The following is a 144,179-nucleotide window of genomic DNA, read 5'->3' on the forward strand; positions in this document are numbered from 1 at the left end:
TATGATATGAGAAGAAAAGCTAGTCTTAAGACAAAACTTTAGGAGACAACAACATTTGGGGGGAATGGGAAAGAGGAATCCAAGAAGGTAACTGAAGTATCACATTTTGGTGAGGATGCAGAGTAACAAAACTCTCGTTCACTGCTGGCAGGAGTGCAAAATGCAATAGCCACTCTGGAAGACAGTTTGGAGGTTTCTTACAAAACTAAACATACTCTTATCAGCATGTTCTTACCATGAGCCAGCAGCAATCATGCTCTTTGGTATATATCCAAAGCAGTTGAAAATTTATGTCCACATAGGAACTTATACACAGATAAGTAGCAGCTTTACTCATGATTACTAACACTTGGAAGTAACCAAGATGTCCTTCAGTAGGTAAATGGATAACTGTGGTACATCCAGACAATGGAATAGTACTCAGTGCTAAAAAAATAATAAAAATAATAATAAAAAAATAAAAGAAGAAGAAGAAAAGAGCTATCAAGCCATGGAAAACCATGGAGGAAACTTAATACTAAGAAGCAGCCAGTCTAAAAGGGCTACATACATACCGTGTGGTTCTGACTATACGACATGAAATTACAGAGCCAGAAAAAGAAGAGTGGTTGTCAGGAGCTGGGGGAGGGGGAGACGACTGGGCAGAGCGCAGAGGATGTTTAGGGCAATAAAACTATTCTCTATGATACTACAATGGTGGATACATGCCATTATGCAGTCGTCCAAACCCACAGAAGGCACAATACCAGAGTGAACTCGAATATGATAATGTGTCTAGTAGGTTCATGGATTGATTGTAACAAATCTGCCACGTTGATGAGGGACACTGATAATGGGGGGGGGTGCTAGGCATGTGTGGGGGCAGGGTGTAAACAGGAATTCTCTGTTCCTTCCTCTTAATTTTGCTGTGAATCCAAAACTGCTCCAAAAAGAATAAAGATTATTAAAAAGGAGGGGAAAAGGCAACTGTGAAAGTACAGAGAAGCAGAGAGGGAATCAGAAGAGTAGCTCTTGTAAAAAGCAAAGGATGAGATTATTTCAAGGAGGGAGTGGCAGTCATTGCCTAATGCTGCCAAGAGTTCATCTAAGATAAGGACTAAAGGGGGTCTCTTGAATTTAGAAAGAGGTCATCCTCTAGTTTCACAGGAGCAGAGTCATTGAAGGATTGTGGATGAAAGCCAGATGGAGGGATGAGGAATGAATGGGTAGTATGACGGTGTAGAATTTACAATAATGACAATTCTAAGTGCTTGGCAGTGAAGGAGCCATGAATAGAGGAACGGGCCAAGGGTTTTTAGATTGGGAGAGACATGAACATGTTTAAATATTGATAGGAAAAGCCAAGAAAAAGAGAGAGGTAAAGAATAATAATGTCGGAAAGGGGATAACTTAATCTTCCATCTTCCTGAGTAGGTAGGAGCAGGTAGAAACCAGGACAGTGGTGGAGGGGTTTACCTTAAGCAGGAGGGGAAATACCTATTCTATTGTAAAAGGTAGAGAGGAGAGAAGACCACGAATAGACATGATCAAAGAAAATTGATGGTGTTTTCTCTGATGCTTTCTATTTTTTCCTATGAAATTGGAAGTGAGATCTACTGAGGAGAAACTATGAAGTGATGGAATAGGAGGTTTTTATTTATTCACTTCACAAATATTTACTGGGTGCCTATTATGCCCAGGAACTGTCTTAAGTATTTGGAATACATTAATGAAAAAAACAAAGATGTCTGTCGTGGAGTTTATATTCCAGCATCTGAAGATAGGTAATAAACAACGAACATAATAAATGAGCTGTGTAATGTGTTAGGTTATAAATACTGTGAGAAAGTAGAGGGAGAAGAAGATGGAAAATGCCAAACAGGGAGGCAGAGAGCAGCTTATAATGTGCAACAGAGAGGTAAAGGTGGGCTTCACTGGGAATAGGAAGTGTAAGGAAATGTTTGAATATGATGAAGGAATTAGATGGCTATCTGGAGGAAGAGTGTTTGAAGAGGAAGAAATAGTGCAGAAGTTCTAAGGTGGGGCATGTTGGACCCTGTATAAGTTTCCCATTGCTGCTGTAACAAATTACCATGAACTTCGTGGTTTAAAACAATATAAAATTGGGGTGCGTGGGTGGCTTAGTTGGTTAAGTGTCCAACTCTTGGTTTTGGTTCGGTCATGATCTCGTGGGTTCTGGGACTGACCCCCACATGGTGTTCCTTGCTCAGTGGGGAGCCTGCTTGAGATTCTCTCCGTCTCCATCTCCGTCTCCCTCTCCCTCTGGTCCCACGCGTGTGTGCCATGCTCTCTCTAAAATAAATAAATAAATCTTAAAAAAAAGAAAAACCATGAAATTTACTCTCTTAAATTCTGGAAGTAGATGTCTAAGATCAGTTTCACGGGGTTAAAGTCAAGGTTGTCTGCAGGGCTAATTCCTTTTGGAGGCTTCAGGGGACATCTCTTTCCTTGCCTCTTCTAGCTTCCACAGGCTGTCTTTGCTCATGGCCCCTTTCTCACATCACTCCAACTTCTTGCTTCTATCCTCATATCTTCTACCTCCTCTGTGTAGTCAAATCCCTCTCTGCTTCCTCTTCTAAGAACACCTGTAATTTCATTTAGTCCCCACCAAGATAGTCCAGGATAATCTCCCTATCTCAAGATCCTCAATCACAACTCCAAAGTCTCTTTGCCAGGTAAGATAATATTCACAGATTGAGGGATTAGAACCTGCGTATATTTGGGGGCCATTCTTCAGCCTACTAAACCCCACACTCTGGCTCCCAGAGATTCGCATCCATCGAATATGCAAAATACATGTACCCCAGGCATGCCTGTGTCGCTAAGTTGGTTAAGTGTCTGGCTCTTGATTTTGGCTCAGGTCATGATTTCAGGGTTCTGAGATGGAGCCCCGCCCAGCATGGAGCCTGCTTAAGATTCTCTCCCTCTGACCCTCCCCCACCACACATGCATGTACATGCACTCTCTCTAAAAAAAAGAAACACCATACATGTACCCCCATCACAACATACCTAAAAAGTCTCAATCCTATACAGCATCAATTCAAAGTCCAAAATTTCATCTAGATGTCATCAACTCAAAAAATCTCAAATATTGTCTAAGTCAGGTGCAGGACAGAACTTTGGATATGATCATTTCTGATGCAAATTTCCTCTCCATCTATGGACTTGTAAAACTAGAAAACAAGTTATCTGTTCCTAAAATTCAGTGGTGGGACCATCACAGGCTGCCAGATACAGACATTCCCATTCAAAAAGGGAGAAAATGGATGGAAAAAAGCATAACTGGTCCTAGACAATTTTGTAATCCAGCAGGAGAAATGCTATTAGTTTTCAAGTCCTATAAATAATACCCTGTGGTCCGAGATGCTAAGCTTTGGACCCAAGGTTTTGCTTTCTGAGCCATCCTTCCTTTTTCATGAAGGGTAGCATGTGTTTGCAGCTGAATAGTTTTATCAGCCTGCTTCCTGTCTGTAGAATTTGGGGAGTTCTACAGCCCGCTTTCATTTTGCCTCTCGGGTCAAGCTGGTGGTGTTTCTGCTGGTGTGACATTCTCAGAAACCTTGCTGGTGTCCAGTGTATGTCATGGGGATCCATTCGACTCCATTAGATTCCATTAGACCCTTCCATAGGCTTTTCCTGGTAATCTCTTCTCTTTTCCTGGCTTCTGTGGAGACGGCTGAGTCACACACCTAATCTCTTCAAAGAACCATCTGTATGTATCACTCTTGTGATCTCAGGCACTAACTAAAGTTTGCCCAGGCACACCCTTGGCTTTCTCTCCAGAGCACAGCTTTCCTAATAGTAAATCTCCTAAGTTCAGCATCTTTTGCCATCTAGATAAGCTGAGAATTTCCCAAATCAACAAGTCCTGTTCATTTTTCTTAACAGTCCTTGCTTCACAGAGGCTATGCCTTGAACGTCTTGCTTGGGAATCGCTGCTAAATATCAGCATTCATTGTTTAACAGTTCTGCTTTCCACAAAACTGTACGACACAATTCTGACAGGCTTTTGGCTGCTTTATACCAAAGATTCTTCTTTCTCCAGTTTCCAAAAATGTGTTCCTCATTTCCTTCAGAGTCCACACTGGTAGCACCTTTAATGTCCACATTTCTACCAACAATTTGTTTATGGTAATTTGTGTATTCTCTAAGACAATATGGACTTTCTTTACCAGGGAATGGGTCCCCACTTCTTTCTGAACCCTCACAAGCAGAGTTTTTAACATCCATGTTTTTACTAACAGTCTGCTGAAGGCAATCTATCTACGCTTTTTCTAACATGCCATTCAAAATTTTTCTGGCTTTTTCCCACTGCCCAATTCCAAAGCCACTTCCACATTTTTAGGAATTTGTTAGAGCAGCACCTCACTTTCAGAACATGAAAATCCATGCATGCCAAAGTTCAAGCAGAGAAATACAACCAGTAGAATCAGATATATAGTAAAAGATTTATTGCAAGGACTTGGCTTATGTGATGTTGAAGTCACTACTTGGAAATGATATTGTAAGCCCCACAAGGGTGAAGGTCAATGGAAAGAAAAGTCCAGCAGACAGTTAAAACATGGGACAAAGAGTCAGAGTTTTAGATATACATATACTATTTTGTATTTATTTTGAGTGCTATCGGTATTAGCATATAAATGAAAGTTGAAGCTATGGTTATAGAGAAGGAAAAGTGCCATCTAAAGATATCATTAGCGGGGCACCTGGGCAGTTTAGTCGGTTAAGTGTCTGAGTCTTGATTTCAGCTCAGGTCATGATCTCAGGGTCATGAGACGGAGTTCCGTGTGGGGCTCCACACTGAGCGTGGAGCCTGCTTGGGTTTCTCTCTCTTCCTCTCCCTTTGCCCCTTCCTTCTGCCCCATCTCTCTCCCTCAAAAAAAAAAAATTAGTAATATCATTAGCAATAACTATAATAATAATGATTTGCTAAACATATTGAGCACTTCCTCCATAGAGTACCTGGCAAGCCCCTACTCTACACATGACATGTATCCACTCAATATCTAAACAACCCTATGTGTAGGTATTAATATTTTTCCTGTTCTACAGATGAAAAATGATGGTCTGGGATTGAAATCCAGAGCCCACACTCTTAATCCCAATGTTAGTCTACCAAAAAAAGAGAAGTGAAGACATAATCCTGGAGAATATCATTATTAAGAACATACTGCAGAGAAAATATAGAAATTGTACATTGCTGAGATACAGGTAATGGGTCCTAAGTATGGTCTTGAAAGTTGATTTTAAGATAAGTTGCTGACGGGGGCACCCAGGTGGCGCAGTCAGTTGAGCATCCGGTTCTTGATTTTGGCTCAGGGTCATGATCTCAGGGTCATGAGGTCAAGCCCTGTGTCAGGCTCTGTGCTTAGCGGGGAGTCTGCTTAAGATTCTCTTTCCCCCTCTCGATGTGGAGAAAGGGGATCCCTCCTACATTGTTGGTGGGAATGCAAGTTGGTACATCCACTATGGAAAACAGTGTGGAGGTCCCTTAAAAAGTTAAAAATTGAACTACCCTATGACCCAGCCATTGCACTACTGGGTGTTTACCCCAAAGATACAGACGTAGTAAAGAGAAGGGCCATATGCACCCCAATGTTCATAGCTGCATTGTCCACAATAGCCAAATCATGGAAGGAGCCGAGATGCCCTTCAACAGATGACTGGATTAAGAAGCTGTGGTCCATATATACAATGGAATATTACTCAGCTATCAGAAAGAACGAATTCTCAACATTTGCTGCAACATGGACGGCACTGGAGGAGATAATGCTAAGTGAAATAAGTCAAGCAGAGAAAGACAATTATCATATGATTTCTCTCATCTATGGAACATAAGAACTAGGATGATCGGTAGGGGAAGAAAGGGATAAAGAAAGGGGGGGTAATCAGAAGGGGGAATGAAACATGAGAGACTATGGACTATGAGAAGCAAACTGAAGACTTCAGAGGGGAGAGGGTGGGGGAATGGTATAGACTACTGGTGATGGGTAGTAAGGAGGGCACGTATTGCATGGTGCACTGGGTGTTATACGCAACTAATGAAGCATCGAACTTTGCATCGGAATCCGGGGATGTACTGTATGGTGACTAACATAATATAATTAAAAAAAAAAAAAAAGATTCTCTTTCCCCCTCTCCCTTTGCCCCTCCCTCTGCTCGCTCTCTCTCTAAGATAAATAAATAAGTCTTTTTTCAAAAAAAGATCAGTTGCTGACAGCATCTTGCTTTCTTATCTGACTTTTTTCTTGAAAGTAGAATATGGGATAAAAATGAGTTCAATTTAGTTGGGTTTCAATTAATGAAAGTTTTGTGGTATCTGCTTAGTGGTTTAATAAAAGCAACTTTAGCACTGGGAAAATTTCCTCTAGTCCTCCTGCATTCCCACAAGAAATTTTTATTTAAAAAATAATAATCACCATAATAATAATCATAATTTTTCTTATCTTCTAAAGTGGACTCCTCGGACCTCACTGGCTGAAGCAGTTACTGAGGAAGGATCAGGGGTTAATTTCAGTTCTCTTGGGTTGTGAGCACTGACTTGGGACTAAAGGAGAACCTTCATCCAATTTTTTTCCAAATTAAATCAAGAGCATTGATAATTAGTTTCTATCAAAGACATCTAGTGGGAAATGAAAGAACTGAGAAAGCCATAAGCTGCCTTTACTTCTTCATTAATATTTGCTCCCAAATGCAGGTCAAATAAACTACACTCACAGTTTTAAATGAGTTGCTTTAAAGCTGATGAATTATTTTTCTCCTTGGATTTATACCACCCGTTGTGGCTAATTATTCCCACTACATTCCCCTCTCCGACTTAAGGTTTTAGTCGAACAAAGAAAACAAAGCTAGGCTCCATAGACACTGAACTCTATTTTGCTTTAAAAATTTCTTTCACCACATATGCAATCCGACTTTGAATACTGAGAAATTTGTTCTCACAATCAAACTCCTCCTGGCTCTAACGGATAGTGGATGAGGTTAGCTGATTTTATGGCTTTCTAAATCCTCAGAACAGAAACAGTTTAGGAGACAAGCCTGTAGGTGTTGCAAGTGCAACTCCGTTATGACTACATACCAATTCCACCTGGTTGCAGCTTTCTTTCCCTACACCAGGCCTCAGCTTGCTCATCTGCAAGACAAGGACAAGAACACTGTGGTAGAGACAGCTAGCTGGCCACCCAAATCTGTGCCTCCCCTCCTAGTGCAGAGTTGTTGCTGGGAAGTAATCATTCAGCCAGAAACTAGATTTCCCCACCCCTCTTGTATCCAAGTGGAGCCATATAACTAGTTTTCACCAAAAGAAATTCAGTGAAGTTGTATGGGCTTGGGTTTCTAAACAGTGAGTGAGCACTCCTGCTCATTAAAATAGAGTAGCAGGGACTAGAGTTACCCTCACATCCAAAACGACTAAAACATCAGACAATATATATAAAGCAATGGGTCTCAAGACACAGGACATCGGAAAACAAAGGGCTGTGATCCTTGGAGTGATGGGAAAGAAATGAGGTGAGCCCAATGATCACCCAACTTAACTGCCTGGAGAAAGTTTCTTGTGTGCAGCACAGGGAGGGGGAAACCGGGCTGAGCCCATCCATTTCCCTGACTTGAAGATATGGAGCTGGGAGGCTGGGAAAGTGGAAGCAGAAGCAGCTAGAGTCCACAGGCCAGAGTACAGGAGATGGGAGAGGGTGCTGCAGAGAGAGAGAACTCTGGGGCTCTGTAGACAGTCTCCACTGAGTACTCAACTGAGAATAATTAGCACACATGTATAAGTAAACTACCTGAGGCCAGGAAAGAACCACTCTAAAGGATTAGAGAGAACAATGTTCAGAGCACACACAGGGCCAGGATCAGTATCAGTTCCAAATCACTATCAGCCAGAGTGGAAAATCTCCTAGTACGTGAAGCATCAGGGTACTAAAAAGAGTCTTGCTTCACAACTGAAGAAAGATTAATCTTAAATAAACAGTGCTCTGGTCTCACCTAAAAAGGTGTATCCAAAAGGATCAAAGTGGGGCAACTGGATTGCTCAGTCAGTTAAAAGTCTGGCTCTTGGTTTCAGTTCAGGTCTTGATCTCAGGTTTGTGAGTTCAAGCCCTGCTTTGGGAGTTTACTTAACAAAAAGAGAGAGAGAGAGAGAGAGAGAGAGGGAGAGAAAACAAAGAAAGAAAGAAAAGAAGAAAAAAGGAAAAAAAAGATCAAACTGTTTTTAAGCAATAGCATCCCAGAAAAAAGCCCAAGGCTATTTGTTAAAATGCAGAAATATCCATCACCAAATAATATAAAATTCACGATGTCTAGCATCTAACAAAAATTGCCAAGCATACAAAGAAGAATACAACCCATAATGAAAAGAAAAAATCAATTGAAACTGACCCAGAAATGACACAGATGGTAGCATTAGTAGAAAAGGACAATTAAAAAAGACAAAGTTTTATAACTGTATTCCATATATTCAAGATGCTAGAGGAAAGATAAACAAGCTAAATAGAGACATAGAAGGTATTTTATTTTTTCTAAAGATTTATTCTATTTATTTCAGAGACAGAGAGTACAGTGGGAGAGAGAAACACAAGCAGACTCCATGCTGAGCGCAGAGCGCGATGCAGCGTTTGACCTCACAACACTGAGATCAGACCTGAGTGGAAGCCAAGAATCAGAAACTCAACCGATTGTGCCACCCAAGGGCCCTGAGGCATAGAAGGTATTTTAAAAGAACTAAAGTAAGAAAATTGTTAGAACAAATACAAGAAAATTACTAGAACTAATAAGTGAATTTGGCAAGGTTTCAGGATGAAAAATTAATATACAAAAATCATATATACATATAGTAACAAGGAACAATTGGAAAATGAAATAAAACAATACCATTTATAATAACAAAAATATGATAAACAGATAAATTTAACAAAAGATATGTAAGACTTGTACATTCAAAGCAACTCTCAGAACATACCCTACGATGAACTCAGTCAACAGAAAGCACCTTGCCTGGACAAACTCAATGGGCTTCCCATTGCCCCCTAATCTAATTAGGTCTTTGCTTCCCCCAGTCCCCCCTCTCTCCTACCTCTTGTCCACCAGCCTGAAACCTTTCCATGGTCCCAACTCCTTTTGAGTCTTCTCTATCGCTGGCCCTAGAAGGGCCTCTGGCACCCCTCCTTTTCATGAAAACTCGTGTCTTTGATGCCCCATCTCCTTTGCACCCCAACACCACCCCTGCTTTCCTTCTCCATTCCTGGATCTGTCCCCTTGCTGGGTGATTGACCACAGGGATTTTCACTTTCAGGGAAAACTCAGCCCCCTGAACTCAAGGTGGCTCATGCTAAATCTCTCCCCTCTGGTGGAGCCCAGTAACTCACCACAGCAGGCTGTGCAGGGCCGGATTATTTAATTTGGAAGAACATTCCCGTGGGCCTTTCACACATAGAGTTTCAAGCACTCAGTTTGGTCTCATCTCAGGGTCTATCAGCCTTGTCTGGGGCTTGCTCCTGATCTTCTGGCTGAGGAATGCTTTTATCAGAAGCCAACAATCATTTTTAGTGAGAGGGTTATCAAAATCTGTATGGGGGGAGAAATTTTTTCCTAAAAATGAAAGTAATCTGTGGAGATACAACTTACCCACAAACACAACCTTCTACATTATTCTGCAGAATGGTTTATTCTTCTTAGAGACTCTAATTTCTTTGAAAACTGTCTTTTCCAAGAACAAAAAGATCTTGAAGTTTGCAAAACCAAGGTTCCACTAAGCTGGTTTTCCTACAACCAAGAAATATTTGTCCTAAAATTCTTCAAGACCCCATCTTTTAAAAGTATATTTTTTTCCGAAAGTTTCCAAGATCCCAGGACTAATTCTTTGGCAGGGCTCAAGTTCACAGTATCTGTTTTTTTCTTTCCCCTACAGACACCTCAGCAGTTCAAGCAAAAAGGAAATATTTCTAAACCCACAGCCGAAAATGGGAAGCTGGGCACCCACAGCAAACCCCAGGGATTCCAGCCTGTATCTTATTATCGGATATGCACAAATACACACACATGTATAAGATATACATATTATATCATATATATATATCATATATAAATCACAATATACATATATTATAGATAATATACAACACACTACATATTATGTTTGCTGACTTATAACAGCCCAAGCCTATGAAGGGTTGCCCTTGCTTATCCTCCTGTACCCCCAAGACTTCCCTCCACTGCTCCTAACAGTGGGACAAGGGTCCCTCTACTCTACATTTATATTAGCAGATAAAATAAGAATTTAACGGATACAGGGAAGAGCAAACCTATACGATTTGAATTAAAGCATCTATAACTCTATCAGCAGAGTAATACAAGAGGAGTGTAGTAATTATCTGCATCCCACACTACAAAACAGTTTCTGGAGGAAAATTCATTTTGTGTTCTATACAAGTAACTTTGAACACAATCCGTGGTGCATTCATACATGCTTATAATGTCCTATATCCTGCAACTTTCCAAAAAACATGTTTTCTCTCTACACTTCCTTGTGAGATAAATAGCAGGCAAATTTCCAGCTCCATCCTATAAATGAAAAGTGTGGAAGCTAGAGAGAAGATAAAACAAATTCCCCTGATGTCCAGGGCAGATTTTCCTTCTGCTAAGCAGGACTGTTTGCCTGCACACATCGGTCTCCCAGATACAAAAATGAAGTGCTGGAAAAAGAGAAAGAGAGTGGGCCTTGCCCAAAAGACAGCCCTTTATCACCAGGGTTCCACCCTGCAGGGGCTTCAATTGTTCGAAGTCATCTGTGTTGGCCAATCGGAAACATTCAGCTATCGCACTATAACAGGGGAATCAACGCAAAACCCAAAGGGATGTTTTGACTGTGCCAGGCTTCTGTCAATCAACCAAGCACTCCCGAACTGGAAATGAAGTATCCCAAACTCGAAATTCTCCTTTCTGGCTCCCAACCCTGCCAGCTCTATTGAGAGGCCACCATGTTCTTCTGACTCGCTCCCTCACGTGTTCTCAAACTGGGCAACGTTAAGTTAGAACTCCAAAAGAAACCATAACTTCCACTGGTTCCATTCCATTCTTTCATAATAACGCACCACGGGCTAGTATTTCTGTGGCCATGCAGGCTATTTCCAGGCCCAGCTATTAGCAGCGAATGCGGTGACATTAATATGAGTAAATGCAGGAAAAGGGATGAAATAAAACATATCCTATTGAAGGAAATGAGAGCTCCTTAAGAAAGGAAAACACACATAGGAAAAGAGGTGGGCATATCAGAATACAAATAGGGCACTTGGGAGCAGTGGATTCCACAGGCATGATGTTATTGAAGTATTTGATACTAGAGTAAGCACCTGCAGATATGAATTACATCCTCGTGCAGACCACTAACATTAGAGTACTGACATCTCAGGAAGCGCTTATGTTATATTTCAAATCCCCCTGCCTGCTGCACAAATATCCAATAAATCAATCAGTGATAAAGGACACCAACTAAAAGGCTTAAAATGCTGAACAAGCCCCCCCTCCTCAGAAAGGCCGCCGCCCTTAATTTATTGGGGGTTCCCTAGTTGCTTACACCTCAGCCTTGGGACACAGAGAGGGTGAGATGGGCTATTAACACCTTCAGTGCTGGATCAGGGGAAAAAGCAATAGGCCGGCCATCTGGGGACATTTCCAAGGTAGGTATCAGCTTGGAGAAGGGGGATGGAATTCCCTGGTGTCTCTCAGGAATTCCTAATACCTCTCCCCACCCCACCTCCACCTCCACCTCCTTAACTTGGGTGTCACTTCTCTTTCCTTAGGTTGTGGATCATGTTCATTTTATTTGGTTATAATAACAGTATCTTACATTCAAGGCAGGTTTTCTAATAATAATTGCTTTATAAGTGCAAAACCAAAGGCACAGAAATTTTAGATACTTTTCTAGGTAAATAAGAAGAGACAACATGAAATCTCTAGTCAAATAGAACAAGTGATTCAAAACTGATCCATGGCACACTAAACAAACCAAAGAGAAAAGATGGGAAAGAAACATGTCACACCTCTAATAATGGTTATCTTTGGGTGGTGGAATTTGGGGAGTTCTTTTCCCCTTCTTTCCTGTTTCCCAAATAGTCTATTAATACTAGTGTGATGGTAAATTTTATGTGTCAACTTGACTTGGCCAGATAATTGATCAAACATTATTCTGGGTGTGTCTGTGAGGCTGGTTTTGGATGAGACTGATATCTGAATTGGTAGACTAAGTAAAGCAGATTGCTCTTCCCAATGCAGGTGGGCTTCATCCAATCAGTGGAAGACCTGAATAGAATAACAAGGTGGGGTAAGAGGGACCCTCTCTGTCTGACTGTCTTTGAGCTGGGACACTGGTCTTCTGCTCCCTGACACAGACACAGACTAAACTACAGTATTGGCTCTCCTGGGTCTCTACCTTGCCAACTGCAGATCTATGGAAACTCTGTTTCCATAATTGCATGAGCCAATTTCTTATAATAAATCTCTTTATATATATCTATATATAAGAGATATCCCATTAGCTCTGTTTCTCTGGAGAACTCTAAGTAATACAACTAGTTTTGCATTTATACTTTGCTATCTTCTACAATATTATTTTTATAATTAGAAAATAACTTTTAAAATTTATCTATGCAAATTTAAGAACGATGTACTATGCAAAGAGAACCTCACAAAATTAATCCCACTGAGAGCACTAGTATTTCGTTTCAGGTTTAATTTTGATATTTATTCTTACCACATAAATCTTAAGGCACCTAGAGAATATTAACATCAATATTATTTACATAACATTACTCAAAGCCTCCACTGGTTTCGAAAGCGTATTTTTTGTGTTTAAAATTTTGCATTGGAAATGAAGTGTTTTAATCATATACCAACATTACTCTTCTTCAGTGATTTTAAAATCAATAATATCAAGTCTTCGCTTTGTTCTTAAAACAGCGTTCAACAAAAACGTACTTAAGTTGCACAGTGGTAGGCTCTGTGGCAATACGATGAACGGTAAGGAACCTCTTTTTTAAGTTTACCAAGTGCTGTATTAATTATTACCTTATTTAGTCCTCACAATAACCTTGTGTTTTAAAAGTTACATCTGACCCATTTTATAGCAGAGGAAAGCACGGATGGTGGGGGTGCAGTGACTCACCCAAGGTCACGCGGGCTGGTAGGTTGCAGAGCTGGGGCTTGAACCTGGGGCCTCTGCTTCTAAACCTTATGCTCTTTCCTGTGGAGTGTGACACTGTCCCCCTGCTTGGAGAGCTGGCTGTCAAGACAAGATGGATACACAGGAAACGACATAAGAGTATACGATTAAGCATTAAATCTGAGTGGTATTTTCATAGACTTCCATCAATTATAGCAAGTCTCGCCTGACTTGTCCCATTTTAAAAACTGAAGTTCAAAGTTGGAAAATAATTCACCCACATAGTTAGTGGCAGCTCCAGAAAGAGAATCCTGGAATGATGGCTTATGTTCCAAATGAGGCATAAACAGAGACATAGCTACAGCCCAAGAAACTGTGTTTTGAGGCCCCAGCGAAGGCAGCCCTCCCCTCTGCCCAGATGTTCAGGAACAACAGAATATAATGATTCAGAGGGGAAAAAGCTTTTGTTTGTTTGTTGACTTTTTATTAAGCCTTTACAAAATCAGTGATTCTCTTTAGGGTCCTCAAAATCACTGATTTCTTCTACATAGAATGCCAAGAACTGGATGTTCTTTAATAATTAACGTCTTCCTTCAGATCATCCAGAATGGGGCTGGAGTAGGGGAGAGGAGCGAGGAGGGTGTGGGAAGGATAGGGGAGAGAACAGGAAAGGAGAAAGAAGGAGCAGAGGAAGGAAAAGAATACAGAAAAAATTGGGGTTGGCCCCCCTCAAGTTTATTGCTGTTCTAATTAGCCACCATTTTGAGAATCTTCTAAGGGCCACCGCCTATAAACGAGGTGATTTACTTATAGTAAGTCTTACAAAAACACTTGAAAGAAAAACATTGTCATTATTTCAGACAATGAATCTGAGATCATCTTGCTCAGGGTTGCACAGTTAGGCCGTGGAGCTGAATCCCAACCCAGGAGAGTCTGACTATGGAGCCTGAGTTGTCGACCTCCAGAGACGACTGTTTCCCCATTTCCAAGTTCTGTAAGCAAGAACCCCAACTATTCCCAGATGTCGTCTCTCATCTTGGCCAAACAATGGCTAATTGCTGGTTCCCAAGCTACTTGGGAGTTCTCTATTAAAGTGGCCGGTCTGGGGCACATGGGTGGCTCAGTCGGTTAAGTGTCTGCCTTTGGTTCAGGTCATGATCCCAGGGTCCCGGGATCAAGCCCCGCATCGGGTTCTGTGCTCATGGGGCTCCCTGTTCATCGGTGGAGCCTGTTTCTCCCTCTCCCTCTGCACCCCCACCCCTCATTCTCTATCTCTCTCTCTCAAATGAATGAATAAAAATCTTTTAAAAATTTTAAAAAATAAAGTGGCCGGTCTGTGAATTAATATACTTTTCCCACTGAATTTGAATTTTTAACATGACTGAAAGCCAGGACTGATGATTAAAGCACAGGATTTTACTTGAAGTAAATTAATACTGTACCAAAAGGGTCGCACCAGAATTCCTCAGTGAAAATCTCTAAAGGATGTGTCACCCCAATGGATTGCGCTGTTTTTATTCTCCGTGTTTAGGCATGAGAACACTGAGTCAGACCAATCAGCTCCAGTTAGCTGAGAACGAGAGCAAATCGACAGCTCTTGATTGCTGCTAGAGTCTGGCCAGAGCCAAAGGCATGCCAACAGACAACATCTCCAGTTTCTCGAGTCCTAACCACCAAAATGTTAACAATATCGTCAGCACTCCCTGAAAAAATAAACCTTCATTTCAAAAATAAAACTGACCAAAGGTATCTGAAGATAAAATGTTGGTTTCCAGCCAGCAACAAAACTGTGCAAAAGGATTACAATTACTTTGAAATAGAGTTCTGGAGAGCTCATCAGACTTAGAAAGAACTGTGAAAACAAAACCCCTATAGCTCGGGCCACAGAAACACGCCACAGGTTAGCCAAGATTAGCACACACTGATCTAGGGGCCTCCGTAGAGTTGCTCCTTACTTTTTTCATTTTTATAATAGAATGTGGTCTGCAATCTAGAACAAAGAACACTGTTTTTGTTAAGAGCGTAGTTTTGGAAAGAACACAGGGCTTGGAGTGCTCAGATATGGGTTCAAATCCCAGATCTTCTACTAATTAAGTTCCTGTGGGCAATTTACTAACTCCTTAAGTCTCTTTAGTTATTATGTTCTGCAAAATGTTGTTAATAATATCTGCTTCGTGATGCTGTTGAGAGAATTAGACGGAATATTTTCCGAAGCATCCAGCACTATGGCTGGCACGTCACACAAGCTCAGTAAAAGACGGCTGGCTCCTGATCTGGATCTGAGTCAGAGAAACACTGCGGAACTGTGGAAGTATTTCCATCGCTGTAATTACAGCCCCTTAGTAATAATCATCGTGACACGTTATTCTGTGTTTTTAGGAGATTTACACTGAGGAATTTAGGGGTACGAAGGCATCACATCTGCAACCATATTAAGTGGTTCAGAAAAAATATGTTTATAGATAGACAGATAGATAGATAGATATTATAGATAGATAGATATTATGGTCCCCAACTTAGGATGTTTCAACTCAATGATTTGACTTTACGATAGTGCAAAACTTTACGATAGTGCAAAACCATACTCCAAATTTTGGATTTGGATCTTTTCCTGAGCTAGTGACAAGTGGCACGATCCTGTCTCATGGTGTGGGGCAGTGGTGGCAGCAGCTCCCAGTCAGCCCCGCCACCACGAGGGTGAGCAACACATTCGCTTAGCGCCCTTCTGTACCCACACAACTATTCGCTTGTCACTTTCAGGACCGTATTCAATAACCACATGAGATCGTCAACACTCTATTATCAAACAGGCTTTGTGTCAGATGCTTTTGCCCAGCTGTAGGCTAATGTCAGTGTTCTGTGCACGTTTAAGGCTGGCTAGGCTGAGCTCTGATGATCAGTAGGTTAGGCGCGTTAAATGCATTTTGACTTAGGAGACTTCCAATTTAGGATGAGTTTATTGGGAGGTAACCCGATTGTAAGTCAAAGATCCGTATCTTTATAGATCTAGATCAATGATCTATTGATCTATTTATGTAGATATACCTTTATTGAGAGGAAGCAGATAGAGTAAATACTAATCTTTGGGGAATCTTAGTGAAGGTGATTTGTAGTATTTCTGTTAACTTTTCTTTAAGTCTGAAACCACACTAGAAGAAGTAAAAATTAATGTAATCTTATTCATTCACATGCCAAGTACTAAATGAGGAAATTTATGCATAATCACTACAAAATTCAACCCTCACAATTGCTGCAGGAGAAAATATTATTATTACCCTCATTTTACAGATGCAGCAACCAATAGGTCCCGAGACGCTAAGTAATTCAGCAAATAATACAGTAACTGGGGCACTGAGATTCAAACTCAGGTCTAACTTCAAATCCCTTGCTCTTGACCCACAGAGGTCTCACTGGCAACTGGCATCAAAGGCAAAGCTTACAAAATGTTTAGGAAGCAGAGAGCTTAAGAAGCTCAAGATCAGTGTGTCTCAGGGTCTGGCAACTGCTGGAAGCAGTGGTCAAAAGGGACACTGTCCTCAGGTAAAATGCTGACCTTAAAGTGGGACAGGATTGTTGTCATCTGCCTTTTAAATTAGTTCCCTGACTTGTTTAAAGTGGACCATGCTTTGAGAAAGACTGGAATGATCGCAGGAGACTTAGCCAGCCCCTCCCGCTCAACATCTGTCCCAAGGGTGTAGAATGAATTTGGATTACCTGCTTTTCCAACAGAAACAATAGTCTCAGCACCTAAAGCAGGTATATCATTAGATAGCGTAGCCCCTCAATCCCTCAACAAGCATCTGTGACATCTGTTCTGTGACCAGCAATGAGCTTGTTGCTGTGGTCGATACACAAGACACAGAAAGCCCAGTTGGTGGTCAACTGGTGGTCAACCTTTCAAGAAGGTTAAAACATGGTTAGGTGATAGAATATCATATATCCCACAAAAACAACATGGAGAGGGAAAAGACAAACGCCCTGTAATTGGGAGACCTTATCCTGGCAAGTGGTGAGCAAGTGGTTCCAACAGCCCAGCCATCAGTTTCCTTTATACAAAGTGAGAATGTTGCGGGGTGGGGGGGAATACTCTCTATTATGTATCCAAACTACAAGCACAAAATAATAGATCTTGAAAGTTTATAATTGACATCTTATGGCATCAATGTTTACAGCACATATTACATACGGGTGAAATGGGGTCATTGTGCAGTATAAATTTTTAAAAATGTCCTTTCTCAATGCCCTTTGCAGAAGCTACTGAGGAACACAGGACAGCACACCCCAAATGTGGATACTAACTCCTTTAGAAGGGAGCTCCCTTTCTCCCCCCAAAATATCTTGGTACCACTGGCTGAACTAGAGCAATGAGCTGAAGGGACCCCTTAACTTGAACCAGCCTCTCAGCTTAAAGCTAGCATGCCAACTAAACTTACGCTCTACTCACTGTCTGGTAATTAACTATCATTTACTTTTCTTGTGGCACTAGCTGCCCTGAGCCCTCAACACAGGACTTGCGGCACTCCCACCTCCTGGATCTCTGGACACAAATGACAACAGCTGCCCACAGCTCAGAGATTTCTTCCTGGGGTCAAGGTGCCCTGAAGGATGGAGGAGTGTCTATTTAACTGGAACTATCCCCAGAACTGGATTTAGGATGGGCGAGACTCCCTCATGGAAACTCTGTTCTTCTGTCAGACTCTAGGGAGGAGAGGTTCTAAATAGGGAACCTTCCTCTATTTTTTTTTTCCTAAAATGCACACCTCACCCCTTGCTGTGAAACCACAGGTGAATATATTTTGGATCGATGAAAATATTTGATTTCCATGGCTAGGAAAACCCTAGGGAAAGTTTTGAGTAAGATAATACAAAATTTTAGCAGAGGCCAGTGCATTCAGTACAGGATTACACAACCAACAACGTTGCTGCTTGCGCATGCCCGCCGTAACCACCGTTTGATAGAGAAACGTCTAAATGAGGAGGGAGGAGTGCAGCAGGTGGAGCAGGGGCTGAAGTTTAGGTACTAATAGGACCAATTTCCTTTTGAAGGCATGCAGGACGAGGCTAGGGGCTAAGGACATGAAAGCAAGACCAGAAGTGGGAAGANGCCCCCCCCCCCCCGCCCCGCAAATGGAGCAAAGGGGGCCCTCGTGTCTGTAATCCTGAGGCAGCGGGCAACAGCTTTCCAACAGGGGCGTTTCTAACAACATGAGCAAGTCTAGCACAGAGAAAATTCTCACCTTCAAATCCTTGACTACAGCATTTTCCTCAAAAGAGAATGAACTGGAGAGCATGACAAACTCCTAATTCCAGCTCTGTCATTTAGAAGCTATGTGATCTTGAGTAAGTCACATGAACCCTTGAAAGTCTCAGCTCCCTTATCTGTAACGTGGGCATAATAATGAGAGTGCGTAAATTGAGGGTCCATGGGACAATCCTACAGTGACAACAGTGTGCATAGACACTCCTGAAAGGAAATGGGCTTCTGTAACAGGAAAGTCAATTTTCATAACAGCCACATAAAGTAGGAACCACTAATTTGCCCATTTTACAGACAAGGTGACTAGAGGACACTTTTGTTGTTACTGTTCTAAGCACTTCACTTTTTTTAAACTTCTCACAGTTGACGCTTGAACAGCGCAGGGTTTAGGGGCACCAACACTGCCCACCCCCAGCTGAAAATCCATGTGTTAACTTTTGACTCTCAAAAAACTCAACTACTAATAGCCTACTGTTGACTAGAAGCCTTACCGATATCAGTCAATTAACCCGTATTTTGTATGTTATGTGTGTTATAGGCTGTATTCTCTTAATACAGTAAGCTAGAGAAAAAGAAAATGAGAACATCATAAAATATTGATAGTACTGTAATTATTGTCAAAAACCCACGCATAAGTGGACTCATGCCGTTCAAACCCATGTTGTTCAAGGATCAGCTGTAATTATGGATTCACAGGAAGTTGCACACATAGCAGAGGTCCCGTGTACCTAGTCTCCGCCGTGGCTGCGTCTTACCTAAACACGGAGGCAGTTCTATTTCCTCAGGTGCGCGTCTGAGATACTGAGTCCAGCCGTCTGAGGTGGGCATAGGAACGTGGTTGGGGCCCCTAGAGGGCTTTTATTGGGATAAAGGAATAGATGTCAGTGCTCCGGGGAGCCTGCGCTAATCCCCGACTGGAGATTTACGTGACAAGACAGTAACTGAGGTTCGCTGACGGGCTTCGCCTGCTTCTGCCTCAGAGTCGGAAACTGGCCCTACCAACAGGGCCGTCAGCGACCCAGCTCGTGGAGGCTGCCAGCTCGCCGCGCGGTCCTAATCTGCTAACGAGGCTCTGGATGCTGCCCGGCTTCCAGTCACCAGCTGGGCACAGGGCGATGAAAGCCGTGCAGTTTCATGCCCGGTCCCTCCGGTTCATCTCCTCCTCCACCCGCGGCTTAGTCCCAGCGAGCACCGTCCGCAGCCGGCGCATGCACGTGGCCAAGTGCACCCCGCCCCTTCCGCGCCAACTTTCGAACTTGGGAGATAAAATAGCTCCCGCGTTTCTTCCTGCGCTGTTTACTGGATGCGAGTTACTTCATCAGTCATAAACCTCCTCGTCCGAGAACGGGTTCCCAGGAAAAGAGGAAACTCGATCCTTTTCTTCAACACCGGTATCGCTGGCGGAGCCACGCTATCCACGTGACTGAGGGTTTGCCTCCCGAACGCTCCACATGTGGGGCCATCTTCCCTGCGGCCATGAGGCCCAAGGAGCCAGAAACCCTTAAGGAAAATTAAATCCATGCACCGGCTCCTTGCACCCCAACTGCCGCCCCCCGCGGCCCACCCGGAGGCAGAGCTTCGGAGCGGAAAGGACGCCCTTTTGCGGCTGCGGCTTCCCGCCTGCCCCAGGGCCTGGTGGCACACCCGGCTCGCGAAACGGACCTAGTGCGGGGGATGGCCAAAACAAAGAATACTTGTATTCCTTAAAAAAAATAAAGGAGAAATGTTCTCTCTGACCCCCGCTAAAACAAAAACCTTTACAGAAAAAAGCACCCTGCTCAGCCGCGATAAGGTGAAAGGTTAAATGTGGACGGAGTAGTAATATATAAGCAGTTTCTTAGTTTTCTGGTGGGAATACTTAACAACCTAAGTATGTTTCCCCAGGAGGTAATCTATTATATTTTGTCCAATTTCTTCCTCCAAGAACTGAATCAATTCATGATGTAATGCCCAGGGGAGAAGAGTCTTCTGGAAACAGTATCTTTCTGGGGACAAGGTTGAGGAAAACATCTTAGTATTGTTACAGCTTTGGCCTGGCCGTAACAGCTCTTTGCTCCAGGAGATGGCAGAGCCCCGGGCCTGGGAAGGCAGGGAAATGTCAAAAGGACACATGCCTCAGAAGTGTTCGGGGTATGCCCAGAACTGTTTTCCCCTCGTGGAGAAATACGGGATATAAATCCCCGCAGACGTTTACACGTCTAGCGGGACACTGGACGCATTTCAGGGATCGGGTTGAGAGTGCTGCTCGTTCAAAGTGTTGGCATCTAAACGCAGATGCAGTCCTGGTTTCTGGATTGAACGCTATTTCTTCTGGCTTCTTTCCTGTTCCCAATCCCCTCTCCCTCCACCCCCAAATACATTATAGAATAAATGGTAAATCAACACTCATCATTCACGTAATTTTAAGAAGAGAGATGCAACTTTTGATTATTTGTGAGATTCTGGATGGCTTCAAAACCCCATGGCAGCTATTGATTTCAAGGGCTCCAACTAAACTTTCACAAGAACAGCCAACAAGTACCCAAATGGCCTGACCTCCTTAAGCACGCAAGTGGAAAGGGGGGGGGGGAGGGCAGAGCTGAAACAAGTGAAATAAGCGATGAGCCCAGTATCACAAGGCCCCCAGTCTTTCCAGGTTTTATTATTGCTTCTCTCGCTGTGTAGGCAAAGAAAACCACTTCCCTCTTGTTCATCTTATTTCTAAGATGGGAACATCATATGTCTTACTATGCCCTTCGAGAGACAGGAGAATACCTCAGGAGGGTGTTTGTATGTTTTACTATAGTGTGGGTTGAAAAAAAACCAAACACATAAAGTGGAAGAGTTAAAACCTTGATTAAGGCTTATGAGTGGAAGGCAGGTGGGCCCAGGTTACATACCTAAAGAAAAGGTTTCTGAGGGGAAAGGAAGCCTCAGTGCACATTAAGAGATTCCAATTTGACTGAGAAACGTACATTTTTTAAAATCTAAAAATAACCATACTTATTTTTAGCAAAAAAAAAAAAAACAAAAAAACTTTCGGCTCTCATGGGGTGGAAAAAAAGAGGTAGAACTTTGATAAATCGGTGTCCAATTATTCCTAGACTACCTAGTGAAAGAACCCTATGCATCTGCATTTAGTTTTGAATACTTAGTTGGAAAACTTGGAGCAACATTTAAAATAGAAAAGAGCTTATTTTTTTTTACCAAGATGTTTGCATTCCACCCCTATCCCCTGTCTTAAATCTTAGATTCACATTGGCTTCTCGACAGCCCGAGAGCCATGGACCTCGTGGACCCACTTATCCAATACAGAAGTCTTTCCATTTCCCACCATTTAGACACACCACCCAACACTAAGCACCCGCTCCTTCAAATGATTTATGTCCAGAACATGCCAGTTGGGCTCCTTGATGGGAATACAGTTGGACTTTGCAGTGCTTAGTAAGTAGCTATCTTTGCAGTAATGTGAAATGTTACTAACTGAAATGCAAGATGCAGGCGGCATTCCGTCTGTAATGTTTATCGTAGGAAAAGTTAACAGCCAATGGAATTATCCAATGGCTTATGTTCATTCGCACAGATGTCTGATATTGTTCAACAAAACATCTGATGAACGTTTGAATTTTCTATTTCAAAGGAAGGACCTAAAAGGTGGATTGAATGAAGTCTTTGCTACCATTTTTCGAGGCAGACTGCCTGGCTTAAAAATTTATGTTTCCAGTATTTCTTGGTTAAGGCACAAACCATGGTCATGGGTGACCATAAATTTAAAGTTATTATTCTAATAAAAAATATATTTTGCCAGGGTCATGAAGCACAATGGTGCATTACAAAATGAATTATCTTGATTGTGCAGAGTACTTTCTCCCTACAGATCCAAAGGGTGGGAATACTTAACAACCTAAGTGAGGGTGGTTGGAGTCAGTAAACAATGTTGGAGGCATCATCATAAAGGAGTCATTGATACTCACTAGAATGAATTCTTCGGGGGCCATAGAAGGCTACCATCAAGGGAGTTTTACTGCATATTTGCTGGGTCTGATATTCCTAGAATTCTCAGATTGTTAGGGGTCTTTCTAAATGTTTAAATACTTAAATTCAAACATTTATCACTCTTCAGGGACCCCTGTAGAATTTATTTACGTTTGGAGTTACTATTATCGGAGAGAAGTTCATTTAAAAAATATCAGCGAAAAAAAATGTAGTCTATTTAAAAGTATTACTACAAATGCAATTACTTAAGACAAATACCAAACATGTAAGAAAAAAAAAATGCCACCTGCAAGCTGTAAATATGTGTATTAATTTTTCCCCACAATATTTGCTTTGGCTGTGACCTATCCTAATATTCAGTTGAACAAGGGCTAAAAATTGTCAAACCAAATTCTTGTTTGAGAGCTGAGCTCTAACTACTGCCAGTTTGAGAGAAACACACATCCAGGTTTAGGGAATATGTTTTGTTTGTTTTGGCTATGACATAGGGCAGAACACTTTCCATCCCATTCGAATGCATTCAAGAGAGTTTGAAATATTGCACAATAAAAGTCATTCATTATATCTGTCTCCTTTCCCTTCCAAAAACAAAAATGGCTGCCCAGTTCCAAATCTACACAGGGGGCAGGAAGAACGGAGTCACAGGGTCACTGGAAATCACCCAAGACTAACACCAGGTTTTTCAGGTTTGAGGGAATACTTCTGAAATCTTCATTCCCAACGTATACTTAAAACAAGAGAAGACTGGTCGTTTTGGATTATTGTTCTGTTATGAACAATTAGAAAATGAACACATTGTCCGGGTTCAAGTGCTAGGCATAAAATCACACACTTTACATCCGTGTGCCTGGCATCTGAACTAAATTTACTTGAATCAAAAATCTTTTTGCTATGAAGTTTCAACTGTTCGACACCAATTTTATACTAAGCAAAAATTATGTCACTGTTTAGGCCATACATGAGGAAGAACCAATTTTTGCAAACACCTGATGCTACTTAGCAGTTCTTTGATATGCCTAAATAGAGAAAAAAATTGACCTTTACTTCGTGCTTACCAGATACTACAGCCCTGGAAATGCAGTTTGTTTTTAAACAGCAAAAATAGAAATGTCAGTAACAAATCACCACATTTAACATTACAAGCAAGTGGAAGAATAATTTTTTAAAGCAATTTTAAGTGGGTAAATAAGGCCATGAGAATAAAAAAATTATTAGATGTAGCAAATAAATAGAAGATCTTAACATTTCAGAGCTTAAAAATTCACAAATACACTTAGGAATTTGGAACTTAAATATATATATACATATATAATTGCAATTTTCTTAAATTATATCTAAAACCAAAATGGCAGCTGTTTGCACCCCCACAGTCCACTTATCACACAGAATATAAAGTAAACTGTTTATTGGGCACTGTGTATGCTGTGGACAGATGAGAAGGAAGCCTGAAGAAAGGCTGCCCTACAACTAGCCTTCAGAAATTTTGCAAATCCTCACCTACCCCTTAGAAAATGTGAACTTGTATTTTTCTTTAATGTGCATGCCTTTTCATTCTCCCTTTTCATATAACTGACATAATGCTTAAAGTATCTACAGATAGAAGTTCCAGAAAACACTTGCTTCTCAATATCTAAAATTTTCCAAAGTCCTAATAAATCTTAAAATTAAGGTCACCCCCAGGCTAAACAGGATTTTGGTTGAAGATGTGGGACAAAACTATGTATCAAGAGAATGGCAGTAATTACTCATCTTCTCACCAAAGCTATTATGCTACTTGTAGTCTGTATCATGATTTAATAAAAAACAGAGAAGGATCAAAGAATGTACCAAAATGAACACACCAGTACAACAGTAGACAAATTTGAAACTGTTAGGCCATAGTACATCAGTAATTAGTCGATTCTAGAGCCAAGTTAAGGTTATGAAATAACTTCAAAAAAAAAAAAAGAAAAAAGAAAAAGAAAAAAAAGAAAAAAGAAAAAAAGGAAATAATCTCCAAATAAAATAAAGGCCAAAAAGCCACAAAAACCCAACACTTTTTTTTTTGTATGTATAATTATTTACTGTGATTTTATTTCATTCCAATTCTGTTTATTTGATCATGGATTCCAAGCCCAGAGTCAACCCTTTGACACACTACCAAGAAATCTGGTAATACAAAAGATAGAAATGCATTAGCATTCAAGAGGAAAGATTTCTTTAGAACTTGGTTATGTACATTCACAATCTCTAGTCTAATTCTGAATCCACGCTTTGTCCAGATTTATTCATAGGTTAGAATTTAATGGGAAGTTAAGAAAGATACTGAAAGCAAAAACGTGTATGAGATGAAGCCAACTTATATTGCCTCATCACAGCAAATAATTGTAAAAATTACAAAATAATTACAATAATTATGTTTGGAATAGAATATGTCTTTTGGATCCCCATTCACCTAACAGTCCTGTTAGTGTGTTTTGCTCAAGCATCACTTCTTCCAGAAAGAAACCAAACTAACTTACCTGATCTCTAAGTGGTGCTACTTCAGGGTTGAGAGGACCAGGACGTGACTCTATAATCACCCTGGATTATAATTTTGCCCCTTAGAGAAAACGGAGTATCTTGAAGGTAGTGATCACATTAGAAGTTAATGCCTAGTATACATATTAATGAATCTACAATCTGCCTACCTAAGGTGACCCGCTGCAGGAAAATCTTCCCGTGTTTAAGAAATAACTCTCAAACGCTAAGGCTACTTTATGTGTAAGGGTGGTGGCAGTTTTTATATGAAAACCAAACTATAGTAAAAACCTTATTTATGAGAAGAAATGAATCAGACTTATAATTTAATATTTTTGGCAAAGACTTTTGAACCTTATTTTAATTCAACTCACTTATTTTCTTGCTGATTTTATATGCTAGTGTTCAAAAAGATAATTCTTTCTCAATGACTAAATCTTATAGTGGCTCAGGGTGACAATATAGAATCATGAACTGTGGCAAACCAATTTACAAGAGCACTGGGCTGAATGTGTATGGACCCAGAGAAGTTGGTTTCCTTCCCATATTTGATAGCTTATTATTGATTCTTTGCCCTACATGGAAATACAGGTCTGGGTATAATTGTAGGCTCCAGATAGAACTGGTTGGTCAATCTTTTGCTTCTATAGGCCTCCCTCACAAAAAGAACTTTTAAACATAAACTGTGATAAAGGATCATAATAAAGAAAAAGAAAAAAGCTTTCCATAGTAATCAAGATGGTGTGATGTTGGTTTAAACACAGATTAATGGAAAAGAATAAAGTCCAGAGCAAACCTATACATATAAGGTCAACCAATTTCAACAAAAGTGGTACGGAAATTCAATGAGGAATGCATAATTTTTTCAACAAAATGGTGAATAATTTCCATTAAAAAAACCCCTGACTTTACACAATATACAAAAATTCAACTCAAAGTACATCTAATACCTGAGAGATAAAACTCTAAAACTTCTACAAGAAAACACAGGAGAAAATCCCTGTGTTCTTGAATTAGGCAAAGATTTCTTAGATAAAACATAAAAGCATGAGCCATTAAGGAAAAAAAACTGATAAATTACAGATTATACTGAAATTAATAGACACTGCTAAGAAAATAAAAAGACAAGCCACAGACCTGGGAAAAATAATTTGCAAGACATATCCAATAAGGAATTTGTATCCAAATAAACACAGAACTGTTTCACTCAATAGGGAAACACCAATAAGTAAAGAAAATGTGGGCAAAAAATCTGAATAGACACTTCACTAAAGAGGATACAAGAATGGCAAATAAGCACAGGAAAAGATGTTCTCCATCATTAGTCGTTAGGGAAATCTACAACAAGACCACAGTGAGATACGACTGCACAGCTACCAGAATCCTACAATGAAAAAGGCAGACAACGCTGGGTGCTGGTGAAAATGTGTAGCAAACTGAACACGCACGTTGCAGGTGAGCATGTGCAATGGTGCAGCCCCGATGGAAAAGCCTGGCAGTTTCGCAAAAAGTTAAACATATCCCAACCATACACCCCAGGAATCCCCACTCGCAGGTATTTACCCAAGAGAAATGAAAACGTGTCTAAAAAAAAAAAAAATCCATACGTGAATGTTTATAGCAGCTTTATTTGTAATAGTAAAAAAAACAAACAATCCAAATACCAATACATCGATTGGCGAATGAGTGAAGAAACCTGGTACATCCGTAAAACAGAATACTACTACTTGGCGATAAACAGGAATGAACTACTTATGACATGAAACGGATGAATCTCCAAAGCATTCTGATAAATTTCAAGAAAGACAAAAGGCTCTAACTCTTATATCAATTTATACAACGTTGCAGAATAGGCAAATCTAGAAGGACGGAAATCTGCTAAGTGATTGCAAGGGGTTGGGGTTAGGGGGAGGGGACTGACCACAAAGAGGCAGGATGTCCTCCGAGGTGATGGAAATGTTCTATTACATAACTGCGGTAGTCATTAGATAACTGGATCAACTGCCAAAATTCACACTGTACATTTAAAAAGGTAAACTTCAGTACAGTTTACTAGAGTTAATTACACCTCAATATACCTAACTTCAGAAAAAACAAAGTTCTTTCAATCTAAAGCATGAATTGGGCATTAATACTCATTTCCTCCGTGTCACACCAAGTCTAAGCCCCACACTCGATTCCACAGCTCAAGAGCCAGCTGGGGGCAGCGAGAGGAAACGGAAGCAAAGTGGCATTCAAGCGGCAGGAGAAGAACGTGACAGGCTGAATGAAGGTGATGCATGACAAAATCTTTACCAGAGAACTGTATCAGGTATCAACAGTGGAGGATAACTTGATATCCAATTAATTTTAATTTCAAGAAATTTATCTTATGGACATGTGCACACAAGCTCAGCATGGCATAATTTTCAGTCACAAAGAAGTGGAGACAACTAGCATTCGTTAGTAAGGAGACGGCTAACGAAGTTATAGATGTGCAGGGTATACAACCCTATGCAGGGATTCAAAAGATGGAAGGAGCACAGGAGCTCCCCATAACAACATGGAAGTTTAGTCATGGTATTTTGTTGAATAAAAAAATTAAGTGGCAGAACGGCACATTATAGTGGTCCCGTTAGAAAACATGTTTGCACAGGCGAAGGTCTGGAAGACGCAGGCCAGTTGTTAACAGTGTTTACATAGAAAGCTGGGAAGAGGCAGGTGTGGCTGCGGGATGCTCCCATGAGGTGAAGGAAGACAGTTTCTATTGTATACCGTTCTCTACTTTTTCCAACAGACACATATCATTTTCGTGATAAAAATGAGTGAAAATACAAGTTAAAGGGAAGCACCCACAGCAACAAGGAAGAGCTGTCCGGGCTTAAGGTAATGTATCCAGATGTCATGCTGCCATCTTCTGGAACAAACAAGCATCTACAGGAGCAACAAAAGATACCCAGACTTGGTAAGGCAAAATGTCAAGGGTTACCGCAGGAAAAAAAGATAAGGCAAGGGCAAACTCTTCTGAAGCCCAGTTTCTGATTCAACCAATAATGAAAAGAAACAGCTAAAAACAAGCAAGCATGATCAAATACAGAAATAATTAACTTTTCACAAATCTTAGGATACAAACGAGACAGTGGATAAAGCTATGTCCAAATTGCTTTGATTTCTCGGACCTCTTCTTTTTAGAAAAACTGCCTATTTGTTACTTACAAATATCAATGAAACATTTAAACCCACACATCCTGAAACCAACAAAAGGCATCAAGTGTTTACATTTTTAACTGGAGATGCCAGATAACAATTTTACATTTGAAAAGTCCAGCCAAAAAATCCCACGGATCAAATGTTTCTCTTATCCTCATTAGCACATCTTAATAAAATAAGCATGTGAAATTCTTAAAATTCAAATACAACTGAGATTATACATCATCATACAGCAAAAAGGGGAGAAAAAACGATCAGTAGTTTTAGCCTTCACATTAAAGGAGAACCAAAAGCTTTTAAAAAACAAAACCCTGAACATCGCATGTTTCTGAAAGTTTTTATTCTTTTTAAATTACCCAAACCCAAAAGCTTCGTTTTGGTGGGGGGGAGGTTTGTTTTCAGTGGTAGAGATTTGCCAACCATACCAAACTATAAACGGGGAGAAAAAAGCCCATAAATAATTTACGTGTAAAGATAAAAGAATTTTTTAAACAATCCACCCTTTAGCAGAAGAAATTGGGGATCACTTTGAGCGTTAATGTAAAATACATTGAGTCTTTAGCAGCAGGAGTTCCAGACCTATTGGTGCCAAGAAGGTAACAAATAGTCTCTATCTGAGGCGGGGGAAATGGGCGCTCAGCGGGAGCTTTCTTCCCTGTTGTGTTATTTATAGAGAGCTCTATTTGTTAACATGTTTCTGCTATCAGGGAGAGGGAGAGTTTAATGATTTAAAGGATTTCAAAGACAATTGTTTAATGATACAATGATTTATGTGCATTCACATATTCCATATATATAGCAATTTAGATTTTCCAATGGCCGTCATCAAAACGGCGATAGGAGAGGACGCTGCTGAAATGTAACTGGAAAATCCGAAACAAGTGACAGTACTTGATATTGTGAAATAAAGAGAACTGCTGGAAAAGACCATGTTAAAAAAAAAAAATCAGCCATCTACCACCACCTTCGTGTTAAGTAAACTCATTTTCCAGGGCCCTTTCTTACGAGTTTTTGGATTTAAAAAAATTTTATTTTTAAATGGAGAGCCATGAATTAAATCCCAAATTACTAATTTGGGATTTCTTGGAATAAATCCTAAATGTGACTAATTGGAATGATCTGGAAGATGATTCAACTAAACTGCTCTGTTTTCACCAAAAACCAATCCTGCACCTCCCACCCCACAAAGCATGTAAGAATCTTGTTTGAAGGACAAAATGCTTTCACCTTAGTTATTTATAAACTATATATTCATTTTATAATGCTAGATTTATAATATTCTGATTATTGAAAAAATTTTCCAAAATGCCATGTTTAAGTTTTGATTTTAACCTATTAATACACAATTTTCATTTGAGACAAAGCAAATCATTAAAGCTTCTCAACTTTAAACCAAGTCTTATGATTTCCATCTTTCCTGTTAACATTTTTTAACCAGTTTTTTTTTGGGGGGGGGCAGCATTTTAAAAACACATCTTTTCTCATTTTCTAACAGTGTTTAACCTTGTATTCCCTTCAATTTTTGTAAAATTACATTAATTCTACCATGTTGTTTGTTAAACTCTTCTCATGCAGAATGAGTCAATTCTAGAAGATGGTGGTGGGTTTTTTTTTTGTTTTTTTTTTTTTACAACAGAGCCTCTAAAGCTTCAGTAAACATGTACTAATGTGAAAGCTTCAGTAAATATGTACTATTCGGGGAGAGAAGAACATTTTTAATAGAATGTTTCCCTTTCGAATGAAGAAATTCACTTATTTCTACTTAGAAATAGGTTCAACTCAAATGATTTTATTTGAAACTTGTAAAACAGCAAAGTTGAACAAATGATGAGAATCAGAATGAAAGGATCTTTTAAGCACAGGCAGTTACCTTCTCTGCTGCCACGCGTTCTGTAGAAAATGCCAGTCACTGCTTTAGTTCCCAGACATGTCCGACTGTTTCGAAGTCCTTGAAAGAGCTCTCTCCCTTCTGGCCGAGAGAGGTTCTTCTTTTGTAGCACTTGGACTGAGTAGTATCTTTCGAATTTGCGAGTGTAGATGTACAGAGGCTCTTCCTCCTCTTTCCAGGTAAACTGGAAGAATTGGCCGCAAGGCCCTCCCTGTTTTCTTTACCTGATACGGACAGCGACAGACCCGGTTTCTGTCCAGAAGACACAGTTTCTTGAGAGAGGGACAGGCTTTCAAATCCTCTGTCAACGGTACATATTGTTCTCCTTTTCACTCTTTGCGAAGTGCAGGACGTGGAAGGAAACGGAACTGAAATCCATACAAGCCCTTCATCTTCCAAATCTTTTCGTAGCCTTGTGCTACGTCTTACTTTTGTTTCGCTATTTGTTCTCTGGAAGGTTTGCTCTATGGAGGCCGATAAATCTTTATACAGTTCAGAATTTTCTAAACCAATTTCTAGAGAGCTACTCACAATGTAGGGAGGTTTGTGATTGCCCTTTTTTTCCAAATATAAACTCTGGCTGTCGGAATAACACGTAGAGCGTCTTCTATGCTTCTTTTCTCCACCACTCATACCAGTGCTACTTTTACCTTCTAGGGAGTTTCTTCCCTCCGGGCTTTTACTTTCTTTTACGTTGTCACTTAAGACCTCTTCATTTTGTAGGTCAGACGTTAAATGCATGGGCTGCAGTTTTCCTTCTGTAGCTATTAAAAAGTCATCCTGTTTTTCATACTTTATGTTTACATCTTCTGAAATTTTAAAGATTTGAAAAAGGTTTTCCACATTTTGACCGGCAGCAGCCAATTCCCGGGACGGCAGGATAGCCCTGGATTCTGCATCATCTGATGCCAAGGACTCTGCGGTCACAGGAGCACAAGAAACATGACCGCTTTCACTCTCAGGGCCAGCTCTCAGTCCATTCTCAACTTCCGACTTAATTTCTGCTTTTGGAATAGTTTTATGTTCATTAGTTGCCACGGCATTTATATTTAAATCTTGATCTAAAGTAGCGTTAATAAGTGACAAGGAACTTTTCGTGTAAGAGCCGCAGAATGCAGACAGATCATATTTATTAAAGCCTTGATTCATCTGCAAATCTTCTGGGTTCTGGGGCAAAAGAGTCTTTCTTTTAGGAAGCTTTGCTTCTTCAAGTTCACCGTTGGAGTTGAAATCATCTAAGGGCATGTAAATAAGTTTAAACCTCACTAAAAAGTAGTAATGGAAAGAAAGGTTGACAAATCAAACAGGTGCCATATCCTATTCTGTGTTTTAGACTTTCAAAACTCACAAGACTTACAAATGCTACGCTGTACTTTCCCCATCTGTCATCCTGCTCTTTTTTAGTTCTTCCCCAAGCCAAAGGTTAAGAAAATATGTATTTAATACATGAGTGAATAAAGTACATAATCTCAGACCATGAAAATGAGAAGTATATCTCAAATTGCTTCCTCTATTCTAATGTACTTTCCACACTACAAGGTCAATTAGCATGAGACAGCCACATTTCACATTTCCCGAGAAATGAATTACTGAAAATGGGCACCACGGTGCTTCTGCAACTTTTCTAGCTATGTTTCCCCTGAAATAGAGAAAGAAAACTTGGAATTCTGGGGGATCTGAGGTTTTAGCCAAAAGGGTACTTTTGAAGACACTTAGGTCTTATGCTCCGTGTTAAAAATTTTAATATTTCAACTGCACTGTATTCTCAAACAGAGCTATACTTGTTTCAATATTCTAAAAATCTTCACCTTCCACCTCAATCTGACTAAAAGTCAGACTCCAGAAAGATACGGCATGTGGAGGCTGTCCTGTGTTTTTGACACACTCTGTCACATCATATAGGTGAAAGAAACATCATCAAGGTTTTAAAGCTATGCAGCACAGCCTTAAATAAATACATCTTTAAAAAAATTTTTAAAAAGGAAAGGGATGCCTGGGTGGCTCAGTCGGTTAAGCATCTTGATTTCAGCTCAGGTCATGTCTCAGGGTCCTGAGAAAGAGCTCGAGGTCCGGCTCCACGCTAAGCAGGGAGTCTGCTAGAGATTCTCTTCCTCCTTCTGCCCCTCCCTTAGTTCCCATGTGTGCTCTCTGTCTCTCTCAAATAAATAAATAAATCTTAAAAAACAATTTAGGCTGTGGAACATAGCCTAAAAAAATTCAGGCTTTCCGTGTTCAAAACCTCAGTGCTACTGGATGCCATCTCTCTTGCTATCGCAGAGTAAGGTTCTTAATTGGCCAGTCATGTAAGTATAAAAAATGTTTTAAACAAAATCAGAACTGTAAGATATATAAAACATCAGCTAAGCCAAAAATCTAAAAACCAGTATTTCATGATTTGGGTACTTAAAATCAGGTCATGTAAGGTAGAGATTAACATAGGGTCCACTCAGTGGCAACCAACTAATATGTCAGTTGGGCTCTTTATACAACTTTACAAATCGATGTTTATGTATTTTTCATGAAAATGACATGCTAGAGAGAAAGATAGGGGAAAGGGATAAAGGCAGGAAGAGAGACAAAAAGGGACAGGGAAAAATGGAAAAGGAGGGAAGATTTTGCTTTAAACCCTTATAACAGATGATACCACTGGTTATAGATAAAGAATCCTTCAGGTATTTCTAAAAATAAATTCTCTAATAAGATGCAAGATGGAAAACCTATACTAACATTGTTTAAATATCTTTGGAAAAACTCTGGTCAGGAACTGGAGATATAATGAAATAAGACTTAAGTTTTCAGTCTCAAGGGGACTGCAATTTGCAGGGGAGGGAGGTAGATGGAACATTACCAACTCGATGGTAAAGGTGTAATGCGAACAAAGACTTTTCCTGGAAAGGCAGCCAGCAGAACTAAATCTTAAAGGATAAGCAGCATTAGGCCAGATTAAAAAGAAGTGGGGTGGCCAACCCGCTGTCCCAAGACAGTACATAAAGGTGCTGAGGCAGGAGAGCCCCGCCCATGCCCAGCGGCTGGAGCCCAGGGTCTGGAGCAGCGTGTGTGTGATGATGGTCTAGCTGGGTATGTTTAAACTCTGTGCTTTCCGGAAGTTACGGAGGTAGAAGCCAACAGTCAAGGGTGGCATATACCTTATTCGTCCTTGGATCTATTACAAATCCTACAGGTAGGTTGCAAATGGAATGCAGGCTCTACATCTCTGATGACTGAAAAAGACAGTGATTTTTAAAATTATTCTATACAAAATTAACACACTGAATGAACACATGCTCTTATTAATTCCAGCATGATTTTAGTGAATTTTAAAACACAGGCATTAAAAAAAAGCAACTAAAATTTTTATCTAACCAGTATGTCAACTGACTTAATCTTCGCTTTCCAACAAAACTGTTTTAAGTTCAATTTATAAATGTTATGAAACATCATTTTCTATTTTTGCCCATAAGTATAAAAGATTTATCTATTACTGAACCATCACCTTGTTTACTCTTCATGACGGACCATAACAGCACACAGAATTCATTTTACTTTAACAGAATGCTTTAAAAAATATTAAAATGCTCTAAAAAGAAAAGGGATGGAAGGAAATAATTTCCCGTAAAATTATATGCACTATCTTGTGTCTTAGTTTCCCTGGGGAGAGGATCCAGAGCTCCCATCAGATTCTGAAGAGGGTAAAAGTTACAAACTACTGCTTCCTTAAAATTCTCATGGTCATATGACTGCTATTTTTATTTGTATGCTCTTTAACAGTGAATGGGAAAAAGGGAACAGAGGGTGCAACAGCAAGAAGGTGGTGGAGAAGATAAAACATCAACAGAAGAACAGCATACCTGAACACAGCCTTCCGGCGCCTGGAGTGGGAGGCATTATCTCCGAAAGCTCAGGAAGCTCAGGAATTGGACTGAGGAGCGGCTTCTTCGAAGCAAGGTCTCTTTCCCCGTATAAGGACTTCTGAACGCTCTTCTTTCCCTTTGCTTTCTTCTTCCTGCAACTTTTTAAAGCCTGTGAAATATATTAAAATGCCGTAATTGGGAAAGATGTCACACCATACACAATTTTGATCCTTTAACTAATTCTTACCAAAAAACCTGAGACCGGCTATGCTGTTTAAAATTTTAGAAATTCTGAGTCAGGCATGGGGGGCTGGGGAGTTTACACAAAGCCAAAAAGAATATGAAGCAGAACTCAATTTACAGATTATATGGTTATCAATGGTCTACATTTCCACAAAACATTTGCCAAAATAAGTTCTGGGTGAGTGAAAGATAGATTAGATGTTGTAGAATTGACAGACTTAAGACATGAGATATTTGTAAGTAGGATACAGTTAGGCTGACTTGAGTTTAACCTAGAATGAGCCATCTACTGGAAGCTATGGGAGACTATCTTCTGCTCATAGGTTTGGAAGGAGAAACAACAGTTGTATACATGAAAGTTAAAGATGACACAAAGCTACCTGAGATGCTTCTAACAACAGATGATTTAATCAAGATTAAAATGAGTAGGGGCGCCTGGGTGGCACAGCGGTTAGGCGTCCGCCTTCAGCTCAGGGCGTGATCCCGGCGTTATGGGATCGAGCCCCACATCAGGCTCCTCTGCTATGAGCCTGCTTCTTCCTCTCCCACTCCCCCTGCTTGTGTTCCCTCTCTCACTGGCTGTCTCTATCTCTGTCAAATAAATAAATAAAATCTTAAAAAAAAAAAAAGATTAAAATGAGTAGTCAAAATAAGATGGGTTAACAAGCACAAGTAGAAGATGATGGACAATGGTCTGCTAATAACTGATGGAAAACACGTGGGTTTCTATAAAAATTAACTGTTCTGACAATATCTGGAATGTAGTATTAAATTCAGTTTTGAATGCCATGTTAGCAACTGAGAACTAATGTTCACTTTCAAAAAAAATAGTTTCACATGGAAAGGACTTTGGGGAAACTCAAACATTGTATTGTTATGAGCAAAAAGAAATACACTCAATGTGGTAATACTGGAGAGAACCAGACTTTAGGTCAACATAAGGAACATGTTTTTAGCAATTAAAGCTCCCAGAAAATAGAATTCATTCAAACATTTATTGAGAAACCACTACGTACAGGTATTAACTGCTAGGTAGAAAACAAAAACCAAACAGAATGTGGTCTTTAGGGAGCTCCCAGTCTAATGGTAACTGTAATACATGTCAACCATGACAGACTCTCTATGGAGCGAGATGGGTACCTGGCCCACAGGGGGCTTTCAAGACCGCTCCATAAAGTAAGCAAGGCAACCTTGTACGCAATGAGTAGGAATCTGAAAGGAAGGAAGTGTCACTGCACAGTGATTCAGGGAGTGACAACATTTGATTCTACATTTAAGAAAGATCATTAGGGTGAAAGCATAGAAACTAATGATGTGAAAGAGTGGATGAGATTCAAGAGTACAAAAACGGCACAGAACTGTATGTTCCTTGAGATATCTATAGATATCCTGTAAAAACAAAACAAAACAAAACATTCCATGGAAAAATAATTTTAGAACTGTACAAGATAAATGTTCCTCTTGGTGATTTACAATATACATTTAACATTAAATTCTCTGAGAAGTCCTCAGTATAAATAATCTCCATACACATTAGGAAAATGCTGGGTTAACTATTTTTCCATGAATTTTTATTTTATTTTTTTAATTTTTTTTTTTTTAATGAACATCTGTTGACATTCCATGGAACAGTTGGAGAAATGATAGCTTGGTCAATGGATGTGGAAATCAAGAGAAAAATCTTAACTTGGGCTCCACGGATGAGCTGCCAAAGAGAGCATATGACCTCTGGTGCCCGATGCCTGCCTCTGCCCCCTAAACTGCCTTACGATCTTAGGCAAGTTACCTCACCTCTCTGTACCTCCTCCTCTGCAAAATGGAAACCCCATCAGCCCACACCACAGATAACTGCGGCAAGTACTCAGTCAACATAAGCAAAATGGTTAAAATAAGGTTTGAGCCATATACAGAAGAGCTATGAGTCGGCTATTCTCTTCTTTTACATTCCTTCCTAGTACTGTGAGAACTGATACAGGGAAGAATATTTTTAAGACCAAATTATGCTCAGTATTTCTATGGGACACAGGCGCTACACAGTTAATACATTATGGTCACTGTCATCAGGTTATAACTTCTAGAATAGCCTCTGATTCATAGGTACAGAAAATACCCTTTTAGTAGGATTTTGGACATCTTTCTTCATATAAAATGTCTCCAGTACCTGCAACAGTGCCTGGCACATAATGACTTATCAACAAACAAGAATAATGAACAAATGAATGAATAAATGTAAAAGAAAAGATATCATTAAACTTCATAAAATTTGCTACACGTGATGAAAAACTAATAATGCTTTTTCATTGTTATGGACCAGTAGAAGTACACCACCCAAAGGCAAGACGAAAGATTAAAACACCTGTCATGAACATACATCTAGTATTGCTTGTCCATTAGAAGGTTTCATCTGCAGAGGCCAACCTTATCAAAATTTAAATTTGCTCCAATACAAAAAAGCCTTGCTTATACTGTAATAATTCTGCACATGACTGGGATCCTAGGGAAGCCATTGATCTACAAACAGTTAGGTTGGTTTATGACTTCAGGCAGATAAAGGACAAGTGAAGGTATTATCCCCAGAGTGCTTCCATTTACTCCAGAATCACCAATATTTCTTCTCAGTGAAGGAGATCATGAAACAGACATAAATTCTTATATTTGCACAAATTCTTAAGTTGCTTCCTGTGAGTAGCTTTAAAATTATTTAAAAATAATCCATGTACATGGCAACAAATCAAATTGTACAGGAAAACTTATGATGAAGAGCACGTACTTCCCTACCCCTCGTTTACTTATTGGTTCCATTTTTAGTTCTTATAGCTACCTCCATCTCTCTAAATAAGAGGCTCATAGTGTTGTATTTTTAACTTTCCATAATGAAAAATTTAAACACACAACAGGTATATTGAATCCCAGGTACCCAACCTCTAGCTTCAACAATTATTAACATATAGAAATCAGGATTCACTTATGATCCCCTTCCCTCAGATTATTTTAAAGCAAACCCTAGGCATTACCCCATTTCATGTGAAAATCCTGCAGTATCCCTAAGAGATAGAGATAGAGATAGAGTTCCTTTTTTTATTCCATAAGAAAATGAAACCCTTTATTACATGGCATTGTATTTTATTGATTTTTTTCCTTTTACAATGCCATTTCCCCCCAGCTTTATCAAGATATAATTGACAGATAAAATTTAAGCTTAAGGTATATAATGTAATGACTTGATAGATGTATATATTGCAAATTGATTATCCCTTTTTTAAAATAACAACAAATACCATTCAGGGATAAAAGGAGCTAACTGTTGATGCACGAAACAACCTGGATAAATCTCGCAAGAATTACGCTGAGTGAAAAAAGCCAGTCCCAAGAAGTTTACATAGAGTGTGATTACATTTACATAACATTCTGGAAATGATAAAATGAAAGAAATGGAGAACAGATTAGTGGTTGCCACTTAAGGTGGGGACAGGCATGGGAAGTAGGCAGGGCTACAAAAGGGCAATAGGAGACCCCTGTAGCAACAGAAATGTTCTGTATCTTGACTGTGTTGGTATTTTTCTATGTGATATTGTCTAACTTTTATAGGTCATCCCTGGGGGAAATTGGGTAGAGGGTACTTGGGAAATCTCCATAATTCTTGTTACAACAGCCTAAGTATCTAAAATGATCTCAAAATAAAAAGCTTAGACACAAAGAACAAAGACAGCAAATTTTCCCTATTATTTCCCCAGAGATCAAATTTCTCCAATTGGCCCATAAATGTCTTTTTACAACTGTTCAAATCAGGATTCCAAGAAGGTCTTCACACATTTCATTTGGTTGATAGATCTTTTAATCTATCTTTCTTCCCTCGCCATTTATTTGATGACTAACCTGAGGCACTTGTTTCGGAGAATTAGCCAAACTCTGGATTTGGTTGACTGAAATCAAGGAGTCTTTATTTTTGCCTCTCCTCTACACTTCCTAAAACTGGTCATTAGATCTAGGGTTGATTAGATTCACTTTGCGTTTTTTTTGAAAAGAGCATTTCATGGATGCCTGTAGACTTCCTCATTGCATTGGAAGGACCATGTTCTCTCCCCTGTGACAATGAGATTGACCAATGGGCTCAGGTGTTCATCCATTCTGGCTCTCCCATCAGCCTTCTATCTCATGATCAACAACTTTCATGAATGTGTCTTTTTTACTTATTAGTAGAAATTCTCCTATAAATAACTTCCCCTCATCAACTATTTGCTTCCCTGAAATAGAACTCCTGTATATTCTAGTTTTCACAAAAACGAGTTGGTGTCCTAGCTAGCTTCTAATAGTCGGTCACCTTTAAGATTTTTTTTAACTATTATGAAGTGTTTTTTCATATTTGAAGTCTGTGTTTCAATCCACTGCAATTGTTATTTTTTAAAAAAAGATTTATTTATTTGAGAGAGTGAGAGCACAGACACAGGGAGGGGCAGAGCAAGAGGGAGAAGCAGACTCCCCAGTAAGCAGGGAGCCCAATGCGGGTCTTGATCCCAGGACCCTGAGATCATGACCTGAGCCAAAGGCAGATGCTTACCCGCCCAGCCGCCCAGGTGCCCTGCAATTGTTATTTCTTTTTTTTTTTTTTTTTTTTTTAAAGATTTTATTTATTTATTTGACAGGATAGAGACAGCCAGCGAGAGAGGGAACACAAGCAGGGGGAGTAGGAGAGGAAGAAGCAGGCTCACAGCAGAGGAGCCTGACATGGGGCTCGAACCCATAACACGGGATCACGCCCTGAGCCGAAGGCAGACGCTTAACCGCTGTGCCACCCAGGCGCCCCTGCAATTGTTATTTCTGAGAGTCACACTGTCCCACCTTTCGGACAAAGGAGCCCCTTTGAGATGGTTTGAGGTCTTTCCCCATGGCCCCAGTGGTTTCTTAAGCTTCCTTCACTGCACACTGGTACCGACCCAGGCTTGTTTCCTACATATGCTGTTCATAAACCCAAAAGCAGCCATTTCGCTCCGGAACCTTGATCCCTTTTAGTTGAAAACGGTATTCAGAAATGGCAATCTAAGTTCCAGGGGAGCTCACTGCTTCTAAGCCTTGACGGAGGTAGGAAATCTCTTTAAAGGAAAAAACGAGTCCATGCTGATGTTTCCAATTCAAATTTGGCCTAACAAGGTTCTGAATTTGAATTTTTATTTTTTGTCTAAGGGTAAAGTCTGGATTCCTAATGACAGTTTAAAAAACCCCATAAAAACCTTTATTTTCTTTATTCTATATTGTGCTTTCTCAACAGGAGTCTTCATACTGTTTAAGCTCACTCTCTCTGCAGGCACTCTTGTCCTTAGGATGCTTTCCACAAAGACTTTTTTAAATTCTAGGTTTGAAAGAATTATTTGTGAGGTCAAGTCACCAACCTGGTACCCAGATTAATTTGCTTCATTTTATTTCCAATTTTTAAGGACTGTTCTCTTTTTCATAACTTTGACTTGTTTCACAGTCATATATAACCCTGACACAGTTCAACGTCGAAAGTACAAAACATGCTCAATAAAGTGCAGCTTTGAGTCCTTCCTATTCCCTCCTCTGACCCCTGTCCCTAGAGGTAATCAGTTTTTGTCTTTGGCTTATTCTCCTACTTTCATGAAAAGATTTTATGAGTATATACACACATTCACACACACACACACAGTTTGTTTCCTATTTTCTTGATAAAACATAGTATATTCATGTGTCACATTGGCTGCTGTAAAAACACCACAGACTAGGTGGCTTACACAGTCTTAATCTATTTTCTCACAGTTTTGGGGGCTGGAAGTCCAAGACCAAGGTGCTGGCAGGGCTGATCTCCTCTGAGGCCTCCCTCTTTGGTGTGCAGATGGCCGCCTTCCTGCTGCCTTTTTCATGGTCTTCTCCCTGAGTGTATACGCACTTAGGATCTCCTTTTATGTCCAAATTTCCTCTTATAAGGGCGCAAGTCAGACTGGATTAGAGACAATCCCAACGGCCTCATGTTAACTCAATCACCCCATCAACGGCCCATCTCTAAATATAGTCACATTCTGAGGTGCTCAACGTAAGGTTTCAATGCAAAAGTATTTTGAGGGTAGGGTGAGGGGTGGGGTCACAATTCAGTACCAAGAAGCCTACTATATATGTTATTGTTCATCTCGTCTTTTTTTCACTTAACAGTAAACACATCCTGGCATCATTCCATCATTGGAAATTTTCACTATTTTCTATAGCTGCAAAATACTTTGTCAACACACCATAGTTTATTCAACCAGTCTCATACTGACGGACATTTAGTGTTTCAGTTTTTTTGTATTACAAAGGATACTGCAAAAAATTACTTTGTTCATACGTCTTTTTGCATTTTTGTCACTGGATCTGAGACAGGTTCCTAGAAATGAGATTGCTGGGTCAAAAGGTAAATTTATTTCTTTTCATCAACTTTCAAAATGTATCTTGAACCCCTAATCTGTAAGATAATCATAATGACAGCCATAGTGCTTGCTATGGCAAGACATTTTTCTAAGCATTTTATAAGTATTAACTCATTTAATGCACACAACAAGCTTATAAATTAAGTACCATTATTACTTTTATTTTAGAATCAATAGAGAAATCAAGAATCTTGCCTTCCATTCCATCGGTAGGAAGTGGTCAAGCCAGAATTTAGAACCCAGGTTGTCTGGCTGCAGAATGTGCACTGTTAAGCCCTTATACTGAATGCTAACACCCTCACTGACATCTTTCCTACCCATTTTTCACTTTCTACCAGTAGCTACATTTAGACCGTCTTGCGCAACAGTCAAGTTCTTAAAGCTTTGCCCTTAGTTGAAAATAAATAGCATTTACATTATGACTGTGTAAACATTTTTCATTGCTCCGCCAAGGACAAAGCTCATTTCTTTCCTGTGGCGCACCCTGTAGATGACTCCTAGCACTAGAAAACATACTTTTCCTTACATTCCTTTATTGCTTGAAATCACATAAATGTTTGCTTCATATTTACTCAAAACTTATATACACGGACTGTTATTTGAAATGGTATAGGTGTATAACTATCTTTCTTTTTTTTCTTATATGACACACCTTCCTCTTTCTCAGTCATAAGTCTTCGTTTTTCTCTCCAGAGACCATATCCTGAGCACCCTCTCCTCTTGCTCAAATTGCAACTGGTTGCTCTTCTAGGCTGGGTGAACAACCATGTTCAGAGATCTTCCACTGCTCTCCCGTATTATTAGATCCACTGTGTTCTGAATCCTTAAACTTACTTCCTCAGTTCGCTAGAGTATCTCTTCCAGTAATATCCAAAGAAAAACTTTCAGAGTCCTTGAGTGTCTAAATGTCTTTATTTTTCCTTTTACACTTAATTGAATTTGACTAGGTACAGAGTATTGGGCTGAAATCAAGTTTCGTTCAAAACTTTAAAGGTCCTGTTCAATTACGTTTCAGCATTCGGACTGCTGGTAAACTTGATACTACTCAGATTCTTGTTTCCTGGGAGGAAAAGTCCACTTTTCTTGTTATCCTAATTGTTCAATTTCATACTGACAGGCTGAAGTCCTGGCCTTTTTTTTTTTTTTTTTTAATTGTACTAGGCATTCCATAGGCCCTTATAACCTGAAGACTCTTTTCTTCCACTGTTGGAAATGCCCTTCTTTTGACAATTTCTCTCATTCCATCTTCTTGTTCTCTCTGAGACCCCTACGTAGTCTCCTACAATCAGCTTTCATGTCTCTTATTACTAGCCTGTTTCTCTTTGGTTCTATCTTCTGGAAGACTTCCCTTTATTCTCTAGTCCAACTACTAAATTTTACATATTTATGAATATTTCTCCCTCTGCTCCTTTTTTATAGCATCCTCTTTCTCAGTTTTATGCAGATAATATTTTCTTAAATCAAAGTATGTCAGTTTTGGTTTTTTTTAATAAAGTTTCCTTCCATCCCCAGGATAATTTCTCTTTCTGGGGTCAGCTTTTCAACTTTTAAATATTGATCTTTCAACTCTGGTTTCTACTCAGTTGTCTGATTTTTACATAAGAAAAGATTGGATAAATTGGTCTGAGAGTTTCCTCTGCTTTCCAGCTCAGTCTCTTTTCTGCAGGGAAATACTACTGGCAGGGTGGGGCAGGGCAGAACGGGGAGTCTCAGCTGTAGGTTTTGCTTTGGGGCGAGAGCAGGCTGTCAGACTATGGGACTTTCCAAATGCCAGAATAAGGGCTTTTACCTATATGACAACATCTGCTCTGAGATGGAAGAACATGGCAGGAGAGGGGGTGGGGTGCCAACTGGTACAAATGGACTCATGTACAAAACTTCAGTTATTCTGTTTCCCATTACCACTTCCCACTCTCACCTTCCACTGGACCTGCCAATACTGGGCCCAGTGTCTCCTGGGATCGTAATGTGCAGGCTGGCTCCCAATGCCTCTCTGACTCCCTCTGAGCACTCTGGGCTGTAAATCTACCTCTTTCATCTGTTAATGTGCCCTCATCCACTTTGTCTAGCAGAGATTCACTGAAGGCTGTCGTCTGTTGCTTAATATCCCTCCTCCCTTCCTACCTCTTCTCATTGCTATTCTGAGTCCAGTCTGCTTATTATATCAATTATTTTAATTCCATGGGGTCCTGGGAGGGGTTGAAACAAACCTTAATGTTCAATCCTCCTTGAACTTTCTGGCTATTGATTTTATGTCAAAAAGTATGTGTATATTCTTTGTAGCGGTGTTTTTTAAAGAGTCTGAAGAAAACCAATTTCTGATGCAATAATAAAGTGAATAAAAATGAACTCGTGTATTTTTTTCAGCAAGGGGATCTTTCAAAAGCGTGTGATCTGAAAGAGGGACTGAACCAGGAAAATGTCTGGTTTCTTCTGGCTTTGCTGACTTGCAGATGTTCGGGCCATGTTTAAGCCAGTTTTTGTTTCATGGAACATGACGGAAGTTTACTGACTGTTTTGGGGGGAGGGGGTGTTCGGCTAAAATTGATGAGTTTAGTTTTGGAAAAGTTGATATCTGAGGTGCTTGTAGGACGGTTTAAGAAGAGAAGTCTACTGGGCCATTAATGTTTATAGATCAGAAAGATTTGGGACGCATCAACCATGCTGCCTATAACATCACCCAGAATAAACACAATTTAGAAAGGCAAAGAGTAGAACTCTGGGTAATACAAATTAAGGGTGGGTAGAAAAAAAATAAACCTTTAACAGAGACTGTAAAGGTGTGTTCTCAGTTATGTCAAATGCTGCTGTGGTGGCAAGTCAAAAGCTGCTGAGGCTAGACCTCAAAGGCTGCAGTAGATTTTAGTAACTAAGTTACTCAACATTAGTTGGAGTTGGAAAAATAATTGGAAAAATAATTCAAGTGAAGAGGTAGAAAGTGAGACCAGACTTCAGATAGTATCTGAAGCTATGTTTCCACCATAGGAACACCTGTGTGATTCTCTCCAGGAGCAATGTTAGATGGGAGACGGGACAGTGGTGGATTAATCAAGAGGTGAAGTGGAATGACAGGGATGGAGGATGGACATTACTGACAAGAGTTGGTGACACAGCTCATGCAGTTTTGGGTGAACGAGGAAACGCAGGAAACGACGGGATTATCTGAATGCTGGAGGGTACGCAGAGGAGCTGGAAGATCGTTAGTACTGGAAGAGGTAAGTGAGGGAGTGAGAACACTGGCTGGAGAGGCAGCTGGGGTCAGAGAATGGGACACAGAAGTGTGTACTGTTAAAAGCGGGAAGGTCTTGGGTAGCGACAAGCTGTGGGGAATGGCAGAGGAAGGTCTGGGTCAGTGCAGTGTCAGGGGTCCGGTGACTGAGTTAAGGTGCTAGATCAGCTACCCGTAAAGAGATCGTGAAGTCAGGGGCGCCTGGGTGGCATAGCGGTTAAAGCGTCTGCCTTCAGCTCAGGGCGTGATCCTGGCGTTATGGGATCGAGCCCCACATCAGGCTCCCGCGATGAGCCTGCTTCTTCCTCTCCCACTCCCCCTGCTTGTGTTCCCTCTCTCGCTGGCTGTCTCTGTCTCTGTCGAGTAAAGAAATAAAAAATCTTAAAAAAAAAAAAAAAAAAAAGTTTAAAAAATAAAAAAAAGAGATCGTGAAGTCACCTGAGCCAGCACAGGCCTTGAAGCGTCGAAGAAGATGAAGAACCAGTTTCTAAATTTTTCCTTAAATATGGGAAGAGATCCAGCCACTGGCTGAAGTCAAACAAGTGGTAGATGGCACCTCACCTTTGCCTAAGAAATTAGAGGAGTCCTCTCATAGGGTGGGGTTCGATTAGATTCAAAGGTAAGAATCAATTTAACAGTTGAGTGCTGACGTTTTACTATGCTGAATGTAAGTAATACAATGAAGAAGATACAAAAACGGTCCTCGGATAATTATAGCTCAGTATATAATTGCCTCTGGCCCTTTCTATTCTATGATCTAGGTGTAACGCTAACTGGAAAATTTTTGTTTCCATGCTTTCCTGATCATACAACAAAGAAAGGTACCACTTCTACTCTTATTATATCTTTAAATACACACTTACCTGATTCTTTTTAGGAAGCACTCTTCCTGTGCGCTTCCTTTCCTGAGATTTCCTCCTATTAATTTTCTTTTCTTTACATGGCTGGGCTTCTGTATTAAGTAAGTTGCAAACATTCTCTTCTGCGAAAGTGATCAATTGCTATAAAGAAAATTTAAAGGAGGGACACCATAAAACACAAGCAAATTCATTTTGATGTATGTTTCTCACATTTATTTTCCTTCCCACACTGCTTCTACATTTTCTATCCCAGTTCCTTTTAATTCACAAGTTCCATTAGAAGTATTTTAACCATCTTAAACTCGAATGGAGGAGAAGAGTAATTACCAATTTCTGATCTTATTAAATATAGACCCAGAAGCATATGCACTCTGTCCATTATTTTAAGGAAGAAAAAAAAGTTTAAAATTAGTTGATTTATTTCTTTATCAAATATTTACTAAGCATCTACAATTTAGCAGCTAACTGCTGTTGAGTTATCGGGGGGAGAAACATGCACTTAGATTACCTAAATGTGAATTCTGGGTTTATCACCCAACAATATCAGCTAAAAGCCCCATAATGGTATATTATATATTTATGAATTTAGACAAAGATCCAATTTTATCTAATTTAATGACATAGGAAAAGACACACATTCAATGGGAGATATGCTCCTACTGAACATAGTTAAAACCCAGTGTTTAAAAAAAATGGAAAAAAAAATGGAAAATGAAATATTTTTGTAAAAGTTATAATTATGCCAGTTTCTGGCTCTGTTAATTACATGCTACTCTTTTCCATTGTGTACCTCAATAAAATTCATAAAACCACATATATACTAAATAAATGTTCCAAACAGATTACCTTCTACATTAACACAAACTCTGAAAGCACCTTGTTTTATTGTATTTTTCTTCCAACTAACAGAATTAAAATCAAATCAGAAAAAGAGCATTACCATGGGTTATATACATGCTATGTAGGTAAGGTATTAGCTCTCAATGACTTTAATCAAATCAAGATTTTACCCATAATCATGGGATCATAAAAACAAGAAAAAATCTATAGCAAGATTTAAAAACAAATACATTATGCCAAATACAAACACTTACACTTCTTCTGTTAGAGGCCCGTGTTATTCTACCAACTTTATGGGAAACTATTTTCTCATGGTTTTTTGAAGAGCTAAAGTCATCAGTGCCTGAAGAAGACACAAGCAAACTTAAGGTAGCTAACAGAAAGTTTTAAGAGCCATCATTTTTCAGATATACTGGATAATGTTTTGGATATGCACCTTTGCTTTTAGCATAATATAGTATCTAAACATAAATAATTACCAAGAATAAATTATGAGATTCAAAAACATGTTTTATAACTTTAAGTTTACTGAATACTCAGAAACTTTCACCACTTTCCATGGAGAATGCATACCATATAACGCTAAGATAACAGATGAAATCACATTACAATAAATACCATATTTTCACTCATGTCCATTTATACCAAGCTACATTTTGTACAATGAAATTGCAATAAAGGGCATTAGAATGATCATAAAAATAATTTTTATAACTTACAAAATTCAGGTAAATTTTTCATTTGATCACTTTTAATGGTGTAAATGAAAGGCAGTACAGTGTGCAAAAGAGCATGGGCTTTGGAACGTGACAGACTACACTTCAAGGTTTAGCTCTAACTTCACACTCCAGGTCTTGGATTCTATACCAGTGAATCTGGTTTGTGTCTTCCAGCCAACAAGAAGCCACTAAGGGATTTCTGTCAGGGGAGAGACATGAATAATGGTCCCCATGACATTTGTCATCCAAGTCCTGGCTTGCATTGATATGATCATAAAGAAGCCAGGGACTCAAAATGTGCAACTGCCCAACAGGCCAACTTAATGTTGGTGAACAATTCCAGACCCTGAAAAATGACCCTTGTGATCCACATTGTTCAGTTGTGCCAACTGTCACGAGGAGATTACTGTTGAGAGGGCAACTCCACTGTCTGCAGGGACTTGAAAAATGGGGATACCATCTATGGAAGTTAATTGTGGGTGATTACAAGGTGTGAGACCTGGATGGGCAAGAGATTCCTTTTTTTTTTTAATGACATTTATTTTAGAGAGAGAGCACACAAGCATGTGGAAGAGCAGAAAGAGAGGGAGAGAATCTCAAGCAGACTCCAGCTCCCTGCTGAGTGTGGGGCCATGCACAGGGCTTGATCTCACAACCCTTAGATCATGACCTAAGCTGAAATCAAGAGTCAGACGCTTAACCAACTGAGCCACCCAGGTTCCCCAAGAGATTTCTTATAAGCTTTTCTATACTACATATATTTTTTTAGACCAAGCATACATTGTTATAATAAAATTTTAAAAGGAAATTAAGAGTTAGTTAAAATGACACTTATCTGATTTTAAGATAAATAAAAGTTACTACCTGAAAGAGTCTCAGAGACTGAAGACTTACTTAGAGGACTCAGAACTGCAAATGACACCTGAAGAGGTTCTATATTTTCCTAAACAAAGAAAAACAAGAGTAGAAATTAGACATCCTTAAATTCAGTGGACATGTAATATACCCAAATGAAAATAAGTAAGGATTTCTTTTTCTAAGTGGAACTGTAGTAAGCATAGAGATGGGAAATCAATAAAAGATTAAGAAAAAAAGTCAAAGCAAAACAATACTAAATATAAAAATATTTTATAATCTTTACCAATTTTTAATGAAACTATGTTTACTAACTACAGTCCAACAAATAAAATATTAAATGGAAGTAGCCATAAAGATCTACTAATAAGTTACTCTTCGGTTTACTTATAATCACATGTCCTAATTCTAAAGTAAATGGGACATTCCATTAATAAACACAATCTAACATTTCAATATTATTCAGGGAAACTTCAGGGAAAATGGCAATATAAATGCAGATGTCGAATCTTTTCTTCCCCACACAATTATCAGTATGACAGTAACTGTTGGGTTTTCATAAATAAAACCTGTCAGTTTGAAGAAATTTTCTTTAATCACCAGTTTGCTCAGAGTTCTTATCAGAAATGACCCTATGGGCGCCTGGGTGGCACTGCGGTTAAGCGTCTGCCTTTGACTCAGGGCGTGATCCCGGCGTTATGGGATCGAGCCCCACATCAGGCTCCTCCGCTATGAGCCTGCTTCTTCCTCTCCCACTCCCCCTGCTTGTGCTCCCTCTCTCACTGGCTGTCTCTATCTCTGTCGAATAAATAAATAAAATCTTTAAAAAAAAAAAAGAAATGACCCTATGGTTTTTCTTGATTTGTTAATATGGTGAATTATAGAATGTTTTTCAGATATTAAACCAACTTGGCATCTCTGGGTTAAATCTCATTTGGTCATGATGTAGTACCTTTTTATGTATTATGCTCACGAAGTGGTAAGTTTTCTTATAATGTCTGATTATGGTTATCAGGTTAATGATGACATTGATGAACTGGGAATTACTCTCACCTCAATTTGTTTGAAAGAGTATACATAAAATTAAGTCTTCCTTAAGTGTTTAGTAGAATTCATTAGCAAAATCATCTGGACATGCAGTTTTCCTTGTGGTTTTAACTACAACTTAAATTTCTTCAGTTGATATAGGGCTAATGAGGTAAATTATATCTTCTAGTGTGAGATTTGGTTGTGTTTTTCAAGGAATGTGTCTACTTTATGTTGTTGGATTTATTGGCATTAAGTTTTTTTTTTATAATAGCCCCTTATTATCTTTTTATCTGTATTATCCTTCTAAAACCTGTTAGAACATGTGGTCAAGTCACATATCATTCCTTATATTGGTAATTTTTTTTTTTAAGATTTTTTATTTCTTTATTTGATAGAGAGGCAGCCAGTGAGAGAGGGAACACAAGCAGGGAGAGTGGGAGAGGAAGAAGCAGGCTCCCAGCGGAGGAGCCTGATGTGGGACTCGATCCTAGGACTCTGGGATCACGCCCTGGGCCAAAGGCAGACGCTTAACGACTGAGCCACCCAGGCGCCCCATCCTTACATTGGTAATTTAAGTATTTCCTCTTTTTCTCTCAGAATAGTCTGATTGGAAGTTTACTCACATTATTTTTCTAAAGTATAATCTTTTTATTTCAATGATTTTTCTCTATTTTTGTTTTTTACTTCATTGATTTCTGCATTTATCTTTATTAATTCCTTCTGTTTACTTTGGCTTTAATTTGCTTTTAGTCTCTTAAAGTGGAAGTTGGGATCATTAATTTGAGATGTTTCTTATGCTGAAATACAGGCCTCAGTTATTTCCCTCTAAGCCTGCTTTAGTGCATCCCACACATTTTTGTTGTTTTTTAGTGTTTAGGGTTTACAGCATACATGTTTAACTCATACCACTTTGTGTACAGCCTAAAACCCCTCCCAGCCTCTATGCCATGTTACTTTTGTTGTATATCTTACTGACATGTTAAAAACCAAATACACTATTGTTATCCTTGCTTTAGAGAATCTTTTACAGAGTTTAATAATAATAAAAAAGTCTATTACATTTGCCCAGCATGGGTTAGCAGCTCTTCATTCCTGTTAGATTTCCATCTGGAGGCTTTTTTTTTTTTTTTTTTGACTAAAGGACTTCCTCTAACATTTCTTCTAATGCTAACCCCCTATGGCAATGATTCCTCTCAGCTTCCAGATGTCTGAAAAAGCCTGTCCTTCACCTTTGTTTTGAAAGATGGTTTCACTAGATAAAGAATTCTAGGTTGACAAATTTTGTTGTTACTGTTTTGGTTTTTTGCTCCAAGCAAATGCTGTTGCGTTGTCCTTTTTCTTGCAGTTTCTAATGAGAGTTCTGCTGCCTCTCATGTCTGTTGTTCTTTATGTCACCAGTCTTTGCCTCTAGGTCCTCGCAGGCCATGTATCATGGATTCTAAGTAATGATGAGTCTTTGGCATACTATTTCATGTTTCTTGTGCTGGGAATTGGAACTTCAGGATTTGTGAGTTTATAATTTTATCAAATTGGAAAATTTTCAGCCATTATGCTTCAAATATTTTTTCTGTTCTGATCTGTCTCTCCTTTGGGGACTCTAATTACATGCATATTATGCCAAATAAAGTTGTCCCAGGATCACCAACTGCTCATTTTTGTTCAGTCGTTTTTACTCTTTCATGGAGAATAATTTCTATTGCTACATCTTAAAGTTTGCTAATCTTTTCTTTTGCAGTTTCTAATACGCTATTAATCTCATTAAACATATCTTTCTTCCCAAAGATTATAATTTTCAGCAGCTATAATGTACAGAGTTCAAATTGGATCTTTTCTGTATCTTTCATGTTCTTAACAAGTTCAATCTTTTCTCCACTTCCTTGAACATATGAAAGATAATTAAAGTATCTTTTTCAATGCCCTTGTCTATAAATTCTACCATATGTGTAATTTCTGGGTCTACTTTTACTGACTGATTTTTGTCCTAATTAGCGGGCATCTTTTCTTACACATCTATTACTTTTTCATTGAAATGTCAGACATTTCGAATTTAATGTTATTTGACACTGGATGGTTTTGCTGTTCTTGAGCTAGGTTATACAATGCAGTAAAGTCACTTAGAGGAAAGTTGTGTCCTTTCAAAGCTTGCTTTTAAGCTCTGCCACGCTTTTAGTCTAATTCTGTTCTACTAGTGAGGCAATATTCTCCCGAGCATCTGATGCCCTCTGAATTACATGATTTTTTTATCACTCAGGTTGGTGGGAACACTTCTTGACCCTCTTTAAGATCTAGGGATTGCTCCCTCTGCTCCATTTGGGTAGTCCTTTCCCTGGCATCAGGCAGTTTAGTCACAAGCACACAATGACCGGTACTCAGCTACAGGCTCAAGTGAGACCCTCTGCAGATCTCCAGAGCTCTCTTTGCAGCTCTCTCTTCTGTCCTTTGCCATGAGCTCTAGCCTCCTTTGCTTTCCCAGACCCCAGCTCCATTTTCTCAACTCATGGAGACTGCCAGGCTCCACCAAGGTAAACCCTTCCTGTGCTATGGCCTGGAAGTCCAGCCCAGGCAGTAAGTTCCTACACAGCTTGCCTCATTTGTTACCCCCCTCTTGGGGATTACTATCCTGTGCTTCCTGATGTTCAATATCTGAGAACCACTGTTTTGTATATTTTCTGTTTTGTTTTTTCTTAGTTGTTTCTTGTGAAAACATAAATTAGGTATCTGTTACTCCACCTTGGTTGAAAGTGGAATATTTTTATTTCAAAGTGTAATAGGCAAGGGTGAGAATGACTGATGGGCCCAATACAAAAATGGGTAAAGATTAACAGATAATTCTCTAGAGAAGAAATTAAAATGGCTTATAAACCTATGAAAAATGTTCAAACCTTATTAGTAAACTAGGTTTTCAAGTCATCTTTTTCTATCAAGCTATTAAAAAAAGTACGGTTAAAATGCAGGGTTTATCACATGTGGTAAATGAAAACCATTTATGCTGCCTTTAAGTCCAAATTGGTATACTTTCTGGATACTCAGCAATATTTATCAAAAAGGTAAAAAAAATTCCTATTTTTTCATCTAATAATTCTACCTACAGAAATTCATCTTAGAGGAAAAGAGTTTATATGTACAGTGTATCAGTTCTAAGGTTGCTGCTCTCTCACATCTTCACACCTCTGAAATCTGAGTATATCCTGCAATTCATGGTGTGTGATAGCTTAAGTTCCAGCCTCTTTTCTTGATGGTACATAAAACGATGGTACATCTTACAGTCAACAGTATTTAGGGTCCATGAAATATGCTATGTACAAGGAGTCATGCAATTATGAGAACATGGCTAATACCCCGTGCACCTGTCGTGATGAGCACAGGGTGGGGGGAAAAAAACTACCTAGAAAAAAGCATGAATTTATACCATGATATATCATTTAGTCCATTTCATGATTTCGAAGCATAATTATTGTTCACACAAAACAGGTGAGGTCTGATGAAAATAGAAGCAAGTTTGTTCCACATTTTTCACACTTACAAGATTCTCCCCCTTGTCATCAAAATTTGGTTGTGATAACTGCAACTGCACAGGAACTGGTGATTGCTCAAGTAGCAGGGGACTGATACTACTTAAATCCTTTCTGCGGACAGGTGTTCCTCCTTTACGCAACGGAGTATTTGCTGGCAAAGACTCATCAAACACCTCAGGGCTTAGATCCTCTCCAAAAGTAACTCTCTTCCTCTTCCTGATATTTAGAAAAGCTGGCACTTTGCAATTTTCTTGACCTTCTATAGGTAATAAATGGGTAGATAAAAAAATTAGGCTATATTTCTTATCTAAAAATGCATATCCTAGAATCTTTTCACATGATTAGATTCAGCTCTTATTTGTGTAATAGAATATACAGTTTGTAGAAAAAAGAAATTCAAAGTGGAAAAGGTAAGCAGTAGTTCTAAAACATGATAATAGATTTTAAAGTACATTTTGCATGAATATCTTAGAAGTTTACAAAATTGGAACATCAATTTCCTTTACAAGTATTACCATTAAGCACAAATGGGCAGATGAAATGGACAGACCAGTTGTGAGGCTCTCCAAAGAGATTCCAACCAACTATTCTTCATTCCCATGTAATGTGAGAAGCATCAAAGCATTTAGCAGATCATTGGAAATACCACATACTAGATCAGATATTTCAGAAGAAAATCATATCATCAGGTTTCAAAACAAATGTGAATTTCTTACCTGCTTTTTGTTCTTTGCAACAGTTTGCAAGATTTGAGATTAAGCTTGGATGAGTCCCATCATCACAGAGATTGTCACAGTGTTCCTAAACAAAATAAACATCAATGAATAATCTTACATATATAAATGCATATGCATGGTCATTAAGGAGGGCCACTCTGAAGCCCTGTCTGCCAAGGATAGATATTATATAGTGTTACAGATTACATTTACTTTCATAATTGTTCTGGCTTAATGATATGAGCCACAGGAAAAACGGGATGCCCTAAACATTACTTTAGTAAATAGTGTTTTAGGCCAAGATTAAAGAACAGAGATCCATAGGCTAAATTCATTCCATCATTTTTCATCTGGCAAATGAAGACAAGGAAAATGTGAGCGGCTAGAGTTATCACATACCACAGATGGTGTCAAATGAGGCAGGCTATCTATAGGTATAAGAATTGTGTTTTGTCTTTAATTATGGGAATCACACCTTTTATAGGTGTGTAAACCTCCTGTCCACATTACTATATTCTTGAGTTAGGAACCAGGAAAGAAGGTACTATCTGTCCCTCTCTACTTCCCCAAAAGCTTAGAGAGTTGGCAAGCTGGGGACGGGGGCAGTCAGCGCAAGTCCTGGAGCATCAGACAGGGCCACACTCAATGCAGGGCCACTGGAGTGACCCAGGAGGAAGCCCAGGCCGAGGGCTCCATGAGTCACCTCCAAATCATCGCCTGCTTCCTGAACCCCGGACCATTCCGTGTTCTCAGTGCCCCCGTTCCAGGAGCAGCACCTTCTCTAAGCAACTGTCCTGCCCCAAACAAACCTCCTCGAGCAACTCTCTCTTAAGTCCATTTCATCTTCCTGACCAGGAAAATGCCCATATCAATATTTGCAAAGTCAGTGCACGTAGGAAACAAAATTCTTGTGAACTTTTAGGCTATCTTTAATTAAAACCACCACGAAAATTAACAAACAACTCAAACTGTATACACCTACAAACTCTGGAGAGCTTAGGAAAAAGATCACCAATTATAAAAGTCTATGTATAATTTTAGTGGTAGGACTTGATGTTTGCTCTGTAATGCTGTTAATCAGTAAGGGTTATATGGATCATGAAGATGCTAAGTCTGAGAAGATAAAACAAATACAAGATATGAACAAGCAATGCTGCATAGAGACCCACATCAGCTCTTTAACCAGGAGAACTGTTAAACATTTAAAATAACCATTGACCATAACTATTCATGCAGATAGAAGGTGGTCTAGTTCATTTTAGCTTTAGAAACAGATGTGCAGGCATGATTATATATTTAAATGCCTGTGGACTGAAAAAAAAAATTACTTGTCATTTGCCAGGCACTGGTGCTAATTTCATATTGTTATCCCAGTTAATGCTCAAATCACCCTATAAGGTAGTTATTAATGTTGTCCTTTCAGAGATAAGGAAACCAGAGTACAAAAAGGTTATATAATTTGCCCAGCTCTTAAACTTCAGAGTTAGGATCTGAAACCAGGCACTTGGGATTTCAGAGCCCATGCTCTCAACCTCTCAGAGCATTTACAGCCTGCCATGGATTTCAGTATCAGATTTATCTGGGTTCATTTAATAACCTCAAGCCTAAGTTTACTTAAAATGGGGCTAATATTCTCCTTGGAGTACTGGCGCTGCATGTACATGATATATGCCAGAACTGTCCGTAGAAAGTACTCAATAAGGGGCGCCTGGGTGGCTCAGTCCGTTAAGCATCCAACTCAGGTTATGATCTCAGGGTCGTGAGATTGAGCCCCACGTCAGGCTCTGTGCTGAGCATGGAGCCTGCTTAAGATTCTCTCTCCTTGTCTCCCTCTACCCCTCCCTGCCACAACTCGTGTGCATGCACACTTTCAAAAAACAAAAAAACAAAACTAAAAAAAAACCTCAAGAAGAGCCAGCTAATTCCCAGCAACCTACTCTTAGCTCATATGAGCTGAGTTCAGAGAAACATAAATGCCTATTAAAAAGCTATCTCTAAGACCAAATTTTTTAGGTGGAAATAATTTAACATACATTAATAACTATGAAACTCTTATAAAATACAGTCTACGTATATTAAATTCTACAAGTTATATTTCATGCTGAGTTTAGAAAGAAAGGAAGCCTGCACAGTGCTCTAAGTAAGAAAGGAGGGGACAACATGTAGGGCAAGATATCTCCTTTGAAACCAGTATGACACATACAACAATTCATTAAGAATTTCTTTGAGCCAAAATGAATATTTATTCAGTTTGCTTTAGGAAAAGTAGCTCTATACTTACCTGCAGGCCTTCAGGAAACAGCTTAACAGAGGGTTTCTTTAGCACAGAACGAAGTACAGAGGTCTCAGGGGACAGAACGCCCCTCTTACACCACGGAGTGACTGGCGACCTGACTTCGGGAGCGTTGTCTGTGCTCACTTCTGCAAAGTTGTCAAGTGAAACAGCACCCCTCGATCTTTTGCCCTCTACACACTCAGCAAACTTGACTCCTTCAAAGCAAACATGCAAACAAGGGAGGTAGAAGACACATGAATCTGGCGGTTCTACACCAAAAATATTATGTATTTGTAAAGAGAATAACACGCTATAAGAAACGTGACCCTAATATATCCTGCCTAGGGAACGACATCTGAACTTCATTTGGATTTATAAAGAGAAGTGGCGCTGGCCATTACTTTCGATTCAAATCTAACTACTGAGGGTAAAGGTAAGCAAGGAGTTTGGGCTCCCACGGATCTAAGGCAGTACCCACGAAACAGCTACTCCTGGTCTGCCTCCAGTCATGACCCCAGTGCCTCGCACCAGAAAACTAACCGGAGTTGAACAACGAAGGAGGACCCATTTCACTGCTGGAGTCAGAGGCATTTCAGCGCACAAGGGAAGCGGGAGAGAAAGGTGGGATGTGAGAAGAAAGATGATTAAATCAAAAATTTTATATGCTGTGTGTGCCCTCAAACAAACAAGGCTTTCTCCCACATATTTTTTTCTCACAAGAAAGCACTTCTTTATGATCGACATTTAACAAAGCTATATTGGGCACTTATGATGTGACAGGCATTCTTTTCTAGGTGTTAGAGAGACGATAATGAATAACACACACACATCTCCCATATTACAGGGACAGACAATATAAAACACCTGGGAGGGGTAGGCAGAGAGAGGGAGCTATGGCTACTAAAGGGGAGCACAGCATGAGGGACCCCTGTACTGGAACTGTTCTCTATCTTGTCTGCAGTGTGATCACATGAGTCTCCACGTGATAAAATTACATGGAACTAAATACACACACAAATGAGTGTACGTGAAACTGGTGGAATCTGAAAAAAAGTCAGTGGATTGTATCAGTGTCAACTTCCTGCTTGTGACACTGTTATTACCGCTACCCAAGATGGTACCCCCTGGGGAACTTGGGGCGGGGGGACGACACTGGGTCCCTTTAGATATGATTTTGTACAACTGCATGTGACTCTACAGTCACCTGCAAATAAAAAGTTAAAGAAATGTATAGGTAACAAGTAATAATATATGCCTTTAAAGGAAATAATGTCAAAATTAACAGGATATGGCAGGATTAGGTGGGAGGGTGGAGTTGCTGTTTTGAGGTGTTCAGGGATCAAGCAGGCATCTGAATGAAATGAGGAAGTGAGCCATGCATATATCTAGAGAAGAACCTTACATTCATGAAGCCACGTGCAGAGATCTGAGATGGAAATGAACCGGGCACACAGAGGTAGAACAAGGCCAGTGTGGCTGAAAAAGCATGAGCAAGGAGAAGAGAGCTAAGAAGCTCCAAGAGAAGGGTAAGGACTAGGACAGGTGGGGACTGGGTACTATTCTAAGTAAGGCTGGGAGGTCAATCAAAGATTTGGAGAAGGGGAATGAGCCAGTGGTAACTAGCATTTTAAAAGGAGCACCCTGGACACCATGTAGAACACTCTGAAAAGGGGGTCGGCAAGGATGGACGCAGGGCAATCACATAAGAGGAGACACAAAACAATCTAGGCAAGACAAGGTGGGAGCCTGGACCAGAGTGGTAACAGTGAGGGGGTAGGAAGTGCTTAGACATTTGATACAACATCAAGATAAAGCCAACAGCATTTGTTAATGGGACTGAAGTTTAACCTTTTTTTTTTTTTTTTTTTTAAGATTTATTTATTTGAGAGAGAGAGAGAATGCGAGAGAGGTGGGGAGAGGGGGAGAGGGAGAAAGAAAATCTCAAGAAGACTTCCCACTGAGTGTGGAGCTCAACACGGGCTCGATCTCACGACCCTGAGATCACGACCCGAGCTGAAATCAAGAGCCGGATACTTAACAGACTGAGACAGTCAGGTGCCCCTGGAAGTTTAACTTTTAAAAGGGAGGTGGCCAAGGTTACTCCAAGGTTTTTGATGTAAGCAACTGGGTGAATGGTAGGATCATTTATTGAGATGAAAAAGAAAAAAAACAGAGATGAGCAGACTGGGGAAGGAAAATAGTCAAGACCTTTTTGCGTATGTTAAGTCTGAGATGTTTATTAGACATTTCTGTGAAGACCAGAAAAGGCCATTGGGCACTTAAGAGATCAGGGAAGAGGCCAAGGACAGGTATTTAAATTTTGAAGTCAACAGTGTGCAGATGTCATTTAATGTGGGAATGCCCATGATCACCTAGGGAGTGAGTGCAGAGAGAAAAATTCTGAGCACTAAACCCAGGGCAATCAAATGTTTAAAGGTTAAAGGATGGAAAAGAAGGCATAAAGAAAACAGACAAATAAGGAATGGTCAGGAAAACAGGGGAAAACAAGAAAGAATGGTGTTCCCAATGCCCAGTGAAGAAATGGTTTCTCCCAGGAGGGCACTGGCAGCTCTGCCTGCCATGCTGGAACCCTGAGGAGAGGGTCTGCTGATAGTGACTAATAGGACAGCAATGAAGAGGTGACCAAGGCCCGTTTGGAGCTGGAGCAAGCAAGAATGGGAGGTGAGGAGACAGAGCACAATCTGCTCTTAAATGGAGCTTTGCCATAGAGGAAAGCAAGGAAATGGGGTTTTGACTAGAAGGAAATCCTGGGACAAGGGCCAGTTTAAGATGGGAGATAATACAGCACATTGTATGTTAATGGGAGAAATGAACAACTCAGAAAAGAAGGGACACCTCAGACAGAAGGTCCTCAAAGAGGGAAGGGACCATCCTGAAGGAGCTGGCCTTGGATCAGAGCACAGAGGATCTACTATAACAGGAGGAAAAGTGGGGGGGCATGCTTGTTCAGAGCGGCATGAGTGTGTGGTGGAGAGTGGCCCGGGCCATTTGCTTCAGACATCTTTCGTTCTCTTGGCAACAGAAGCAGCCAGGGATGACGAAGGGGCACCAGGGAACTTTATCGCAGTCATTCATGGGTAGGGCTGCCAGATTTAGCAAATACAAATGCATGAGGCACAGTTCAATTTTGAATTATATCTAATTATTTATGTGTACGTATGTTGATATAAAAGAAAAATATTGCATGAAACATACACTGTGTAACCAAAAACATTATGGGATTTAAAAGGAATATAAAAGTAATATAGAGCATATCTATAATGTAAAGGACCATAAAAGACATGGGTGGGCGGATAGGAAATAGAAACTATTTTACAAACTGTCTAGATCTATTTCCCCTAACACCAACTCTTTTTGGGTTCCAGGACCAATTCCAACATGGGGGGAGGGCATTCTCCCACACACAATGCCACCAAGCAATTCTCAGACACCAGCAAGGTGTCCAAGAATTCAACCCAAGTCTGACACCACCCAGAGACAGTATCAGGTTCCACAGGTCAAGGGTTCAGACCTACAAGAGCATCCCCCACCCCCCATTTAAGATACCACCAGTCCCAAGTCCTGGGCTGTCACCTGTGCTTCTGACTGACGTGCTATAGACTGGAGGTTCCAACAACTTCCTCCTTGGACTTCAGATACCAGTCACAAGTCCAGACTGTTACCTAAACTTCTGACTGAGTGGCTTTCAATCAAGAGATTCTCAGGACCTCCTCCTTAATGTTCTTTTAATTTGCCAGAACAGCTCACAGAATTCAGGGCAACACTGTTTACCAGTTTATTAAAGGAAATGAGAAAGGATAGGAATCAACAGCCAGAGGAAGAGAACAAAGGAGAGGTCAGGGGAAAAGACACAGAGCTTTCATGACCTCTCTAGAAGTAACACTCTCCCCACATTTCCATATCTTCACCAACCAGGATGCTCTCTGAACCCTGTGTTTCTGAGTTTTTATGGAGGCTTCATTCCTTGGGCATGACCAATAATGTCATTGGCTGATTCAACCCCCAGACCCTGTCCCCTCCTCAGAAGTCAGGGGTGGGGCTTAAAGTTCCACCCTCCAATCACAATCCTGGCAACCAGCCCCCACCACTGGGTGGGGTCCAAAGGCACCTTCATTAGTAGTAGTAAGACACCCATGTCACCTTTATAGCTGTGAAGTATTTTCAGGAACTGTGGATGAAGACCAGATCTATCTGAAAACTGCATATTTGGTCATCTGAATATTTCTTATTTATATTTATTCATTCAATAAATAATCATTTAGATAACCAATACATATTTTCTATAAATCATTATATCACACTGTCTTTTACATGAAGTTGTACAACATTAACTCTAAGTAGACTGTGAAAGGTTAAGGATGTATCTTGCAATCCCTTGGGTAACCTTAACAAAAAAGACGCAATGAGGTATAGTTTAAAAGGTAATGGGTAGGGGCACCTGGCTGGCTCAGTCAGTAGAGCACCCAACTCTTGATCTCAGGGTCATGAGTTCGAACCCCAAGTGAGGATTAGAGCTTTAAAAAAATTTTTAAACAAATATTAAAAAATAAATAAAAGGTAATGGATAAGTGGATTTCCAAAAAGAACATTTCAAATAAACCCCAAAAAGACAGGAGAAGGGAAAAAGAGGAACAAAAATCAGAACAGAAAAATGCATGAAAAAATGGTAGATTTATAAATGTAACCATATCAATAATGACTTGAAAGGTCAATGGACCAAATACCTCCATGGAAAGGCAGAGGCTCTCAGAATGGATAAAAAAGCAAGACCTAATGATATGTCTTTAAGTTTTACTTTAAAGATAAAGACACAGGTAGGTTGATGATAAACCTAATACCTTACTGGTGACTTCAACTCAATACAAGCATACTGATTTGGGGAAAATTTTGAACGCTGGTCCCTTTCCACATACTTAAAAACCAAAAAAACAAAACAAAACCAAAACCAAAAGAAACACAACACACATGTAGTGTTTTCTCTTACAAAATACATTACGTGTTCAGACATCCTGTTTTTTTTTAATAATAGATTCTGTCAACTTGGAAATATTTCACTAACTCTTATCAGTGGCAGTTTAAGAAAAAAAAGTCATCTCTCATATAATAAGCATTCTGAAACATTTCTACTAGACTGAGAGCTTCTAAAATGTAGGGCACTGCTTCAGTTTTCCCAAAGTTTAGCACCTAGGTAAACCAACCATAAATGTCTACTGAACACGTTTCAAGAGGTGAACAGGCATAGGTACTAAGGAAAGATTAAATACTTACCACTTGAAGCCTCCGTGAGCTCGGAAAGTGAAACAGACTCTCCAACTAAATATCCAGAGTGTGTTAAACCAGATTCAAAAGATTTCTTGGGGGGGATAAAATTAAAGAAATATTAAATCTTATTACTTACAGGAGTACTGAGATCTTTGTAAAGATTTAAGCATTACATATTATCTAGAAATCTGCTGTTGAACCAATCAATCATCATCTAGCTGTTAGGAAAGCATAAGGAATTGAACTAAAAACAGAGTACGCATTGTTAACTGCAGCCGAAACATCCTACTAAACAAATTTCAGCTCCCTAGGAAGTTTATAGGGCACGTTTTTGTTGCTTACTGTTTGAAGTCTAGAAAACTATACGGATTAATTTTAAAGAGGAAATTCTCAAAAATAACGAAAAATGGGGGTGTCTGGGTGGCAGTCAGTTAAGCATTCAACTCGTGGTTTCAGTTCAGGTCATGATCTCAGGGTCATGAGATGGAGTCTTGTCCCAGGCTCAATGCTCAGTGTGGCGTCTGCTTGAGATTCTCTCTCCCTCTGACTCTACCCCTCCCACTCATGCTCTCCCCCACCCCCACTCTCTAAAATAAATAAATCTTAAAAAAAAATAACAAAAAATGTTATGTAATTATTTAAAAAGGTATTAATATAACTAGGACAGGAAAACTATTAATCACTAGGATAGAAAACACATTCTTATTAATGTGGACACCATTTCTAAATCATGGTGTATGTCCAAACAATCAAAGGTCTGATGAGAAACTATTGGTTTTGCGAGATGATGACTTTATATCAACTAGAAAAAGGCAGAGCGAGCAGAGATTATAAGTGACTCTAAACTACAAATGAAACCTATTGGACCCCAAGGAATCTTACTATCAAATATTTATTATGCCAGTCCAAATAAGATCAACAGGATATGTACTGAATCTTTGTGACGAAGAAGTCACAGAAATAAAGTTTCAGATCTAATGGTGTCAGGTGTGTCCTCTGACTAAAGATGTTGTGTCGCACCAGAACTAAAGCAAGGAAAGCCAGCAATGAGAGAACCAGCTTCCTGTTTACATGTGAGTGAAGGTCAAGGATCCTCAGTACTAGTATTTAATTCACATAGCTTATGATCATTTGACAACCTTAACAGGCTTTAGGTAGTTACAAACAACAAAAATCCCTACACCTACTTGAAAGAAGGGAGCAGAGCAAAGGAGAAATTGCTAAATAGCACCCTGCTTCCCAGCCAGTATTAAACCAGTTAGGGGCAGAAAGGCCAAAGTGCAAGACCCCCAGACCTGAGCTGCACAGCCCATATAGAATCTTCAACTCATTTGCCAGTTGGGTAAATAATATGCTCCTGTGTCTGCCTCCTCCAGTGGACTAAAAGCTGCTCAAGGGCAGGGCCATGATTTTCTCACGGTGATACCATCAGTATCGAGAACAATACCTCGCAAGCAAAAGACCACTGGGCTTAATGTTTTCATTGAGAGTTTTTCGTAACCAAAAGCAACATGCTAATCAAAACTGTCTAACCAATAAGCTAACCAACAATAAAAAAAATTTTAACGAGTAGGAGATACATGCACACACAGCATAATTTAAAAACTCAGCTACAATATAAAAATACAAGATACCATAACTGAAAAAGGGTTCTGACAGTCTTAAAATGGTCTAGCCGGAAAACCAAAGCTTCATTTTCCTAGGATTCTGGTCAGTGAATTACCTCAGAAAAATCTGCAGGAGCAGTTTCAACAGCACTATGAGAAACGGCACTACTGAGTATCTGGAGATTAACTGCATCAGTTAGATTTTCATCAAAGTTGCTCTGAGAGGATACCCTTCGACGTTTGTATGATAAGTTTGCAGGGAACTCAGACTCTTGACATTCACCAAGACCTTCCTTTTTGTCTATATATACAAAACAAAATAAAAACATAACACAGGCAAAAATATTTTCTTTTACTGTATCACTTTTAAGTTTTGCACATAATAATTTCAGTAAAATGTAATGCTTGAATCTAAATACTTTATCAATTAAAAGTACATTTTCCTATTCAGAAGAAATCTAACTGAAAGCTAAGAGAACATCACTACTAAAAGGATAATAAACATTATTAAAATTTTTTTTTCTTGACTTTAAAAATATACAAAGATATGCTAATATACATTTTCATTTCTTTAAAATTTACAAGTAAACGTTTTCTTTTGAACATTTTTTTTTAAAGATTTACGTATTTGGGAGAAAGAGAGCACATATAAGCAGGTGGAGGGGCAGAAGGAGAGGAAGAGGCAGGCTCCCCCCTCAGCAGGAAACCCAATGCAGGACTCAATCCCAGGACCCCAGGATCATGACCTGAGTCAAAGGCAGAAGCTTAACTGACTGAGTCACCCAGGGGCCCCTTTCCTGAACATTTTAAAGGATGTGGTTATGTTCTAATACTGGTTCTGCTTTGACTGTGTATGATTTTATGAAACACACAGCCAAAATGTGCCTCAGTTCTTCCCAGTTACAAAAAGAGAATTTAATCATCTGCAGAACTAGAGCAATCATGTCAGTAAAATATTTTAAAATGCAGGTCAGAAGTGAAAAATAGGTAAGTTATAAACTACAAATACAAACGAGCACGTCAGAGTGGGTCATGCATGGGAGAGGTAGATGAACTGGACTTGTCTTGAGTACCAGTGCACTGCTTGTGAGGAGGTGCTGAAAGGTACTTGAAGATGGTTCAAGAAACCCAAAGCAAAATCATTAAAGCACCAGAGGAATGGTTATGACTATTTTGGTAATGCCAAGATTTTGTCTAATTCTGGTGTTTCAAATGCCTTGTGACTGGAAAATCAGAAGTGACAGGGAAAAGTAACCAAATGGATTACAATCTACAAGTTATGGTAAAGAAGATGACAGGCTATTAAGATGTCAGATTAGATATATCTGTTTATAACATCAGGGTTGGGTGTTTGGTATTCATAGAAATGCTTGCCACGCTTAATAATAAACCTCTAAAAATCAGGGTTTACACGCTCAAATTTGTCACATGCCCTTATTCTACAGATGAAACAAGCCAACCAGCTCTGACATGTTAACACTTAAAACTCAACTGTGGCCATGTGGAACTGTAGGCTCGGGAATGCATGAAAAATCAGGTTTTTTCCAAGACAAACCAGAATTCCACATTTTTGTGTGAAATTTCCCAAATTTTAAATGTTAGGTTCCATTTAAAAATACAGCTCTGCTCAGAAAAGACTGCCTTCACACTGTGGAACTAAATCTTTTTCATACTTCACAGCCTTGTCTGAATAAATACAGAAGTCACAAACGGACAAAATTCCTTCTACTCACTCGAGCCTGTGGTCTTGAACTCTCCTTCTGCCTCTGAGAATCCAGGACAGTCGGTCATGTTTTCATTCTCCTTTATGCAGTGAAAAGCTGACTGGAAGGCAGACATTCGCTCCCTTAAAGAATTAACATTTCGATACAGTACAGGACTGCCCTGTTAAAATACAGAGACTTGAAGGATATTATAGATGAAATCAAACACAGTGTCTCTATTGTAGGCCTATAACCACTGCATCCAGGATTAAATACATAAAGGCTTTTTGAAGATCAGAGGTAATAAGTGAGTAGCAGAGCCTCTTCTCCCTTGAATCACGAATTTTCAGTTTGAGTATTTTGGGTGCTGCCATCACCCTAGTTTCTCCTCTGCTCCTCTCTCAGTTTTTAACCCGAGCACAGAGAACAGCTGGGTGGTACGTGTAGACATGTAGCTACAGCCTGGCTCAATACTGTGATTAGTCAGGCCACGCACATGACAGAAGTCGGGAGTAGGTGGGAAAGAGCTTTAAAAAAGCACCCGTGCAAATCACGTCCCCAGTTATTTGGGGGCTGTTTAAACAACTCTTGAAAAGGATTCTTTCCGGGGAGCTTAAGGACTCTCTTTTAGAGTCCTTAACCTGAGACAGCCTCAGCAAATCAAACTGGAAAGGGAAAGAAGTTGAGCACAAAAATGTTTGAGAGGCCAGTCTAAGCAATTATAAGGCGTATAGAGGAAAGCACTGAATCCCGCAGATGGAGTAAGAAAGAAGAACCTGCCACTTTGGAAATTGCACCGGAATTACTAAAAAAATAAATAAATAAAAAATAAATCCACTGGAAATCATCTGCATGACACACGAAGGTCTCAACATACCTAGTTCAAGCCAAGCTAGCCTGACTGCTCACTTCCATCCATATACACCCTCTCCCCAGGAGGCCAGGACAAGACACAGATGTTCTGTAGCAGCTCACGTACCCACCTTCACACCCTCTCCCCAGCTAAATTTTCCTGATTTCATGGGACCTTACCTCCTTAGAGCTAAAAGCTGGCCGTTCGCTAAAACCACAAAGCCAAATAGTTAGATGGTTTAAGCACCAAGAGTGCTCTGGAAACTCTGCTAACAGGATTTTAGCCAAGGAGTCATCAAATGAAACTGACACTGGCAGGGACAGAAGTGCCAGATACATGCAAGTAACATACAATTTAAGAGACCTGTTACCCACAAATTATTAAGTCCTCTATCCAAGTTTTTCCCCCCCTTTACTAACATATTTCCACTAATCTGGAGCTTGTAACAATTTAAAAATTACACCAACAGGTGAAAGTAAAAAATTACCTCTGTTTATGATATCATATGTTGGAGTATCAGTTAAAAGCTTGAAGCCATGTTTGATGGTGGATCTGCTCACACACTTGGCTCTATTCCCAGTTAAATACATTCACAAAGCAAACTGTTACATAATAACAGAATATTTTAAATCCAGATATGGTTGATGATGTAAACCTTTATGACATAACACATAACATTCATAAAAAACTCATGGCCAACTCTTCTGTATGAGATATGGAGAAAAGAAATGGGTTATCCCCAAGTCGTACAATTTACCTCCAAAGGGCTTTTTTTTTTTTTTTTGTACTCTTATTTGAACACGGTAGGGGTAGGTTTAATGTCCTAGGAATTTAAAGCACTTTGAAATGCTGCTAAAACAAATGAAAGGTCCCTAGTTAGAATCGTTTTTCTCTATTTCCTGATGGAGAACAGGAATATACAAGGGAAACGAAACATTCAAAATGCACCGCTTTATTCTTTTTTCTTATGAAATCTGTCAGTCAACAACATTCCTTCCACATACCAGATACTTTCGAAGGGCTCAGGACATAGGGGGAAATTACATTCCAGACTGAAATTCTGAAAACATATTAATATAGTTTCAGGTACAAGGAGTGCTAGTGAGAAGACGAAAAAGGAAAGTGATGAAGTCAAAGTGCTGCTTTGGTTTGGGTCAGAACGGTGTCCTATCTAAAGCAATAGCTGAGCTGAAACCAAAACTATAAGAAAGTGGTGATGGAGCAAAGATGTTGGGGGAGAAAGGCATTCTGCAATAACAACGCAGAAAACGAACAAAAGCTTAAGATGGAAACAGGATGCAGCAGGAAAAAAAGCCACCATGCCCAGGAAACGGAAGGAGATGGGGATATGAGGCTAATGGTAAGCAAGGCTCAGATCAGGAAGGGCAACGAAGGCTTCAAAGAAGGGGTCTGGGTTTAATTCACGGCATAACAGAAAGCCATGGGACGGTTTTATTTTTTTTTAAAGATTTTATTTATTTATTTGACAGAGAGAGAGACACCCAGTGAGAGAGGGAACACAAGCAGGAGGAGTGGGAGAGGAAGAAGCAGGCTCCCAGTATAGCAGCCTGATGTGGGGCTTGATCCCAGGACTCCAGGATCACGCCCTAAGCCGAAGGCAGACACTTAACGACTGAGCCACCGAGGCGCCCCGATGGGAGGGTTTTAAGCAGCAGAATGATCAATCTGATTTGGTCTATCTCTGACTGCTCTGTGGGCTGCTGGGTGGATTAGGGAAGGAGGGAAGTAAGGAGACCAGTTAGGAAGTAGGAGTTGGTAATCTCGGCAGGAATCACATTAGGGTTGTAGCAGTGGAGCTGTGGGACATGAGGACTTACAGAAAGATTTCTGATAGGTAGCTGAAAGGCAGTGATGCACTGAATGTGGAAGAAAGGAACCGAGGAAAATTAACAGGTAGCTGGCCTGAACAAGTGGATGATGATGGCACATACTACGACCGAGAAGTGGGCTGGAGGATCTGGTGTGGAGGAGAAATATAGTTTGGCTGTGGCCAAATGCATATGAAAACACCCAAGTGAAGCTGTTGAATCGGCAACTGGATATCTAACAAAGTCTGGTGTTCTAGGAAGCTCTGGGCCAAAGTTAGACATTTCTGATACAGTCTACAGCTGATGCTGAAAGCCATGGGAAGGGATTAGGTTGCCTAAGGAAAGCAAAGAAAAGGGGGCAGAGGGGATCCCTGGGGCACTCTAGCATTTCTGAAGAAAAAAGTGGAAGAAGGGGTGGAATCAGCACATGAAACACAGAGGGAATGACCAATGACACAGAAGGAAAATTAGGTCAGTATGGAATCCTAGAAACCAAGTGCAGAAAGTGTTTCAGGGAGGGAGTGGTGGAACATGTCAAAAGCTGAGGAAGGGCTGAGTAAGATGCAAACTTAGATTTCATCTTTGTTTTGGCAAGGTATAGGCTATTTGGGATCAATGGTGACAAGAGTCTCCTTGACGGCATCATAGAAACAAAAGCCCAATTGGCGTGGCCAGCAGTCTCAGAGAGGATGGGAGAGGGGAAGTGGAGTAAGACAGACAGACAAAAATGGTCATGGAGTTTTGCTGTGATGAAAGGCACAGAAATGGGATGACATGGAGATCTAGGAGGAGTTAAAGAGAGATATTAAGGTTTGTTTGTACTAATGGAAAATGACCCAAAAGAAAAGGATAACATAATTGAGAAGAAAAAAAAAGTTCAGAATGACCAATTTGGTCATAGTAATATAAACACTTGAATATTTATGTAATCCAACTATTAGAAGTTGTAGAGGATGGGGAGTACACATGTGTATATATGATAGAAAGTATAAGGAAGAAAGAAGGCTAATTCTCCACCATCCACAATGGGAAGTCAATAGTTAATGCCTTTACACTGAAAGATTAAGTAGTAGCGATTAGGCAAGAAATAAAAGGCATCCAAATTGGAAATAAACAGGTAAAATTGTCACTATTTGCAGATGGCAATACTAAATATAGGAAACTAAAGACTCCACTAAAAATCCATTAGAATACATGATTTCAGTAAAGTTGCAGGACACAAAACCAACATAGAAAAATCTGTTGTGTTTCTATACACTAATAATGAACTAGCAGAAACTGAAATTAAGAAAACAGTTACATCAAAAAAAAAATTAAATAGCCAGAAATAAATTTAACCAAGGAAGTAAAAGACCTGTACACAGAAAACCATAAGAAACTGATGACAAATGTATGTTTGTCCAATCCATGAGCACAGAAAAATATTCTGTGCTCATGGATTGGAAGAATATGGTTAAAATGTCCTATTACCCAAAGCAATCCACAGATTCAATGCAATTACCATCAAAATTCCAACGGTATTTACCAAGACATACAACAAATAATCCTAAAATTTGTATGGAGTCACAAAAGACCATGACTAGCCAAAGCAATCTTGAAAAGAACAGACCTGGAAGCATCACGTTCCCTGATTTCAAACTATATTACAAAGCAATAGTAATCAAAACAGTATAGTATTGGCATAAAAACAGGAACACAGATAAATGGAAGAGAGAGTCCAGAAATAAATCCGCCCGTGTATGGTCAACTAAGAGAAGACAAAAGAGCCAAGAACATTCCATGGGGAAAGGACAGTCTCTTCAATAAATGGCATGAGGAAAACCGGACAGCCACATTCAAAACGGTAAAACTGAACCACAATCTTATACCATACACAACACTAAACTCAAATGGATGAAAGACTTGAAAGATCTGAAACCATAAAAATCTTAAAAGAAACTAGATGGTGAGCTCCTTGACATCAGTCTTGGCAAGGAGTTTTTGGATTTGACACCAAAAGCAAAGGCAACAAAAGCGAAAATAAATGTTTTTTACTACATCAAATTAAAAAGCTTCTACATAGCAAAGGAAACCATCAACAAAACAAAAAGGCAACCTATTGGATGGGAGAAAATATGTGCAAGTCACATATCTAATAAAGGGTTAATATAAAAAATATATAAAGAACTCATGTGACTCAATAGCAAAAAAGCAAGCAATCCAATTTAAAAATGGGCAGATCTGAACAGACATTTTTCCAAAGACACAGATGGCCAACAGACACGTGAAAAGATGCTCAACATCACTCATCATTGGGGAAATGCAAATCAAAACCCAAGGAGATATCACCTTACACCTGTCAGAATGACTGTTATAAAAAAAATAAGTCATAATAAGTGTTGGCAAGGATATGAAGAAAAGGGAACCCTCGTGCATTGTTGGTGGGAATGTGAATTGGCACAGCTGCTAGGGAAAATAGTATGGAGGTCCCTCAAAAAATTAAAAGTAAAATGACCATATGATCCAGTAATTCTACTTCTAAGTATTTATCCAATGAAAATGAAAACACGAACTTGAGAGGATATATGTACCCCATGTTCACTGCATCTTATTTGCAATAGCCAAGATATGAAAACAACCTGAGTGCTCATAAATGAATGGATGGGTAAAGAAGATATGGTGTATATACACAATAGAATACTTTTTGGCCAAAAAAAAAAAAGAAGGAAATCTTGCCATTTGTGACAACATGGATGGACTGACCCTGAGGGCATTATGCTAAGAGAAATAAATCAGAGAAAGACAAATACTGTAATGTCTCATTTACATGCAGAATGTAAAAGTTTAAAAAGAAAGAAAGAAAAAAGGAGCTCATAGATACAAAGAGCCTGGCATTGCCAGAGGCAGGAGTAGGCAAAATGGGTAAATTGAGTCAAAATGTACAAACTTCTAGTTATAAAACATGGTGACTATAGTTAAGAATACTATATTCTATATTTGAAAGTTGCTGAGAGTAGATCTTAGAAGTTCTTATCACACACACATAAAAATTTGTAACTGTACAGTGAAGGATATTAACCGTCTAGACTTACTGTGGTGATCAATTTGGAACACAGTTGACCCTTGAAGAACATGGGTTTGAACTGCAAGGATCCACTTTATATGTAGATTTTTCTTTTCAATAAATACAATTCTGTAAGTGTATTTTCTCTTGTTTTCTTAATAACACTTTCTTTTCTCTAGTTTACTGTATACTTTATGGTACCTGGTACATATAATATACAAAATATATGTTAATCAACTGTGCTATCAGTGAGGCTTCTGGTCAACAGTAGGCTATTAGTTAAGATTTTTGACAGCGTGAGGGTTGGTGGCCCTAACCCCCACATTGTTCAAGGCTCAACTGTGTATAAAATTTTGAATCAATGGGGCGCCTGGGTGGCACAGCGGTTAAGCATCTGCCTTCGGCTCAGGGCGTGATCCCGGCGTTCTGGGATCGAGCCCCACATCAGGCTCCTCCGCTATGAGCCTGCTTCCTCCTCTCCCACTCCCCCTGCTTGTGTTCCCTCTCTCGCTGGCTGTCTCTATCTCTGTCGAATAAATAAATAAAATCTTTAAAAAAAAAATTTGAATCAGTACACTGTACACCTGAAACTAATACAAAGTTGTATTTCAATCAGACTTCAATGAAAAAAAAAAAGGAATTGCAAGGAAAAAAAAACATACGAAGCATGTTATTAAGAGATATGAAAGCAAATACCAAAGCAACAGGTACAAGAGCTGAAAATGAGAGTCTAGGGAAAGGAAAAATGGAAAAAAGGCAGCTGCGCACTGTTGTTCTTATAAATAAATCCTAAAGGACTGACTCTTTAAACAACGCGCATATGTAATATTTTTATTTATATAAATTTTTTAACTTTAAAAAAAGTATTTGCAAGAAAACTTCAGAGCATTAGAACATAGTTCTAGACTGGGTAAAGATGAGAGAGGACATAGCGTGAGCAGCAGACAGTACAGGTGTGGTAAGATAAAGTCTGGAGGCTTCGATAAGATGAGAGAACTGTGAAGTAAACTGGAAAGATGAAATGCGGGTCAGAGCCAGGTGGGCTGAAAGTAGATCTCAAAGGTGATACAGTAGCAAGGAACCACACAAGCAGATGGTTGAGGTAGAAAAGACCATAGGAGCTACAGAAGTCAAGGCCCTTGACTCACTGGGATGGTAGATGATCATCATGTGCTTGCTGAAATATTCAAGAATGAAAGCAAGAGTAGTGGAGGAAAGATGGAGAGCAGCTGCCCTTCAACTTCTCAGTAAGTCAAGCAGAGAAAGACAATGACCATATGCTTTCACTCATATGTGACATAAGCAATATTGCGGAGGACCATAGGGAAAGGGAGGGAAAACTGAAGGGGGAGAAATCAGAGAGGGAGACGAACCATGAGAGGCTATGGACCCCGGGAAATAGACTGGGGGTTGCAGAGGGGAAGAGGTGGGGGGGGGTAACAGGGTGATGGGTATTAAGGAGGGCATGGGTTGTGATGTGCACTGATTGTTATACGTAACTAATGAGTCATTGAACACTACATCAAAAACTAATGATGTACAATACAGTGGCTAACTGAAGATAACAATAAACAAATAAAATGTAAAAAATAAATTAAAATTTTTAAAAATTAAGAAAAATAAAACAGAAGTAGGTCAGGGCGTGTGGGTGGCTCAGTCGGTTAAGTGTCTGCCTTCAGCTCAGGTCATGATCCCAGGGTCCTGGGATCAAACCCTGAGTCATGCTCCCTGCTCAGTGGGGAGTCAGTTTCTCCCTCCCCCTGCTCTTGCTCTCTTGCTCACTCTCTTTCTCCCCCACTCAAATAAATAAATAAAATCTTTAAAAAAATGTTACATAAAACAGGAGAAGGTAGAGAAAATAAGAGATGAATTATTTAAGCAGAGAGGCTTTACAAAAAGAAAAAAACAAATCCGACTCATTTATTTGCAGAACATTTCAGTAATTTAGAACATGTAAACTAATATTTTATTTATACAGTCAATAAATTTGTTGAGCAAGGGAAGAAGAGATAGGGTGAGAACTGAAAGAGTAGAGCCACCAAGGGTAATTACTATAGAGGCCAATCTCAAAAGGTCAAAGGACAGCACTGATTGTCCATAAAAACTGCTCAAGTGGAAAGCCCTTACTTTTAACAATGCTAGATACTAGAGCTATATATTTAAGGAATTCTTTTAATACATATAATCACATGATATGGGTGTGGGGTGTTTTCATATATACATTTATACACACACAAATATATTCATATGCATACCCTTAAGGAAAAAAATGTGAACAGCAGATATGAAATGTCAACAAACAAAAACGAAATTTAGGCCAGAGAAAGCTGAACCTGACAAGGACTCTTTAGGGCATTGACAACAGGAAACAAGCAGACTTGCAGCAGACCCCAGAAAGGCTCAGGTATCTAAAGCAGCAGGTGTTTCTGAAAACCAGGGTCAAGGGCAGGACTCAGAACAGGAACACTGAAACTCTATCAGTAGCACTTGAACCACAGATCTCTTCATAAAGAAGAAAGGACTTTTACATTTTGGAGGGAACACAGAGATTCAGGATTCCATGAGATTTAAGACTCCACAAACAGCCAGGAGAGGAGGGTCTGCACTGAAAACAGAGCCTGTCCAAGTCCTCTCAGTGAACAGTTCGACTTCTAGTCATTTTTGACACTTGACTTCCACAGTCCCAGGACTCAGGTTTATACCCCCAGGAATTCCTTTCAGAGAAAACATATCTGCCAAAAGAAAAGAGCCACAGGATTCTGATACTTAGGAGTTCCTCCAATGAAAAAGTGGCCATGTCTACACAGAAATCCACCAGCTGACGAAACCAGACCGTGCACACTGAGCTCTCAGTCAAGTTTTTAAAGTGTCTCACTTTAAAAAATGAACGGTGTCAAGGATCACCAAACATCTGAAGAAAGATTTGAGCATGAGACAGAGCCTGAACTAATCAGGTAGCAAAATGGAACCTGATGGCAGAGATCCTGTAAGGGGAGGAAGAAAACATCCATAAAAATATGTCCCTAACAGCCCACAATGTTCTTCACTTTTTTTTTTTTTTTAATTTTATTTATTTATTTGACAGAGAGAGACAGCCAGTGAGAGAGGGAACACAAGCAGGGGGAGCGGGAGAGGAAGAAGGAGGCTCATAGTGGAGGAGCCTGATGTGGGGCCCGATCCCACAACGCCAGGATCACGCCCTGAGCCGAAGGCAGATGCTTAACCGCTGTGCCACCCAGGCGCCCCCACAATGTTCTTTAATACCAAGAACAGAGCTTCAAATGAAAAAGCAGGCCATGCAAAAGAAAGGGAATCAAAATATGTGTTGAACGAGTGAATGAATAGGATTCTTCAACTCTGTAAGCTAAAATACAACGCAGCAATCCCTTCAAATTTTGATGGAAAATATGTGCAACCTAGATTTCTATACTAAGACAAACTATAATCCAAATGTGCTAATAAACTTCATCAGATATGCAGAGGCTCCAGAAAAATGAGATAGTAAAACAAGAAGAGAGAAAGATATGAGACCAAGGAAAGAGAAAATCCAAACAGAAGAAGAAAAGGGAATCACTAGGGATGGTGAAAGCAAGTCACAAAGGGACCCAGAAGGCAACCAAGCCAACAGAAGACAGAGAACACAAAGGAAAAAGAAAACCCACAGACCCTTAAGGTTTATAGATCTGTCAAAGTTTGGGGATGAAATTATGTGATAAAACACTAAACCAAAAAATAATAAAAAGTATTTAATAACTAGAGGAAAATCAAAAGTTGTATAAGAAAAGAAATGGGACCATAGCATACTACATAGCGGTTTGTGAAAAATATCTACATGGTTAAATAACACACACAAAGTCCTAATTTAAACAAAAATTTCAATTGTATTGGAAGGATGGGGACAGGGGATAGGGTTAAGACATCTATGGATAAGAGGTGTAAGGGCAAAATCCTCATTTTTCACAGATATAACTACAATGATAGTAAATCCAAAGCATACCGTGTTCCAGGGACAGTCCTAAGTACTTCAGCTCTACTCATTTAATCATCCTCATTAAAAACCTTACTATTATTATCACCCCCATTTTATATGTGAGAAAACTGAGACAAAGAAGTAACTTGAAGTGCTTGGCTGGCTCAGGCTATAGAGCACCCAACTCTTGATCTCCCGGTTGTAAGTTCGAGTCCCATAATGGGTGTAAAGATTACTTAAAAATAAAATCTTAGGAAGAAAAGAAAACAAACAAACAAACAAAGAAAAAAAGAAAGAAAGAAATTAAGTAACTTGCCAAAAGCACAATTAATAATAAAGCCAAGAATCAAACCTCAGCAAATAGCTCCACAGTCCATGTTCATACCCACCCTAACGGCAGTTCTCAGGAAGTCTTTACACGCTTAGAAATGATCGAGAACACCAAAGGCTCCTAGTACATGTGTATTATAGTTATCAAGAGTGTTTTAACAGCCTTTTCAGAATTGTGGCCATTCATTCTTTCATGGAACATAAAACTCAAAGATTTCCTAAATGTTAGTTGCAATGTCAAATATGAAATCCATCAATGAACTCTTCATATTCTGTTATGTTAAAATCTGTGAGTCTCTTGCAATTTGAGGGTATATTTTGCATGCACTGGTCATTAGGAAAATATCGGTTCTCTTACTTCTGCAGATCTTCCAAATGTTGACACCTTTTATTGTGTAGTATCAAAAAATCACATTCATTAATACCTCCACTGATCTTATCAGAAAAGTCTAGCTAGTGGGAAGTTCTCAAACTCACGGTGCTCAATAGAAGTTTTCCAAAATTCTAATTTTCTCCTGAAAACTCAAGTTTTTTCATCAGTAAGAAATATTTCAGTTTCTCCTTGAAGTGGCAGGTTCACAGTTCATTTTTGAGAAAATGTTGTTCACATTCCCAAGTCTGACTAACCATGATGTCTGTCAGTCATTCTTTCAAGTAAAAATGAAAAAAAGTGGCTAGAGTTCAGATCACAGCTCAAAACAATCACACACACGATTTTTTTCAAAAACATCCATACTTCTATATGTACTTTGGAAGTGCAGGATGCATACTTCCCATTTCAATCACACATAATACACAAGGGTGGAAAAGTAATAAAATTTACAATTCTCACTGCATCATCAAGGATATTAAATGAACCTGGCATTATCATTGCCTGTGAAGGCTTAGCAGTGTAGAAAATGAGTTGGTGCTCTCAGTTTAACCCACCATGGCTTCTGCACTGTGAATCCAAACATCAACATAGTGTAAAAAGGCAAACACCTCAGTGCTATTACAAAAACCTGTTTTAACCTCATAGACTTCTTGAATGGGACTCAGGGATCCCCAAGGATGGGCAGATAATCTCTGAGAACCACCACCCTACATAGCCTTGTGCATAGTGTCTAAGACCAAAAAATAAATAAATACCAATATAAATACATTTTAAAATAGGAAGGCCCATACCAAAAGAAACAATATAAGCAGCTGTCCTCCAAGAAGGGGAAGCATTAACTGTGCCTTTCATAATAACCCCTGTACACTATTTGACATTCTAGGAACATGCATTATTCTGATAAAAATCTGCAAAAACAGCTACATCCTTCCCCATTAGCAGACAAGTAATTTTTTCCTTTTTGCCAGGTTATCCCAAATATATTTTGTCCTGGGGAACTCTTACTCCTACATGCCAACATGTAGTAGCCAAAAAAAAAAAAAAAAAAAAAAAAAAAAAAAAAAAAAAAGACACTTAAAGAAAAAATATTAAAAGAAAAAGGTTGAAAAACACTGCCTCACTTCATTGTAGAGAAAAACATCAACCGGCAAAAAACCCTGCAAAATAAAATAGCTCCTCTAGAAAACCATTTCTGTTCAGGATTTCCTAATTCTTAACATAGCCATGCTCAACTTCACCATCAATGCGAACTGAACACTCTCTGCAAGACAGAGAAAACATTATCTCCCCAGATCCAAAACAGATGAGATGCACACGACAGAAACACGGTACAAAAGCTTTGTAACAGAACAAAACATTCCCCCCCAAGAGAATTCATGACAGAAGTTAGAAGAATATCATACCAGAAAAGGGGAATTCTGTGCCGAAGATTTCTCTGCCTTCTTTAAACTCCGCTGCTGAGCAATGAAACGAATAAGATGGTTTGTTTCAGGGGAGCCCCGAGCACCAATTGTAGAGCGTCGTCTGGTTTTTTTAAGGTAGGATGAGGAATTTCCTATAACGAAAACTCTCTTTTAAATTGGAACAAAACAAGGCAATCATCAGTAATTATGTACTCAATTCCCTGTAATATACCAGCCTAAGAGAGCACATGATAAACGCCTATTACAGAAATCTAAATAGAGAATTATAGGCAAAATTATTCACACACCATCAGTTGGATAGGCATCTTTGCCTACTGACTTATTCCATTCTTCTGAAAGTGTCTGGCACATAGAAACCCTTGATCAGAGTTGTGGAATGAATGCATGAACACATTTTAATAGCTCTCATTTTTGTTTCATATTTCCTGCACACAGGGATGGGTGATGGCTGGCTTTGGTCTAAGAACTTCTTTTTCTGAATTAGTCCTCTTATCCCCAAGAACTGAAAGGAAAGCTCTCCACTTAGGTACATATACTCCCACAGTCTCATTCTTCAGGATCATTTGTCTCTCTGCAATACCAATCCACTTTCCGCACACTACACTGCATTCTGGCCATATGCTGAAGAGCACAAAATAAATCTAGTTTTTTCTAGAAAGACTTATGAATAATGTTCTTGAGAAGGGAACACAGAATGGCACACCACTGTGGTCTTGTCTACATCATGCATTATCCAGTCTAGTGCCCTCTGACTTTCCAGCATTCTGTCACTCTCCGTTTCTAAATGCTGTTCTCCAATCTAATCCCAGTTCCATGTGTATTTGCTCTCTAGCTAAATCAGACTTCACAGGTGAACTCCATTTCTACTCATTGAAAATTAGCCTCAGTCAATTTTGTGATTTTGAAAGAGGCATACCCCAATCTTTCTTAACTGCTCTTCAACTTTCTCTTATTTTTGCCATAGGTGAGCATATAATTTATTATTGCTTAGAGTATACATATTCCTATATATCATGAGTCAGGTCAAAAAATGATTCACATACATTTTCTTTTCCAGTTTGGGCACAGAGCACTTTGTTGAACGTTATCATGCTGGGTGCCCTGGAAACCTGATATTCTGCTATGCTATATGCACCATACGTAGTCACAGAAATCTCCCTAATCAAATGTTTGCAGAGTCAAAGAAATGAGATAGAGTAGATGAACAAAACTGAGTTGAAGTTATTTTTAAACTTTAAAAGCACTGCAGTAGAAGGACAACTTCTTTTACCTGAAGAGTTCTGTACAAAGCTTTCAGGTGTAATTCCCAATTGTTCTACTGTTACTGTGGAAAAGTCCAAAGGTGACTTGAAAGTATCTAGTGTGCAACCATCAGGAGTCACTTCAGGTGCATGCTTCTGAGGAGTTACAAGCCTCCCATTTCCCAAAATGAAAGAGGTATTTTCTGAAACAGACAACATATTGTGAGGGCTAAACATCATTATGAAAACAAATACCTAAACCTGACATTTCACAAGGAGGCAACAGATCACTACATACCAGCATCACGAATAGCAGTCTCCTTGGTTTCAAGAGACTCACTGTCTTTTGAGTTGGTATCCATCTAAAAAAAGAGAAAAGGAAAAAAAAAACCCATTTCCAAGATTAATGATTAGATCAAGATTCTCATTCAAGATCGAATTCTAATACAACCTATACAGGCATGAAAATAGATGTCAAGAGGGTATTTTGAGAGCTTTTAATAAAGAGAAATGGAGGAAACTGCTTGTTGGGGATGAAACAAAGCAGACCTCACATTAAAGGCCATGGCTTTTCAACCTTGGCGAACATCTGAATCGTCTGGGTACCCTGTTGTAGACACAGCTTTGCGGATTCCCAGAAATTCTAATTAAGTAGGCCTGGCTGGGCTCCAGGAAATCTGCATTTTAGAAAGCACGCGGGTAGCCCGGCTCAGGTCCCAGGAGGACCACTATCTCCATGGAGCAGGATAAGTATGAACACGCTTTTGAGAAGCACGCCCCAGAAGCAGCTCAGCTAGACCAGGGTCCTTGCCCTACCTCTCACTCCCGCAGCCTGGCTCTCCTCCCACCGGGTTTATTTGGAACGCTCCACCGCTGCTGAGTGTCGTGCAGGTGCTGACGGTTCGGTCGAGAAGGCAACTGTCGACCGCCAAGCCGGCCGCCGGGAGCTGCCTCGTCCCGCCCAAGGAACTCCAACCCCGGGGCCCGCTATCCCTACCTTCTCCTCCGCCCGGCCTCTGCCCGCCGCCCGCCGCCAGATTCAAATCGCCGGCCCCGCCTCCTCGGTACCGGCGTTACTCCACGAATCTCTACGCCTTCGCTGTCCACACGTGCCCACGCGCACCCCGAGCTCTCCCGGGCCTCTACCTCGTCGTCCCAGGACCAGGAGTGGTTTAGTGTGCTCGAGAGAATCCACCACTAGCTTGCGGGTGATGCGCCGACCAGAGAGACCAGTCGCTAACCTATATCCGGGGGGACTACTTTCCGTGAGAGTCTCGCGTAGGAACACTTCGGTTGGACCCTTAACTCCTCCCCCGTTTTTCAATTGGATGCTGCAAACTTCGAAAAGAATCATTGGACCAATCCTGGCAGAACGACGGGCGGGCTTTTGCCCAATCATCCAGTCCAGACAGCAGCCGTTTCGTCCGTGGTTTGAGAGAGTGGGAGGGGGGCGCTGACGTGTATGGGTCCCTGTTAGCGCTCCACCTCTTTCCTTCCAACCCCGCCTCCCTATGCAGATGAGCTCTACCTGGTGTTTGGTTTGCGCCTGCTCAGTACGCCTAGAGCCGCCGTTTGGCTCCAGGTTGTGCTGATTGGCTGATAACCCTTCCCGTCTGCTAGACTGCAACCTCTCTTCCCTCCCTCCACCTGGGCTGGGTTAATATGAGCCCACCCAATGCCGGGCGATGATTGGCTGAGTTCTGGCTGGCGCTGCCGGTTGATTGGTGGAGTTTAGAGTCAGTCTGGGAGAGGTGGGGGAAGGGTCCCAGGCTGGCTGAGGAGCCCAGGGGCGGGGTGGGAAGGAGGACCGGCCAGCCCTGGGGTGTGGGATCGAGAGTGCGTGCGAGTGTGTCTCCGTAAGAGAAGGAAGGTGGCGAAGGGAGGAGAGTCCGAGTGGGTGGAGGGAGGGGAAGGGCGGGAGAAGAAAAAGGTGGGAGGAGAGCCAGGTGGGAGGGTGGCGACTCACTCAGGACCCAGTGGGGGCAGCGCGATGAGGCGGGTGACCCTGTTCCTTAACGGCAGCCCCAAGAATGGAAAGGTAAGGGGGTCGGGAGGAGGCGGGCCGCCTGCGGGGTGAGAGGGCAGCGGAGCGCGGGACGGGCTGGCAGGGCAGAGGGCTGAAGTTGGGGAGAGGGACTGGGAGGTGGGCGTGCGCTGGGGTGGTGGGAGTCCAGGAGGTGAACGTCGGGTCCCCGCGGCCTCCTCCCAACCCGCGGGATTCCTAGCCGGAGCCTGCCCTTCGACTCCCCAGCCGCCCTGGCGGCCAGCGCAGGTCAGCTTGTGTTTATCGTTCCCATGTCCAGGTGTGGGTCCTGGAAAGCGGAGGACTCGGAGGGCGAGGGGAGGGCCGCTGTCACCTGAGCACTTGGTGCTGATGTTCGTCTTCCCACCTCCTCCCCGAAGACCCCGCTGCCCCCCACCCCTGGCTGTAGAAGGGCTCTTGTTGCCACCTTCGTGCTGAGTAATGGTCTGCTCCAGAAAGTGGTGGTTAACAGCTAAGGCGGACACGGAAGGTTGATCAGGTAGAAAGAATAAAACTGTTTATCGGTGGATAAAATATTCTTCTATCCTAGGGCGAATAAGAAGATTGAAAATTAGGGACATTTTCTTGATGGTTCCTACCTCAGTCTTTTAGGCGCCCCAAGCCCCTACGCCGCCAAACTTACGTACTCACTTTTGTATTTCTCCTTGTTGTAGTTCCTTAGAAGACTGTCAGAATAGACCAGAATGGATTGATTTGACGTTACTAGTTGCTGTGTTAGGCCTTTGTTGAGGGTGTGGTACCAAATATTTTTTCCAAGGCTGGAGCAAGCCAAAATGAATCCTGTTCCTTCTCAAGCCTCTTGCCCCACCCATGAAAGTTTTTCGGCTTCTTTGGAAAATTTGACTGTTCGAGGAAGACATTTATGATGTCGCTAAATGACATCTAGAAGTAACTATGCCTTAGAGTCTAAGGTAATGGCAAATTGGCCTCAGTGTTTTATTTGCCAGAATACAGTACTTTGTTTCCTGCATATTTTGGAAACAGTACGTTTTTAAATAGTGTAATTGTGCCTCGGTGTAAAAAATGGCTTTCCAACTACTCTGAAATTTTAAATAAATCTGCTCTAAAAATTTGAACCACGGTCTGGTTTGTTGACTATAATTTTGTGTTATTCTGATTTTAGAAATTTAATACATAAAAACAACTGGCATATATTCAAGTTCTCAAGTTTTCATAAATGTTATTTCAAAATATACTTCTTAAGATTTGTATTATTTCTGGCCATTAACTTTTTCTAAACCTGTTTTGTCTGTTAGCTACTAATAATCTAAAACTTACATTGTTACTGGAAGAAAAAATTAGTATATCCAAACAATTGTAATATGTTTTCAGAAACAGACCTTTGATTGACCTTTTTATCCAGCATCTCTTTGTTCCTCTCTGAAAGACAAGATGTTTAGACTCAGTCATAAATATTTAATTATGCTCTAAATCTCCCCTGAAACCACTGAATTTTGTTCTTTCAAAGACTGGCTATGTTAGTCTTACCATATATATTTTTTAAACTATCTAGTTTTGACTAGATTAGGTTTTTGAGTTTAAAATTTTTGTTTTAAAAATATTTTCTAGGAAGTCTCAAAAGATTGGAAAAAACACATCTCAAGTAAATGAAGATAAATATATTTATGTTGTGAAGATCATAAAGACCCAATCATACTATAATCTTTACTACTCGTTGGAAAACATATTCTATGCCAAAGTTCTCAGTATTTCCTCTCTCTCCAGCTGATTAAAAAAAAATACTATAATTACTCTTATTTGACAAAAGAGTGCAGAATAATACATAACAGCTTGCATGTTTATATAAATAACGTGACTAGAGTTAGCCAGGATTGGCATGATCGTGACATGATGTTCATGAAAAACATGCTGAAACAGAGCCCTACTATTAGAGTTTGATCTCCCATCCAGCAGTTGGAATATCTGTCACTTTCAATCTCCTTATTAACCTAGCTTCTATTTTTGCTTCCTGGTCATAAGATTAGTGTCTGTTTTTTCATATAAGTTTTCCTCCTATAAAAGCTGCTTCAGTGGTTGCCAAACTGAGCCATAAAGCCTCGGTTTGGAGAAGCACACAGTTACTGCATGCAACTACATCATATGCTTATCGTGACTTTTCTGTATACTGAATAAACATAAGCGTCCCTACTACATGCTTTGATGTTGTAGAGAGGGCTGTGCATGCTCTAAAACAGTGCTTTCTAGAGTGAGATAGTACACCACAGAGGGTGTGCAAGAGGACCCAGGGAGTTTAAGAAGAAATACTATACTTTTTATTTATATTTTTACTTAGAAATATAAAATCTTATTAAAACTTGATTTTTTAATTCGTAAAGACATAAATGCTTTCAATTACTGAATGTGTCAAGTGGTCTCAAGTCTACTGAGAGAAGAGAGTGCGTTCACATGTGAAAACTTCTTCACTGGTTGGTTCAGTTTGGTATACTGTGATGTACTGAAGCACACAGTGCGGGTTAAGATTTGCATTATCCAGTTTTAACTAAATTAACCTTACCAAAGTGCCAAGTGGCTTTAAAAGATTCCTTCAAAGCTGCAAACTGAGGAATATCAGTTACATGAACACAAGTAAGCAATGAGAAAATGGCAGAGCTACCACTCTCCAAACAAACTATGAAATTTGGGGGGGAGGGATTAATTTTTTTTTTAAAGATTTACCTTTTTATGAGAGGGAACTCACACACATGTGTGCAAGTGGGAGAAGGGGCAGAGAGAGAGAATCTTTCAAGCAGACTCCCCATGAGGTCAGAGCCCCAATTTGAGCTCAGTCCCTGATCCTGAGATCATGACCTGAGCTGAAACCAAGAGTTGGATGCTCAACTGACTAAGCCACCCAGGCGCCCCCAAAAGTGCCAAATTTTAAAGACTATTTGAAATCTTATTTAATAACTGCTATTAACAATAAGTCACTCCCTAAGTGTATATTGTTCTTTGAAACATTAGCCAATGATGAGATGAGGTCATCCTAATTAGCAAGATGTTTAAAAATATTTTCCAACATATGAAGACAATTTCAGATTTTTTTTTTCCTTTTTTGTTTGTTTTCAGTGTTTAAAATCAATTTTATATTTGGCAGGATTTCCCTAAATGTAATGATAAATATTTAGGGGATTTTTACTGGCCAGCTCTATATTCTAACTCGATAAAGGTCCTCATTTGGGAAATCATATTTTTTTCTAACTGTGGCATAAACTTTATAAATAAGTAAATAAATATACAAATGTTTGAGCACATGCCCGAAAATGTTTTACTGATGGGGTACATAGTCAAAAACACGTGAAGGCTGTCATTCTAAAAAATTGGGATCTTCAATTTTAGTTTTCTTAGTTGCTCCAAAAGAATCAGTTGTATCCTCTCATCCTTTCTCCATATGCCTTAGAATTCCCATATTTCTCTTTTTAATATTCCCTGTAAATAGCATTAAGGAATTTGAAATGAGGACTCAGACATCTGAATGTAGTGAGTGGCTTCTGAGTAACCTGATGGCGTTCAAAATTTCTGTACATCTTGAAGAGAAGTTACTTTAACTAAAGAATATTCAGTAATAGGCTGTGCAAGTCTTAGACCATTTGTATGCCTTATTTATTCAGCCAAAACTTACTGAGTACCATCTTTGTACAAGGAACCATGCCAGTTCACTGCAGACATAAAAGGATGTGAAATAGATCTGTACTGATGTTTACACTCTTAGTCCAGGACATAATTTTCTTCTGGCTTTGATATTAGGTCAGAAATATGTTGTTGGTGTTAAGTAGCCAGATTTGAATCCATTATATTAAGTTGAAGGAAGGTGAAATCTATGTGACCTTTGTTGAAATCTGAACATTAATAAGAGCTTTGCTCTTCAACTTTAAACATTTAAAAAAATATTTGATACATATAAAGAATATTAATGTGCATAAAAAGAGGAAAATAATATACCAAATATCAATAAACCTGTCACACAGGGCAAGAAAAAGTGTATTACCAAAACTTAATGTGCTTGTTCACTTTCCTGTTCCCTTGCTTACCCATAAAGTCAGCTAATTTCATGAATGCTGTATTTCTCTTTGCCATGTTTAATAGTTGAACCATATATATATATATATATACACACACACACACACACACACATACTATATATTTTGTCATCTTTGGGACATATCCTAAATGTATGTCATATGTAATCTTTTTGGACTTACTTTCTCATTCAATATAATATTTCTAGGATTACATCCATAATATGCCCCATAGTTTAGTTATTTTTGCTGCTTTGTAATAGTCCGTTGTATACAAGTATTACCCCATTTTATCTGTCCTCCTTCAATGGACATTTGGGTTGTTTATTTCTTTATATTTTCTGTTACATTGACAGTGTTGTCATGAGTATTCCTGTGTATGTATCCTGGTGCACACATGCAAGCATTTTTCTAGGACAGTGGATTGCAAGCTTCAGCATGCATTGGAATCTGTTGGAGGAATTGAGAAAACACATTGTTGGGCCCTACCCTCAGAGCTTCAGATTCAGTAGATTTGGGATTGGGTTAGGAATTTGAATTTCTAATATATTTCCAAGTGCTGCCAATCTAGGAAGCACACTTTTTTTTTTCTAAGATTATATTTATTTATTAGAGAGAGAAAGAACGTGAGCAGGGGGAGGGGCAGAGGAAGAAGTGGGCTCCACTTTCCTATCCCCCTGCTCTAGGTGCAGGGCTCCATCCCAGATCCCAAGATTCTGGGACCATGACCCAAGTCAGTGGCAGCCACTTAGCTGACTGAGCCACCCAGGCACCCCTAGGGACCACACTTTTGAGAATCAGTGCTCTGGTGAATATAAGTTGTACTAACAGTTGACCCTTGAACAACATGGAATTGAACTGCATGGGTCCACTTATGTGTAGATTTTTTTTTTCGATAGGTACCCTGTAGTACTATGTATGTATTTTCTTTACCACACTTTATTGTAAAAATAGAGTAACTTAACTTACAAAATATGTATTAATTGACTGTTTATGTTATTGGTGAGGTTTCTGGTCAACAGTAGGCTATTAATAAAGTGTTTGGAGAGTCAAAAGTTATATGTGGATTTTTAACTACACAGGGGAGGGGGAGTTGGTGCCCCAAAACCCTGCATTGTTCAAGAGTCAACTGTATTGGGTGTTAGGTATATGAACATTTCATTTTTTAAAATGCCAAATTTTTTCAGAGTTATTGCAGTAATTTATATCCCACCAGCATTGCATAAACCTTCCCACTGATCCACATCCTCTTCAATTCTTGATACTATCAGAGTTCTTAGTATTTAATATTTTAATATTTGCTTTCTTGACCTAGAGTTATGTTATCTTTTTTAGGAACAAAATAATTAAAAAATATGTGGAATTTAAGAAACGAGTTAAAGGGGGGAAAAAAGAAGCAAACCAAGAAATAAACTCTTAACTATAGAGAACAAACTGATGGTTACCAGAAGGGAGGTGGGGTGGGGGGATGGGTTAAATAGGTGATGGGGATTAAGGAGTGCACTTGTGATGAGCACCAGGTGTTATATGCAAGTGTTGAATCACTATATTGTACACCTGAAACTAATATTAAACTGTTAACTGAAATTTAACCAAAAAAAAAAAAAAACCACTCCAATTTTAAATGTATTAAACTAAAAATGTAGGTAGAGTAAATTGAGTTCTGTGTTTAGTAATTGTGATTGATGGTTTAGTTGGGTAAATCAGTCTGCATAAATTGAATAAGTATTTATTGATAGTGTATTAGTTAATAGATAATATAGGCATGTAAGAAAAAATGCTTTAAATACATGTGCGGGTTTTAATTTTTAAATTTGAATAACATAGGTTACAATTTGAAAATGGTGTTTAAAGGCAAATAAAAACTTACTGAACTGGTATGTCCTCCTAGGCACAGTATAACATTTACTTTCCCAGTTGGTAGATGGCCTTCACTTGTCTTGGGGTCTGAAATTTAGAAAGGATTAAGTTAAATAGTAGCATAATATGGTGGTCATTAATTTAACTAGGCACACTTCTCAATTTACTCCATAGAATGCTTCCATGCTAAGTATAGTGGCTCGTGTATTAAAGTGGATAATCCCAGTAACATGGGGACTCCAGGTCCACCCTGGGGAGTATACCATACATAAAACAAATAGCCATTCTTAGCATGATCATTTTACAAATGCTTGGCCTGAGGACTAAAATAAGCTTAGTATATAACAATTAAAGCTCTAATCTATGATATACAAGATTTCCATTGCTGCTTTCTCCCCAACAAAGTTGTTACATAAAGAAAGGTACATGAGCCAGTCTATTAGAGACTTTCTTACCAACTTAAAATGTTTTCCAAGCCTACCACATTTTTATATTGGTATATATTTTTAAATCAGATATTCTGATTGGTTTGTATGAAAGATTTCGAATATTATGTTTGCAATATAATTCCATTTTATTTGTTAGTACACTCAAGAGAGTAAAGCTAAAGTGATCTAGTTTAAAAAAAAAATGCCAAAAATGCCCTCCAAATGAAAAACAAGTATGGTAGCCCAACTTAAGGGCAATTTTCAAATTTACAGAACTGTAAGATTGCTTGCAATAATTTCACTATTTTCTCTAATGGCTGACCTTTTGATTATTTCATTTAAAGGAGAGTGTCAGTTGCATAACATAGATACATTAAATTTTCATCCACTTTATGATATGGCTGGTTGAGGGAGAGAAGTGAAAAGAAATTCTGGGGGAGAAAGTGGATGTTCTGGCAAGGAGGGGTTAATGTCAGGCCAACTAAAGCCATGTAAAGATATATAAGGAGCAAAGATCAATTAGAAAATTCATATAGCAACTATGACAAGAATGCTGTTGTTGGAAAGGATTTTTTTACCCTCCCCTGGCAGTTTCTACGCTGTAAAAGTCGATTTGCATTTGCTTTGGTCAGTCTCTTGTGTTTCTATGCTTTTGATTCTTTTCTGTTTTCTCTCCACACCCTCTCTCTTAGCACAAGAGGGTTTGCTGCACATATGCCTTATGTATTCTCTCTTTTCTCCCAGGATCATGTATCTGCAGTAACAGAATTCCAGGCTCTGTTACAGAGGTGAAAAAATGATAGGAAATAAAGGAGACACATTTTATTCAGGTTTCAGTTATTTATGGCATGTCTGCTGTGTCAAGACACTGTGCCAAGTGTTTTCCATTATTTTTTTTTTTACCATGGCAAGATATACATAATGTAAAAGTTACCACTTTAGCCATTTTTAAGCATACAGTTCATTGGCATTAAGTACATTCACAGTGTAACCTCACCACCACTTCCAAAACTTTTTTATCATACCACATAGAAACTACCCATTAGCAATGACTTCCCATTTCACCCACCACCCTGGTAATCTTTATTCTACTTTCTGCCTCTATGAATTTGCCTATAAGTATGACATATAAATGGGATCACATAATATTTGCCCTATGTGTCTGGCTTATTTTACTTAGCATATGGCTTCAAGATTCATCTATGTTGTAGCATGTATCAGAATTTCATTCCTTTTGATAGCTGAATAATATTCCATTGTGTGTATATACCACATTTTGTTTATCCATTCACCTGTTTAAGGACCCTTGGGTTGTGTATGACTTTTAATCCACCTACTTCCCTTTAAATTGTGCTTGCCTACAGCCCTTCCCTAGAATTTCCCAGCTTGCAATACTTATCTGTCCTTTCATCCTTATGATCCAAGAGAAAACAGTTGAAATCTGAGTACTCTGCCATGAAGACTGCACACTTCCGTATTAGCGAACAATTCCCTCCATGCCCTGCTATTCGTTTCATTTATTTAAAAATTCAGGGTCTACTAAACTCCAGTCACTGGTAAACAAAGGATCAGCCTTGTTTATTTTATATGGCACTTTGATCCAATATCCCACGGGAAGTTGACTGGCTGTTCGTTCTTCATGTTCCGCCCCTCATCTATGTTTTATTCATAATTTTCAGAGATCCTAACTGATAATGGTACAACTATACAACACACCTACTGAGAACCCATAGTTAAAATTATACTGAAGCAAAAAACAACTTACTACATGGAGAGATTTTCAGCCCCCTACCTAAGCATTTGCATTGCTTATACATCTATCAGGCACAGTCTGTGCCTGATGGAAAGCAAGAGAGAGAGAATTCACTGTATTCCAGCTGTTGGCTGTATTTAGGGTCTTAGCTAAAATCTGGCTTTTATAATATAAATCATTACTGAAGAATTAAATAAATGAAGTGGGAAGTTGTTACCTTTCATGTGGTGGTTGATGTAGTAAATGTTATCATAAACAGTAAATCATTCCTATTTTTAAAATAAACCATTCCTATAATAAAGGAGTAACGTAAAAGCAACATTATAAAGACTTAATAGGTCTCAGGCACTTTTGCTAAGCTCATACCATGCATTAACTCTTTTCATCTTTGTGACTTGATGTAGGTGTAACTTTTATTCATTTCTGGTTAAAGCAACAGAAGCATAAAGAGGTTAATTTGTCTCATGTGGACAGCTAGAAAATGTCAGAATCTACATTCAGGGGTGGGTCTCTCTTTGGAACTAGAGCGTTATTTACCATACATAAGATTGTAGATTATTTTTGTGCAGAGATGATTTCTTACACTCTAGTTTTGGATTTCAGCAATATTAGATGTAAGAACCTCTCAAAATCTCCTTTTATTTAACAGTTTGGTTTTTAGTCCTGTTTCTAGTATGGTGGTTTTTAATTTGTAAGTAATGAAATTCATTATATAAGTTGTCCAAATTAATCTGGTGTGTTCACAGGTGGTTGCTGTATATGGAACTTTATCTGATTTGCTTTCTGTGGCCAGCAGTAAACTCGGCATAAAAGCCACCAGTGTGTATAATGGGAAAGGTGGACTGATCGATGATATTGCTTTGATCAGGTAACCTTCACCTTCTTATAAGCTGTCTACAGTGTTCCCTCAGCGTCTAGGTGCTCTGCTCTTTCCCTTAAGCAGTAGTTTAATTACTGGAAAGAATACAGAATTTTGGCAAGTGACTGCCTAAAATTTGCTCTTTAGAATTTAAATAATTTGGACTTCTATAAGATAGGAAATCCTTAGTACATTCCAATATTCTGATAGTCTTTCTGCATATTTCATACATAGCTATAAGGAATTTTTTTCTTCATTATTAGAGATGGATCTAATAAGACATGCAATTTGGGAGGGGTGTCAAAATTTATTTTGGTATTACAAAATTGATGTACATATATTAACTCATGACTTGATTGCCTCTGAACATGTGTTTTTGTAAGATAAATTTAAAATATTGATTCTTCTCTACTTGTAATAAAAATAGTCCTCACAGAGAAGCAGGCCAGTTTGCTAAATGATTAATTTACACCAAGCCAGTTCACCAAAAATCAGTTTGTCAGATGACCAATTTGCTAAGTGTTTTCCAGGTGTTAATTTCACCACATCTTTTCCACCTCTTTTCCCACCGGCTTATAATTTGGGTTTGGCTGATATCCATTTGGTGTGTTTCAAAATTCAGATGCCTAGAACTTCTGACTCTGAAGACGTGTTTTTTTAATGTTAGAAATCTGATTGATCTCTTTAATTTTATATGCTACTGCTAATTGTTCAGTACATTTCCTAAGAATGCTTTGAATTTTATAAACCTTACAAAGACCTACTTCGGTAAAAACTTGCTAAGTAAGGTAGAGTTTTAGGTAGGGTTAACTTACCAGTGATCCACCACAGTAGTGATTTTCTGTTTGTTGAGGTTTGGTTTTGTTTTTTAAACATCCCAGGCAGATTTTTTAGCTCTTGAAAACTAATGTTAGTTCACCTCATTCCGTCCTCATAAGGTCATAGAATTTTGGATCAAGAAGAGGCTTAAGAAAGAAAATGGGAAGGGGACACTACGTATGGACTGTGCCGGTTGCGTTGTATTGGCTCTGCCCAAGTCACCTCATTTAATTGGCAAGGCATGGGGTTTTTTAAACTGATGGTATGAAGATAATGGTTAAATAGCTAATACAATATAAATTAAATAGCTAATACAGAACTGCAAAACTAATACAAAGTTTAGTTTTCATTTAAACTCAGGTCAGAATGACCTTTCAACATAATATACAGCTTTTGAAGGTAATTGCTTCTAATCTCTTCATTTTATAAAAGGAAACTAACCATTTGAGAAGTTCAGTGTCTTGCCTGGGTCACACAGTTTAGTAGTTGATTTTTGTTAATGAGAAGAAAACGTTCATACTAGTCTTAAAAAGTTAATTGGCATAGTGAACAAGTAGAAAAGATTATAGACTTAAAAGTTGTAGCTTTAAAATCCAAATCAATTAGAATTTCTTAGTTTTTCAGCATCTGCCCCTCAGCTTCTTTCTGTTTCGATAGATAATTGAGTCTCGGATGATTTGCATCAAGCTAAATTTCTCCTTAACCCAGATGCTGCCTCTAAGAAACATTCAGTGTATTTCTGTGATGCCTTATAGGAAATAAAAATTTCTACAGCATAGAAAGTCAGAACTGAAGCCTTCTGAACTAGGAAATATCTACCTGATTAAGAATTTGTGGCTCACAGTGTAATCTCTGATCATTTATTTGCACTAATGGTGAGCTCTGTTGAGGTAGGGGAAGAGAAGATACACTGATAATCTAGAATTTTGGATTGTGTGCAGTCATTTTACCTTTGGGGGTGTGGTGGGTGTTACTGAGTTTTTATAGCAGAGTTTTACTTGCAATTATATTCGTCCTAGATGTAACATAAAAATGTATTTCCCTTTCCAAAGCACAGAGCAGCTGATGATATAGAAGAAAACCCCAATAATTTATTTAGGATTACAGAATTAGAGTAGAAAAAGAAGAGTTGGCAATGGCTTTAATCATATTCCTTGATCATGAGAGTATGTTCTTCAATTGATTAGAAAGCTGAGTTCACATAATTTGCATAGTGGATTTTGTTTTGTTTTTGCCATTTTAAAAGTTCTTCCATGTGCAGGACCTTATTTGAATTTAAATCCAAAGACAGTTAAGTCAAGAAGTTAAGCAAAGCCCTGGAAACTTAGTCAACTTCTTTGCAATATAGATTGATAGCAAAACCTGTCTTCTACATAATTCTAAGATATAGGTCTTCTAATCAACTGATAATTAATGTGATTTCTGGATTTTGATGGTGGCTTTTAAATTTTGATTTCCCCAGGGATGATGATGTTTTGTTTGTGTGTGAAGGAGAACCATTTATTGGTAAGTGACTTCCTTACAAGCCAATTTTGTCTGCCAAAATGAAAAAGATGGCAAATATTTTACATGCACTTACTAAGCTTAATATTGAAAAGGAGCTCATGGCAGCATTCAAGATCTTCATACCTTTTTTGATTCTAAGTTGGGTGTGTGTGTGTTGAAGTCAAGTTTTAATTTGAATTATCATATTTCAGTATGGATACCTCATGTTTTACATGCCTTTAAAATGCCCTCGAAGTGCACAGGTTCATCAAAGATGACATGATAAGGTCATTTCGATTGTGGAAATTACGACTTTTGTTCTGATATGTTCTCCTCAATAGTAATTGTCGCAGTTCCTGTAAGTGTTAGGTTATAGATTTTTGAGTGTGTACTGCTTGCACAAGTTAGCATTTGTCAATCATTCACAGTGGTCAGATCAAATCAGTCAAAATAACTTGGTTTTGCCACACAGGTGGACATATATGCTACCTTTTGATTTGAAAGAAAGCTTATACAATTGTGCATCTCAAGAGAAAGAGCCTAAGGCTTAGATAACATCACTGTTCTTTAATGAGTATTTGATATATTTAGCTCCATGCAGTCTGACCGTGGATATTTAATAATTTGTGTAAGCCATCACAGTGACTGTATTTGGTGAGTGGAGGGAGTTCTCAGGATCATCACACAAGCAGTTGCCAACTTAGAAGTAAGTACATTCTCTACCTTAAAACAATGAGCACAAATTTTTCCTCAGCTTTTATCCATTAGCTTAACAAAGCAGTTAGCAGGCAGTGGTCGCTTAATTGGTTCATTGCACACATACAAACAAAAGTAATCAAGTAGTGTTTTTGTCTTATTATGAACTCTTGGGTTTAAAAATATTTGGTATGTTTTCATGCTCTGCTTTTATTGATGCCTACATTATTTTATGTTTGGCTGATGGAAACCTCTTCAACTCCTTTTATTACAACTCCGTTGGTCTTTTATAGGTTCCTTACTATCTGGAATAACAAGGTATTCATCTTATACTTCTGTCGCAGACCCAGATCGATATGTTCTCCAAGAAGCCTCAATTTCTTTTAGTAGGAAATGTCATTTCAAAACACAGTCTGGGTGCTAGGCAGGCTCATTGCTACTATGTTCATTATTTTTACTAGGCTTTTTGAGGGACAGAATTGAAAATACATAGCCAGCTAGAGATGAAATTTATGTGTTAATATATATTATGTGATGAAGGTTTATATAATATATGACATTATACAGAGAGAGGTAAAATATCTCCTGGGTTCATACTCCTACTTTGGTTTATAATCAGGATTGTAAGATTTTTATTTAGCTTTTTCTGTCTTTCACCTATGTCTCCTTTCTTAACATATCAGTAATTCTGACTTTCGGGGACATAGGGAATGACAGAATTATGTCACATAAGTACTCATTTCATCCCATACAAAACACACATAAAAGTGTTAGTAACATTTCCAATACTTTCAGTACCAATATGACTGCTAAAGACAGTTAAACATTTTTTTTGCATAGGCTCATTCCTTTCTTTCCTTATGTAAAAAATAATTGTATTGTTTCTACATTATCAGCTTACATAGTCATTTTATACTATATTCTCTTTTAAAACTGTCACTAGCTTTATTCTTTCAAATGTATTTAATGCTCACCTCCAGTCCTTATGTTGATGCCTCTAGGGGTTGTATAGAAACTTGTTCTATAGTAGATTCTTTACAAAGAAATTCTGAGAAGAACAATGTTCTCTGACATCTCACATATCTTCTATACTTGAAAATCAGTTTGACTGGATATAAAATCATATGTCAAAACTGAACAAATTGAAGACTTTAATGATGTATGGTTTATTATGTATCAGTTACTCCTCAAGCTGTTAAAAAAAACAACAACAACAACCTTGGTTCACATTTTCTTTCTTTAAATATCTTAAATATGTTGTGCTCCATCTTATTCTGGCATAAAATGTTCATGTCCGAAAAATCTGATCATTCATAATGATTATTTTTTCTAGGTCACTCAAAGGATTATTCTCTTTCTTTAAAAAATCAGTAATCTTAGTATACTCTGAGTGTTCTGAGCTGATTCTGTCTGATATGTGGTGGACCCTGTCAATATGTACTTTCAAATCTTCTTTTAATTTCAGGAAGGTTTTCTTGAACTTTAAATCATGCATTTATTTTGTCCGCTTGCTTTAATTTTCTTCTTTCAGTACTCCTATTGTTTGTATGTTGGATCTTCTACACCTGTCTTCTATATTGGAAATCTCTGAAATCCTTTTCATCTCTTCCTTCATTTCTTATTGATTTATAAAGCTTTCCTCTTTTTTTTCTTTTCTTTCCCTTAAGGTATTACCCGTTTATTCTCTCCTGTGTTTCTTCTAGTTTAATCTTCATTTCTGAATTGGGTTTTCATTGTAGTTCTAATTCTCTCCTGAGTTCTCTCACCTCATTTGTGAATTTTGTAATTCTGAGTTATGTTATTCTTTTCATACTTTGTATTAGCATGTTTTGGAATTTTTGATTATAGTTTTTATTTTGTGGGCATTTCTTTCTGGTACATTTTCATTGTTTATTGGGATGTAATTCTCATTTTTAAAAAAATTTTTGTGTAGGATTTTCTGTTGCCCATTTAACGTGAAATTGGTTTCCTTAACTTGAGAAGGGAGAGCTGACTTAGGAAAGGTTTTCTAATTTCATGGCTCTGAAGCTCCCTTTTCTGTTGTTTGTGTGAAGTGTTAAAAAATATGGAAGTCACTTTCTGATATGTTCTGGTTGTGTTAGACCTTTTGAACTTTTATCTGGACTGCTTTCTTTTTTGTGTCTCTTGTCTTTGTTCTGTTCAACTTGAATTCTTTTTCCAACATCTTATCCTTCGTATTGGGCTTTGTCCTAGAAGGGAGTTGTGGCTGGTGGGTTTTGAGGTTCATTTCCAGCCCCCTCAGATCTTACTGCAAACTACTTGCATCACCCACCCACGAATTGGACGTATCCCTTTCACTTTCAGTCTGCTGTACTCAAGTAGACTTGCTGAGCTTTGAAGTGAGTATGGATTACTTTGGAATTCTTAAGTTTATCACATACTCTGTTGTTTCTGTCAGCTTCTTCCTTCAAAGATGCTAATACCATGGTGCTCTTCTATCTGTGGGAATACCGTATCAGTTTTGTCTTAAATGCTATCGATGGGTCCCTAGTAGCTCTGGTATGCTTTTATGTGTGTTTTTAGTTTAAAAAATGAAGCTTATTGCCATCTTACCCATTAACCCAATCTTAACTTTTTTATTATTTTCTGCATGTCATTTCTAGATCCTCAGACAGATTCTAAACTACCTGAAGGGTTGTCAGGATCTCACACAGACTGGCTAACCTTAAATGTTGGAGGGCGGTACTTTACAACTACACGGTAGGTGCATGTGAACGTGTGCACAGGTGTGTGTTGGAGGATACTATGTAGTACTTGTTCTTTCCTTCAGTTTTGCTGATTGCCTTAGAAGAGACTCCATGTGATGTTAAACCATTTTTTAGAAAGTTTTTTTAAAGAGTAGAAAAATGACAAGTCATTCCAAAGAAAGCACAAAAGGCATGGACATGCTTTTTAGGTATCAGGTGTTTTAGGGTTTTAGAACAGGTTTTTTAGGTGTCAGGTAATAAACATGCAACACAAGTAAAAACAATATTGAAATTTGTAGCGACTACAACTTTTTATATTAAAAGGATAAGAGCAATGTAAATTTAGGTCAAGAATATTGTGATGTAATAGCTTGCTACAAGGATAGAATAGTGTTTAAGATAAAGGAACCTAAAACAAGATTTGAATCAAAGGAAATGCCAGATTAGAAGGGATTTTGACAAATGGCAACTTATTGCACGTTTTTGTTTCCCAGCGTCACTCCTACCAGGTTATAGCATGCATCTTTTTGAGAGAGCAGCTGGGATCGAGTATACTCTTGACTTAAATATGTTTGTTTATAAAGACAAATGGAGAAATCAGTTTTTTTCCCTGAATTCTTAGGAGCACTTTAGTGAATAAAGAACCTGACAGTATGCTGGCCCACATGTTTAAGGATAAAGGTAAGTACAACACATTGTTTTCACATTTTGTGTGATCTGTTTGTAGCTGTATTGACTTAACTCTTGTCCTTCTGTACTTCTTAATGATATCAATAATTTTTACATGAGTAAAAACTTACTAGTACATTACACAATTTTTCTTCCTAAATTTTAACTTTGTTTTTTGTGTATTCGGGGGTTCTCTTCGCTGTAATGGTGACACAGGTGTCTGGGGAAATAAGCAAGATCATAGAGGAGCTTTCTTAATTGACCGGAGTCCTGAGTACTTTGAACCCATTTTGAACTACTTGCGTCACGGACAGCTCATTGTAAATGATGGCATTAATTTATTGGGTGAGTTTTTAATATGATTCCTCACATTTTTGTAAGGTTAGGATTTTTTATTTTGTTTTCACTTGCTTAGTAACATAGTCTATTTTCATAAAGCGAAAGTACATCTTTTCTACTTTTAAAACTTAATTTTTATATATGTGTGAGTATATATAGGTATAGAACTAGATGTAGGCACAGATAGATATTCTTTGTGTATATGGGTATATGTCTAACCCATAAATTCTAATTTTAGATTCTAAATGGATTTAGATTTTATCACAAGGGACTTTAAGGGATTTTGTTGTTTTTAATTGAATTGTGACCATGACTTGACTTCAAGTTATGGACCTTCCCATCATGTTGAGATGTAGGGTCATCAAAGGGGCAATTATACTTCAGAATCATAAGACTGGAATAGAATCTCAATTCTATAACTTACTATAAGATTAACTTGGGGAAAGTCTCTCTGAGTCTCCTTTGAAAACTGAGTATTAAAAATATACTCATCCCTGACTACATCACAGGATTTTTCACATAATGGATATGATGTCAGCCAGAGCCCTTATAAAGCAGTAGACGCATGGGTCTGGCCTGATGAGTGGTGGGGGGCATGGCAATCTTGAGGGCACATTCCTACTGAGCTTCCACAGATTGTTGCCGTGTGGGTGTATGGACATAGGGTGTCAGAGCTTTAATTTTAAAGAAAAGCTGGAAATCTAAAATTTTATGTGCAATCTTCTGATTTTGAAAATACTGCATGCCAAACACACCAGAATCAGCCTGGGCTGGTGGTGGGGAAAAGGGGCTAATTTACAATCTCTGGAATATAATAGCTAACACTCCGTAACTTTTATTGTTGCTGTATTAAAGTCTGTATTGCCTTTAAAGCTTACCCATTGCAAAAAATGACCTTATTTGACCTTTCATCTAGCTCCATACCTATTCATTACAAATTCTTTTTGCTTTCTTATTTTTTACCTACCAACTGTTGCTTAAAACCCTGTGTTTTTATTTTAGTCATTCTGTAGAAATTATCATTAGAAAAATAAGCAATGGTCCTCTCTTGTACAGTCCTTTGCATTTCAGCAGCTAGATCACTCCTGCTTACACTCTAGTGGCCACTCTTTTCTCCTGAGGACATTTAAACTTCACTGTAGGCATCCTATGGGCTCTTGCTTCCCAGTTTAATTTCTCTCTGTGTCAGTGATAGCCTTTCATATCCTCCCTGCCTAGGAAATAACATCAGAAATACATATCCATGCTGTCTCAGACTTCAGCCATTGCCAAGCTATGCTTGTTCCTTTTTCAGGTTTCTTGGCCATTGCTCTCATTTATTCAGTTGTTCAGCAAGCAGAGCTCTGTACTGGATTCATTTTTATAAAGCATTACTACTTCTAATTAGTACAAAATCTGTCCAAACTCTTTATAATGTCTTCAGGTTGCCCCAACTAATTATATGCTTTACAATAATCTACACTGACTTATTTACCTTCCCTCTATTTACTTAAATGACCTTATTTCTTACTCTTCCTAATCTGTGCTTTCATCAGTGAATATATTTTTTGCTTCCTTTCATTATTTGTTTTCTACCTTTAATGACCTTCAGTCTTCAGTTTTTCCAATGAATCATGTCTTCCTTTTCTGCTTTCGTTTGTCTTCAAAACCTTCTTTTTCTGACTTTTTTTTTAAAGATTTTATTTACTTGAGAGAGAGCACGAGCAGGGACAGGGACAGAGGGAGGGAGAAGCAGACCCCCTGCTGAGCAGGGAGCCCAACACAGGGCTCCATCCCAGGACCCTGAGATCATGACCTGAACCTAAAGCAGACACTTAACCGACTAAGCCACCCAGGCACAACTCTTTTTCTACTTGCAGGGAAATTTCACTTCAATCCAATTCTCTAACTTAAAAACTTTTCTAGCATTTCAATATTTATTTCCTTGACATTCACATAAATTTTCTGAACCCCAGTTTGATACAGTAAAAAGAGAATGGTCTTATATGTCAGGAAACATACAATTTAATAATGATCAAGGTGATCATTTATTGAGGAACTACCAAGTGCCAGGCATTATACCAGATAATATATATGCATATCTCTTTTAATACTTATGTCCACTTTGTGAAGAAAGTGATAATACTCCCATTTCACAAATTTAAACAGGAACTTTAATTAAGAGGAAAAATAAGTAGCTTCTCTAAGGCAAAAAGGAAAGTGAGGGGCAGAACTGGGATTCAAATCTAATTCCTACTGGTGCTGACAGAAAATATGCTGAATATTGCTTCTTTTTCTCAACTGTCCCCCATAGGTGCCTTTGGTATTTCTAAGGCTTTTCTGGAAGTTTTTAAGGTTTGGTTCTGAACCTAGAAGTAGAAAAAAAAATCCTTACTCCATTCCTTGCGGGGTTCTGATTGACTCAGAAGATCTTGGCACACTGAGAGTGAAGCCCACTAGAAACCCCTTTTTATGGTGGTTGTCTACCAGGGACAGATAAGAAATATGGCTGCCCGTTCATGAGGAATCCAGAGATGCGGCCACTCTGGCGTGGACTGGAAAGTGTTGTGCCAAAGCAGCTACCAGAGCTGCTACAGATGACCTTTGTTTTGCAGCTGGAATATTAGAGGTGGAATTGGGCTTTCCCTGAGAAGATCATAATCTTCCCCAATAACTGCTGAGCTTCCCATATCTACCTATAGTTACCCTTATTAGCTTGAAACTATTCAAAGAGTAATTATGTCTCTTACTTTCTTTGTAATCTCTGAGTCCTTAGGATTTTTTTTAACAAGTTAAAAAACTCTATCACTAACTAAATGACTGAGGTCTTCATTTGAAGGAAAACGGATTCCAAATTTCCTCCCAAATACCTTGATGAAGGTGTTTAACAGATGTAAGAAAATACAGTATACATACTATAAGTCATCTAGAGAATGTGCAGATTTTTTTTACCAAGTTAAAAGAGCAAATGATACATAAAATCTCTTTCATCATTTAGAAATCTTTTTTTAAAAAAATTAATTCTCCTTAAGAGAGGTTTCTGAGTCATTCTGTTGACTTTTATTTTGAAACTAACTTACTTTTATTCATTTCTATAATTTTCTGATTCAGAAAGTAAAAGATAATTGTGACAAACCCATTCAGATCTGCTCCATTGAAGAGGTCAATGAAATGTTAAGATGAGGTGAACTAATCATTTATTATTAGATTCACAATCAAATTTATTTCAGTTATTTTAGGAACTTGTGAAATTAGGAGTTTTTGCTTGTGACCTATTTAAAGTGATTGTCAGAAAATTTTGAAATATAGAAGTCTTTTGTTCTAATTCATAAGTTTTCTATGTTTTTCTTTTGCTGAATGTAAACTAGAAAAACTTTGTGTTACAGATATTTAAAAATATTCTGTATACATGTTCTATACGTGAGTTATTTTTCTTCTATATTGATTGCCTGCTTCTTGAATTTCACTTGTGTTGTGAGGATTTAACAAAGAATTTTGTAAATATTAAAATGAGTAACTGTTCTCTATAAAAGTTACATCGTTTTTATTATTGATAGGTGTGTTAGAAGAAGCCAGATTTTTTGGTATTGACTCACTGATAGAACACCTGGAAGTGGCAATTAAGGTAAGGCTCTTTTTACATTAGCCAGTATTACAGTTATTGTAGCTGTCTCCCAAAATGCTCTACTGATTTAATATCTTTTTCAAGAATTCTCAACCACCAGAGGATCATTCGCCAATATCTCGAAAGGAATTTGTCCGATTTCTGCTAGCCACTCCAACCAAATCAGAATTGCGTTGCCAGGTAATTAAAGCAGATTTTTACAAGAGTTATTCGTGTCAGCAAAGCTGTGAGTAAAGTTTTACATTCTTCTAGGATTTTTTTTTTTTGCCTTATGTTCCTTTTTCCTGCAAGATAGAATTTAATTATGGGTGATAGCATTGATTTAATCCCAAAATGGTAAGCAAAAAAAGAGATGTAATGGCCTTTTTTTATTATCTAATATGCCTCAGGTAGCAATTTTTGAGTAGTTCATCAGAATTGCAGCAATTAAAATAAAAAATCAGTTGTTTGTACATTTGTTATGTATGGCCAGTCAGTGGCAGATACTTTTAGGTATTATAGCATTAAAGATTTTAAAAACCTGAGTACTCACTTTTTAAGAATAAAACTACCTTGAATTATTGAATACTTATAAAATATATAAAAATATATAAATAATACATATCAACATGGCCAACAGAGATCACGCTTTAGAAATTTCTGCACATAAATGAAGGATAGCCAGGCTGGATTCTAATGTTATGTTTAGAGTTTCTTTTTCTAAGAACCCATTAAGGAAGCTGATTTTATATCTAAGTTTTATCTGATCATGTCTTCTAATAAACTCCAAATGACTGACCTGCCAATTGCTTCTAAGAAACTTAGGGGTTAGCTATAGTCGTTAAATGTAATACAATAGATGGTTTAAATTTTGTAACAGTTTGTCTTTTTTTAATTTTAGGGTTTAAACTTCAGTGGTGCTGATCTTTCTCGTTTGGACCTTCGATACATTAACTTCAAAATGGCCAATTTAAGCCGCTGCAATCTTGCACATGCTAATCTCTGCTGTGCAAATCTTGAACGAGCTGATCTCTCCGGATCAGTGCTTGACGTAAGAATCATTTTTTTGTTATAAGGGAGAATGAAATGTTTAGTCTATTGAACAACCTCAACAAGCAGAAATGCTCTCTCTCTCGTATTAGAGCTTTAACTTGAGAACAGGTAATTTATTAAGTTGATGAAACCCAAGGCTCTGAAAGTGAAATGTGTTGGTTTGCAACTTTGATATCCTTCAATAAATGAAGACCTGAAAGATTTAGCAACTAATAAGAAATTAAATTTTGAAATTAGATCCTCATCTCTTCAATATAGTGTACTTTATCAGGACTTCTATTTTCAGTGAATTAGGAGGGTAAAGCTGAAAAAGACCTTTGAAATCTTCTATTCGGCATCATTTCTGGAATGGGGAAATGTTATTGCTCTAGAGGTATTTGGCAGAGATGAAATGTGAAATAAACATGATGTGCGTCAGTCTGTGTGAGTTAGCATCTCAGTGACTGTCCTTCTCTCTACGTGTATGTACCTATGTGTGTGTGTGTTTACATGTATGTATGTATGTATATACACTTGACACTTGCACAACACTGGGGCTAGGGGCACTGGCTTCTGTGCAGTCAAGAATCCACATATAACTTTTGACTCCCCGAAAGCATAACTAATAGTCTGCTATTGACCAGAAGCCTTACCAATAACATAAACAGTCAATTAGCATTTATTTTGTATGTTATGTGTGTTATATACTATACTCTTACAATAAGGTAAGATAGAGAAAAAATGTTATTAAGAAAATCATAAGAAAGAGAAAATACATTTACAGTACTGTATTATAGTGATTTTAAAAAATCCACATAGGGGATCTGGGTGGCTCAGTTGGTTAAGCATCCACATCTTGATCTCAGAGTCGTGAATTTGAGCCCCATGTTAGGCTGCATGCTGGGTGTGGTGCCTACTTAAAGAATCAGGGCACCTGGGTGGCTTTCGGTTAAGCCTTCAGTTCAGGTCATGATCCCAGAATTCTGGGATCAAGCCCCACATCTGGCTCCTTGCTCAGGGGGAGCCTGCTTCTCCCTCTCCCTCTGCCTGCCACACCCCCTGCTTGTGTTCTCTCACTCTCTGTCAAATAAATAAATAAATAAAATCTTTTTAAAAAATCCACATATAAGTGGACCCATGCAATCAAACCCATGTTGTTCAAGGGTCAACTATATATATATATAGGTGCGTGTGTCTATACATATGTTCATGCATGTGCTTATGTAACAATTATTGCTAATTTGGGGTTAGAGAATAGATGTAGAAAAAACAGTGAAATCAACTTCCAAACAACTTCAGTTTCCTTAATACCAAGGCCCATGCCTATATGTCTTTTGAACTAATAATACCTAATATAGTACCTTGCGTTCTTTTTTTTTTTTTTTTAAGATTTCATTTATTTGAGAGAGAGAGCAAGCACGAACAGGGGGAGGAGCAGAGGAGGGGGGAGAAGCAGACTCCACACTGAGTGTGGAGCCCAACTCAGGGCTTCATCCCAGGATCCTGGATCATGACCTGAGCCGAAGGCAGACACTTAACCAACTGAGCCACCCAAGCGTCCTAGTACCTTGGCTTTTAGTAGTCATTGAATAAATGTTCACTGAATTTTATAATTTTAGTTTTATTCCTTACTTGAAACCTGTTTTTCCATGAACTTTGTGATATTGGATCTATAAAAAAATCTGCCAATATACATTTCCAGTGTTTTCACTCTCCTTGTCCCATCTCATGAGGAAGGACAACATTGGTAGCAAAATAAACAAAAGACTAGCAGCACAAAGGAAAGGTTTGAAGGACCTAGTCTTTAAATAGTGAAATGTTGAGAGACCACTCGTGTGGCTTTTGTTAAGGACAAAACAAAAAAAGATAAAAAGACAGACTGGGTCATTCAGTACAGCTGATTTTGAGTTCTGTTGAATTGTAGTGATACTCCAAACCTGAAACATAATTTTCCTATCTTTGAATACTTGTTCTACCCATACTGTATAATTGGTAAACTGAAGTGCTGTAGAATTATAAGTTTAATTACTAATGATAGAAATGGCTCATATCGAAGAGTCATTCCCCAGGGCGTATAGGCTGTGAAGTCAAAACTAATTGCTGATTGTCCTTGGCATTTGAGGATGATTGCTACTGAGTAGCTGTCATATCCACAAAATAGGATGTGTGCTAAGCACTCTGCCACACAAGATGTACCTAATGGTTCCACCACTCTTTTTGAACTTCTCACCCAGTGTATCCCTCACAGGCTGTGAGGCCTTTCCATAGGAACCATGTGACTCTGCTGTCAGCCAAGGTGATTTCAGTTGCTCTCCGTTATGCAGAAGTCTATGCCACATTATCTGTTCTGTCCCCATGCTTTAGAGTGTTTCTTCTACATGCTCTGCCTGCCATCAGTGACTTCAGCCTGCTGCCTAGAAGCTGGTGTAATAATTCAGCTGTTACATATCCATTGCATATTCCCATTCAAGATTTATAAATGGTAAGAGCTGGTGGGGACCTTGAAGGTCATCAAGTATGACCCTCTTGTTTGGTAGACTGAGAAACTGAAACCTAGCGATTTGCCCAAGCCCAAAAAGGCTAGTTTGTTAGAGTTGAAGCTAGACTCCTACAGCATGTGTTTTCTTTTCCTTATTTTGGTTATCTCTTAAAGATAAAGACCATTTGGGGTGTCTGCCTTGGGCTCAGATCAAGATCTCAGGGTCCTGGGATAGAGACCCAAGGCAGGCCCCTGCTTAGAGGGGAGCCTGCTTCTCCCTCTCGCTCAGCCCTTCCCCCACCCTTCCACCCCCACTTGTGCTCTCTCTTGCTCTCTCTCTCACATAAATAAATAGATAAAATCTTTAAAAAAAGATAAAGACCATTTTTAAAAACGTAATCTTAATACCATTATCATACTTAAAAAATAGTGGTAACAATTGAATTGCTTTCATCAAAACTCTTTGCCCCTTGATATAGTAGATAGCAAAACTCTTGCAGCTGCAATGCCAGTTTACTGAGTAGCCAAGTTCTTTACCCTCAGTGCTGGTGACCTGCTTTACCATTGATGAATAGAGGGGGAAATGTTTTCTGTGGTTGAAGATAGAAAACTTCACTGAATTTCTTATAAATCTGTTTCTTTGTGAGATTCTATAGTGTATAGAGCTGTACTTATAATTACCTTGGGACTTTATTATCATTGTTGTTATTATTATATTTAAAACAACGAACACCAGTTTTAAAAACTCCCCCATGTACCAATTACCCATTCATCCGGACTAGCTGGTCTAATCTATACTCCCATCCATTTCTGCTTCCCTATTTTCTTTAAGCATAATTAACATACAGTGTTATATTAGATTAGTTTCATGATAAATGTACTTTTTTTTTCTTTATTTTTTTGAGAGAGAGAGCATGAGCGGGAAAGGAGCTGAAAGGGAGGGAAAGGATCTCAAGCAGACTCTGCACTGAGTGCGGAGTCTACTTGGGGCTCAGTCTCATGACCCTGAGATCATAACCTGAGCCAAAACCAAGCCACCCAAGCACCCCTCATGATAAGTGTACTCTTAATCCCTTTCACCTGTTTCATCCATTTATTTCTTAAATTCCACATGAGAGTGAAATCATATGGTATTTTTCTTTCTAATTTCAGTTAGCATTATACCCTCTACCTCCATCCATGTTATTACAAATGACAAGATTTCATTCTTTCATATGGCTGAGTAATATTCCAGTGTGTGTGTGTGTGTGTGTGTATACACCACATCTTCTTTATCCATTCATTTATCAGTGGACACTTGGGTTGCCTTCCGTATCTTCGCTATTGTAAATAATGCTGTTATAAACATTGGGGTACATATATATCTTTTCAAATTAGTATTTTTGTTTTCTTTGGGTAGATACCCAGTTGTGGGATTATTGGATCCTACGGTAATGCTATTTTAAAATTTTGAGGAACCTCCATACTGTTTTCCACTGTGGCTGCACCAGTTTACTTTCCCACAGAAAAAGAAACACAAAGGTTTCTTTTTCTCCACATCCTTGTCAACACTTGTTATTTCTTGTGGTTTTGATTTTAGCCATTCTAACAGGTGTGAGGTGATATCTCATTGTGGTTTTGGATTTGCATTTCCCTGATGATGAGTGATGTTAGGCATCTTTTCATGTGTCTGTTGGCCATCTGGATGTCTTCTTTGGAGAAATGTCTGTTCATATCTTCTGCCCATTTTTTACCTGGATTATTTGTTGTTTTGGTGTTGAGTTATATAACTTCTTTGTATATTTTGTATATTAAGACCCTATTGGATATGTTATTTGCAAATAGCTTCTCCCATTCAGTAGGTTTTTTTGTTTTGTGGCTGATTTCGTTTGCTGTGCAGAAGTATTTTATTTTGATGTAGTCCCAATAATTTAATATTGTTTTTGTTTCCCTTGCCAAAGGAGACTTATCTACAAAAATGTTTCTGTGGCTGATCTCAAAGAAGTTACTGCCTGTGTTCTCTTCTAGCATTTTTACGGTTTGGGGTCTCACATTTAGGTCTTTAATCCATTTTCAGTTTATTTTTGTATATGGTATAGGAAAGTGGTCCAGTTTCATTCTTTTGTGTGAAGCTGTCCAGTTTTCCCCACACCATTTGTTGAAGAGGCTCTCTTTCTCTCATTATGTATTCTTGCCTCCTTTGTCATAGATTTTTTTTTTTGAGGTGGGCGGGGCAGAGGGAAAGGAAGAGAGAGAATCTTGACCAGGCTTCACACCATTGGAGCCTGACGTAGGGTTCTATCTCACAACCCTGAGATCATGACCTGAATCAAGAGGCAGATGCTTAACTAACTGAGTCACCCAGGCACCCCTCCTTTGTCATAGATTAATCGGCAATAAAGTGTGGGTTTATTTCTGACTCCTGTTCTGTTGAGCTACTTGTCTGTTTTTGTGTCAGTATCATACTATTTTGATTACTACAGCTCTGTAGTATACTTGAAATCTGGGATTATGATACCTTGAGGTTTGTTCTTCTTTTTCAAGATTGCTATTCAGGGTATGTTGTGTTTCCATATAAATTTTAAGATTATTTGTTCTAGTTCTGTGGAAAATGCTATTGGTATTTTGGGATTGTATTAAACCTCTAGATTGCTTTGGGTAGTATGGACGTTCTCCTAATCCATGAGCACTGAATATCTATTTGTGTCATCTTCAGTTTGTTTCATCAGTGTTTTATAGTTTTCAGAGTACAGGTCTATCATCTCCTTGGTAAAACTTATTCCTAGGTTTTTTATTCTTTTTGGTGCAATTGTAAGTAGGATTGTTTTCTTAATTTCTCTTTCTTCTACTTCATTATTAGTGTATAGAAATACAACAGATTTCTGTATATTGATTTTTTGTATTCTGAGACTTCACTGAATTCAGTTACCAGTTTTAGGATTTTTTGGTGGACTCTTGGGTTTTCTTTATAGAGTATCATCTCATCTGCAAATAGTGAAAGTTTTACTTCTTCCTTACCAATTTGAATTCCTTTTATTTCTGTTTTCTTATTTGATTGCTATGGCTAGGACTTCCAGTACTATGTTAAATGAAAGTGATTCAAGTGGATATCCTTGTCTTGTTCCTGGTCTTAGAGGAAAAGCTCTCAGTTTTTCTCCACTAAGGATGATGATGGTTGTGGGTTTCTCATGTATGATCTTTGTATGTTGAGGTATGTTCCTCTAAACCTACTTTGTTGAGGATTTTTATCATAAATGGATGTCATACTCGCTAAATGCTTTTTCTGCATCTATTGAAGTGGTCATATGGTTGTTACTTTTTCTCTCGTTAATATGATGTATCATGTTGATTGATTTGCAAATATTATTTGTATTTTTGTATGCCAGGAATAAATTCCACTTGATCATGGTGAATTCAATTTTTTAAATGTATGGTTGGATTCAGTTTGCTACTGTGGTTTGATGGCTTTCTTTAGTGATTTCCTTGGATTCCTTTCTCTTTATTTTTTTGCATATCCATTACAGGTTTTTGATTTGTGGTTACCGGTAGGTTCATATATAACATCTTATGTGTATAGGTATCTATATAAGGTTGATGGTTGCTTGAGTTTGAACCCATCTTAAACGCACTAAATTTTTTACTGACTGGCCCCCCCACCCCACAACACACGCACATTTTATGTAGATGGTGTCATATTGCATCCTTTTACTTTGTGAATCCCTTGACTTCTTTTTATGGGTATAACTGGTTTTAATGCTTTGGTGTTTTAACCTCCATACTGGTTTTATAAGTGATTCATCTACTACTTTTATTATATTTGCATTTACCTGAAATTTTCCCCTTTCCTAATTCTCTTATTCCTGATTGTGTCCTTTTTTTCCATTCAAAGAATTGCCTTTAACATTTCTTGTAAAGCTCGTTTAGTGGTGATGAACTGCTTTAACTTTTGTTTGTCTGGGAAACTCTAGCTCTCCTTCTATTCCTAATGATAGCCTTGCTGGGTAGAGTATAATTGGTCTCAGGTTTTTTTCCTTTCAGGACTTTGAATATGTCATGCCACTACCTTCTGGCCTCCGTTGTCTGCTGAAAAATCAGATTGCCTGATGGAGTTTCCCTCATATGTAACTTTTTTTTTTTCTTGGTGCTTTTAAATTCTCTCTTTATCACTACTTTTTCCATTTTAATTATTATGTCTCTTGGTGTGAACCTCCATGGGTTGATTCTGTTGAGGTCTCTTTGCCCCCTGAATCTGGATTCATTTTCCTTCCCCATATTGAGGGTGTTTGCAGCCATTATTTCTGCAAATAAATTTTCCACCCCCTTTCTGTCTCTTCTTTTTCTGAGCTCTGTAATGCATATGTTACTACACTTGATGTCACCGAGTTCCCTTAACCTAGTCTCATTTTTTTATTCTTTTTTCTTTTTGTTGTTCATCTTGGTTGCTTTCCATTACTCTGTCCTCCAGCTCACTGACCCATTCTTCTGCTTTCTCTAGTCTACTATTTATTCCCTCTAGTATATTTTTAATTTCAGTTCTTCATCTATGGTTGGTTCTTTTATATTTTCTATTTCTTTGTTAAGGGTCTCACTGAGATCCTTCACTCTTCTCAGATCCAGTAAGTATCTTTATGATCATTACTTTGAATTCTCTGTCAGGCATATAGCTTATCTTCATTTCATTTAGCTCTTTTGCTGTGATTTTGTCCTGTCCTTTCATTTGGGACATATTCCTCTGTTTCCTCGTTTTGTCTAACTCTCTGTGTCTGTTTCCATGTATTAGGAGAGTCAGCTATGTCTCCTGCTCTTAAGAGTAGTGGCCTTATGAAGAAGAGGTCCTGTAGTGGCCTGTAGTTCAATGGCCCTTGTTCACCAGAACCAGGCACTTCGGGCAGAGGTGTTTGCTATATGTGTTGCATGCGCCCTACTCTTGTGGCTGAGCTGCTTTTGCCTTCAGTCCGTTGACTGCTTCAGTGCATCTTCCTGTTGTGGGCAGGGTTCGGTCCCTGTGCTGTAAAGGGCCAGTCTGGGGCCACCGTGGGCTTTTAGTTAGGTCAGACCAGATGCCTGCCACCAGCCTGTTTGCTGGTGCCTGTCCCTGTGCTGTCACCTTGGGAATTTTTGATAATAGTTACAGTCTGTTTTACCTGGGTGCACAACACAGAGAACCAGAGATGTTTATTTTCATATTATCAGCTTTCTGTCTTAATATTTTTAGTATTTAAAATACAGTCATTAGGGTGCCTGGGTGGCTCAGTTGGTTAAGCGTCTGCCTTTGGCTCAGGTCATGATGCCCAGGGTCCTGGGATGAGTCCCGCATCAGGCTCCCTGCTCAGCAGGGAGCCTGCTGCTCCCTTTCCCTCTGTTCCTCTCCCTCTCCCTCGTTGTGCTCTCTCTCTGTCTCTGTCAAATAAAATCTTTTTAAAAAATTAAAAAATAGGGGCGCCTGGGTGGCACAGCGGTTAAGCGTCTGCCTTCGGCTCAGGGCGTGATCCCGGCGTTATGGGATCGAGCCCCACATCAGGCTCCTCTGCTGTGAGCCTGCTTCTTCCTCTCCCACTCCCCCTGCTTGTGTTCCCTCTCTCGCTGGCTGTCTCTATCTCTGTCAAATAAATAAAAAAAAAATAAAAAATAAATAAATAAATAAAAATTAAAAAATAAAATAAAATACAGATGACTATCTTTTAGTTATTTTGGTCCTGCCAGGTCCCCATTTATCTTACCTCTCAGTCTGAGCTTCTGTACTACCTTGTATAAATGCAGAGGCAGAGATGGGAAGGTATGTGTGCATTTCTCAATTTTCTGTGATTTGAAATGATCTGTAATGTATCTCCCTTTCCATAGAATTAAACTGTAGGGTGAATGAAATTGCACTTATAAATCAGGATTTTTTTTGTTAGGTGTGGCAATAATATAACTTGATATGCCTTAGGATTTTAGAATATTCACTGTTGTAGTTTGAATGACAACTACAATTGTCATATATATAAACTGCCTTACAATTTTTAAGATAGCTTTACATTCATCATCTACTTTGGTCACAATTTTTGAAGTTCTAATGTTAATGTCACCTTTATAGCTTCCTGCCTTATCCAGTTGCTGTTGGAGTTCAGATCTGATGACATTGAATCCTTAGAGATAAATTAACATAACTTAAAATTCTAACATATATTTTCTAGTTTTTTACTTTTTGTATTTTGCACTGTTATTTGGGTGTTCAAGGTTGCCAGTGTTGTGTAGTAGTGGTTGGTACAGAAAGACCCAACAAACAACTTGTAGTGTTTTGTAGTCAGATGACGCCTGGAACTGCTGGCCTTAGTATTCTGACCTTTGAAATGAAGGTAGTAATAGCAGGATTGAACATCAAGAATTTCGTTGATTTTACAGAAATAAGGAAGAGAAATTCCTGCCCCAACAAGTTTATGCCTTCTTCACCCATACATGTAAGCTCTCACATCACACCCAGGGCTGTTCCTGAAAATAAAACTAGGATGTCATAATTCGACTCTCCAACTGTTTTCTCTAAGCTCTTAACGTTTTCTGTAAAATGGACATGCTATTGTTAATTGGGCTGTTTTTTTCTTTTTAAAACCGTTCTTTTTGAAAGAACTATTTCTTGAAATAGTTCTCAGTTCTTACTGAGTCTAGTTGGAAAAGTCTTCACTGTAAACAGAAAATAACTGATGGTGAGTGTATGGAATTGATTCCACCCCTTGTCCATTTTTTCTTTTACTGTTTGAGCCAGTTTTTTCTTACCCAAACGAAAATCTGAATGTTAAAACATGGACTTCTCTCTTTTCCTCGCCAGTGTGCAAATCTCCAGGGAGTCAAGATGCTTTGTTCTAATGCAGAAGGAGCATCCCTGAAACTGTGTAATTTTGAAGATCCTTCTGGTCTTAAAGCCAATTTAGAAGGTGAGCTTCTATCTATAATTATGTTTCCTAAGGTGAAAACATAACATGAAGTAAATAGCCCAACAAAATAATTGTTACGGGAAAGTCATGACCACTGTAGGGAGATACAGCTTTCTTCTGTCCTCATACTTGGAGAATGAACAAAGGAGTAAGTCCTATCTTGGTCTCAGTCATGTGTCCGGCAAGAAGTTAGGAAAAATCAAGCCATTAATATTGAATAAGGCTTTAGTTGGAGAATTAAACGTCAACATCTCAAACTTTGAAACTAAACAGCCTGCTCTTACACTGACTAAAATGAATTTCAGTCTGCACAAAGCCAGGCAGTTTTTGTCATTGTTAGATTTAGTGTTTTGTATATGAATTCCTATTGCTCTGTTGTGTCAGGGAACCGGTCACTTGGTTTAGTTGTATGTTTAGAATACAGGGTACTTACCTTCCTTATCATAAACTTACGGAGGCTGTTCTAAAGGCTACTTATCCTAAGACTGAATTAAATACCTCCCTCGAAAATATAGACTAACACATTCTTAATTCATAGTATAAGCAAACAGTTTTTTAACAATGAACTCTTTCTATGTGGAAGTTAGTTGAGAGACTGAGATTTATGGTTCACAGAGTTCTTTCCAAAAGTTAAAGGAGCCTGTCGTCATTCACCTCCATTAAGTCATCCTGCGGTTTTTTGAAGGTGGATGACTATAAATATTTTTTAAGTTCAACTGCTCCCCAAATATGTTCACTTTAGGTGCTAATCTGAAAGGTGTGGATATGGAAGGAAGTCAGATGACAGGAATTAACCTGAGAGTTGCTACCTTAAAAAATGCCAAGTTGAAGAACTGTAACCTCAGAGGAGCAACTCTGGCAGGAACCGATTTAGAGGTGAGTCACCAATTTCTAGAGAGTTTTTGTTAATCTGCAATTACTGAGTATCTCATGCAAAATTTATTGAAATCATAAACAAAGTAGTTGGCTGGTAAAATCTGCCAGGTGGCATGCCAGCGCAGCTGGAGGGATGTTTTCTTATCGATTGCTTGTTTAAACAAATTTGAATCCCAGAGCAGGATTCAGTTACACAAGTCATAGATGCCAGTCTCAGATTTGAAGATTCATCTGATGTTCGCTCTAAGTTGATTTCATTTCTCCTCTTTTCCTTGGGTCTCCTTCAAGTAGATCAGTTTGATGGTGTTTTTATTAATCTAATTTATTGTGTGTGGATTTTTTTTTAAGATTTTTATTTGACACACAGAGAGATAGTGAGACAGAGAGCACAAGCAGAGGGAGCGGCAGGCAGAGGGTGAAGCAGGCTCTCCCCTGAGCAAGGATTCCAATGTGGGGTGTGATCCCAGGACCCTGGGATCGTGATCTGAGCTGGAGGCAGCCGCTTAACTGACTGAGCCACACAGGTGCCCCTTACTGTGTTTTTCTTAAGTTTTAGTTTCAAACAGAATTAAATGGAGCCAGATTATTTTTTTAACTACTTGAGAAATCTAAAAGATATCCAGGTTTGAAATCAGGTTCAAAGAAAGCCTGTTCTAAATCAGAATCATGTTCTTTTTGAATCTCAACTTGAGATTTTAATTTTGTCCATGCATCTCTTTCATCAGAATTCTTTTTTGTTGTTGTTGTTTTAAAGATTTTATTTATTTATTTGACAGAAATAGAGACAGCCAGCGAGAGAGGGAACACAAGCAGGGGGAGTGGGTGAGGAAGAAGCAGGCTCATAGCGGAGGAGCCTGATGTGGGGCTCAATCCCAGAACTCCGGGATCAGGCCCTGAGCCGAAGGCAGACGCTTAACGACTGCGCCACCCAGGCGCCCCCTTTTGTCAGAATTCTATATGTTGTCTTGACTTGAAAATGTAGTTAGCAGACTTAAGTGCTGTTGATAGGTCTCTCAGTGCTGCCCAGTAGCACTTTTTGCAATGCTAGACACAATCTAAATCTGTTTAGTACAGTAGCAATCAGCCACTATGGCTGTTGAGCACATGAAATATGGCCAGTGCAACTGAGAACTGGATTTTTAAATTTTATTTCATTTTAATTCATTTAAATATAAGTAGCCACATGTGGCTATTGACATCATACTGAACAGTATAGCCCTATCCCAGAAAATCTGACCTAGGTTGGATTGGAGAGAACAGTACGTCAAAATTGGGCTTGTTATTGATTCTTTCCTTTTAATGTTTTTGCCCGGTCTCTTAACAACAGAGTGGCAGCCCCCATTAAACTTAAAGGTAAAAATAACCAGCCTAAAGCCAAAGTATAAACCTGTTATAAGCACAATTATTTAATTATTTTATGGTTTGGTACTGTCAGACCAAAGATGATTTTCCCCCCTTGGTTTTTGTAACCATGTAGTCAAAGTCTTCCTGATTGCAACTGATTGCAAAGACTAATCAGGTTGACTATTGAAGGGCAGCTGGTGACATTCTTTCCTAAAAGGTTATGTCCCATTGCCCACCATCCCCAGGGACTTATCCAAAATCTGTCTCATCTGCCACTGTGATCTCAAGAGAAATTTAAAAACAGCTTCCAATTGTAGTGGTAGTAAACCATTGTATACATTTGCTAAAACTCACTGAACTGTGCATATAATTTTGGGGGTTTAAAAAAAGGCAGTTTCCTGCTATAAAAATGTTTGAGTTGAGAAAAGGCAAAATCTCTTGCATAATTTAATTTTGTAAGTAAAATCTCTTGCTCAGATTTTTTTTAAATAATGTTTCCAAGCCCTGCTTATGCCTTTTGTTGTTGTCGTTGTTGGATTGTAGTAAATTTGCATAGATAATAGGTACTACATTGGAGTCCATTCTGGGTTTTAAATGACTGATTCTAAAATATATGAATGGAAGAGACATGCTTCCTCTTTAACTTTTATCTCTATTTGTGATGGTCAGCCTGAGTGTCACCTAGAGAAAATAAATCCAATAGAAGAAAATCTGCCTTTTTTCTTAAAACAAACGTTTTCCAGAAATAACTGATTTTCATGATAACATAAGTTCTCGTGCCCCAGGAATCATTTTGAGAGGGAACAGAGAAGACCCTAAACCTCCATCTGAATTTCATGAATATGTTTTTGTCTTGCAGAATTGTGATCTGTCTGGCTGTGATCTTCAAGAAGCCAACCTGAGAGGTTCCAACGTGAAGGGAGCTATATTTGAAGAGATGCTGACACCACTGCACATGTCACAAAGTGTCAGATGAGAATTTCAGGGCTGGAGGAAGAAGTCCAAGATGCAAAATGTTTTCCTTATCACTTTTTTTTTTCTCCACCCACTCAGTTGTCTGGAAGAAATAACACTGTAAGGGAATTAAAAAAAAACAACAACAACAAAACATTTAGAGGATGATGCTTGTTCTCAGCGGTGCATAAAGGAAAAAAGTGACTTTTTTCCACATTCTGATTAAGCACTCATGTAATAGATGTAGGGAAGCTAGATTAGCTTGCTGCCTTTTGAGTGGAGGTAGGGGGATCTGCCTGGCTTCATGACCAGGAATAGGATCTGTTATATTTGCTTTTAAATAGGCATGATGTGGAAATACCATCTTGGTTTGAAATGTACTTGAGGATTTTAATTTATGAAAAGCACAACATATGCAATTATATTTATTGAATCTCTAGATGCAGTGTGGATATTTAAATTGTTAAACTTTATGAAAATTTTGCAGAGTTCAGGTTTATTAATAGCTTTAGTGATGCACTCCCCAACTTTAAATACCTGTCACGCCATGTGAATATGGTGAGATCAGATTCTCCAAGGCTCTCTTTTCAGGTTCATTTTTATCATGGTTATTTTTTAGAACAAAGCAGTAGCTAAATTAAATCCTCGGTTCTTACTGATTGAGACAGAGTGAAAGGAAAGACATCATTGTCAGCTCAAGTTAAGGTGGAACTCTCCAGATGGACGAAGAATTTGCCTATTGCTACAGCTTTTAAATGAGCATCTTTAGAATTTCATTCGAAGCAAGTTCCACTCAATGCCAGACCAGGCAATTTTATCAATTTACACTACTAGCCTTGTCTCCTCCTGTACGGTGAAGACAAGTATAGGAAGATATGTCAAAACCAAAAAACCAAGGTGCATTATTAATATTAATTTAATCCAAATGCCAAATGGTTTAAACAGGGCCAGCTTAGAAATAGGTATTAATAAATCCCAGTCCACTGCAATTCAAGCTATAAGATATGAATGAATTTGGCAATCATCTTGACATCAGCATAACTGCAGCTAAAACCCTACATTGGGGAATGAGGGGATTTTAAACTGACAGTTTGATTATAGCCACCAAAAAATTGAAATAAGAATAAAGGCATTTGGCTGGTCCAAGATGTAATACCAATCAGTCAGCACCTGTTGGTATTTGACTTCTGTTTTCTGGTTTTCGTTTAAATAAATTCTAGCCTGATTTTCTTGAGTCCTCATCTCTGCAGTAGCAGAGACAGGGCCTGTACTCCCTTACTAGTAACCCGTGTCCTTACGTCTACCCCAAGAGCAGGGATATAAGCTGTGTCCAAATAGGTTCTGAATTCTACAGACTCATCAGTTTGAAGCAATGAATCATTAAAAGCTACTTCGTCTCCTCTGGGAGAATGACATGTCTTCAATATTTACGTAGCTTATTCTTCTATATATACATATGCAAAGCTTTCCTTAACAGTAAAGGGTACAATATGAATAGTGGGAGATCGGACCTTTACAGGTGAGGGAAAGCAACTTCAGAAATGAATTATTTTCTTTGCTTTATTATTTTTACCAAGACAGAGAAGTATTGTATTGAGAGATATCTATTTTCATAATCAATATGTGCCTAAATTATATTTAAATCATTTCACTCTGTACTATATATTTTCAATAATTATAGAATGTGTTGTTCATCCACTTAAGGGTACCTCTGTAGACATAACCTAAAACTGCAGAAGAATCTGAAAGATCTAAACATGGTATGCTTAGAAACTGCAGATTTGGATCTAATGTATACTGCATTAATAAATGATGTGAAATGTTGAAAAGGAGTTTCTTGTCGTGCTTTTGAAAATCAGTACTTTACCATATTTTGCTTACATTTCTTCAACATATGTTGATGACCAGCCCCGAGGGTCTGGTTGGAAAAGGAAATGCAACATTAAACTTATAACCGATTAGTCTCTTTGAAAGTGCCATTAAAGTGAATTTACTTCTAAAAGCGTGATTATTTTCTGACCTTCTTTTTAAAATCCACCATGCTAACAACACAAAGAAATTTCATTAATTCTGAAAAGACAAGACTACCTTCTAATAATTCATTTAATTTGAGTTACTCTTTAACTGATGAACATTACAAATTAGCTTTATTAGGTTAAGTACATTTTCCCCAAAACATTCTGACCTGTCGCCTGGGAGAGAGAATTTTGAGGGAGGAGTCTCAAAATAGTAAAACTTCTATTAAACCTAGTGATGGAACATGTCTGTACACAGGTAAAAACACAGTTGCGAGTGGGGGACTAGAGAAAGGTTTTAAACCTAAATTATTAGATTACCTACATGGATAAAATTCAGTACTTGTGTAATTGTTCAGAGCCATAGGTATTATTTGTAATATATCTAGTTCTTCCAACTACAGTTTCAAAAAAATTTTAGTAGGATATATTGCTTTCATTCATTCATTTTCTTATGAAGGTTACTATCATAAATTGGGACTTGGAATATTTTCTCCAGTTGCTCATTTTATGAATTGGTGATTTATACTGTAAATCTAGCCCCATGTCAACTTCAAATCATGTTTAATGAAACGCCCTAGAATTTCATTAAATTTCCAAGGAGATATCATCTTTTAAAATTAGAAGGTACACCTCTCCGAAGAAAAGTGGTTACTTTTTCTGTACAAAGCACCTTATGCAAGGATTAATTCTCTGAAAGCCTTTCACAATCTTTATGTCAGCAGGAGTTCACCACGGATTCTCCTGCTGAGATTTTACATTAGGGCAAAAAAAGGTTTGCACCTGTCACTCATCAAGATTACAGAGTCATTATTGTAGCACTTTAATAATTTTGAGGTGTTTTTTTAAATGTCGAAAATGAAACCATTTTCCCTCTAAAGCCATATAAGATCTGGAAATTTCTAAATTGAGAAAAAATTTATGACAACTATAAAATCCAATTACTTAAACCCAGTTTACTAAGTTAAGCTTCATGATAAACGAATCTATCCTTGGAACTATGAAAAGTTTCAAAGTTTGTCACTAAACATTGAAATTCCATTAACTGCATATTTGATCTCTCATTTGATGCTGTAGAAAATAAATCTGGCCTTTGCCTTTGAGATCTATGTGCCCTAAAAATGCAACACAGATTTGTCATAAAGCATACTGAATGTATTTATGTGGCTGTGTTCATCCAAAAATTTCAAAACACGTTTCAAAAGCTTAATACCAACTGATAGAAATAAGCTACAAGAAATCCAGCGATGCTTAACCAAAGATAAGTGCTTAACATGACAGTAGGGGTCAGACGTCTTAACTCCCATTTCCTTAGTCCTGACCAATGACCACATCTGCTTAAGCAACACTTTTAGAAGCACACCTCTTTCAGCAAATAGGAAATCAATTGGACAATTTAAACAGTGTTCAAACATAATGAACTCTTGTTGAAAAAGAGCCTCTCATTACCTTTGTATTACAGTGAGATGAGATAACTCTCATATCAAAATGGCACTTAAATTATTCAGTGTCTAAGGAAATAATTAAAATAATTTAAATGAAATCACTTTTTTTTTTAAAATTCCCCTGTTTGCAATTATACTTGAAATCTTATTCCCTTCTCTACCCTGTTGTGAGACAACCTCCACAGAAATGGCTGGGAAAAGCAGGGAGTTAATTTGCCTTCAACATTGCTGTTTATGCTGACGTCCTTGCAAGTGTAATTGTTCCAGAAGACACTGGGCGATAACTGATTGGTTTGGATCCTAGTAGAGGAGAAATTGCCAATCCCAGCTCTAAAACGAACAAATATCCAGTTATTTTTAGCCATTTTACAACTTAGCTAATGTAACATGCCTCACAGACAATTGTAAGAAGATTTAATTCTGTCAGATAAAACATATCTTTGATGCAGAAATAGAGGAAGCATTAAGCTTAATCTGGTTTAAAGGTCTTTACTTTTGGGGCGCCTGGGTAGCTCAGTCGTTAAACGTCTGCGTTCGGCTCAGGGCATGATCCCAGCGTTCTGGGATAGAGCCCCACATCAGGCTCCTCTGCTGGGAGCCTGCTTCTTCCTCTCCTACTCCCCCTGCTTGTGTTGCCTCTCTCGCTGGCTCTCTCTCTCTCTGTCAAATGAATAAATAAAATCTTTTTTTAAAAAAAAAAAGGTCTTTACCTTTTATTCATTCATTCCTTCATTCATTCATTCATTCAAACTTAAACTTATTGAATGCTGACTAAATGCTAAGGATTTAACAGGTGTTTAAATAAGATGGGATCCTTGGCTATCATGAGTTACAACCCAGTGGTAAATTAGGGAAAGACATTCATGTATTCAAATAAATGCAGTAAAGAGTAATGGTACTCTCTTTCTTTTGTAAATGTTTATACTGTGTAAATAAAATATCTGAAGGGTTTGCCACTGGCTGGAACATCTACCTATAAAATCTGGATAATGAGATCCACTTGGCAAGACTGTTGTAATGAGTGAGGTTGGTCTTATTCACATGCCAGTTAACTACTATTTCTCATCTTTGTATTCCCACTGTCTTAGTACAGTGGTTTGCATATTTTCACTCCATAAGTATCTACTGATACGAGTCAAACTGTCCACCCACCAGGTGGTCTTGGGCTTAGTTAACTTTTTGATGCTCTAGAAGGCTTTCCAGATAAGTCAAGGCAGGAACCTGGTGGGTAGGAGACTGGGAAATTTTCAGACTCACAGGGTCTACTTAAGGATCCTATATATAGGTACAGACAGTGCCAATAGTCACTTCTATTATTTATAAATCAGCTCCTCTTACAAATGAAGAATCCAAGAGCTGAGATCAGCTCCCAGGCATCTTGACTCAACTTCTTTCTATAATTATTACATGGCCTCCCTCGTGAAAGCTTTTCTGGGTGCATTTAACATCACTTAATGTACGACAGCTATTTTCCCTCAGCTCTGGATAGGTCTGTCAGTTTCCTCAAGAGACTACCACCTCGCAAGATTTTAATCTCTGAATTGTGGTCTCAGCTATAAACCTCTTAGCTGAGGTTTTAATGGCCAAGTTTTAAGTAAATTTAATAGATAAACCAGTGGGTGTTCCAATTACATATCCTATTAAAGGGCTTTATGTGAGTAGGATTTTAAAAAATTACTATTAAAAAAAAACCCCATAGTCCATGTGCAATGTAATTTACCAGCAGGAAAGATTTCAGTCCTGGCAAAGTTGCATATAAAAAGGAAGCTAAGAAAATGAAAAATCACAGTACTCCACGAACACTCCAAAAAAGCTCGGGATTCTTTTGGCTCTTTGTCCGCAAACAGGTAAAACGCTTTGTATTTCTAGCACTTGTTCGAGACCACATGCTTTTGTCTTGTCTATAGGGCATTTTACACCCAAAGGGCTAAATCCAGGTGTGACAGTAATCTTGACCTTCACGGTCCTTGTCACCTAGGGCCACAGGGATCCAGCCTTTGGGGAATAATTACAACAGCTTGTGGACCAGTATTTGATTTCATCTTTAGCCTCTTTCCCATCAGATGAAAATTAACTTGAAGACTTCGTGAGAGTTCCTCCTTTCATTAGCTAATTCAAGGCTGCCTTGGCCGAGGAGGCATCTGGTCTGGGGTTTGGTGCTTTGAGAGGTGTTGAGTTCTCTCTCACGCTCACAGATGGTCTGGCCAGCACTTATGTGTGGAAGACACTCAGCAAAATGTAATTAGTGCCACAGTGTGTGCATTTAATGTCATACAACTTTATATTTGCCGGAGATTCCTAGCAGGGGCTACCTTTCCAAGCAGATGGCCCAATTCTCTTTATCCTAGGAACTGATACAGTTGAAAACTAATCTACCAGGGGTTTGGGGGGGGGGCAGGGAATGTTAAAGCAAAAAAGGCAAACTTGATAAGGGAAGGAATCCACGAGTTTGGGTAACCAAATAAATATTAAAAATAAAAGTAGACTCGCTTAGTATAAAAACGTACTGAGCATGGAAGTTCCAAGTACTGCCTTTACCTCCAGTGGCTAGGAAACCCGAGGCAAGCAGGTGGGGATGTGTGTTTCACGTCTGCTTGGGCACACAGGCAACTGCCACTTCCGCCTTCTGCAGGCTTAGCATAGAAACGTTAGGCTTCTCACCAAAAAGGTCTTGACTTTTTGCTCAACCCAGTCTGGGTCTATTCTCACTATCGCATTGATGTTCCTTAGAATGGAGCCGATTCCAAAACTTATAGCTGGACTTCTCCTGCTGACCTTATGTGTGGTGGGCTGCTCTGGCCAACACTGGTCCTATGGACTGCGTCCTGGGGGGAAGAGAAATGCTGAAAAGCTGATTGATTCTTTCCAAGAGGTAAGGCTTTTTCCTCATCAAAATAAGACGTGGCTTATGGGATTCAGTCTACGTTAACATTCTGTGTGTGCCCCAACCGTGCTATGCTGAGCTCCATGTACCGTTGGTATTCTGGGGGAGATGAGAAGTGTGCAAAGCAAGTCCCATCCCTGCTTTCTGTTCAGACAGGAACAATTCCAAGAGAACACAGCAACAGGTGCGAAGTAGTGTGTCGCACCCTGCACATCTAGAATTGCCAAAGGAATTCGAAACGATGGGTCTGGGATGGACCCAAGGCCTCCAGAGCAAGACGATTCCTTGGGATTTGGAAAGAAAAATCTTAGAACTTCTGCTTATTTTTTTTTCTTATTTCACCTTTTAAAATTATCTATGATACTAGGTCAGTGTACATTTTCCTAACTTACAAATAAGTATTCTTACCAAGAGTGCATGCCCTAATCATTTCTTTTTACTGAAATAGGCATTTAAGCAAAGAACTTGGAGGCTGTTAGTGGGGAAGGGCTAGCAAGCTCAAGGACACAAAGTATATACTGGAAAATATCCTGGATTCAATTGCATATGCATTGATTTCAGTACTAGTACCAGCACTAACATAGGGTACTTGGTTTTTTATCTTTAACTGAGACTTCTTGGGGTCATGTGAGGATCGCACGAGAGAGGCGTTAGCTATTAGCTGGCTAACCCCCAAAATGGCGGTGGATTAATAAAAATACAGTTGTTATTACTTCTCTAATTAATGGGAAATGGACAGAACCTCAAGGATAAGCAATTAAGGGCTGGGACACTTAATGTAGTGTTGATAAAAGGAAACTAGAGAAGCTTAAAATCATTTAACTTTCTTTTTGGAGAAATAGTAAAGATAATTAACTATGAAATGAAGATGCCCTGGAATCCGAAGTCTCCTCGCCACAGATTATATGTGAAGTAACTTTTATTTAACTATGACATATTTAGTAAAAACTAGAAAATAAAAATCACCCCTATTCATAACTATAAGATCCTAGACTTTTTGTATACCATCCCCTCATGAGGTTCAAAGTACTTCATGCCCATCATCTCAAGGGAGAAAATACTCTCTCCTTACTAGCATTACTCCCAGAACACCCCATCCCTCTGTATAAATGCCTCAGGGAGGATCTAAGTTCTTTAAGTGCCCATCCCAAAATTCCTTTGACCTCACTCTTCACACACAGTTCTTGGGGGAAGTGGAAAATACCATTCCTTTCCATTTATCTCCTTCAGCAAGAATCATGTTCTTTTTCCTCAGATAGCCAAAGAGCTTGATCAAGGAGCAGAACCACAGCACTTGGAATGTACCATCCACCAGCCCCAGACTCCCCTCAGGGACCTGAAAGGAGCTCTGGTGAGTTACAGTGGTCATGACATGGAGCTTTATAGATGGAAAGGTGCTTGGTGCCACCTCTCAGATTGTCCACTTAGGACAACCACCTCTCGGCGTCTGCAGGGCCTAGCTTCCTGGCTGCCTGAATTCCTCCTGGGTTGGGCCTCACTATTTTGTGACACCCTCTTTCAGTGGGTAGACAGTACTAACGGTACTTTTTTCCCTTAAATTAATATTTCTCTATAACCTCTATCCCCTAATCTTGGTTCTAGCCTTTGGGATGACTAATATATTTCTTACCACTGTTACGTGTCAGCTCTTCATGTATATTCATTGGCCACCGTCTCCCCCTCCCCGACACTTCTAATCTAGGCTAATCCATATCTCTCCACGGAATTCCTTAATTCTTCATTAATATTCTTGGTATGACATGGTTTTTCCCTGGAAAAATGTAGAAATCAAAAATGGTGCTCTAGTCCACCCCCCCCCCCGACTTTGGAATAAAAAAATTCCAAACTAGTAAATTTGTAATTCCATTCCAATGTAAATTTGTAAAACCACATATTTGATTTCCAGTTTTCTGACTGAATTATAACAATCTCCAAATTGCCACCCAAAATGGGAATCTGCTAACCTAATGCAGGTTTTTGATAACAAGAAAGCAAGTATACGGAGCACTGAATATAGAGGCTGAATCTTGAGCTTACCAGTCGGTGCTCTCTGAGCAGCCACGGTCCACTGGTGTGCAGCAGTTAGGGCCACTACAGTTCGTTAGCAGCTCTGCCCAGGGTCATATATAAAGAAATCATATATAAACACAAGCTATAGCTTTCATTTTGTTCATTGATCTCAACTTCCACACCCACAGTTCAAAGAAAGAAAGCAGACAGACGTCTTTATTGGCTTTCTGTGTCTAGTTCTACTTATCACATAATAAAAATAATAGCAAGCAGTGACATTTCCCAAACATGACCTTAGAAAGAAGGTATTGAGGCCAACGCTGGGTTAATAACAAACTGAGATCAGGGGCGTCTGGGTTGCTCAATTGGTTGAGTGTCCAACTTTTGGTTTCAGCTCAGGTCATGATCTCAGGGTCATGGGATTGAGCCCCACGTCAGGCTCCATGCTCAGCATGGAATCTGCTTGTCCCTGTCCCTCTGCTTCTTCCACTCCACCCTGCTTATGTGTGTGCTCTCTCTTCCTCTAAAATAAATAAAATCTTAAAAGAAAAAAATAAATCACAGAGATCAGACCTTTCTTTCACCTCCTTCACATCCTATCCTTAAAGTATTAATGTAGGTCTTATATTTATTAAACAACTTAGAAACACACGATGTTATATCTCTCTAGCACTTTCTGCAGCACAAAAATAAATGGATCTATTCTTTCTACATTGATATTTTAGAAATTAAAATATCAAAAGAGTAGTGAAATTCAGCTAGTAAAATCAACCTTGACATATTTTTGCTCATGTATTTTTTAGGAAAGTCTGATTGAAGAGGAAAATGGGCAGAAGAGGATTTAAATCTGGTGAACCAGAAGGATTGACAACACAAGTATAATTCTCACGTTGAAACTTGTGACTCATTTAACATCTGTAAATTGTGTGAATTTCAGATAGGCTTATGCTAAATTCACATATTTCATGGTGAAGTGCTGTGTTGTGAATAAAGTGGCATAAATGTTGTCTTCCTCTAAGGCAGAATTCTGGTGGGAGAGGGGCACCATAAGCCCACAAATGGGAGAACTCCGAGTATGGGGCCCGGGAAACAGGAGTGAACGTAAAGTCGACATTATTGTTGACTAAAGAAATCCCATGGCTCTCCTCCACCACCACCCTGCCCCAAGAACAAGTCACTTATTGGGGCAGGCCCCAAAATCTGATTCAGCTACAGTTTTCTGTGGGGTTGTGGCTTGATTTTTTACCATACTCCATAGAAGGGAGGCCACGGCCAAGGTTTCTTCCCACTTGGAAAGCAGTTCCCTTCCCAGACTGCCTTGGATCCCTTTGGAAGTCACCTGGAACCTGAGAGGCCTCGGGAGAGAGGAGGCTGTGCTGGGCCCCCATCCAACTCTCCCGCGGCCGCATGTGGTCTCCATGTGTTCACTACAGCCAGCAGTGCATGCAGGGGCTGGGGACCCGGGCCTGAAAATAATAGTGTTCATCGGCCACATCTTTTTGGTGCTCTCTCTCGAGAAGGGCTCTGGAGTATAGAGTCTGTTGAAGACAGAATTCAGCTATTTCTGTGCACCCTGGTCAAATAGTGTTGCCACCATTCCTTCCCCACAAAGACCAGTGTTAGGCTCTGTGCAGGGACAGATGCGTAAATATGGTCATTAACCCTCACAGCGACCTTGAAAATTAGCTACTCTTGTCTTCCCTTTAAAAGGAGACCAGGGTTTAAGGGACCCACTCAGTTCCACTGGGGTACGTGGGCAGGGCTCCCGTTTTGCACTAGGAAGAGCAGCTGACGGTATTAGACTGGAAAGCCAGTACATATTTGGTTAATTGGTTATATTTTGTTAATTGGAGCTGAAACAGGATCCTGGGGCTCATGCATCGACTTCATTTACTGGTGGCTATTTCGCTACAGGGTCCAAGACACTATGACAACAGTTTTCAATTATCCTCCTACCTTCCAATTGATTATGAAACCATTCGAAAAACTCTGATGTCAGCTAAGTTGCCTGGTGTCACAGCAACAAACTGAGCCTATGTTCACATGGCAACGATCAAGGCCTTCTCCCTGTTTCACTCAGACAGATAGAACCTTCCACCTCCTCTCCCTGCCCCTCCATCTCGAAAAAGGGCCTGTGGTGAGGACTTTGAACTGGAGTCAGAAACAGTCCATGGGAGAGAAAACCCTCCTTTTTTGATACAGATCAGCACCATGCTAGATCCCCAAATATCTCCATTTGAAGAATCTCTAAAACTCAAAGAAATTCCTTATTCCCACTTTAATAAAATTAAGTGGAGATGTAGTTCACAACCTACTTTGTGGAAGAAAAGGCAAACCCGCCTATTTTCACTAAACCAATACATGTAAGGCAGGACAAGAGGCTTCCAACGGCCAACTGCTCAGGAACTATTTGTTACTAAACACGATACCATTTACAATCTTTACATTAGTTAACACATTAAAAGAACAGGGCAACACAGTCACTTATTTATTTTTTTTAAGATTTTATTTATTTGAGGGAGAGAAAACAAGCAGGGGGAAGGGGCGGAGGGAGAGGGAGCAGCAGACGCCCTCCTGTGCAGGGGCATGGGGCTCGGTCGGTCCCAGGACCTTTCAAGATCATGACCTGAGCCAAAGGCAGATGCTTCACCGGCTAAGCCACCGAGGTGCCCCTCACAGTCCCTTATTTCTTACATTCTGTGGGAATCTCAGTTTTCCAGAGGCTGTGGGCTTCCCTGAATGGGCTACGAAGCTGCTCATCCAGCTACCTGATGCGGATGTGAGCTTCAAAAAAAGGTCTGGAGCCTTTCAAAATAAAGGGTGGGGAAACACACCAAAAGCTCCCTTTAATAAGTTCTCAAATATATATGGCTTTCAATGATCAAGCATCAAAAACAGTGGCTTGAAGATAGCCCATGTTAGCAGTGGGTTTACAAGTTGCAGTATTCTGGAGGTGACTGGGAAAAAGCCAAGCACTGCATGAAGTAACAATGCTTATAAATTTTGACAGCGAATGGTGCTCTAAAGTAGTATTTCTCACTGGGGACTGTAGATCCAAAAAGATACCCCAGGCTTACTCATTCAGTCTTGGGGGCCCAAACCATTTGCATTTTTAACATGCCAAGGATTCTTATGTACACAGTGGGGCATTATGGCCCTAAAAAGCAATAGATGGCAAATGTTTAAAAGCACTGGAACATTTTCTTAAAAGAAAAAAAAAAAAATCTTAGGCATAAGCCCAGGACTTAAAACAGTGTGGCTATTCTAACTGAAGTGGCTACCCCCCTCCCCAGTGTGACACACCACCAGCAGGGAATTTAAGAAATGAACATCAGAAAGAACGAATTCTCAACATTTGCTGCAACATGGACGGCACTGGAGGAGATAATGCTAAGTGAAATAAGTAGCAGAGAAAGACAATTATCATATGGTTTCTCTCATCTATGGAACATAAGAACTAGGATGATTGGTAGGGGAAGAAAGGGATAAAGAAAGGGGGGGTAATCAGAAGGGGAAATGAAACATGAGAGACTATGGACTATGAGAAACAAACTGAGGGCCTCGGGGGGGGGTGGGGGAATGGGATAGACTGGTGATGGGTAGTAAGGAGGGCACGTATTGCATGGTGCACTGGGTGTTATACGCAACTAATGAATCATCGAGCTTTACGTCGGAATTCGGGGATGTACTGTATGGTGACTAACATAATATGATAAAAAATCATTAAAAAATATATTAAAAAAAAAGAAACGAACATCCATTTTGAACACCGATTTTCTCAAGTTATTTCTCCTAAGGTGGTGATTTTCAGCCTTCGCGAAATGTTGGAATAACCACTGGGGAGATTTAAATGGAATATGGTGCCTGGGTCATGCTCCCCTCTCTTGGAAATTGATTTAATTGGTCTGGGGTGTAGCCTCTTCTCAGGTGACTCTAATGTTCAGCCTAGTTTGAGAATCAGTTCCTATCCTTCCCAAGTAAGTTACCAGCTACTCCTCTTCTATTTCCCTTCGCAGTGAATGAGTGAAGAAACAACCCATTGTGTTTAATGAATTGTCACAAGCCATCAGCTCCGATGGATGGAGAGGGGTGGAGGTGAGGGAAGAACCAAATGCAGCTCTTCTTGCTTCCAGGTGAAGACGACTCCATGACCCCACAGCACAAGAGTCTAAACTAACAGGACCTACAATGACAGGAGGCCAGAGGGACTGGGTGTGATGTGTCAAAAAGGAGGTGTCGATAAAGAAAAGTTCAGGAATGGTTTCCTTTCGTTAACTTGAGAGTAATAACAGACTAAACACAATAAACTTCAAAATACATTTCCATTTTTAATTTAAAAAATAAATAACAGCAAATCTGAACAAAATTTTTCTACTTTGATGCACATCTTCCTAGTGGTCCATGTTTGAAACCCAACTAGTTTACGAAATCTTGGCAACAGAGACTTTGACAAAGTCTGGTTGAACAACTTACAAAATCCGACTAACAGGCGAGTTTAGGCAGCATATGTGGGAGACCAGCGTTGGCTGGATTATAAGAATCAGCCTGAAATCATCAACTTAAAAGGAAAACTACCTTTTCCCTTTTGTAGGTTAGAAGTGGTGCTTCCACGCTCAACCCACCCAAAGAGGAACTTACCTTTTCCAACTAATTTTAAAATCCACTTAGTCAATGGCATGTGGGCCTAAAAGCTGTGGTACAGAAACTTCACTGCTTTCTGATTCTTTCTCATTCACTTAGAATCAAAGTAAGCTCGGGCCCAAAGGGTTCTAAAAATCACGTAGCCTCAGGTATGTATGTTTTACACGAGGAAACTGAGGCCCAGGGACTGACTATAAATTGACTTGACAAAGGGGACACGGTCTTTACTGTCCTGTTCTGTGTTGATGGTGGGGCTTTCCCCCTTTTTTCATTATCCCCGAGCAGTGAGAGGAAGGAAGATACAGCTATGAATGGCTTTCTAAATGCCTTTTTCAGAAGGACAACATGAACATGACGGGACTTTCTGGGGTTCTGGAAGTAGTCTAGGTCTGGATCTGAGAGGTGGTGACATGGGATATGACTATACCCCTAAGATTTGTAAACTTGACTATATGTATGTTAAGACATGCCTCAATTTTAAAGGAAGAAATCACCCCAAGATCTGGGGGCCAGTAGAGGGGAAGGACTCCCACAGCTTGGAAAAAGTTAACAAAGGTAGATTGTTATCTCAAATCCCACTTTCTCTCATTTGTCTCGGGGATCTGCAGGGTGAAGGCATTTTTCTTGGGTCTCCCTGGTAGGAGACAAGGACTGCAATTCTGGAATCCACATGTGAGGTGGAAGAGGAGAGGCCCATGGCCCAGCAGCCTTACTGAGGGTTTCACTTTCCCCTAATCCCACTCTCTTGCCAACCCCACAGCACAACACAGTCTCTGCGTACCAAGCTGTTCCCATTGGACACAATGAATTGCCACATCCCGAGGGTCTTGCACGGTGTCTGGCATTCAATGAGAGCTTAATAAATGCTGAATAAAACAATTCTTGAAAAAAAACTCAAAGGAAGACAAGTCACCAGAACAGAGAGAGAGAAAATAAGGGATTCAAAAAAAAAAAAAAATCCCATAAACTAATAGCCACAAAGGTTGTGACAGTTTGGGGGCTACTTTCAATGTCCTTCAATACTCCGGAGTTCTTATCAAGTCAAATAAAGACCAGTTCTTTCCTCTTTTATTCCCAGCCCCTTCTCTCTCCTATATGTAAGGTAATCATAATGCATTTCTTTGCAGTGTTCCTCTTTGACTTCAGGACAGACATGATTTATGATCATCAAACATGACTCTTTCTGACCCAATGGCTTCCCCCATGTTTCCTGTAAGCAGTTATCTACACCATTACCTAGAATCCTTTCTATTCAGGCAGGAAAGACTTCGTATTTCCATTAAGGTGGAAGGGGAATCAGATGGAAAAAATATGTTCTATTAAAAAGAGAAGGTATTTGGGCACTTGGGTATCAGACATCCCCAGCTCCAGATCAAAGACCACACCGCAGAACTCACTGCACTGCTCTGAAGGGACATGCTTGAGGTTTCCTATTTTTCGTGACCAGCTTACATCTTTCTATCTTAAAGGCAGCCTGAAAAATAGGGTGAGTGAGGCCTACAGATCCCCACCAGCCAGTCTTTCAGGCAACTTCTCAGAAGCTGCTCTGGGCTTCACAGAAGCCCCGTATAACCTTTCTTCCTTCTCTTCATTGAGTTCTTTCCACTAAAATCCTCTTCAGTTCTTATTAACACTTCTTCAGTCATAAATAATTATGTCAGAGACTCCAAAAGATGCCATCTTTTTAAAAGGGACTGTATGTGCACAGCTAACTTGCATCACTTTCCAAATTACCTCAGGGGGGAAAATATCAATAATGCTCTTAGGGAATTCCAGATCTTACTCAGGACGAGCAGAGGAAAGGAAAGACCATTTCGTACCTACTACTCCACACAGTCGATCTCATTTGAACCTCATCTGTGTGGCATGTCCTTTCCCCTGTTTTAGAAGGGGAAGAAATGAGGGTTCGGAGGATTGCAAAGGATTGAGGGAGTTTGTAAAATTAACAGATGACACAGCTGGGATGGTTGGAGACCGATGGTTTACTTCCAAAATCCAGCTTCTCTGTCTTGTACCCCTTTGAAGGTTCCCCTGAGTGGAGGTGGAGAATCGCCTTTTCCTCACCACTTTTAAATACGCACACTAATTGCTTGAGGAATGCTGGCCACGTCTCAGGTTTGTATTTCCCTGACTCCGTGAAGCATTAGTATGTCTCTTCTAAGAGGGGTGGTGCTGAAACAGGTGCACAAAGAAGCAGGCAAGCGAATCCTTGCAGGCAAGAATCCTCCGAATTCTCGGAGGTGAAATCTCTCTTTCCTCTCTCTACTTTGGGACCGGGTAGGCGGGGAAGGGGACTGGCTGGGGCCCAGTTATGGAAGGGACCCTCATGAGCTTCCCCCATTGACCTAGGGGATCCACACAAAGCTTTCTACTTGCCATTAATGTCAAAGTAGGATAGAAATATCTGGGACATTTCCACTGTTGTTCCAACTAGGGGTAGGCATTCATCATGGAGTCTGTCAGGGTTATCTTCTTGATCTAAGTGTTATCTGGGGACAGAGCCTCAATTAGCAAGCTGGGCTGTTAGTAAGAATCTGTAGTCAGATTTTCTGTGCTTAGCTTCAATTTCCTTGTCTACAAAACGAGGGGGTTGTTTATATGACCTTTAAGCCCTTCTAGCTCAAAACGTCTCTAACCTTGTGTGGTTTGTGTGAGTGTATGTAATATCTGATCATCTGTATCATCCCATTTCTTCTTTCGAAAGGACTACTGACTTAGTACCATAAACATGTAATCAAATTAATTCCACAATCACGAGGAATAAATAATCAACGGGAGATATTGCACTGTATTCCCCAGGGAAAAATCAGGTGGCAGAGAGGGGCTGCTGAGCCATCCAAATGGGATCTGGAAGAGAAGCTGTTGAACCTGGGCTTTGAAGTCCCTTCTGTCCAGTGATTTGAGCTCAGAGGAGGTAACAGGGCAAGAAACTGTGCAAAAGAAAGAGCTTCAAGGGAGGCTGTAGCAGGAAGGAGTGACACGGTGTGGTGAGGGCCAGTTAGTTACGAGTGTGACGACTCCCGGGAGGGGGCGGGCAGCGTTCCCACGCCACACATAGTAGCTGGTGTGGGGGAGACGGGAGCTCAGACCTCACAATCAAGTCCATGGTTTTTCGACAATGATGGCTATTCATATTTGAAAGTAGCCAATCTTCCTTACAAAGATGTTCTTTTCCTTAAAGGAGACACAAGCAGGCATCAGAAAGATAGGATTATTTCGGCTACCAAAGTACTTGATGCAAATCTCTTCCAATGTTATTCCAGGCACAGTGTGTCCATGTGAGAAAACCAAGTCTCAAGCATAGCTTTTCACAAGCAAAGCAAGAAATCCTTCCAAAGTGTAGGTTCCTGGGGTTGCTCCGCGACCACCACAGAAGAACTTAGCCAGGCTTCTGTAGGCTGCAGTGGCTCTGCGCTGGAGGCTGAATTTGATAACGGTGAGGGAAATATCTCCTTTGAGAAACACAGAGGACACACCAATTCTGGAATTCAAGTGGACTGGAGGAGATGTGGCTTTAGTCCTCCTTCGGAGAAGCCTTTCAAAGAACCACCAGTTTTGAGCCGGTAAAGCTGACCCAGATCAGGAAGGGCGGTCAGCAAGGGGCCCTGGGGAACGAGGACAGGGCCTCCTCTCAGGCATCAGCTGTTCAAGGTGTTCAGAGTTCCAGAGAGAGGGCAAGATCCTTATTGGGATCCAGGCTCAGAAGAAAGCAAGCCAGATTTCCGAGCTTTGGGAGGTGGTGGGGGTGGGGCTTTGGCCTCTCTTCGGACTGGCAGTGGAGGGGCAATCTGAGGGAGCAGACACAACGAAAGTCAAATGAGTCTTGGCTAATTTATTTTTTCTTCCACATTTCTGACACGGTGCTTTAGCTTCTAACTGATCTATCTATGCAGCCTTGGCAAGGAGAGAAGGGAAACAACACTCATTTCTCCTCCCTTGCTCTCCTTGGGTTAATCAGATACACACCAAAATGTTATATCCCCAACATTTGGGTTCTTGGCATATCCTTAGTAGGCATTTAATGAATATTTGTTGAATGAATGCAGGAAACCCATCAGAAGCCATTCCAGAATGACTGTCACTCACTCAGGAGGAGTAAACTCTTCACATGTGAACCAGAACTCACAGATTTCACTCACCTGTACCCAGGGTGAAGTACAGAGAAAAGCTCTACCTTTGATTGGATGAAAAGGTCTGCTTGCATTTTGTTACTTCCCATTAGAAACTCCTCTATCTTTTATGGTTTCAGGCATGAGTCAAGAAGTGATTAGTGTGACAAAACTATGGGAAACCCGCCTAGCAAAAAGCTTGGAAAACCAACACTGTGCTCCTGAGAGTGGGGCGCTCTGACCCCCGCACTGTTGTTCCCTACCTCCGCGGAGTTCCTCTGGCTGCTCTCATAGGGCTTGCTTTTGGGGGGAGGGGGAGGCGGGACAGTAGTAGTCATCAGCCCATCTGTCTGCAAAGATGGGGAGCCTAGAAATGATACAAAGTAGATGAAGGCAGAGAGAAGAATTCATCAAGGAATCTTAACAGAACCTTTGCTTGCCATTTTAACATCTAAACCAACCTGGCCAATCAAATTGCTAAGGCGATATTCCATAGTTTCTGTGGACAGAATGGAAAGGACCTCTCAACCCTCACGACAAATGTAGCACTGTTAACTCGCCAGCAGGTTTCACAAGAAGTTCCGAAGTAAAAATTTCATTTTTTTTGCTTAGGGTTTTTACTATTAAGCTGGAGATGAAAACATTTTCTAGAACTTAGGGTATGACTCTATTCTCCCATCTATCTCAAGTGCTTAGCGAAAATGTCTGTCACAAAGTAAGTGGTCAATAAATATTGGTTAAATATAACTGAGCTGTCTTAGTTTGATCATTTAAAAGGCACAATATCCATTTCCTCCAGGACATCTTATTTAATTATCTCTAACTCTCGGTGACTCCTGTGTCCCATGTGGCACGATGATTTATCCCTCCATTCTCTGTACCAAGGGTACCTTGGAATTCTTCTCAGGCCTAGTGTATTGCTGATTTCCCAGGCCTGCCTGTAAGCAGTATACAGAACGGGTCTATTTCTTGTCCTTCTTTGGGACTGTTTCCTATACCAAGTACAGGGTTACCTACCCAATAGTTCGTAAGTTACTTGCTTCCTTTCTGGTCCCCGTCTGGCTCTACCTCATTTATACCTTCACAAATGGAAAAGGAGTGGTAAGACCCTCTGGGTCACTCTACAGAGAAGGTTAATGAGTCCTAGCAACCCAAAGACTCCTTGTTGAACTCTAATTTTCCTATACCCACTACCATGGAATGAGCCAACTTTATAATAATCTCACATACTGTGTGTGTTAGGGCTAAATATCGCCCAGATCCATACACACACACATACTCTGTTCCCTACTGAAGCAAAGAGAAGGAATATACCTGTAATCTCTCTACATCTCTACATCTGTGTATATATATAAAACTTACTTAGGGTCCTGGTAGCTTTAGGAGTGAGTGGAGGTGGGCTCAAGGGCGTTGACTGAGGAGGTGAAGAACCGTGAAATGGCGTCAGCCGATTGTCCGACAACTGGAGACTCTTTGGTCTTTGTGCTTTTCGGGCTGGGCTCTAGCGGGGGGAGGGGCACAGCAAAACATTCTCACGGTGAGAAAGGCTGAGCTCATCAATGCTCCGAACAATCTTGCCTGCTGAGCACCAACTTGTTAGAGGGAAGATTCCAGGAGCCACACTTAAGCTTCCGACACGGTCATGTGGGGAGCACGGGGAAGACACTGACAGGGAATCACTGAAGCAGGCATTCTTTCCTGGCCAGCCAGAAGCTGATTTTGACCACAGTTAGACTGTGTTATTTGATTTGGAAAGGAGCCACCCTGATTCTCAGGGAAGGCTGGACTTGCCGCACTTAACAACTTGATGTGGCTCATAGAAAAAAAAAAAAAAACACTTTTTTTTTTTTTTTAAGTTAAAAGAAGAGAAATGACAATGTTTGGACTGACTCATGGAACATGGTGGTGAGAACCACAACTCCAAGCATCAACCCACGTGTTTACATTGTGGGTACAAGATCTTGCACCACTACTGATTTAGACACTCAAATTCTCCGTATGTGCTTTTTTTTTTAAGCACAGCTTAAGATCCCCCCACCCCCACCCCGACCCCCTCTCGTTGGTTTTTTTACCATCAGATCAGGTTCTGGCGCTTTCTCTGCAATGACCTGGGATTTGCTGAGGCTCCAGTCTTTTCTCTTGAACTTGCTGATCCGGTTCTCATTGTCCTCTTTGAGGGGCAGATCTTCAACCCTGGCGCCTGAGGAAGCCCTGCGCTCCAAAAGTGGCTCCAGGATTGACCTAGTAGCCAAGAGCAAGGACAGAATCACAAAAACACTGACCACTTGGCAGGCAAAATGTACTCCCAAAAGACCAAGGGTTAGGACTCCTCAACCTCCTCCTGACCTGTGCCGTCCCTCTCAGGTTCTAAATCTGAATTTCTCACTGCCAATTAGACATCTCAAGGTATCCATGAAACGAGACCATCAAAGTACAAAAGGAAAATATCTCTGAACATGCATCTTATCCCAGGAAGAGAAAGTCTTACTAAATTTACAGGCAAAGATAGAATTCATACAGTAAAAGATGAATAAGCAGCTTTAGACAGTGGAGAATAGCACGTGTCCCAGACACAGACAGCCTGTGTTCAGATCCTACCTCTACTTACTTGGGAGATCTTGGGCAGAAAATCTTTTCATACCTCAGTTTCCTTATCTATGAAATGGGGACAATAATAGTACCTACCTCATCAGGCTAAGACAAATGCTTAGAACAGGGTCTAGCATATATGCATGCTCCCGAAACATTTTTATTACAATGACAGATTTTCAAGCACCACAGTGAAAACTGTTTCATTCAAGAATCATGATTAGGGGGCACCTGGGTGGCTCAGTCGGTGAGGCGTCTGCCTTAAGCTCAGGTCACGATCCCAGGGTCCTGGAATCAAGTCCTGCATCAGGCTCCCTGCTCAGTGGGGAGTCTGCTTCTCCCTCTCCTTCTGCCTGCCGCTCCCCCTGCTTTTTCTCTCTCTTTCTCTCTCTCTCTCTCAAATAAATAAATTTTAAAAAAGGATCATGATTAGGTGCTAGATAGAGAGAGGAAGAGTTTGATGAGAAACAGGACAGTCTCACAAGATTTCCCCCAAAATTACTTATTAACTACAAAGGAAAAAACAGTATCTCTACAGAAAAAAAAATGGGCAAAACCTTAACCACATACACGGTCAGTTCACATCCCCAACGGGGGAAAAACGGACATAATGTTCTTCTGGATATGACATCGTGAAAGGACACAACATGACACAAGATCTATAACTTGACTCCTAAGCACAAGGACACATAAGACAAACCCAAATGAAGGGAAATTCTATAAAATAACTGGCCCGTAATCTTCAAAAATGTCAATATGATGAAAGACAAAATAAGGAAAGGCCAAACTACTTCAGATTAAAGAAGAATAAAGACATGTGGCCAAACACAGCATGTGATCCCGACTGGATCCTGTACCAGAATGTGCCCTGTATAAAGTACACAGCAGGACAACTGACAAAACTGGAATCGGGTTAGAGTTTGCAGTAGTGCATCGATGCCAAATCTCCTGAACGGACAGGCTGTAGGTGTGCAGTTAAGACAAGGCGTTTGTTCTTACAGCCTGAAGGACCCAGCCTCCTCCCACACGGTGGAGTGGGGCTGCTGGGGAGAGAGACAGAGAGGGAATGACTGTAGCAAAATGTTAAACCAAGGAGGGCTAAAGAAGATATTACACCTTTATGATGGTGTTTGCTTAGAGCTTCTGAATGGGTATTCAATAAGCCCTGGTGTGATTAAAAACTGACAGATTTTAGGGGCGCCTGGGTGGCTAAGTCACTTAGCGTCTGCCTCTGGCTCAGGTCATGATTCCAGGGTCCTGGAATCGAGTCCCATGTCTGGCTCCCTGCTTGGTGGGGAGTCTGCTTCTCCCTCTCCCCTTCCCCCCTGCTTGTACTCTCTCTCTCTCTCATGCTCTCTCTCACATTCCTTCTGTCTCTCAAATAAATAAACAAAATCTTAAAAAAGATAAAAAATAGAAGTTTCTATTTGGCAGAAAGCATCATTACTAAACTGAAACTGTCTCTGCTTGACACATTTTAGATGGCAAATATCCTTAGTATGTAAGAACCTTTTGCAAACCAAAAAGAAAAATGAGTTCAATTTTTTTAAATCATCAAAGGATATAAATAGGTCTTTCAAGAAAATGGAAATTCAAATAATTTTTAAAAGTTACTGTTGCTAATTATTAAATATTCAAATATTAAGATGAGATATTTGGAGGGGGCAAAGACTTTTTTACATTTTATTATGGAAAATTTCAACGGTGTAGAAAAGTGAAGAGAACGCAATAAACTGCCATGTGTGTATCCCTCAATAATGATAACTTACGGCCAATCTGCTTTCTTACGTACACCTAAGTCACTTTCCTCGCCCCTCGCTGGATCACTTGGAAGCAATTCTTAGATGTCATATCATCTCATCCATAAACACTTCAGTGTGCACCTCAGTGAGGCAAGGACTCAGTTCATAACATAACTACACTCCCATCACCGGTCCTACAAAAGGAATAATTCCCTCATTCCATCAAACATCCAATGCTTACATTTCCTGATTACCTCGTAAATTTTTTGGAAGTGGCTTGTTTGAATCAAGACCCAAACAGGATTCACTTGCTGTGTTTGGTTGATATGCTTCTTCAATCCTTTTAAGCATTTAATATGCATGGTCCCCATTTCTGCAAAGTGTGTTTGCCTTGCTCCACGAAAGTTCCAGGGACGTCTGACTGGGGCCGAGCCTATGGAGTCACACTGGGAAATGCCTGTAGACAGTGGTTTCCTTTTTTTTAAATTTCAAATTATTCTCTCCTTTTCTATTATTTTTTAAAAACCTGTATGTATGGGTTTTTACTTTTTTGGTATTTTTCTTTCTTTTTTTTTTAAGAGCGAGTGCACACATGTGGGGGGAGGGGCAGAGGGAGAGGGAGTGAAAGAATCTTTTTCTTTTTAAGATTTGATTTATTTATTGGAGAGACAGAGAGAGAGAGCAGAAGGAATGGCAGAGCAAGAAGCAGGCTCCCAGTGGAGCAGGGAGCCTGATGCAGAACTCGATCCCAGGAACCTGAGCGAAAGGCAAGACGCTTAACCCACTGAGCCACCCAGGTGCCCCTTTGGTATTTTTCAATTGTTAATAAATTTAAGAGGAAGCCACTCACTATTATTTATCTTAAATCTGTACTGGTTAAAGAAATATCACAGAACCAAATTCCAAAAAAGACTCTAGTTATTCTTAATTTTTTTTTAATTTTATTTTTTTAAGTAATCTCTACACCCAACATGGGGCTAGAACTCACAACCCTGAGATCAAGAGTTGCACCCTCCTCCACCTGAGCCAGCCAGGCGCCCTGAGACTAATTATTCTTAAAACCAACTAAGCCAAATCAGACAAACAAGATCACCTCAAACAGTAATTGGTCAGGGAGAAAGAAAACCACCACCTCAGATTCTATGGAATCAATTATGACTTTACCTCAGAGACTGCAAATGAAGGCTGTGGGTCACTAGGTTGACAGTCAAAGACGCGAGTTTCACTAGGGCCTAATTAGGAACCAAACTAAACCATAAAGTAACTACAGTGTGGTCCCCCAAGGTCTGTGTTATTTTTTTCTTATAATGATTACTTCAATGATTTTCCTGAAATATCAAAGATTAGTCTTTTTCTAAACAATTTTGTTCTGGGGCCCCAGCTTTGCTGGTGCTCTAAGCATGTACTTAGTTGGCCTTCTGGCTTCCCTTGACACAATGAGCTATGTTTCAAAAAGTAATTCTCCTTCTGTCCCTTGGCCTACCATTTGCCAGACAGGATGGATACATTCTACTTTCTTCCAATAAAGAACTAGCCCTTTTCAGATGGCTCCCCCAATATTCATCATCGAAGTATTAATATTGTCACATGACATTGGGAATGGGAGGCTCAGGGTCATTAGCTGATAATCAGTTAGCTGCTTTAAAGAAACATCCTAAATAATGTTAGGAAATAGTATCAATGACTTCTTACTCACTGGGGAAATTTGGGCAAGGTCAATAACCCACCTTGCTTGGGTTGTGGTATGAAGAGGGCCTCACTCACCTATTCTCATTTACTGCCCTAAGTGTCAGCAATCATGGTGTCTCTGATGTTCAACAGCTGTTTCAAAACTTTTCTTTTTTTGAATGAGACCGTTTATTTGAGAAAAGAGTCTTACTGAACAGAATTTTTATGCCTTCCACAGAGTAGGTAGTATCTCTTAATGGCATAAAAAAAACTATAGAAGAGAAAAATAAACGAATCAAGGACTACCTAATATTTATCACCCTAAGGATTAAAAATAGTGCAAACCCCCAATACTCAAGTTGCACACTGCACTGCATGTCGGTATTCATTTGACGTCAGAATCGTAATGAACTTCATCCTCTGACAGGGAATGGTATGCTTCTAGAAATGCATCCTATACTTATCTTAACCAAAAGGCCATGAAGGAATGTGAGAATATATCCTAAATAACTGGAAAGCCATCTGTACACATATGTTTGGTATAATTCTTAATAATAAAACTGTATTTTATATTGACAGAAGCTAGATGTTTTCATATGAAATTTATAATGAACTTTGATGATTACCTGTTTAGAAATAATGACACAGCTTCAATATTTGATAGTAAGAGAAAGATTAATTATGGCGCGTTCATAGGATGCAATGGTAAATAGCCATCAAAAATGATAATAAGGGCACGCGGGTGGCTCAGTCGGTTAAGCCTCCGACTCTTGATTTCAGCTCAGGGCATGATCTCAGGGACGTGAGATAGAGATAGAGATCCGCATGGGGCTCTGTGCTCAGTGGGGAGTCTGCTTGAGGATTTTTCTCTTTCCCTCTGTCCCTCCCCTGCTTACCCATACTCTCTCTCTCAAAAGGAAAAAAAATACTCACCACGTATAGTAAGTTAAGCAGGTCACAAAATGGAACATACGATGCTTTTCCAATTGCATAAAATGTATATATGCTTTTTTTGTTATATAACTAAACTTTCGGTTACTTCTGAGTGATGATGTGATAAGCATTTTTTCTTTTAAGTTTCTAGTACTTTGAAAAATTTCTATGTGTACATATATTAAGTACATACTTAGTAAAATACTGTTTTAAAATAGTATTTTTAAACAGAAAGAACACAATTACAGATTCATTTCTTTAAAATATCTTAAATTTGAACACATGGGAAGGCAGTCCATGTTTTTCGCAAGAAAGGTTCAACACCAAAAAGCCATCAATCTTCCCAAAGTTAGTCCAGAAGTTTTACATGATCCCAATGGAAGTAGCAATAGGATTCCAGACAAGTGAATCCAAAAGTGAGCAATGAGTAAAAGTAGCCAGAGAAATTCTGAAAAGGATAACTAAAAAATAAAAGACTTTCGAAACTACAGTAGTAGGGAGATCAAAGAAATGGGGGAGAAAAAGTCTGCAAATAGACTGAAGAACATATAGAAATTTGATTTGGTAATAAGGTTGACATTTCAAATCAGCAGAGAAAAGATGGTTTGCTCACTAAATGTTACAGGGAAAACTGAGCAGCTGCATGGCCAAAAAAAAAAAAGTTGACTTCATACCTCACATTTTATACTCACATAAATTTCAAAGAATCACAGATTGAGTGGTGAATAGTGAAACTCTAAAATTAATTCTTTTGCAGCCTTAGAGTGGGGAAGGCCTTTTATAAAATCCAGAAATCATGAAATCCAGCATTAATTTACTTGACTGCATAAAAAAAGTCAGCACAACTAAATAAAAAATGAGAAGCAAAGTCAAAAAGCAAAGGAGAAACTAGAGGATGTATTTCAACTACTACTACAGAGAAAACACAACAGAAACATGCACCCAAAATACTTGACCATAGTTTGCAGAACATAAAATACAAACAGCTACTAAAAAATGAAAAGCTCAGATTCACACAAGAGAAATAAAACCAAACCAAAATGAAACCTGATACCATGAAGCTATTCTCCACCTAGCAGATTGCTGAAAATTAAAATGGCTGATAATACACAATTTGGGGTGTGGGGGTGATGAGGCACTCTTGCATGTTGCTGGTAGGACTGTAAATTAGTATAATGTCTATGGAAGTCAGTTTAGCAATAATTTGGACACTTGCAACTGTAAATGTTCGACAAAGAAATTTCACTTCTGGAATTTCTCTCATGTGGATGTACTTGTATGTTTACAGAACAAATTGTTTTTAGGCTTATGCACCGCCACACTGCTGTGACAGGCAAGGACTGAAAACAGCTAAACATCCACCAATAGCCACTGGTGGAATGTGTCAGGGGGCAGACGTATCCCAAGATGTCTGCATCTCAAAGAAAAGAGGAGGCTCTTTACATTCTGAAATGGAATGATATTCAAGACACAGTAAGTAAAAAAGCATGGTAAAGAAAGTGTTACGTTTCATTCATAGAAACAGAAAGTGTGAGGAAGAACATCTATTTAGGTATTGCTTGCGCGTGTACAAAGAGCTGTAGGAAAGGCACCAAGAACCTGAAGGCTAACATCACTTCCTCAGCAGAGGGGTACTGGTAAGGTAGGAGTCAAGGACTGAGGGGTGATTTTTCATGGGAGATCCCCTTTGTACCTTGGAGTTTCATATCATGTAATTATATTACCTATTTACAAAATAAATATAAATTTTAAAACTGCTTTTGAAAAACAAGTCAGATGAAAAAATCAGACTACCAATTAATATGAAAAAATAAATCAGAATGTGATAGGGTGGGTGACAAGATGTGACAGGATGATGGGTGATTATGATCCGATTCATCATAACTATTATCATTATGTAAATGACGATCTTCCTCATGAGGAAGACACTGAGAATGATCCGGAGGTTAACAACCATATGCTCTGAATTACTTCCCTTATAAAGGTGATGCATCTACATTGACCAAGGCTCCCTTTCGTGACAAAAGGCAAAAGTTAGTAAGGAGATAACCCGCCCCCTCCTCCCCCCAGCAATTAAAAATTGAACCCTTACCCATCAGATCCCGGTCTGGAAGGAGCATTATCAGATGAGTTAGAAGAGGTGGAAATCACTGAGGAAGTCACTGAGGTGATGGACAGTCTCCGCAGCGTGGATGACATGATGTAGGGAAGTACAATAGAGCCCGTGCGGCTTTGCTTCCTCTCAGTCAAGGTCGGTGGCTGAGGAACACACGGCATCTCATGGTGAGCCGGCCTGGAACTCACCATACGGACTGGCACAGCCCCCATCCGTTTGGGGCCATTTGTATTGGCTGGCACCCACTGATACTCACTTGTTAAATACGGCAACTACTTCTATTCTTAATTATAAACACAACGAGGTTAAACCTACCTTGTTAAGACTAGAAAAAAATTCCCCATAATTTGCTGCCAGCCAAACATGATAGGAAAAAACAAGCTGTTCATTACCCCCCAACAGAAAAGCAAAACCCTCAGTCTGCTTCTCCAGTGTAGATTCTTTCAGCCACTAAAATAATAGAATACTGGCCTCATAGAAAGTTTTGGATTCAAACTGTAGACCTGATGATTAAGAAGTAAATGGTGAATCTTTTTTTTTTTAAAGATTTTTTATTGATTTATTTGACACAGAGAGACAGCCAGCGAGAGAGGGAACACAAGCAGGGGGAGTGGGAGAGGAAGAAGTAGGCTCCTAGCGGAGGAGCCCGATGTGGAATTCGATCCCAGAACGCTGGGATCACGCCCTGAGCCGAAGGCAGACGCTTAACGACTGTGTCACCCAGGCGCCCCAAGAAGTAAATGGTGAGTCTTAAGAAGTAAAGGAACATCGATCTACTTTGATTAGAAATGTCTCTAGTAGGACTGATTGCCCCAGTAGGCCACCGTATCAAATTTACATGCAACCATTGGCCTGGATCTAATAAAAACCACTCATTAGCTGAAAGTCACAGTCCTTCCCATCTGGGAACTTGTGTAAAAGACAAATGTTCCTAGGAAAAAGCTCTTCATTGGCAGGAGGAGGTTAGACATGACTGAAGACTTGACTAAAAGCAATGATCACAAAGATACTCTGGAGAAAAAAGCAGTAAAGACGGAGATGCAGGAATGGGAGGCAGGAGGACACAAAAGGAAATTCAGAGCTTTGATCCAAGGAAAGAAAATTTGAAAATCAGGGGTTCAAGGGTGAGATAGTTAGAAAGCAAAGTGAACTCATATTAAAAAGAGCTGAAATGGGGCGCCTGGGTGGCTTAGTCGGTTCAGCATCTGACTCTTCGTTTCGGCTCAGGTCATGATCTCAGCGTCATGAGATCAAGCCCGGTATCAGGCTCTGCACTCAGCGGGGAGTCTGCTTCTCTTGTTCTCTCCCTCTCCCTCTGCCCCTCCCCATGCTTGCACACACATGTGTGCATGCTTGCTCTCTCTCAAATAAATAAATCTTAAAAAAAAACAGGAAAAATGAAGCTGGATCCAAACATTCAATCAACTGTTGGAGAAAAAAGGTTATTTTTTATTTATTTTTTATTAACGTGGGCATATTTTATGCCCAATATGGGGCTCGAACTCATAACCCCCAAATCAAGAGTTGCATGCTCTACCAACTAAGCCAGCCAGGCGCCCCAGAGAGAAAAGGTTATTGAGCGCATGCACCAACCCACCCAACTTCTCAGAAAGAAGAGAACTGTCACTGGGAGAAATGTGTTAGAACTGTTGGAAGAAATGAAATCAGCCATATGCATTGTGAAGTGCACTTCACCATTCTTTCTCCCCTTCAAAGGTATCCAGAGTGGAAACTTTTCATCAAAATGAAAAATAAAGACTAGGAAAAACACCAAGAATCGGACTAGGCCAGAGAGGAATAACCAGCATCTGGGAGCAGAAACGCTCCAGACCAGCGGCCTCAGCCCTACCCGGGAGCACATAAGAAAGGCAAACCCTTGGGCCACAGTAGACTTCCTGTTAGAAACTCTGGAGCTGTGGCCCAGCAATCTGTGTTTTCACAAGCCTTCCAGGCAGTTGGGGCAGTCACTCAAGTCTGAGAACCCCTATGCAGCACATCAGTGTTAGAAGGTCACCAAAAGCATGCCATGTCCTCTCCTCTCTAACCCCAGAAGTTCCATGCCGTACCTCTGCTATTTTGACTCATCTGGCAGCTGAAAAACTCATCAATATCAAAAACGGTAAAAGAGACCGAAAAAGTTAACAAGCTACTTAGACGAAGCCTACCAGCGTTATAACCCCATAGAGCTTTTCCACTTTGTCCTTCAGTTCCCGGAAACAAGAAGACAACCGGTCATGTAGCGGCTTTAGCTGCTCTGTCAGCTTCTCGCCGTGGATGCGGATCCCCTCTGTCAGCAGAGGCATCTGGAGAAAAGCACATGACAGGAAGGAAGTATGGTTTAGGAAGAGGGATGCTTCAGATTTCAACGTTGGGGAAGGATGGGGTGGAGATGGACAGGTAAACTGGCAGACACAGCACATACCACATGGGAATGCTACTTCTCCGTGTGGGGCTGGGGTACTGGACGCCCTTGGGTCAAGGGCGCAGAGAAATACACAAGGAGACAAGCAGGCCCTAAACTGGGAAAGGGCTGACAGCCAAGACCTGAGCCCCAGGGCTTGTCTGTGGTTAAGCCACTGCTAGTTTTAAACCTAGACTGAATTGGATGGCAGCATTTTCTCCCACTGTTCATTGAAGTCCCGAGAGAGAGAGAGAGAGAGAGAGAGAGACCCTGAGGCCAACATGTTCCAGCTGGAAACACAGCCCAGCAAACCAATCTGGGGACTTGAATCTGTTCTCTAGGAAGGGCCCTCTCGGCACCGTAGAGTCTAATGGAATGCTACTCCTAGGGTCACTTTGCCAAAGAGAAAGGCTGTGATTCCAAAGGTTAAAAAAACGAAACAAAACAGAACACCCTAAAAGTGGGCTTGTGGACTGAAGCCCTAGAGAATATGTTGGCGTGGTGCAGCGGAAGGCTGTCTGGCCACACGCCTCCCATGATGCATACCTGTAATGCTATCAGTCGCTTCAGCAGCTCAATCTTCTCCTGGTCTTCGGGATGCTCCTGCAAATACTTTTCTGTAAAAAAAGCCTGAAAGGGGAGCACATGCGAGTATTAATTAGAACACGTTCCTATCCGTGTATTTGACCCTCAAAGGAGGAGAGGGGTGCCTGGAAGGGTGAAAAATGTCTTCTGTTCTATCTGATAAACCTGGAACGACTAAGTAAATACTCATTCTTTTCCTGGGGCAGCCCTGATGCCATAGTGGACAATGCTAAAGGGATGTGCTATTTTGTGGTCTTTCTGGAATTGTGTAATGCCGAATCGAAGTACCTTCTCAACAACCACAAGACAGACACAAGTGCACAAACCAAATAATCATCAGCAGAGCAGAATGGCATTCACTGAAATCACTTTCCCAAAGGACTAAGGCCAATGACCATATCTAAAGGCTATTCATTAGATTAAGCGTGCAGATATTATAAAGGAAAAAGCAAAAAATCAGTAGGCTGGATATGGACATAGTTTTCCTGCTCCATCATCTGATATAGGCTGTATCACATTCTTTTCTTGTATTAAGTAAAGATTAATATACACACTTTATTACTCATCATCCAAAAGGCTTTTTTGAAGACAAGATGAGATATAGATGTGAAAATGTTTTATAAATATATTTTTTAAAGCTTTATTTACTTGAGAGAGCGCGAGTGAGCATGAGTGGGGGGAGGGGCAGAGTGAGAGGGAGAAACAGGCTCCCTGCTCAGTGGGAGCCTGACGATGTGGGCTTGATCCTAGAACCCTGGGATCATGAGCCTGAGCTGAAGACATAGGCTTCACCAACTAAGCTCCTAGGTGCCTGATTCAATATATTTGAAGTCCTTATAAAAAGGGGGAGTTTAGACACAGGGAGAACACACTGTGAAGAGGCACAAAGAGAACACGGTCATCTGGTCATCTATAAACCAAGGAATATTTGCTGACCCCTCAGAAACCAGGAGAGAGGTGGGACCAGATTCTTCCTCATAGCCCTCAGAGGGAATCAAGCCTCCCGACACCTGGATTTCAGACGACTGGGCTCCAGAACTGTGAGGCAATATATTTCTATTGTTTTACGCCACGCTGTGTGCGCCTTTGTTCTGGCAGCCCCGGCAAAGGAACACAACAAGGGATACAAATATATGCAGGCTGGCAGGCCAAGGATCACAAACAGGAAGCAGGACAGCACATCCGGAGAGAGCTCCGTGTAGCCAGATTCATGTTTAGAGAGAAATGAGTGAAAAAGTCGTATTGCTTAAACCTTCATCCACCTTCACCTTTCAAATACAAGCAGTTTAAACCTTCAAAAGTTAAAAAAATTTTTTTGATATAAGGTAAAATGCACTGAAATTCCCAAAACATCAGTTGAGTCAAGAAATACTGGAGCAGAGTGCTCTGAAATTCAACTATTTTAGGAGAGTCTTGCCTGTCAACAGAAAGGGGCTGATGAATTACAGCAAACAGCTCTTGCATTCCTATCACGCAGGCAATGATCAATGGGCTGCTTTAAGACAGGTCACCTGTATAGGTAGGTGATGATGGATTCCCCCAACGAACTGCAATGGGGGTGATCAATGAGTTTACCTTTTTCTTACATTTAGGAATGTACAAACTCATACATATTAATTAAAAGTACAAACTAGTCTTTTAAGATAAAGGTCTTGAAATTTATTAGTTTACACACCCTACTTTCCCTTTTTTAAAAAAATTTCAATGAGAAGACAATGACATTGGAAAAAACCTTCATATGAAATTACATACTATTCATTACAGATACTGACATGTCTGAATTTGAGTTCAGGGGCATTTTGTAAAAAAAAAATAATAACTCTTGGAAAAACACATGAAGATTAGTACTAGATAGCGTAGCTTATATGAAAAAAAACACACCCAAACCACTACAGCATAAAAAAGTATTATATTCTGGATCCTAGTTCTACATTAAATTTTGTGATGATACTGGGGATTATTATTGACACCTGGCATGGGCACACTAGAAGTGACCTCTGGTGTGGACTCCTTCCCAGCTGCTAAGGGTCATAAGCCTGAGGAAGGTGCAAAGGTTGACAGGAAAGATGGTTACGACAGCAGTCACAGAGCACTGGCAGCCCTGCTCAGTCAGGGAGGATGTTCAGATCACATTTGGCTCCAAGTGGACAGGAGGGAGGAAGAAAACCAACCCTCAGCAAGCCTCAACTGTATGGCAAGAGTTCTGCGATGTTCGTTACACACATGATGCCTTCCTCAGCTACCAGCCGCTCCCGGGCTCCTCACTTTTTTCAGGTACGAAGCTTGGCACTCAGAGAGGTGAAGTATCCCACCCAAGGGCACACAGTGGCCCATGGGAAGCCGGGATTGGGCCACAGGCGTGGCTGATTCTAACGCCCCTGGTCTTGTTATATAAGTGGAAAGAAGAGAATTGGCCCACTGAACGTCTGCCCACCCTTCCTGTCCACCTCCTTCACTTCCCACTCACTCTCCAGGCTACCAGAGGGGTTTGGTAGCCAAATGTTTATTTAGATTCAGGAAGAGGACTCCAAAATTACTTAGCCACTGAAAACAGCTGAACAATTAAAAATCCTGCCTCGATTAATTACACTTAACCGAATGCTACCTACTGAATACAGCACCTCCATTTTATTTATTTATTTATTTATTTATTTATTTATTTTTAAAGATTTTATTTATTTGAGAGAGAGTGGGATAGCACAGAGGGAGAGTGAGAGGGAGAAACAGACTCCCCACTGAGCAGGGAGCCTCATGTGGGACTCAATCCCAGGATCCCAGGACCTTGACCTGAGCCGAAGACAGACACTTAACCGACTGAGCCACCTGGGCACTCCCATTACTTCCATTTTAAATGGTGCTACATTCAAACCCTATGCAATGGATTCACATCTGGTGAGCGCTCTTTTCTTGTTTTTTCAGAATACAAGATATGACACTTAGTTGAACTAATTTAACTGGGCAGCCAGGGCCAGCGTTTGTCCAAACAACCTACGGCACACCAAGCTGGGGTGGGCATTCCTAGAAGCTCATTTTAACTACAGCGTAGCTCTGTCTCTCCCACAGATGCTTCTTCACTTTCAGAGCATCCTCAGTTCTGGGTCCACCTGTAAGCTTTCTACCTCTCAGGGGCGAGAGAACAGCAGGTAAATCAACCAGACCTGGTATACTAGATTGATCTTTCAGTGACTGCTTACCAGGCCGTGGCCTAACCCCGGCTGGGTTGCTAGGTTGCCAGGATATGTGAGGTCAGGGACACGCTTTTCATTAATTTCACTTGCCCATTCATAAAGAGGGCAGAGTAAAAAAATCTCTCAGGGAAGCTGTAAGAAACAAATTCACTGGGTACACGGTGCCACAGAGAGAGACATGGAGACACACGGGATTCACCTTTTCATAGTTGGAGTAGCCCCCCATGACAGCTGGGTCTACGATGCCGCTGAGCAGCATGGAGAGAGGGTGCACAGACAGGGTTCGGTCCCAGGCATGCTGCTGAACACAGTTGCTGATCTTCTCATTGGTGAGTTCCATGGTTTCTATGGCATTCTCCAGGGGACTGATTTCCTCCTGTGACAGAGGACAAGGGAGAGGAAGGGCATTTTGTGAGCTCACAGCAAAGATGGAAAAAAAATTCTAGGCGTTTTCTTTTAAAAGGTACAAAATTCACACCAAGCTATAAAAGAGTGAAGTTTTGCTTGTCAAGGTTCTGTTTATTTGGATACCACACTTACTGGAAATGGTTTTGCTAAGTTGCGAAATAAGCTATTTAAAATCTTAAGACGTACAAGGGTGGCCTAAAAATTAGAGCTATAGTGAGGATTATTTCTTGGTGCAAAGTATCTACAGAAATTTTGAAAAAACAAATTGGAGCTGTAATAACAATTGATTTTTAGGCAGGGCTTCCTCAGAGATTTCTGAGAAGATCAATGACAACAGAGTAATACTTCTGCAGCACCCAAAATGTTTCCTGGGAAGAGGTTTGATGCTTCTTCCATGAAAACAGGGAAGTGACTTTGGAAGCCATACATTCAAACCATACA

At 39.5% G+C, this 144,179-nt stretch overlaps 4 protein-coding genes across 14 annotated transcripts in view; 2 read left to right on the plus strand and 2 right to left on the minus strand.

Moving 5' to 3' along the window:
- Positions 1 to 26,497: 26,497 nt before the first annotated feature.
- On the minus strand, positions 26,498 to 77,562 carry CDCA2 (cell division cycle associated 2). 6 transcript variants are annotated; one of them, XM_034661241.1, is made up of 15 exons: positions 77,317 to 77,485; positions 76,469 to 76,532; positions 76,200 to 76,373; positions 74,909 to 75,060; positions 63,138 to 63,288; positions 61,521 to 61,705; positions 59,804 to 59,888; positions 54,521 to 54,729; positions 52,240 to 52,324; positions 51,532 to 51,782; positions 46,989 to 47,067; positions 45,660 to 45,748; positions 44,569 to 44,706; positions 33,815 to 33,986; positions 26,498 to 31,201 (listed from the first exon to the last, which is right to left on the minus strand). In XM_034661241.1, exons 2-15 carry the CDS (start codon positions 76,530 to 76,532, stop codon positions 29,985 to 29,987), a joined length of 3,051 nt encoding a protein of 1,016 aa, XP_034517132.1. In that variant the 5' UTR covers positions 77,317 to 77,485; the 3' UTR covers positions 26,498 to 29,984. The 6 variants fall into 6 exon arrangements, with proteins under 6 accessions (XP_034517132.1, XP_034517130.1, XP_019649903.1 ...); XM_034661239.1 differs by having other exon boundaries at positions 77,168 to 77,484; XM_019794344.2 differs by having other exon boundaries at positions 76,987 to 77,483.
- Positions 77,563 to 78,043: 481 nt separating this feature from the next.
- Positions 78,044 to 112,371, plus strand: KCTD9 (potassium channel tetramerization domain containing 9). 2 transcript variants are annotated; one of them, XM_002914427.4, is made up of 12 exons: positions 78,044 to 78,208; positions 87,018 to 87,139; positions 89,412 to 89,455; positions 92,755 to 92,851; positions 93,461 to 93,519; positions 93,724 to 93,852; positions 97,383 to 97,450; positions 97,535 to 97,630; positions 98,331 to 98,480; positions 107,725 to 107,830; positions 108,573 to 108,706; positions 110,910 to 112,371. In XM_002914427.4, the coding sequence occupies exons 1-12, from the start codon at positions 78,161 to 78,163 to the stop codon at positions 111,024 to 111,026; spliced, it is 1,170 nt and encodes a 389-aa protein (XP_002914473.1). In that variant the 5' UTR covers positions 78,044 to 78,160; the 3' UTR covers positions 111,027 to 112,371. The 2 variants fall into 2 exon arrangements, with proteins under 2 accessions (XP_002914473.1, XP_034517134.1); XM_034661243.1 differs by lacking the exon at positions 87,018 to 87,139 and having other exon boundaries at positions 78,072 to 78,208.
- A 3,895-nt stretch (positions 112,372 to 116,266) lies between these two features.
- On the plus strand, positions 116,267 to 120,349 carry GNRH1 (gonadotropin releasing hormone 1). Of its 2 annotated transcripts, XM_019794350.2 has the most exons (4): positions 116,267 to 116,311; positions 117,195 to 117,336; positions 118,604 to 118,699; positions 120,162 to 120,349. In XM_019794350.2, the coding sequence occupies exons 2-4, from the start codon at positions 117,196 to 117,198 to the stop codon at positions 120,201 to 120,203; spliced, it is 279 nt and encodes a 92-aa protein (XP_019649909.1). In that variant the 5' UTR covers positions 116,267 to 116,311; position 117,195; the 3' UTR covers positions 120,204 to 120,349. The 2 variants fall into 2 exon arrangements, with proteins under 2 accessions (XP_019649909.1, XP_002914474.2); XM_002914428.4 differs by lacking the exon at positions 116,267 to 116,311 and having other exon boundaries at positions 117,121 to 117,336.
- Positions 120,350 to 123,666: 3,317 nt separating this feature from the next.
- DOCK5 (dedicator of cytokinesis 5) overlaps positions 123,667 to 144,179 on the minus strand; it is a 213,681-nt gene continuing 193,168 nt past the window's right edge. For all 4 annotated transcript variants that reach the window (XM_034661245.1, XM_034661244.1, XM_034661246.1 and 1 more), the window contains 8 exons: positions 143,530 to 143,706; positions 140,104 to 140,187; positions 139,322 to 139,459; positions 137,133 to 137,299; positions 130,181 to 130,349; positions 129,471 to 129,609; positions 128,372 to 128,475; positions 123,667 to 127,787 (listed from right to left, as the gene is read on the minus strand). In XM_034661245.1, coding sequence (XP_034517136.1) covers positions 127,683 to 127,787; positions 128,372 to 128,475; positions 129,471 to 129,609; positions 130,181 to 130,349; positions 137,133 to 137,299; positions 139,322 to 139,459; positions 140,104 to 140,187; positions 143,530 to 143,706 — 1,083 coding nt within the window. In that variant the 3' untranslated portion in view covers positions 123,667 to 127,682. The remainder of the gene's footprint in view (positions 127,788 to 128,371; positions 128,476 to 129,470; positions 129,610 to 130,180; positions 130,350 to 137,132; positions 137,300 to 139,321; positions 139,460 to 140,103; positions 140,188 to 143,529; positions 143,707 to 144,179) is intronic.

This window comes from Ailuropoda melanoleuca, chromosome 5 (assembly GCF_002007445.2).
Source record: "Ailuropoda melanoleuca isolate Jingjing chromosome 5, ASM200744v2, whole genome shotgun sequence".
Classification (NCBI taxonomy): domain Eukaryota; kingdom Metazoa; phylum Chordata; class Mammalia; order Carnivora; family Ursidae; genus Ailuropoda; species Ailuropoda melanoleuca.

Coding starts and splice junctions, on each gene's coding strand:
- CDCA2 (XM_034661241.1), bottom strand. CDS start 76,532: ATGGATACCAACTCAAAAGACAGTGAGTCTCTTGAAACCAAGGAGACT. Junction 61,706..63,137: donor GTTCAAGACCACAGGCTCGA/GTGAGTAGAAGG, acceptor TTGTATATATAG/ACAAAAAGGAAGGTCTTGGT. Junction 52,325..54,520: donor TGTTTCCTGAAGGCCTGCAG/GTAAGTATAGAG, acceptor TATTTTGTTTAG/GAACACTGTGACAATCTCTG.
- KCTD9 (XM_002914427.4), top strand. CDS start 78,161: ATGAGGCGGGTGACCCTGTTCCTTAACGGCAGCCCCAAGAATGGAAAG. Junction 97,451..97,534: donor ACCTGGAAGTGGCAATTAAG/GTAAGGCTCTTT, acceptor ATCTTTTTCAAG/AATTCTCAACCACCAGAGGA. Junction 108,707..110,909: donor TGGCAGGAACCGATTTAGAG/GTGAGTCACCAA, acceptor TTTGTCTTGCAG/AATTGTGATCTGTCTGGCTG.
- GNRH1 (XM_002914428.4), top strand. CDS start 117,184: ATGTTCCTTAGAATGGAGCCGATTCCAAAACTTATAGCTGGACTTCTC. Junction 117,337..118,603: donor TGATTGATTCTTTCCAAGAG/GTAAGGCTTTTT, acceptor CTTTTTCCTCAG/ATAGCCAAAGAGCTTGATCA. Junction 118,700..120,161: donor GGGACCTGAAAGGAGCTCTG/GTGAGTTACAGT, acceptor TGTATTTTTTAG/GAAAGTCTGATTGAAGAGGA.